We start from the raw sequence: 144179 nt of genomic DNA, 5'->3' as shown, positions 1-144179 counted from the left end.
GCATTTTCTTTCCTGTGGTGAAGTGCCTTGTAGGGTATAAAACGTTTTAATTTAATCTAATATTTTATTCAATATTTCTAATCAAAACACATTGTGGGAGTTCTTGAGTTCTTCAGTTAAGCAGGCTGAAACTGGCTGTGAAGCCGATGTGCACATAGAAGACACAGTCCAAACACACTTGCAGAGGAGTATAACATAGACAACAATACCAGATGAGAGAGAGCAGGGGGCGGAGTCGTGAAGGTAGAGGGTAGAGTGGAAAAGCTTCGCCAGACAGCGGCAGGCAGTGGAGAGTCCAGAGGGGCAGAAGAAACAATCAGAATCAGAGACAGAAGGCAGGTGAGTTTACCAGGGATCAGTAGTACTCCTCAGAATAGTCCATCCCAGCCTCTTCCTCTTCAGCATCAGGGGGTGTGCTATCCTCTTCGTCCTCCTCATAGTCTGAGGCCTCAGACAGAAGAGGGGACAATGTCTCTAGCAGAGGTCCCCCAGTGGGCACGGCAGTCTTGGAGGGCTGGTCAGGATGGAGGTGGTTGAAATCCCTGATGAGGGTGGTGTCCAGAACATGTCGTGCTGGGACCCTTGACCTTTCTTCTGCAACGTACCCCTCCCAGTCGACCAGGTACTGAAGCCCTCTTCCGTGGCAGCAGGAACGAAGCAGCCAGTGAACCATACAGGTAGGGTCTCCATCTATAAACCATGGTGAAGGTGGGGGTGGAGCAGCAGGAACCAGTGGACTTTCCCTGCAGCAGGGTTAATGACTTTCTGAACCTCGAATGACCCGATGAATTTAGGCGGCAACTTCTTGGAGTCTACCCGCATAGGTAGGTCTCTGGTCTACAGCCATATCTTTTGGCCCACTTGGTAGTTGGGGGTTTTGGAAAGGCGGCAGTTGGCAGCATTGGAGTATCAACTGGCTGAGCGGAGGAGGGTAGCTCTGGCTAGGACCCAGGTCCGGCGGCAGCGGGGTATGAAGGCCTGGACAGAAGGTCAGAAAACTACCTTCTCCAGGGCAGAGAACAGTGGAAGCAGGAACCCATAGGCACACTGGAATGGAGACAGTCCAGTGGCAGAGCTGGTCAAGGTGTTGTGGGCGTATTCCACCCATAGGAGCTGCTGGGACCAGGATAAAGGGTTTTTGAGTCCGGACAGCGTAGGGCAGTCTCCATCTCCTGATTCTTGCGCTCCATCTGGCCATTTGATTGTGGATGGAAACCGGATGATAGGCTGACAGTGGCCTCAATAAGAGTGCAGAATTCTCTCCAAAATACTGATGTGAAGAGAGACAGAGAGGAGACAGATAACATGAAGCTGGACTAGCTTGGCAGTCTCTTTGGCCATAGGAAGGTTGGGCAGGGGAACAAAGTGGGCAATTTTGCTGAACCAGTCTACTACCGTCAGGATGGTGGTGTGTCTGTTGGATGGTGGTAGATTGGTAACGAAGTCCAAAGAAATTTGAGACTAAAGACGATGAGACTCAGGAAGGGGTTGCAGGAGACCAGTGGGGGCCTGGTGGGATGACTTGTGCTGGCTGCAGACTGGACAGGTGTTAATGAACTCCTGAGTGTCTTCATCCATGGTGGCCCACCAGAACCTCTGAGAGAGTCAAGACCGCCCTATTACACAGGATCCCAGATTGACAGGTAAGATTGGAGCTGTGAGCCCACTGGAGAACCTCAGACCTTAGGAGTGGAGGGACAAACAGGCGATTAGGATGGCAACGGCTGGTCCTCCAAGGCGGTCTTGACTCTCTCCTCGATCTCCCAAATAAGGGAGGCGACCAGGAGTGGGGCAGGAAGGATGGGATCAGGGTCAGGAGTGCAGTCCTCCCTCTCAAAACTGACAGGACAGGGCATCAGGCTTGACATTGCGAGACCCAGGCCAGTAGGAGAGGGAGAAGTTAAAACTGGTGAAATACAGGGACCACTGGGCTTGTTATTTTTTTGGCAGACAGGATATACTTGAAGTTCTTGTGGTCCATCCAGACCAAAACGGGCAATTTGGTCCCTTTGAGGCAGTGGCGCCACTCCTCCAGGGCTAGCTTTATCGCCAGCAACTCCAATGTCGTAGTTCCTTTCAGCGGGAGAAAGTCACCTAGAGAAAAAGGCACAGGGATGAAGCTTCTGGTTGCAGGCAGCCCGCTGGGACAGGACAGCTTCTACCCCCACAGTGGAGGCATCCACCTCCACAACGAACTGTCTTTTGGGGTCAGGTACTTGAAGGATGGCGGCTGAGGTGAAGCAGGTCTTGAGAGTCTGGAAGGCCACCTCAGCAGGAACCAATGCAGCTGCTTTCAGGAGTCAGGGATCAGCCAGGATGTCACAGCTCACACTTTGTCGGGGCCCCTTGCACTTCTCGGCCTTTACATACAGAGAGTTCTCCAGGAGGCATTGAAGGATGGAAGGATGGCCTGGACATGATGGACGTGCTCCTCACGGGATTTGGAGAAGATAAGGATATCATCCAAATAAACGAACACGTGTCTGTACAGCGTGTCTCTCAGTAAGTCAATAACAAGGGCCTGAAATACAGTCTGCAGCAGTGGCAAACGATTCTTGATGGTGATGTTGTGGAGCCCTCTGTAATCAATACAATTTCTCAGCGATTTGTCTTTCTTCTCAGCGAAGAAAAACCCTGCACCAGGGTTGTGAAGAAGATGGGCAGGCGGCCAGTGAGTCATTAACATATTTCTCCATGGCCCCACTCTCTGGTGCGGACAGGGAATACAAGCGACCCTTGGAAGGAGAGTCGCCTGGCTGCAGGTTGATAGCACAGTCGTAGGGGTGATGCGGAGGCAGGGATGTGGCCTTGGTCTTACTGAAAACTTCCTAGAAGTCGTGGTATGCAGTGGGAACCCCACACACACAGCAGAGCTGAGGCTGGATGACTGTAGAGGTGCAGCGGCCTGCTTCAGGCAGATCTGGTGGCAGGAGGGGCTCTACCCCAGGATGGCTCCCGTCGCCCAGTCCATGTGTGGGTTGTGGCAGCGGAGCTAGGGGTTCCCATGATCAGAGGTGACCACAGGATTAGGAACTAGTTAGTCTCATGGTGGTTCCCGGATAGGAGCATGCAGATGGGTGTGGTCTGGTGAGTAACCGTCCCAGGGGAAGCAGACACACCTGCTCAATCCCCAACTGTTGGGCTAGATCCTTGCCAATAATGTTGTTCTTTGCTCCTGAGCCGATGAGGGTAGCAAGAGTATGGGATCTGTCCGACAGCAGAAGCCGAACATGGGAGAGGGGTCTTTGACTGGGGGAAAGTTTAGCAGCTCGGCTGACCAGAACATACCCTACTACTGGTGAGCCTGGCCTTTTGCTGAACACTGGGAGATAAAGTGGCCTGCCTGGCAACAGTACAGGCAGAGATTTCCCCAGCAGTGGTGCTCACCAGTGGCGTGCACAGACTTTTTGAAGGGCAGGAACGAAAAGAAAAAAAAGGGCACATACAGCACGTTCTCGCCACTGAAGAGGGCACTTTAGCGCGCGTTTTGGCTCCCAAGAGAGCACTTTAGTGCGTGTTTTGGCTTCCAAGAGGGCACTTTAGCGCACGTTTTTGCCACCCAAGAGGGCACTTTATCATGTTTTAACCAGCCAAGGGGGCAGTTTAGTGTGTTTTGCCAACCAAGAGGGCACTTTAGCGTGCATTTTTCAACAATTGGGCCACGAGGGGGGGGCAACTGACTAAGCAGTTTGTGAGGAATGGGTTCCAACTCCAGGTTCTCAAGCATAGCACTCTGGGGTCCCATACCGGGGCTCATGTGTGAAGGCGGTTGCAGGATAGGGTGGAGCAGGAGGAGGAGCTCGGCCACCAACTGGTTCAGAGCTGCTGCTAGCTGCTGGACCTGGGTGGCTAGCTTGGCTAACGCTTGTTCATGGGCGGCCACTGACTGCTGTGCTTCAGGATCCCCCTGCTGGAGGATCCTCTCAATCTGCTCGAGGGGGGCATGTGGTGAAGAAGCCTGAGCTGGGCCCATATCTGGCCAGATTGTACTGTAACTTGTGGTGTCAGGACCCAAATGCAGCACATGGAAAACCAGGAATAATCGAGCAAGGCGAAGCCATGAGTGTCTCTGAGCCTCCGGAAGCCACCAGGGAGCAGATGGAAAACTTACTTGGGAGCAGGCCGGTTGACAAGCTCAGCCATGGGCAGAGCAGAGTCCAGAGGGGCAGCAGAAACAATCAGAGTCGGAGACAGAAGGCAGGTGAGTTTACAGGGGATCAGGCAGGCAGGGTCGGCAACAGGAAATCAATCCATGTAGAAGCGCTGGAGAGTCTCGTATGGTGTGTCTGGAGCATATATACCGGGTTGATAGGTAATGAGACACAGCTGTGTATCAGGTGAGGAGAGTTGGCTGATTAGGTGAGAGAGGCAGGTGACAGGGCAGGCAGAATAAAGCAAGCGACCAGTTATGCCAAACTGTGACAGTTTAGAGCCTAACATAAGCTCTAAGATTATCTTGCTGAACAACACGTGTAAGTATCATAAACTTGTGTTTGATGCAGAGCTTATTTTCAGCGCTAATCCAAAATCCAATTAAAAAATCCCACAGGCTTTTTGTTGAGGGAATTAGGGTGATGCTAACTTCCAGGTTAGCTGACAAAAATACATCATTGCTATACCACTCTATTTGCTAGTTAGTAATCTTTTTCCTCACTGCCTGTTGCTGGCACATTCATCCTGTCGCAAACTAACAACACACAAACAAAATGGTGTCTCACTTGTAAAAAGTTTGCTCTTTGTTTTGAGTACTTTGTGTCAAAAACCTTAAATATCTTCTGCACACAAGATAATGTATACCTTCATCTTTGAATTGTACCTGTTAGCATGTAGAAGTCATTGAAGTAAACAGGGTTGTCCTCCTAAATACATAAGAAGAAAATTAGCAGATCGTTACCATCCAGGGCCCATGTTTCAGCCATGTTTTACTCTGTGTTTTAATGTGTGTGAATGTGAAGCGGGGTGCTGTTTGTCAAAACTGAATGAAAAAAAGGTTTTAAAAAGACAATAAAAGTAACCTCTTGGTTGATGCTGGAGGCTCCTCCAAACAGAAAGGCCACATTTCCTGCCATAGCTAAGGCGTGGCCATGTCTGTTAGAGATGACGGGGACAATAAGAAAGTCAAACAATGAGCTACCACAAAAAAAACCCTGTCTTATCCATTTTCTCTCTCCAACGGCACTCCACTACTTAAAGCTTTGAATGAGTTTACGTCACCACGTGGTTCATAACGATCATGCAGAGAGAATGAATCATCAGTGCAGTCGGAGATTGTCAAATGCTTTGTTACAGTTCAAAAACAATGTGACAAACCTTGGACACGGGGCTTCTCCTCTCATCTCTTTTTCCAGCCACTGACCGCTTGCTAATGCCATCTTCGCATCTGCTGTCTCTCTCTCTCTCTCTCTCTCTCTCTCTCTCTCTCTCTCTCTCTCTCTCTCTCTCTCTCTCTCTCTCTCTCTCTCACACACACACATACACACACACACACACACACACACACACACACACACACACAGGAATCTGAGTAATGTAGGAGTCATACCAAGTGATTTGTTTTGGTAAGGATAAGGCTGCTACTGTATATGGCATTAAGATAGCTGATTAAGATATTAGCTAATATCCCCACTCATGACAACTGTACGCGGATGAATTTTTATGAATTTTAAAATTAAGTCAAATTTAAATTATGTTAAGGATTAAAGGTATCAATTATTCAGGGTGTGGACACTTTGAGTGACAGCTAGCTGTGAGCTGTTTGCTGGGCATCACCTCCAATAAGGGCCTATGTCCATATCACGTTTTATAGGGGCACAACAGTGTTGGCGGTGCACTCAAGAGCACTGGGGTGAAGCGACAAAAAAAATGCTGCACGTTGGTTTTGACAGCTGCTAGCACTATGGTAACAGAGGGCTGACCACACAAGCTTCCAATGCATAGGGTGAGAAAAGCACAAAACTCACTAGAGATATTCAGTGTACAGCAGCCATAAATCTCTCCTTGATCTTCCGGATTACCAGGGCCTGAAGGAAAGCAGTGGCGACACCACCAGCGTCTTTCTGAAAAATTGAGACACTTTCAACTTGAAACACTCGGTGTGGCTGCATAAAAAAGGCAGAGCGCTCCTCATTAGAAACAATTGAAAAACTGGCACTCAGAAAAAAACAATATGTGGACACTGGCTTGAATTACAGTCACTGATCTTGACCTCTCAGCTGTTTTTGTGGTGTTGGTGCCTTTTGGAGAAGTTTTAATGCAAATATCTGAAAATAATATGGCTTACTGTGTGGTTAATTGGACTAACAGTCCAGCCCTAGTTTTAATCAAATTTGCCTTAGTATGACCTGTTTCACAGCTATGGTAATTCTTATGAAGTGTGTGCAGGTGCAACTCAATGATTACATATATCAACCCTCAAATTGTGACGCCATTTCACCAAGTTGCACTACAGTAACATGATTCATGCAATGCCCATATCCAGAAGAAAAAATTCTAAAAAAAATTGTCTATAACATAACAACAACTTCTAGTTGAGTTTATAAAACCACATCAGCAGGATGAAACCTACCTGCTGTAATTTGAGTCTGTCAGGATGTTGATTTCTGGGTTTTCTATCGTTGTTTTATTGAAGCTGCTGTAAGCCACAGATGAGTCATCTCGCAGTCACACAGATGTCCTTTGCGTCTTAGCTTACAGGTAATTTACACTTTCCTCTGCAAGTACACTGTCACCTAGCAACATGTCCAAACACAATGACTTCTGGTCAGCATTTAATAGGACAGAGTGAGAACAGTGAAAGAAAATAGTACAAGACATACTTTAGTCTTTACAGTGAAATTCAGTTTTTTCACTGTTGTTATTTTTTTTACATACACAGGCCCAAAATATACACACATGCAGAAACAGGACCTAAACACATGCATTATTGGAGAGGTGTCAGAGGGAGGGCGCTGCCCCGCGTGGGGCACCAGGTAGTAGTTAAAGGTTCAGTGCCTTGCTCAAGTGTACCTCGGCAGTGCTCAGGAGGTGAACTGGCACCTCTCCACCAGTCAAAGCTCAATACACACCGGTCTGAGCAGGTCTTGAGCCGGCAACCCTCCGGGCCCCAAGCCAAGTCCTTGTGGACTGTATATAGTAACTGTTGTTAATGTATATAATACAGACTTCTGGGAACTCCAGGCAGGGATCAGGGTAAGAACATGCAGTACATGCCTGTTCAGTGCTTCTATTCTCTTTTGATGCAGACTCTGTAGCATCTTTCTGTCTGTTCAGCTATTATAGAGAGGTGGAATCCCACCCTTTACCAATGTGCCCCATGGAACCTTATTTCAGAGAGAATACGTACGATGGTTAATGGCAAGAGTTGAATAATTGTGTTGATTGTGTTTGAATTGTGCCACGAATTACACAATTTAGATAATAAATACATTCTAATTTAATATAAAATTGATATCATTTATATAATTACTATATATATATATATATATATATATATATATATATATATATATATATATATATATATATATATATGTATATATATATACATATATGTACATATATATAATATTATTGTGAACATCACAATAAATCTGAGGGTTAGTCAGTTCTGTGAGCTAGGACTAGCAGGACCGACCGGGTTTCAGTTTTGGGTTCTGGTGACTGTTCAACGAGACGTACTCTCACTGTCTTATACTAGACTAGTTTTATGACAAACTGTGACTTTTTCCAGTTGATGTCTGTGTACTTCATGCCACAATTCAAACAGGATCAAAAAATTAGTTCTCTTGACTGTGATTACTGTACATATTTTTTCTGAAATAGGGTGGTGGTTCACCAGAAGGGGGGGACTTCACCTCTCTTTTGCTGCTGACTATAACGATTTAGTTCTTCTTCTTTTGTTTACACAAAACACTTAAATACTTACACAAAAGTAAGCTGATTAGAGCTCTGAATCATTCTCCTAGCTGTGGCCTGGCTGAAATCAGTATTTACTTTGAGGTTAGAGAAAAGGCGTGTTTTTTAAATCTTACTCAACCATTCAAACATTTTGTAAAACTAACCTGGACAGTTGGAGAAAGAGGAGGAAGGCCACTCATGGGACACCCTGGTGACCTCGGAGTTAGTGCACAACTTTCACGGTTGAAGAAGCCATATATAATTTTTTAAACAGAGACAGGGCCTTACGAAGAAATAGTAGTGTTGGATTCCCCGGTTTGAAACAAATGAGCCTGCCTTCTGGGTTTATATAGCTGTATGTTTTTCTGGTTGTGTTCGGTTCCACATGAGGTTGAGTGTTAAGCAGCACTTTGGTAGGAAAAGACTTTGGTTTGAATGTAAAGTTATTCCCAAAAACCCTAACATATGAATCAATGCATTTCTACTCATATTAGTGATCACAAATTACTACTATAGTAACACTTAATCTAGGAGACAAGGTTGAAAATGCAATACATCTGCATTGTGGCACCTTGTGTCTCCATTCAAAGTTAATAAAAACTTAGAGTTTATGTACCCTTGGCAATAAAAATGTTGACTAGCCTTTACTATATGCCTGCTTTTAGTCTAACTGGTCCCTCACTGAATAGATCATGCAAATTCTTAGCTAGTGTACAGGCCTTTATGTATGTTACCTGCTGAGAAATAAAGCCTAAACAAAGAAGGGGTTCACAGATATGTTTTTGCATTTACAAATGAACTGACAGGTCTTGCATCACTTATATTTATTTGTGGATTTTAAATACATGTGTTACAAAAGGAGGAATATCCTCCACTCTGTTAATGAGTGTATTTGCAGTTCAACATTTCGCTTTTGAGTACTAACTTACTCATCTCATGTGGATATTTTACTGTGATGCTCTCTTCTCAGTTGACATGGTCTCACATCTGATTTGTTTATTCAAATGTAATCACAGCTAATTTTTTTGCCACTGAGGCTTTCAATAAAAAACTTGATGTTTTCCTATTCCCAGCAGTGTCAGCTCTATATTATTATTATTTGTATTACTATGTTCATCTTGTCATTCCCAGTGCATGTTCAGTGTCAAGACCCCTTCGTGACCTCAAGAGGATAAAGAAGAGCAAGAAATATGACACCATCGTCATAATGCTGCTATCAGAGTAGCTACTGAGAAAGAATCACAATCAGGAAACTGAAATTATTATATGATAAAACGGCGGAAACGTGCCACTGATATGTGAAGGTCTGCGTCCATTGATTGATGATGTAAATCGGCATGTCACGTTTTCCCGCCGTTACCACTTATTTTGACACACACACACACACACACACACACACACACACACACACACACACACACTCTAAAACCACCGCCACTGAAACGTGATCTACCCGTGTAATCACATCCGTCTGCCACCGTCAACCCGACCGGAAAACAAGCTTCACTTTCGAAATAAATTCCATATCCCGAACAAATTAGTAAACAAGATTTTTTTAGATTATATTTTTATCACGTGCATAAAAGGGGCTCCCAGTAAAGAAAAACACAATAAATTCTGTCAGAAAATATGTTTATAGCTACGTTGTTTTCTTACCAAGTGCTTTTATTACGACGGTACAGTGTTATTTCTTATATGGTATAAGCTGCTAGTTCAATCTGCCGAGCTTGACACACCTGGCTCAGGGACGCTGTGACAGGATGAGAATAACAGAGAAGGTAAAATAAGTGACATCACCCGGTCCAGGTCTTTAAAAACCCGTAATGGAAGAAATCGGACCGCTTGACTACCGCAAGGACTGTCGGTGAGACAGGAAGTAGAGCGATTTGGCTTTCAAAATAAATGTCTATTATGTTATTAGAAGAAATAGAGGATAAGATAATTTCAGGTTAGTAAATTAGTTAATGGTTTATAAACCACAAGTGCGAGAAATCTAAAAACACTGCTGCAACACCTCTAGTTTGGTATTCCAAGTAACTTGGTCAAATGTGAAAAACTTCCTCCAATCAGTGAAAATTAGTACATCCATGCAAATATATATGCACCTTTGAGGAACTTTTTGTTCCCACTTTAAGGGAATTGTTTATGGTTATATTAAGGGGTTAATCAATTTTAATGGAAAGGTAAGGTAAGTTAAAATGGACCTTTTTTTAAAAAATCCCTGAAGATCTTAAAGGACTTTTTTTTTTAAGGAAAAAAAAATTCAGGTAAAGATATAATGGTACATGTTAAAGAGGTATAAAAAACCCTGAAATAATTCGAGGTTTTCTATAAAGCAACTTTTCACTGTTTTACTCCTTACAAACCCCTTGATGTGTTGAGAAAATCCATTAAAAATCATCTTATATTACAATCGATTAATGTACCCCTTAAAATGGGGGCTACACAGTTCGATAATGAAGTGGGCTTTTGAAATTAAGGTGTTTTAAGCAATTTGGCTTTTGCTTTATAAATGTATTTGTTTTTTATTTTTAAGTTTATCATATCCCTTTGACTGTTAAAGTTAATTGTTGAATTGTTTTGTAGATGGGCACTATGCACTCATTCTGAAATTTAATTTTCTATCTTTCTGATTCTGAACTCTATCTTATTTCTGCACTATGGATGTGCCACTCTTAGTTAAGTAGAAGAACCTACTTCTACTACCACTGGTGATAGGCTGGGTAAAAGTTACAATTCTCTGAGGACTGGGGAGTAGGATATTTGAGTATTACCGAATTGTATAAATGACGCTTTTAATCTGAAAAGAAGCTCAACCAAAACCGGAAACCGTCTCCTGGTTTTATCAAAGTGGCAGTGTGAACGTACCAGGCGAGCTGCGGACTGTCGGGCTGACCTGACGACGGATTTGACGGGGGACACTGTGACAACACGGTTCATATTGTTATCCCCATCATTTATCTCGGTTTAGCCTCTTCGAGGCTCAATAAGGAGGAATCCTGGAAGCACCCGGAGAACCGCGGATATCTACGCGGCATGGATGCTTCGTGACCCGCGGAAGGTGTGAAGAGATGCCAGGGGAGCCGCCGGCGGGCACCGGCCGGGTGGTGCTGGTGAAGAAGATCGTCATGAAGGACGGAGCTGCGGTTGGTGGATGACCCGCCATTTTATTCATATTTTATTAGTAATTTATCAACCTGTACGATTGTTTATCCTGCATTATCTCATGATATTTTATATTGTTTTCAAAAACTGTAGGCTGCATATAGCCTACATTAAGCCTTTAGGCCTACAGTTGCTCTAAGCTTTCCAGTGTGAGTGTGACATAAAGGATATTAAAACACATGACGTATGACTCATTTATTAATTCGGTTCTGCGTTAAAACAGCGGCCATATATATTATTTTTTATAGCATAAATAATCTTAAATAGGATCACTTGACATATCAATCTGCTTTAGTTTTCTTTATGGACGATTTCTATCCAGATGACGTGTTTATGTCACTGTAATAAAATGGATTTGATCCACATAACAAAATGAATGACTGAGTTCAGTGAAAACTAGCCGAACAGAGCAGGTCTGGTCCAAAATGGCTGTTGTCGTCGGATGGAGATGGAGCGGGTTTAATGTGGCTCACAGACAGCTCGGCTTAGTGTGAGGATGATGTGGTCAGGATGGATCCATTATCTCTTACATAAGAGCTCTGCCTGCAACACACTGAGGCCAGGCACCAACTGCAGATCCAACACTCCACAGCCTCCCTCCATGGCTGCATCAGCGTCCATTTTAACAGCCTGACAGTCACCGACATTGTTATTATTTTAACACCACCAAGTCAACAACGTAGTTTTTAATTTACTTTCCTTTTGATATGAAATGTCAGGGAAACTGAAACATGCAATTAAAATGACCCCTTATCTCGAATGTGGCACTTTTTGTTGTTAAAGCATCAGGCAAAAACGTCTGTTTGTCTGCTTCCAGATTCTCCACAGGGAGGGTTTGCTGCTTCTCTCAGTGTGATATCATTTGAAACTGAATATCTTTTGGTTTTGGACTTGGTCAGTCTAAAGTTTAGCTAAGGCTAGGTGAGCCCAGGTGTGAATGGCTGTTAAGCTGTTTGGGGAGAGAACTCAGTACTGCATTGTAGGTGGGTGATAAGTAATGTCTTAGGCCACCTCCTCTATTCAAAGACGGTCGTTCCAGTTTGACATAGATGGATTCTTTTACTCCTCTTTCAAACCATCTGTCTTCTCTGGACAAGATGTTTACATTGTTGTCCTCAAAGGAACGATTTTTCTCCTTCAGATGTAAGTGGACAGCAGAGTCTTGACCTGAGGAGTTGGCCCTCCTGTGTTGTGCCATTCGTTTATGGAGCGAACGAAGACAGATCCATCCTCTCAATTTGGAAGACAAAACAACCTCTCCATAAACAAATGGCACAATTGGGGAGACAAAACAACCTCTCCATAAACAAATAGTTTCCCTAACATTCTTAATGTTGTCTTCACTCTTAACAATCCCCTTAGAAATCAGAAAAATGTAGGGGAGAACACAAGCAGCCAATCACAGTCCTTACAGTTTCCAGGTATCTATGGAATACACTTGGAGCTTATGGCAACACAGAAATATAACTCAGCTTTAGTTTACTCTAGTAGAAACTGCACACTAAGAGCACTCAAGAGCATAAGACACCACACCAGAGGCATCTTGACCAAAGTGCAGACTAACTTACTTACAGGGGGGCAGGGGACATGTCGAGTTTCTTCACATGGACATATTTTCAGTACTTCGCCTTTGTCAAGTAGAAAGACAAGAATATTTTAATTAAATGTAACTTGTACCCTGGCTCAAAGGTTTCATGGCAATCCATCCAATAGTTTTTATTTTTTAAATATATTTTGTCCTGAGCCTTTTGGCCAACAGACCAGCATTGCCATCCTCAGACCCACACTGCTACTAGAGTCTAAGGTGATGTCTTTAAATGTCCTGTTTTTTCTGACTAACAGTCAAAAATTCAAAGATATTCATTTCACACTGTTATGAAAAAGAGAGAAGCAGCAAAACCTAACATTGGAGAAGCTGGAACCAGAGAAATGTTTGGTAATTTCACTTCACAGAAGCGTTAATTGATTATTAAAACGTTGATGTTTCTATCAACTATTCCGTTAATCAAGTATCCATTGCAGCAGTAGCATGAACCATAACAAGTGCCACCAACGCTGCTTACTTTGGTTATAGATGAGATATATTTACCACAAGTCCTTTAAAATCTGACCAGGATTATGTAAACAAATATCAGTAGTATGTCATTGTATTGTTTGATAAATTGAACAAAAATTAAAGTAAAACATGAAGCTTAATAATACAGGAGAGCAACAAAGATTAACTCATTATTTAAGTAGTCCAAATCTGTGTTAAGTGAACCTGTTATCATTCAAGCTAAAGATAGAAAATAGTCCATATCACCACCTCAATTCTGTGAATCTGTGTCAGTCGGCTGACCATCATTTCATGTGTGGTATTCCAGTTTAACACTTGCTCTATTTTAATCACCCAAAATGCTTAACTGTGTTAGAAAGTGAGCCTCTATTGCTCAAATGAGGCCCCTTTGCTTGGAAATGCTCTCTTTTTTTTTTGGCAGACTTTCCAAATCTCCACCCAGCGCCACAGAACACTTACAATTTTTCACCTTAATGATAAACTGTTATTCTTTTGTAAATATGGTGGAGTGCCCCTTTTACAGTAGAGTCACATATGTAATAGTAAATTATGTGTGTGTGTGTGTGTGTATTCCAGCTCCAGCAGGGTATCGGCAGGCCCAGTGTGTATCATGCTGTGGTGGTGATCTTCCTGGAGTTCTTTGCCTGGGGATTACTCACTACGCCCATGCTCACTGTGAGTAACTCTGGAGATGGTGGTCACATGTTTGCATCAACATCTGAGCAGCTGATTAGGTCAATACTGAGCAATGCTGGCTAGGGATCAGCACCCATGGAGTGAATACCCCTAATATGATTAATATGATTCGAGGTTCAAGCAAACGTCATGTTGGCAGCTTCATTATAAAGACGTGTCACTTACCTCACTGTGATGGCTCTAGTGTCCAATTTGATTTAAGTCCTGTTCTCTGCATATAGCATAAAAGTAGGCTTGGACTGGTCTGTATCTGTCGCTAAAAAAACTATGAAAGTCCCCACTGAATGTTTGGTCCAGTTATAGTTTTGCTGATCAGATATTTAATGATAATTGTCCAAAAAGATACACTACAAATAACAGAGTTATTGTGAAAGTCCTCAGGTGTTTGATAAATTATACATCCAGTCACTTTATTACTATTAATTTATTATTCTGGTCTCTGTCTTTATTGTTAATTGCAAAAGCATTTCTTTGCCTTTTTACAGAGAACATCCAGTAAAGAAAACAAAATGTGAAATTCTGTGAGGTTGCCTTGTAATGTTCACTCTGGTCTGGGTCACCCCCCAAGACATATTTAAAAAATCAACTCTCAGTGGTGTCAAGAGTTCTATTTTATTATTTTTCCTTTTGTGGTGATTTCCAAAGATGGTGGAAATCCAAGTATTACGTAATGTCTCTGGCAGTCATCCAGAATTTAAAGAACCATAATTAAAAAGGTAACTTAGATGGATGACTGAAACACATCCAGTGTAGACAGGGTTTGTTTAGTTTTTGTGCCAAAACTCAGGGTATCAGTATTTAAAGATTTCAAACATTACGCAGCTCTAATTAGTAAAGGAATACTCATTTGAACGTATGTCTTGTAAATAGCAACAAAAGCAACCAGTCCAGTCTTTAAAAACGGACTGGAAAGTTTGTTTGCAAGAGACAGTTTGTATCTTGCTCCTTCATGGTGCAAGTACACAAATAGAATAGCTTCCATCTTGTGGAGCAAGAGACATAGTTTGAATCCTGCTCTACAAACTACAGTTTTTTGCTGAAACTGTGAAATCTATGCTGGTTTTAGAATTGTTGTTGTTGTGCCTCTCTTCTTAGGTTTTACATGAAACATTTCCCCAGCACACCTTTCTGATGAATGGACTCATTCAGGGCGTGAAGGTAAGAACTGGAGATAGATGTAATGTGTGTTCATTTTGTGGGATGAGATGAGATTTGCTGTATTGATGTAATGTCATTTTTTTTATTGTGTCTGGTGAGATCGAAGGCGATTTTACGGTCTTGGCTGGGCAATAAAGTTCTATTTTATTCGATTATTTTCTGTTAAAAGACATCTCCAGTGAGTCAGAATTGCAGCTCCATAAAGTGTGAAACACAAGAGACAGATTAACATTAAATCAAAAGGAATATCACCATGTTTTATGTGGATTTCCAATCAGTGCTGATGGTAAATATAGACAGATGAAACAATAAGTTCCTCAGTGGATGCAATTTTGACTGAAAAAGCAGAGTTCTCCTACTGTAAAGCCATGCCAGCAGTGCCGACATGTAAGAGGATGCACTTTTTGCAAGCTTCTGATGCACCAAGCTCACATAGCAAGCAACCTGCTAGATGCTAATCAAAGTTAGAAAATGTTGCCAGACAAATTAATTTCTGTTGTCTGACTATTTCTTTTTCACACACATCTATATATTTACCTTTAGGGCATGTCTATCAAGAAACATCACAAGGACTGTCCCGAAATACCATTTTTGGAGCTTCAAAGCTTCAATGAGAATTATCTGTGAATATTCAAAGCTTTGGGGGGAAGGGGATTATTTACTTGTATATTTGCAAGTACAACAACAAATGAGAGACAAGGACACTGTTGGTAAAAACAGTGGCGAGGACCCAAAAGCAGAAACACACAGGAGGTTGGCAGGATTTGGAAGCGTTATTAGGAGCTCTCTGAGACAACTCTCAGATTGTTTGTGAATACGGGCGCAGTTTTGTATGTGCAATAGTTTGGAGACTGACTAAATGCCATGGAGAAGTTTGCCTCCCTTTTGGTGCGCTCGACACAAAAAAAACAACTGTTGAAGCTTCAAAACATTCGAGTCAGCCTTAAAATGGACATACAGCAGCAACACACCCAGATACTGCCGAAAATACTGTAGCAAAATGGGCTTCATATAACAACAAAGCTAACGTCAGCTGAGCTAGCGTTGCAGTATAAACTCACAAAAAGCAACATGAAAAAAACTATGCAACCTATTACTTGTTATTTAATTGGCTTCAAATGAGGCTTAACATTCATACAGTTTCTTTTGACTGGAGTAGCCATGTCAGCCAAGCAAACGTTCAACAACCTAGAAAAGTAACTGTAAAGCAACATAAAATATGGCAAAACTTTCAGCTTCCAAGATTAAAGTTAGTTGAGTCACAGACTCAACTAACTTTCATACAACTAAAGTTCGATCCATTCTTCAGTTACTGGCCCTCGTTGATAATGCACTCTGTAGTAGAATTCAAACAACCTTGAGCTTGTACTGGAGAGTATACAAACATACAATTCAATAGTTTTCCAGTCGTTGTGGTGACATTTCTGTTGTATTTCCATCTCAAATAAAGTTAATCCACTGTTTCTTGAGTAGATGTCGACTTTTGTGTTGGTTTTTGAGTCCAACAACCAAGCAATTGTTGTTCCTGGTCCCCGCTGGCCATTCCTGCTTGCACAGCTAATGCTGCCACAGCCTTTGCCTCTCTCCGCTGCATTTCCTCGGCCCTATATTTTGGCTCCAATAAATATGGCTGAATATCCAAATCAGTCAAAACTGTAGAATGTATCTTCATCCATAACATACTCTACACTCACATTCTATGTTGCCATTGTCCCTGCTGGAAATGTTGCCGCTTTTCAAAAGAGAACAAGGCTACTAGTGGCTAAATCCAAGCTGAAAAAGCTTTCCTTAACAACAGCTTCATTTCCTCATTTTGCAGCAGAAGAACTTTTTCTCTTTCTTCTCTCAGAAGAAGCTTTCTCGGTCAATATAGGAGAATATACTGTATGTTATCAGAGCACCCATATAGTGGAAAATATTAAGAATGTATTACTTCAGTTGACTACATTTACCATCAACACTGATTAGACATCCACATAAAATGTGGAAAATATCCACAGTAATAAATATATTTAACACTTGTCCCTGTATTGGTGAGGCTCAAAAACACTTAGTTCTTTCAGAGCAGAAATTTATTCAACGTTTGAAGTCAATTCAATTAGCGAGGGTTGTTTATGTTAACACTACTGACTCTGCCTCTTCGTGTCAAGGGTCTGCTGTCATTCATGTCTGCTCCTCTGATTGGTGCATTGTCGGACGTGTGGGGGAGGCGGTCCTTCCTGTTGGTCACTGTCTTCTTTACCTGCGCCCCGATCCCTCTGATGAGGCTCAGCCCCTGGTAAGACTCAACTCTCTCTATCGGCACGATAATATTAATTTCATACAAAGACATTCAGAGATACAGTAGAGTAGTGAAGTCAAGGGAGTCACCTGGATAACCTCATCACAGGGTTATGATATGGTCATTAATTGTGACAGAGGTCTAGCATAATCAGTACAGTACAAAACAACAAAGAGAAATTTCCAGTTTCAATGAAGCAGACCTATTTAAACATGCATGCCATATTGCCAAGAGCACATGGACACCTTAACAATACATACTTAACAATTTGGAACCTGGCTGCAGGGATTTGCTCTCATTCAGCCACCAGAGCATTAGTGTGTTTAGAAAGTGAGGCTGGATGTAGAGTATTGGTTGTACAATGATTATTATGAGCAAATGGAACACAAGCCATATGATCGATGAAATATGTCTGTCTGCCTGAAAGTGACGCTGTTAAGAATTTGTTGTGTCACCTGCTCATCCTGTAGGTGGTACTTTGCCATGATCTCCATGTCTGGAGCTTTCTCTGTCACCTTCTCAGTCATCTTCGCCTATGTTGCTGATGTGACAGATGAAAGAGAAAGGAGCACAGCGTATGGTCTGGTAAGGACTCCTGTTTGACATGTTTTCAAGAATTGTAAGAATGCAAACAAAATATATACATCATAAAATGTATATACATTAGAGGTGTGGAAATTTCTCTATTATAAGATGCGTCAGGCTTTGAATTGTGGGCGGACATTAGACTAATGTTATGTGGGCGGTATGTCGGAGGGAGGCAGAGATCATCTGAGAGTGATAAAAAAAACTCACCAAGTATTTTTCAAACGGTCATCTCGGGGCACATGCCGGATTTTATATATTTGCTGGGACACACGAACTGGATGAGACTCACTCTGAGAGTGACTTCAGATGGCACTACAGATGGATACATGTTTTGGTTTTGTTATGTTTATGTATTGAAAAGATGCAGCTTTTATTTTGTAGACTGCTGTAGTCTGATTATTGGAAGGACTTTCTGAATTAAAGGGGAATTTAAATGATGAAAAAGTAGCCCTGTGCAGTAATATAGACCATTGAGGATGCCATACACTGAGATGCATCGAGAATCATTTTGCATTTGAATCAATGACAGCTAAATCTTAATTGAATCGAACTGTGTGGCCACTGAAGATTCACACCTCTAATATATATTATACAAGAGACAATTAAAATAATAGGATATTTTGTCAGATGAATATACAGTGTTTTAATTTACTTGAATTAATTAAACAAAAGAAGCAGCTGAAAGTAATTAAAAGAGAGCCGTGTGCATGTGGATATGATGGCTAAGCAATCAAAGGATTAAATCAATAATAGCCAGCAATAGAGTAATAAAATAAAATAATTTATGAAAAAGGCTATTTTTAGTTATATTGAATGTAGCATTTCTGAATTAAAATGTCTGAAAAGAACTAGACCTTTCTTATATACTGTATTTTGTTGAGGTGTGTACTCACAAATTTTCAGCGATTTTCAAGTTTACTCAGGGTAAGTATTTTTCAGTTCAGCTGTAAAGATTTACAGTTGAAATTAATGAGTATAAAACTGACAAAATGCCAGAAAAAAACATGAAAACATCGAGATAAAAACATAAATCATTCAGGGTGGCTGCAAGTAAAATCATTCAGTCAACTTGTTGATATGGAAGTCTAGCTGCATCGTAGTAAATGATCCCAGCAGCTTCACTTCTTGTCTTCAACAAATAAAGTGCAGTCTCCTTTTCTCCTCCCAGGTGTCGGCTACTTTCGCAGCCAGCCTGGTGACAAGTCCAGCCATTGGGGCGTACCTGTCTGCCTGGTACGGAGACAACCTGGTGGTTCTGGTGGCCACACTGATTGCTCTGGCTGACATCTGCTTCATCCTACTGGCTGTACCTGAGTCTCTGCCGGACAAAATGAGGCTCAACACCTGGGGAGCGCCTATCTCCTGGGAGCAGGCCGACCCCTTCGCTGTCAGTAACCAATCATTTATAATACACTATCTGATTGGTTGGTTGAATAATAAACACATAGGTTGATTAGTTTTGGTTTGTAGTTGTATGAAGTCTTTTCTCGATGATTTGATTCTCTTTGATTTTGCATGTAGTATGTAGAGTGGTGATATGGGTGAAGAATCCTCAATGTTCCTCCATACAGTAACATTATTTTCATAACTAAATGATACTATAGGATTGCAGTGTGTATGGAAGCTATGATAATGCTATGATAATGATACAGTAAAATAAGATACAGATATAGATCTGATGCATTTCACAGACTGCTTGACCCTTTGAGTCTTAGGCATTAATAGCATTAGATGAGGACTAACTGCTCATCTATCAGTGCCAGTGTTGTATTTACTCTCTATGTTTCTCTGTCTTCTTCAGTCTCTGAGGAAGGTGGGTCAGGACCCGACAGTCTTGCTGATCTGTATCACCGTGTTCTTGTCTTACCTGCCGGAGGCTGGACAGTACTCCAGCTTCTTCCTCTACCTGAGACAGGTGAGACAAACTGCTGCCAAATGCAGGGTTTTCCTACAAATATTAGCAGAACTGTTACTGCCAACATTATTACTGCTATTATTACTGCTACTGGTTTTCGAAAGCCACTCTGTCTAGGTTAAAAATGCTCATTGTTGGTGCCTCCAGTGGTTGTACCAAAAATGATGGACATGTTTATGTAAATGAGCTGCTTGAATTGTAGAGCTTTGTTTTGATTTTGGCAAGATCATAGTACCTTGTAAATAAAGTCTTGTTGCCAGCAACAATAAAAAATAATTTCTGTCTGTCTCTACAGGTCATTAATTTTTCCTCCACAACCATTGCTGTTTTTATTGGAGTGGTGGGCATTCTGTCTATCGTAGCACAGGTAACACACATACATACACTCCAGACACAACATTTATACCCAATTTACTCTCATGCCCCATTTACACTTGTCATTTTTAAGTGTCACACAAGCTCATTAAACCAAGACAGATGTAATACACCTTTGTTTACATGTTTACACATTTGATAGCATCTATCTTCACATAATACATGTAAATCAGGGCCAGTTGCACCTCCTGAGCCTGTTAGCTATTGGCCAAAATCACAGATGAAGAATAGGTTCTGCACTCTAGCAATATAGTTAACAACTCTCATAAACTAGCACAAACTCATGGACAACTGTTAAAGAAGCAATTACAGTGTGTAATGGTGTTAATAGACACACATAATCAAATATGCTTATAGTACAACTTCTACTTACCATCACTAATACTTATATTAACAATTATACACATTCCTTACGTAAGTACTAGGTTAGAACAAAGTTATTAATTCCCTTCCTCTTTCACCCTCCCTCTTGCTCAGACGCTCATCCTCACCCTGCTGATGAGGACTCTGGGTAATAAAAACACCGTTCTGTTGGGTTTGGGTTTCCAGATTCTTCAGCTGGCCTGGTACGGCTTTGGGTCAGAACCATGGTGAGATCTTTGTGTGTGTGTTTTCTGTTATTGTGTAAGGCTACATTCATTCTGTTGGTGTAGAGCTAAATGCTGAATGTCTGAGGCTGAAGCTGTAAAACCCAGGAAAAAGTATATACAAAATCAGTCCTTCCTGCTAACACAATTATATTTGGCTGCTTAGCTCATATGAGTTTTAACTAATTTTTTCAAACATTATGTTCTCACTTCACATGTAATTATTAGGACTAACAGATATGTTTGGCGAATGTAACACTCTTAGAAAATGTTTGCTGAGGTTGCTGGAGTGTAAACTTCCCCAAAACCAATAAAGGCTTATGTTGGCTTATATATAGCTTATACTCTTATAGCATCCTAGCCTATTTTCCACTCAGTGGGTGAACATTATCTGATTGATGAGCTGGTTGGGAGGGACTAAACGTAACGTCATTCAGCAGCATGAATACTCAGACTGATGTCAGATTCTCAACACACTGAAAAACAATATGGGTGCTAGAGATCCAGCATATAACCTTGTGTGTGTGTGTGTGTGTGTGTGTGTGTGTGTGTGTGTGTGTGTGTGTGTGTGTGTGTGTGTGTGTGTGCGTGTTATAGGATGATGTGGGCAGCTGGTGCTGTAGCAGCGATGTCCTCCATCACCTTCCCAGCTGTTTCTGCTCTGGTGTCACAATCTGCTGATCCTGATAAACAAGGTGACAAAGATAATCTCCTCCTCTCCTCTTCTATCCTCTGCTCTCGTCCTCTCGCCTCTCCCTTTCTACTCTCTCTTCTCTTCTTCCTCAGATCAATAGGTCAGTGTGTTATAGATTTTTTGGCTGAAAGTTTGTATTACTAAACCAGGCAGTGAAATCAATCCACTGCCAGCTAAATATATCAGCAGATACATGCCTCACTGTGTCAGCAGTAACATGTCTCCAGTAACATGATCAATAACATGACCCATCTGTGTCCTCCCCCTGCAGGTGTGGTCCAGGGGATGATAACAGGAATCAGAGGTCTCTGTAATGGCCTGGGTCCAGCTCTGTACGGATTTATCTTCTTCCTCTTCAACGTCGAGCTCAACACCATGGACCCCATCCAGGGAGACTTCAACATTGACCCCTTGCCTCTGCACAGTCCCACTGAGGTACCGTGCACATTCCTGTGAACACTTTCATTATGAATCCTAATTTGTATGTTACTTAAAATTAAAGTTTAGTAGAGGTAGAGTTTTCTCTTACTGCAGTAAATTAATGGTGCAGAAGGGAAATCAGTGAATATCTTTAATACTACTAACAACATGCAATATTCTACAAACAACACTTTTAATGTAAAGCACAATGAACTTACTTTGTACTTTTTTTTAACTTAGATGTGTCATATTTATTAAATTGCCTTGCAATGTTTACCTGAGAAAATTACAGCAATATTGGATATGCTTTAGTTGTGCACTAGATGAAAGACACAAAAATGACAGGAAACATTTTTCTTTGTAACTCTTCTTTCTCTCAGCGAGGCCTCATCCCCGGCCCGCCCTTCCTCCTGGGGGCATGTACCGTGGTCATTGCCTTCCTCGTCGCTCTCTTCATCCCTGAGAAACCCTCCAGCTCCTCCTCTTCTTCCCAACTGTCCCTGAGTGACAAGCCTCACCCAGACAGCAAAGAGTCGATGTCCTCACTGGCTGGCATCCACATCAACACGCCCCTTCCGGGCAGCGATGAGGACACCCCTCCCACCGCCAGTGACGAGGACTTTGAGCCGTTGCTGCAAGACAGTATTGTTTGATGGACATTTTGTAAGACAGACAAAGACCCAGTAACACATTTTCTTTGCCACAGGGCGGGACTAAGTGTACTGTTATTGTCAGAAGATTGCTATTGACAGAAAGAAGCTCCAAAAGCATTGTTTCTTTGCCAGAAGGCGGTACTCGCATATTGCTTCACTGACCAGGAGCAGAGGAAGTAACATCTTCTGAGCGACCAATAAGGATATTTCTCTCACAATGGGGTGAAGCAAAGAGCTGCAAATAAGATGTCATTGTTTGATCTGACAGAAGTGACAAAGACAATGATTTGACTGACCTGGGACCAACAGGGACAACACAGTTTAAATGGAAACCATCATTTAGGAGGGACCAACTGTGTATTTTTATGGAATGGGCATGCCCAGTTTTGGGATATGCCCACTTAAAATCCCCTAAAAGGAGGGAGAAGTATTCCTGAGGTTTTAATTGAAGGATTATTGTTCATCTTTAAGCTTGAAGTTGTTGATTGTTTTTGTGATAAACAAGAAAAGGTGTTTCTACCTTCAGCTGTATCTTTTCAAGCCCTATTTTTAATGCTGTGATTATTTCTTATTGGTTATTGTACAAGAGAAACATGTCTGCAACATATTAAGAGCAGCCAAAACATCAGTGATGATTTATACTCTTTTTGTTTAAAAAAAATTTGTTACAGTTTTTTTTTTTCTTTTCGTCAGTGTTAAGGGATTTTTATTCTTTTTAAGTGTACAGTATCTTACCTGCTGTGAGCTATTGATTGCCAACAAGGTACAAATGTGATGAGCTGAGAGATGAGTCAGCCACCTTAAATCCAAGATGTCAGAATATCATATTTAAAAGCTGTTTCCTCTCCCAGTCATTTTCATGGCCAGGTTTCCTCTTCAATTTTTAATTTCCATCATCCAGAACAAGAAAGAGGGGAATGTTTTTGGCAATGCATTTGTTTAGGGCCCAAAAATATAAATATTTATTGTGTATAGAATATTTGAGAAACTGTAGAATCTTGAATGATTCTGCAGTTTAATAAAACTAACCAAACACCTCGCTGGATAGTTTTTACTTTTAATTTCACAAGTCAGTGTCCCCGTATGTGACTCTACCTCAGATCAGCGTGCTTTTAAATCACAGTCAACCTGGATTTACCTATCGTCTGTCACATTTATTTTATTTTCCATCTCAAAGTCACTTTATGAAAGTGCTGCTGACTGTTGGCAGTGGGAAAACCTCACAGCTGCAACTATGGTATTTAACTTGTTAGTGGTCCAAGCACCAGCAGGGTTTGAACCATATTGTTTATGGTTCTAATACTGCTCTGATATTTATATTGATATCAGTGAAATGTGGTTAGCTAACAGAATAACAAAAGGCCCTTCAATTTAGTCCAACAATAACTGTAACACGTTTTATCTCAGGATTGCGTTAATCACCAAATTTGGTGTGTGCAGTGTATCCATATGGTGCTAATTGAACAATGGGTGGTAGTGTCATACATTTTTGGAATATTTAATCAACATATAAAGATCCAGGTAACTAATGGATTCTCAAAATGACAATGATGCTCTTAGTTCACCAGTACATTGTTTAAATGTCACCAAATGTAGCTTGCCCTTCAAATCCTTAAGTATTGTAATGCCAAACTTGGAGAAAACCTGACTTTTTGCATTTTTTTAACACAAGCGTTTGACAAATTACTCAGCTTTCTACGGTGTCATGCTGCCATCTAAGAGCCCCTTCAGAGTATACGTTTAAAAAATGCCATTAGTTGGCAGCATGACACCATGAAGCTGCTTCAAAGGATAATGCCTCTGACTCCAGTTACCCAGGTCAGAGTGCCTTAGCTTCCAAGTTGCACTGGGTGCTTGGACCTGTGAGATCAGCTGGTCATCAGCTTCTTTGCTAACAGGCCTTCAATGTATGAGTTTAAAACACACAGAGGCTAACTGTAAAGTCATTTGTTTGATTTTCAAACAAACATGTTGCAAATATGAGGCTTTTCCCTGACAGCAGTGATATTCCTGTGAATGAACTTATACTTGAAGCATCAGAAAGAGATTTTACAAAAGCTTTAGAGAATATTTAGGAACAAATGCTGAAGAGTTTAACAGTATATAACTGGCAGAGTGTACATATTTTTCTTTATGACCTTAAAATGTAGATGTACATGTGATTGATAGTATGGTTTCAAGATCCATTTCTCATTTTATGAAAGGGTTGTATATCAAAATGATGTTTGTAGTCTCTATATACTACTCACAAAAACAGAAATTATACAGATGGATTAACAAATAATAAGTCAAAAAATATTAACTATTTTTTTTAATATTGAAGGAAAGAAGCTGCTGTGTAGTCTGGTGGTTCTGCAGTGGATACTACTCTATTGCTTGTCAGACAGGGGAGATTGTGTTAAATGCTGAGGTGAAATCAACATACAGCATTCTGGTGGAGGTGTTGTTATCTTCAAGGTGTTGAAGACTGCATGGAGGTCAATGGATTTGGCATCCTCTGTGAATCTGTTGGTTCTGGATGCAAACTGGTGAGGGTCCAGGCTAGTTAGGATGTTATCTTTGATATACTGGAGAAACAGTTTTTTAAAGCACTTCCTCAGAATTTGGGTGAGTGCCAAAGGGTGGTAGTCGTTAAGAGTAGAGATTGTCAACAGTTTAGGTACAGTGACCATGGTTGGAGTCTTAAAGCAGATGGGAACAGTCAAGCATGTTATCAGGCCCAACAGCTTAACTCACTCACTCTCAGAATTCCTCTCACATCCACTGTGGACACTGACAGTGGCCAGTCAAAGGGAGCATTAAATAAGTTAAGCTCATCTGGCATGGGCCTCACATGTGATGGAGGTGCCTCTGCCTGTGTTGCTCTGGATCGCCTGCCACATCGCTTTGGTGTTGTTCGTGTTGAGGTCTCTCTCCAGTCTCTGCTGTTTGTATATAATGTAAGTGAAGTGTGGGATAGGCTTGGTTATTGTGGTTGATATGAAGGACTTCCTTTAGTTTTCAGTCCCTTGTAGTTCAATGGCACGAGGTCTGGGTTGGGGATTCAATTCCCCCTGTGCAGATTATTAATCATTCTGCTTTGGTTGCTTTGGTGTTCATTCAGATTAGACTATGAAACAGAAAATAATTCCCCCTTAGATTAGAACGTGTACAAGCTTGAACTGATCTGCATTTCAATGATTTCTCCAATCTATCCCATCCATTTTAAATAAAGAATGCATTCAGTTTTATTTAATTACCATTATTGTTTAAGACTGAATGCCTTTTCATAAGTAAACCATTTTCTTTTGAAAAACCCAAATCACTTCATTTAGGCCTCTGAAAACCAGGATGAGTGATAATCCAGGTATGCGCAGTCATGATACCGTGTATTGTCTATATGAGGTTTTGTTTATTCCAAAACCCAGGTCATAAGTAGGATATTAGTGTGAATGTAAACACTCAGAGATATTTGACTGACAACTGCATCCACTCAATACAGCAGCAGTGAAACTGACTCATCAGTATAAATATAGTAGGCCTACATGGATTGGATGTCTGCACATGTGAAGAAAGGAAATGTACATGGGATTCACTGTAAATACTCTTTGTCTGTTGTCTTGTCTGAAAGTGTACTGGCCAGTTTTTGGTTATTGGAAATTAAAACAAAACAACAAAACTTGGCATCTGCATGATGGTGGTTGTTATTCCCCTGAGTACCAGAAAAAAGTTTCTTTTTACCCTGTTTCAACACTATGTGTCATCTCATACTAAAAGCAGTCATTATATTTTTCGTCTTGTTGTACTGTATGTTCTTTGAGTAGGACATGAGCACGTCATTGTGGAAAAATAACATTCATAGTGCATTTAAGTAAGTGTACACATTCAACCCTAACCTCTTATTCAGGCAAAAAATGTTACATGAATACATTAACATTGTGTCGGTATTTGTCTGAACAATTAAGTATAACTTTCATAAATGAATACTTTATAATATTATAATATAAATACATCATTATTAGAACCTGGTTATAGGTTTTATTTATTTATTTATTTATTTATTTAACAAAATACATTTGGAAACAGCAGTTGACAAAACAATCTCACCCTGTGGTCCATTAGTGGCTGTACTGGACCTCCATCATCGCCATCTCTTCCTCAGCAGATGGAATTGCCCAGTTGTCTCATTAAATACTAAAATACATTTTAAATCAATAAAACATTTAAATTTAAAGTCTTTATCTTAATTAAAAAAGCTAAACTAAACAAATTGATTGAAAGTAAAAATACTAAACTAAATGTAGAACAGATAGAATAGTGCCGCTCTGTGTCTGACGTTTGGACAACAGCGTCCTCATTTAGGAAATGAACACCAATCAACATCGGCCTCTACTGGGCAATGCGGGTTATTGCTCAGGGATATCCGAGAATCGTCCAATTAGAGCCTGGATTGCGGGTCATGTGACCTGGCAGCCGCTTAAAGGAAGGCTTGAACGGCAACAAAAAATATGGAGGCGTCTCCTGTCAGATTCGCACCGGAGAGGTGCTGGACGGAGGAAAAAGAAAGGGCGCTCATAGCGTATTTCTCTAGTAAGTAACACACTCGAGATCAGCAACTTGCCATTCAGTTTCAGTTGTTGTTTTTCATCGTTGTGTTGTCGGAAGCGGCAACATTTTGGGCAACCGTTGCTCGAGTAGACCGACGGCTGTTAGCGATGAGCGACACAAATAATTAATAGCAATGGCGACTAGCAACTGGAGTCAAGGTAGCTTTTATTCTCTTAAAAAATACGCCAAAAACGGCATTTTGGTTTCTGTTGCCGTTTATAAACGTGTCACCTGTAACGTTAGGTCTGAATATAAGCGGATGAAGTAAAAGAAGTTTGTTGGTATTCTAAATGTTAACTTCATCCTTCATATTTGTGACGTTAGCCATTTTTTAGTGGACTAATTCTCTTGACATTTTAGTATTGTCTTAAGCTTAAAACGTAGCTACATTATACAACAATATATAAGAAACGGTGGTGAGGGAAATTGCTCTCTTGAAGTAATGAAGAATGACTCCACATCGGAAGATCCTAAAAACACATACACCTTTAATCAATACACTGAACTTAAATGGAGTCCAGAGGAAACCATAAGAAATCAGAACACCTGAGTGTAACAGTTTGAGATTACATGGTACAATAATCATCTCAAGAAATGTCACGGTATTACACTATTATTATTGTTGTTATTATTATTATTATTAGCTACAGTGACCCTTAAAGAATTACACTAAAAGTGTCTCTTTTCACAACCTCATTCCGGCCCTTTGATCATTTTGATAGCATTCTAATCAGCCCATTCATTGGTTTTGTCTATTGCTAAAACAAAAATACTCTTATCCCATTAAAAACAAAAAGGTTTGAGCAGAGGGAATTTAAGAGACTCAAACTAACAACCTAAGAGTAAAGAAGTGATTTTTTTCCCCCTGTACTTTTGCGTATGTTTATTGTTGTGAAAACTAATAAACAAAAAATGTAAGAGCATTGTTTTGACACATTTAAATTCCAAGCTTTACAGGTCAGACGTAGGGATTGTACTATGTATTGCAACCTTACAGCTCAAGCAACTCCACAAATGATGAGTATCCCCCAATTCTCCACTATTAAAATAACAGCATTATTGCCCTTCTACATACCAGTATACACTAAACTATATTTATGTGTATATAAACTTTACATATACTTAATTTTGTACCTGTATGCCTTGTGTGTTAGTACAAAGAAAAATCCAAAACACAAGTGGATTTTTCTAAAACATAAATACTATGTGATACAATCTGTCATTGGCTGCACACATTTTGATTGGCATTAATTTAATTTTCGGTTAAGTGCAAGTTTCTTTCAGAAAAAACGCAATTGGTAAAGAGTACCAGACATCTCAGCTAACATACCTGAAAAAACAAAACCATTTGACTGAACTTCAGGTCCAAAATTTAACAGTCTCCTCTTTCGATTTCTTTTTACCTCAAGAACCACTGGTTGTTAGCAAACTGCTGTAGAGGTTGTAGCACAAAACTGTGAAGGATTTTTTTGATGAACCATTATTTAACAAAGCAAAAAGAAATGCAAGACAATATTGCAGTGGTCAAGCATCTTTTTATTTCCATTTCCCAGATCACAGTTGTTTGTGGAATCACAAGTCAGAGAGCTATAAAAACCGACAGCTGCGATGGAAAACTCTGGAACACCTGAGGATCCTCCTGTCTGCTCACCCTCCCCCTGTTCGTTTCACAGGTGAGGCTGTGGTCACATTCATTCATTTTCAAAGCTGGTTAAAAAAAATCTAATTTTGTACTTTTCTGTCTTCCTTTCCAGTGGAAGACATTAAGAACAAGTTCAAGAACCTTCGCACAACATTTCAGCGTCAGTACAAAATGGTAAAGGCCAGCAAGGTGTGCAGGACCGAGGACGTGTTCGTGCCACAGTGGAAGCACTACCAGCAGCTGATGTTCCTGCAGGGCTGCTGGGATCACGAGGACGGTGCAGATGACCCGCCTCTGTCGCCGCTGATTGTTCCACAGGAGGAGAACCAGCCTGTCCACACCTCTGGATCAATCTTCACCTTCATCCCCACCCCAGCCACCTCCTCCCTGCCCTCCTCTTCCTCCTGTGTCCCCTCCAACATGATGATTAAATGTTACTGGACTGAAGAAAGAGAGCGTGCACTAATAGCTTTCTACTCTGGTAAACAAAACACTGATTACAGCTTCAGAATATTTAGTTGTTACCACAGAGGGATTAAAGGGACAAAATCAATGATAGTTTGGATTCTTACAAGTGTTTCATAGTTGATGGGTGGTGTTGTGTGTTGCTGTGCACAGAGCATAGCTGTCTGTGGAACAAGAGGTCTGAAAACCACAATAACCGTCAACTCAGACTGAGGCTGCTGGAGGCTCTGAGGAGTCAGCTGTCCGACCACTCAGTGTCTTTCTCAGGTAAGTATCACATTGTCCTACAGCCCAGCACATTATCACTGTCAGGGTCAGGGGTTCTTCCCACTTCCCACTGGAGGTCAAAAATATAATAATAACAGAAGTATATGCACATTCAGGAATTATTGGCTAGTGGTTTGCAACTTATGTTGTACCAAAATGTTTGTTAGTCCACAGTAAGGTTCAGTTTGACCTACACGATGTTTCTAGCAAAAAAAGGGGGAAAAAATTGGGCACACCTGTTGTAAACCATCCCATGACTGCCTGGTGGTGTCCAGTACCCGAAATTAGGGACCATAGCTTTACAGTAAAAGTTCACCATTAAAGGTATAGTCATTCATTCTGGGGAAAGACTGTTGATATTTGAATTCACAGCCAAACAAACACACCCATCCCATCAGTGCTCATTCAGAAAACTCTACCCCCCAAATTCATGGATGCGCATTCCCGTAACGACAACACCTGGTCTAGTTACTGACCAAAAAAATACATGACAAAACAACATGACACAACAGCAGGGGCGGGCTGGGATTGAAATTCAGCCCGGGAGCTTGGTTTGGAGAGGCCTTTTATCCAATCGCATGACGGATGCAAGTGGAACCGTAATTTTAACACGAATACTTTATTTGCAGTATAAAAACAATCTAATGATATTAAACACAACACACACAGATTAGTCAGTCAGTAGAGTGTATTGAAGTACATATGCTCACACATACTATGCATACTCATACTCACACACTGTTTTTTCAACAATCAAAACTACTGTGTGTGTGTGTTTAATGATAAGTGTAAAAGAGCTGTATGATTTAAAGGTTACATGTGGTGGAGGATGAAGGTGACTGGACCATAGAATTCCTAACTGGGGTGCACATTCAAACACGCAGGATCCAAGAAAGCCATTTAACCGTTTATTGGTATGAGTTGGAATTGTTTGGTCAAATGGGAGGAAGGATGATTATCTGTACAACAAACAAACATAAATGCTTTGTTTAAAGCAAAACAAACACGTCTCATTGGTTTAAATGTGTTTTTTATGTCTTTGTGGCGTTTATGTTTTGAGCCCTGTCACTATGTGACGGACAATAAAGTTTTTTTAATCTTGAATCATTAGCTAACAACATCATCACTAGCAAACAAACATGTTGGTGTCATGGAACTTCTTCGGAGTAAATGAGACGGATCAAACACAAGCCATCTGCAATCTATGCAACGGGAGCATCTGCAAAAAGTTTCAACACGACAATGACGTCATTGATCGGATTGGTGAATTAAGACATTACGGCCGATCTATTGTCAATAAAGAAACAAAAGCAAAAAAAAAAAACATTACGGCCGATCTCACAAATTGCATAAAATGCAAAATATCGGCCGATCCGATGTAGCCGATCAGATCGGCGGAAAGCCTAGTTCTGTGTGCCCTGAACACATCCAAAAACACAAACTAGAGTTCTCAATGGGCCTGAAAATTACAACCCGACCCGACGCAGCCCGACATCCCGGCATTGATTGTCTGCCCGAAGCTGCTGGGTCCCACCACGGAAAAGCTCTGTTAATTTGGCGCATTTGGCTGCATCCTGTATTAACCTTTTTTTCTTTTTTGCCTTTAATTTTTCTGCTCCACCCATCTCTTTCTCCAGCTTCTTTCTTTTTAGCATGTTTGCTAATTTGAATTTATCCCGCTCCTCTTTCTTTTTTTTCTTTTTTTTAAACAGGAAAATAACTGTTTAATGACTGACTGAGCGGCTGAGCCAATCACATTTCAATAGAAACAAGGTTTAGCTCAAGTTGGGAGGGGCCGCTCGTATCCCCCCCTTAATATGCAAAATATTAGATTGACCCAGTCTGACGTTCCACTCTGTGCCACCTGCGGCCGTTTTATGGGGTAAAAAAACGTTCCGACCACCGGCCGGTTCGGCCTGGAACAGACCGGCCGTTCGGGAATACTCCCGAACCTCCCTATGGCCAGCCCGCCCCTGCACAACAGACAAGACAATACTGGCCTACAGGTTCCGTGAAACATAGCAAGACTAAAATTACCCATCAGTCAAGCTGAAACACAGCACCCCTTATCATAGGCCTTCTTTTTAAATTTTTGTTCTTCTGACTTTCTCCTCTTTGGCTTTTTTTCGGCCAACACTTCCGTCTCCACTACACACGGCAGAATTACCTCACGGCCAGTCAGATTGCTCACTTCATGGCATTCACACAGCTGGATGCGGAACGGAATCATGGTCAATGTAATTTGGCTTTTTTGACAAGAATTTACAAAAAAAAAGTACACTACAAAGTAATGTCAATTAATTAAAAATATATAATATAACTTAAGTGATTGCATAAGTATTCACCCCCTTCAAGTCAGTATTAAGTAGATGCACCTTTGGCCACAATCACAGCGCTGAGTCTGTGTGGATAGGTCTCAGGCTTGAACATCTGCAGACTGCAATTGTACTCCATTCTTCTTTGCACAACTGCTCAAGCTCTGTCATGTTGCACGGGAATCGAGCATAAACAGCCCTTTTCAAGTCCAGCCACAAATTCTCTATTGGATTGATTCATGTGATCTCTATTTCATTAATTGTGAGACTACTAGCACCAATTGACTGGACCGCTCTTGAATTTGGTCAGTCACTTCAAAGGGGGTAAATATTTATGCAATCGCTTATTTTACATTTTATACACTGCTCAAAAAAAACGTAGGGAACACTTAATCGTCACAGTATAACACAGAGTCAGTTAAACTTCAGGGATATCAATCTGTCTATTTAGAAAGCACAAGTGATTGTGAATCAGTTTCACCTGCTTTGATGCAAATGAAAGTGACAACAGGTGCAATGGGGAGGCAAAAGCAAGACAACCCCCAAAAAGGGAATGGTTTTGCAATGTGCATGTTTCTGACCAAACTGTCAGAAACAGACTCCATGAGGGCCCTACATCCTCTAATGGGACCTGTACTCACAGCCCAGCACCGTGCAGCTCGATTGGCATTCACGAGGGAACACCAGTATTGGCAGGTCCGTCATTGGTGCCCTGTTCTCTTCACAGGTGAGAGCAGGTTTACACTTAGCACATGCGACAGGCATGAAGGAGTCTGGAGTGAATGTTATACTGCCTGTAACATCATCCAGCATGACCAGTTTGGCAATTGGTCAGTGATGGTCTGGGGAGGCATATCCTCGGAGAGTCGCACAGACCTCTGTGTCATAGCCAATTGTACCATGACTGTTGGGTACCGGGATGAAGTCCTCAGAGCGATTGTTTATGGTGAATACCTTTTTATAGGCACTGTATATATTGGCGCTATACAAATAAAGATTGATTGAGTGATTGGTAACCAGAACAAGCTGAATATTGGATTTGATCATCCTCCAGGCTGATAATCAATCACAAAAGTTATTGAATACTTTTAGTTGTACTTTTGAAATTTGAGTACATTTATTGCCAGAACATTACTTTTGATATTCATGTACATTTAGGCTGGGTTGCACCAACAATGATCAATTTAATCTAAGATTATTATCTAAGGGGCTTTCCTTATATTAAGGGCTTTACATTTCCCTTTCTTTTGGCACTACATTCCCTCAACCTTACAACGTCTGTATTCCTACGCACAAGTGCAGCTGTGTCTGCCTCGCACCATTTTACGCCGCAGATCAGTTGTTTGGGTCAGACTTTCAGCGGCTACGTAAAGTTCCACAAATGTTCAAAATATGGCGTACACTTAAACAGATATATATATTTTTAGATGGGCCTTCTTTTTAGTTGTAATTAACACATTAAGATGTGATTCTTTTAGTTGTGGAATGTGACTCCTTTGTTGCTGTTTTGCAGTTGAAGACGTCAAATGCAAGTTCAAGAACCTTCGGACAGTTTTCAACCGTGAATACAAGGCGGTCCAGGCGAGCAGGGTGTCTGACAAACTCTATGTGTCCAAATGGAAACACTACCAACAAATGCTATTCCTCTGCGAGTCTTGTGATGAAGATGACAGCACAGATGACCTGATGCCACAGGAAGACAAGGATCTGGAACATGGAAACCAAACACCCTCCTCCACCCTGAGCAGTTTCTCCTCCAGCTCCAACCAAACCAGCAGCATCAAGTTCAACCACCCCACCGCTTCTTCCAATGATGGCAAAACCACCAGCAGCGCTGCCTACCAAATATTCCCCTCTGCGTCTCCAGATCTTCTTAAGCTCGCGAGCCAAACGGCTGCTCCTACACTCACCACCTCTCCTTCCACTGCACTTCTGGACACCAAGCCTTGCGCAAACCCCTCCCCTCTAGATGTTTCTACGTCCGGTTCAGTTCAGCCAGACAGCAGACTGAATGCCGACTCCCGCTGCCACTGGAATGAGGCCAAAGTTCAGCAGCTGATATCCTTTTACTCTGGTTGGTGGCATCGTTTATGTTGCTGTTAAATATTTCAAGAGAAATGACTGTATGGATGTGTACAGACCAGACTTGATTGATATCTCCCTTCATTTTCCTCAGTTAATTTAAACATAGCACAAAAAGTAAGGAAATTTGTATTTGGTAGATTATTTCTTTGTTGTAACAATGCTTCTTGGCAATAAATCTTATATAAATCTTAAATCTTCTCTGCCAACCAGCTTATTCTGCTATTGACTCTTGCTTGGTGTTGTTTGGTGGATTGGATGATTGAAGTCTGAAGAAACAAGACATATTGGCAATTTAACAATTTATTAATTCAACAAACAGGAGCCTCAGTAGCGTGTGGAACAACCATACACAGCCACAACAACCCGGCACCTCCTCCTCATGCTGGTCACCAACCTGGTCACACACTGCTGTGGGAAGGCATCCCATTCCCATTTGTCGAAAGTCAGCCAACGTGGTTGTGTTGGTCACTCTGGCACAAACAGCACGCCCAAGCTGATCCCAAAAGTGTTCAATGGGGTTGAGGTCAGGACTGCTGGCAGGCCATTACATCCTCTCCACTTCCAAATTCTGGAGGTAGTCTCTGAGAAACCAGCTCTGTGTGTGACCAGGCTGGTGACCAGCATGAGGAGGAGGTGCCAGGCTGTTGTGGCTGTGTATGGTTGTTCCACACGCTACTGAGGCTCCTGTTTGTTAAATTAATAAATTGTTAAATTGCCAATATGTCTTGTTTCTTCAGACTTCAATCATCCAATCCACCAAACAACACCAAGCAAGAGTCAATAGCAGAATAAGCTGTTTGGCAGAGAAGATTTGGCAAATTTTTCAAGGGCGCAGCCCACATACTGAGCTCTGCTGCTCATCCCCCAATGCATGTTCCTTACAAATGTGGCACCATTTCAAAAGGGAAATAAACAGGCTTTCCAATGGTGTAAGACTTATTGCCAAGAAGCATTGTTACAACAAAGAAATAATCTACCAAACACAAATTTCCTTACTTTTTGTGCTATGTTTAGTTAACAAGGGCCTGCTTATGTTTTTATCTCTACTTTCATAGTTCTGATTAATCTTCTTAACAAGGTATTAATTAGTCAGCTCCTTGTAACTTTCATTTACAGTGAAGGAAGCTGTAACTGTCAGCCACAATCAACTTTCTGTCAGGCAGCTATTGTCATCAGGGTCTCTAAAGTTGCTGGTGTGTTATTTAAACAATTGGAAGAAATGTGAGCGGAAGAATACAGGAAGTAAGTTTCCCTTTCATAGCTGTGAAGATTTTTCTTTTTTTCTAGAGCGCAGCTGTCTGTGGAACCACAAATCAGAGAGCTACAGGAACAGGCTCTTGAGACAGACTCTGTTGGAGACGCTGAGCAGCATTCTGTCTGATAATGAGCCAGTCCCATTTTCAGGTAACAATCATGGTGTTATTATTCTACTACTGGCAGTAGGAGACCCATGATTTTTACACCAAGAGAAATATTTTATAAATCTGATGAGACTGTACCAGAGCAGCAAAAAAAAAAAAAGAGTTGCAGAGTTGAAAGATGCATATTGTGGTTGATTGGTTTCATGTTTTATGAGCCCCAATTAAGTTGTGATCTTAACAAAATTAGGGATGCACAATATGGATTTTTTTTCACCCAATACCGATAAATACCTGATAATTACCTGCCAATATCTGATTAAAAACCGATAATTTTTTGTCTACTTTTTTGTATTTTAAAAAGTGTAGTTTATGTGCACCTGAGGGTAAAAAAAAGTTAAGATGTAGTGAGTAAAGATGAATGGTTTATTATTCCAAAGCTCTGACCATCTGGTCATCTAACTGACATCACTATTACCTACGAAAACTAAGAACAGTTCTGACTCTTCAAATGTTCTTTTTTTTTTTTTAAGTAAAACACATTGAAAAATGTCAAACATACTTTGGCTTTCATAGGGATTTAATTTTTTTCTCTTTAAATTAAATGCTTTGACATAATCTGTCGATTGAGAACCATCAATTGTATTGAATACTCAATACAAAAATAGAGCCTTGCAGACTATTCCTCGCTGGAAATGTACAATGAAGTCCTCAGAGAAAGCACTGAATTCACTGAAGATCAAGCTAGCTGCCAAACGGAGGTAATTTATTTATATTGAAGGTGAAGCTAAGTTTAACTAATAGATATCACCATTAAATTTCCCAGTTACTAACTTGCATTAAGACATTTATTGAATTATTTAAACTTCCGGCAGTTTTCAAATGCCTGTTGAATGGTTAATGCTTAAATGGATGGGCCAGAGGGACAGGGGAGGGACACTGCTGTGCACACTGCTGTGCACGCTGCTGCGATTAGGTGTTACTTCATCAGTAGTTTACAGTGAAACAACTAATCACAACTCCGTTAAAGAGTTTCTGACAGAGATTTCAGCATAGAGGGTTTCAGCTGTAGCCCCATTCACACTGCCCTTTGAGTGTGGGGATCATGCGCCGATTCTCCGCCTTCGTCCTCTGTGTGAAAGTTTCAGATGAAATTTCGCTGTGGCGAACTGGCGTCTGCAGAATGGATAACCCGACGGTGCGGCGCAGGGCGTGTTGATCTGGTGGTGTTCACAGTCTAATAACTAAACAGATCCTTCACTCAACAAAATAAAGAGAAATGTCCCACAAAGCACCGTTACCTGACCAAACAACAGTACGTAGTAACTGGTAGTGTCTTTAACAACTTATATGAGGAAAAAAATACCGCAGTTATACGTGGAGAAGTGTCTGTAATCCTGTCTGTCCTACCGACTCTTCATCACATTTCTGCCCTGGCAAAAAACTTTTAACTCACCAAGTGTTTGTCTCCTCCACTATTGTGTTGTTGTAGTTACTGTCTCATCGTAACAGTCAGCCCTCCGAACCAAGACTTTGTTGTGTCTGTGTTTTTGTGGCGGCTTGTTTGCATTACAAACAGCCAGCGGGGGTGGTGGACAGCCCAGATGTACGCATGGCGGACTGCGCCTCCACATTACTTGGTTTTGGCAAGATGGGTTTTGCCACCAGGCTACGTGTGGAGGGGCAGCCTACCCTTCGGACACCCAGCCTGTCTGCTCTCTCTAGCCCAGAGACAATCTGGCAGTGAAGAGTGGCTCCAGAGATGGCGTGTCACCCAGGAAGGGCAGCAGAAAGTTGTTCAGGAGGGACTGTGACAGCCAAAAAGTTGGCGTGTTTACAGGGAGAACTACAGATCACAATCGCCTGTATTAGTACCGCCACTGCTGGTTGTTGTTCAACAAACCAACCGCAAGCAAAACTACACATAAGTTACACTTTATACAGTCTCTATGCCTGACTCAAACTGTTAACTCCCTTACGTAACAACTGCTTACAGCAGAGCACACAACTGTGTCCCTCCCACGTCCATTCGAACATCAACCATTCTACTCCCCCTCCCCCTCTCTTCTTTATCTTCTCTGTGTTAGTGGCGGATAGCAAACCAACTTTTAAGCAGCACAGCACCACCTACTGTATCCGGGGAATTATCTGCTGTAATTTCACTATTGGAATCATAAATAATAATTAAAATTTCCAGATGATAATAATTTATCGGCCCGATGATTATCGTGCATCCCTATACAAAATGATTTTCACAATGTTTCCCCAAAGCTGTTTTATGTGTTGAGGCTTACAGGTTTTTTAATTATTCTTTCTTCAGTGGAAGACATAAAGACAAAGTTCAGGAACTTGCGCACCATCTTCCAACGTGAACACAAAGCGGTCAGTTCAAACAAAACGTGTGGCTCAGAGGACTTTTACCTTCCAAAGTGGAAACATTATTGTGAGCTGATGTTCCTCTGTGACTCCTGCGATGAGGATGAGCAACCTGATGACCTACACTTCCAGGAACCGCAGGAGTCCCGCCTCCTCCGCCTGGACTGCCAACCCCCTCCCTCCTCCCTACATTACCATGGCGGTCCCCAATCTGCTACCAAACTGAACATCACATCACTGGGCCTGGAAGCCCCTCCCTCGCCTACTCCTCCAGACTCCCAGCACTCCTCGCCCTCTTCCTGCCCTTCCATATCCTCCTCTCACACTGACAGCAGAGGGTCAGGACGCAAGCGAGCAGGTCGGCGCCTGCCGCCCACCACCATCGAGGTGCTGGACTTCATGAGGACATTCTGTCAGAGCCAGACGGTGTCACCACACGCAGGGTTCCTCAAGTACGTGGAGGAATGTCTGAACGAGACACCGCCAGACAAAGTAAAGAAACTGAAGAAGAAGATAATTGAGACGATCCATAGCATATCGGAGGAGGATTAGTGTTTCACGGTTTGTGTTCTGTAGCTTAAGTCAGTCTCACTGGGGTTGTTTTTTTACCTTATTCCCTTTGCTTGCTAACAGCTATGATAACATTACTCACAAGCTGTTACCTTGAATCTTGTTAGAAACCTGTATGAGGTTTGAACAGGATCCCAGTCGCCAAAACCTCTGTTGTCCACCCACTGAAGAGAATGTTATCGTAAAGCCTTCATCACATAAAGAAAGAGCTGCTTCTGCTTGTGTGAGCTGTAGTTTACCCATGGAGAGGGAAACTACACCGAAACTTTCAGCAGGACCACCTTTTCTGTGATACCTAGCTTGGATTTTACACCTCACGGCTACACTTGCAGCTTTGACCTTGGGGGTCAGTGACGTTCCAGTGTAAACTAATGAGATGACAGCTGTGCAGAAATGGCGAGGGCAGCACTTCATTGTCAGAGTTGGCTCAACTTCAGTGTGAACTGGTCTTTGTCGTCCTCAGCTGGACTTTCAGCTTATTGTGACAAAGCAAACTTTTGATGTTGGCATGTTTTAAGCTCTCAGTACAGTTTAGTCATGCAGTAACATGCTAACAGCGTACTCATTTAGCTGCTTGTATGTTAACATCGCAGATGCTAGAATTTGTAACACTTCATAACTCTCAAATGTACAGATTCCACATATTTCTAAGTCACATACACGGATAGTTATCATTCACATGTCTTTACATACGTTTAGATTGTCAGAATGCTAAAATTAGTTAGCATGCAATGTTACATATGGGATTATGAACTTGTCAACAGTGGTGGAAAGAGAACTGAATATCTGTACGCAAGAATGAGTACAGTTACTCAATTCTCAATACTCAATTCCAAGTAAAACCACTGGCATTAAAATAATACTTGGGTAAAAGGACAAAGTATTCTTCTCAAAGGCTACCCAAGTATAAGTTACTTTTTAACCGTTGATGTTTAATGCATTATCAATTGCAGGCACTCATATAATGGGGTTTCTGTTTCTCCAAAACTTCAGTCTAAATAACTCCCAACTCCTGTGCTGTTCAGCTTAGTGGTCATGGTCACCTCTCCAAACCTGGGCCTGCTGCAGAGTTTTGTTTTTTTTTTGTCCATATGTCATTGTTTTCATAGGTCACTTTGCGATCAGATAGCATTATTGGCTACAAAAATACAGATGTAAGGTTTGGATATTCATTGTACTCGGTACTTAATTATAGTAGATGAGCTAATTCCACCACTGCTTGCCAAAAGTAGCAACTTAATGCAGATAATAGCAAGTGCATAGGGTTAGACTCTCATGAGTCATAATAGAGGCATCTTGTCATGAAACAAAGTGTTTGACCAGTAGACATCTTGATCTGTCAATGGCAAAGGTCAGGCAATCTCTGAAGTCATGTCATTCTGGACTATGATGGACTATCTGACATCTTTGTATCAATGCCACCATCATTGGTAAAAACACATCTGAATTTTACTTATAGAGTCTTCCAAAGGAATTGCAAGAGATGAGGAAAGATGGAGAGAATCTTCAGCTTCATTCCTTATGCCCCAAGTACTTTGTCCCATTGTGTTGTCACAGTAAGACAAAGTATTCATAATCATTCTTTCCAAAATGACATTCCCACCATTTCAAATTACAATTTTGAAATGAAACTGGTCATGTAAACTAGGATAAGCTGGTGGGTTAGACATTTTTATGTTTAATCACAATATAAGTCAGCAGTGGGACTGAGTGTCTTTTTACAGCTAACTTCGGTCTTGCTCAGGATAGGACTTGACACCCAGCTGCCAAATTTTCATGTAAACATTAATGCCATCCTCTTCAGCAGAGTTGTAACACTAACTATCTTAGTTAGCCAGCCTCTCGTCCATGAGTAGATGCACACTTCCTTTTGCGAGGTGGTATGGTTAGCGGTGTAGTTTGGAAAAGGAAAGTTTGTTAGGAAAAAAATTGGTTTCTACATGAAACTGCTCACAATAAGGACTGTAGAATATCTTGAGAAACCATGTCATGATTTCTGGAAAGAGACATTGCTGTTGAGTTTTTTCAGTGTCATCTGAAAGAGAGCGATGCAAAAGGGCAGGTATCTCTTTGGCCAAAATCTCCACAACTCTGCAACTCACACCAAAACAATTTAGATGGCTGCAGGTAAGAGGAAAAAAATGTTTTGTTTTTTTTATTTTGGGGAGGGGACTGTCCCTGAAATGTTAATGCTTAAAGATGAATGTGTTTTTCAAACTTTAAGAATTCAGCCATAAAAGATATTTATTTTTATGTCCTTACTTGCTAAAATTCAGAAAAGATATTTGAACAAACATCTTTAATGTTTAGTGTTCCTCTTTAATTTATTTTAACTTTAGCATTTATGGGGGTAAAATCTGCGTTGTCAACAAAACAACTTTGGAAATGTTGACATTTCAGTGTTTAATTGTCTTTATTATTTAACTTGGGATTATGTTGTGTGGTCAATGTATAATAATATAACATTTTAACAAGAACTGTTAGTTCTTTTCAATGTAAGACATACTTATAGCTGTGAGAAATTATGTTCTTTTTCAGTGTTAAGGTTTTGGTTAAAACAAAATCCTTTGAAGCAATAACTGTTCTTTTCTTAACATCAGCAATGATTACAGTGTTTCTTTAAAACATGCTTTTTGAATTGCACATTTCTATATGAATGCTTTATATCCTTCTTTGGTGTTTGCGCTTGTTTGTTTAAATTGTGCCTTATCAGAATTGCAGTAACTGTATTTTCAGTAAATGTGGAGGAATTTGTATCCTTAACTTTGGACTATATGTATATTATTAAATGTACATGAATAAAATATAAGAACCATCAGGTGATGTGTGTGTGGTTTTTTTTGTTCCTCCATTTTCCCTCAAACTGTTTGTTATGAGATCATCTTCACTAATCAATATTTCATAGTTTAAAGTGTACTGATATTTAACATATTTTTTCAAATTATTAAAAACAAAACTCGAGCTCTCTAAAGTAGTACATTTAAAAAAAAAAATAATACAACAGTACAATACTATTAAATTGGAATAAAAGTGAGTGGCTGAGCTTCACTCCATCATCTGTTATCTTCTTTATTAATGTGACATTTTCAGCTGTCTTTAGGAAATATGCAATTCTCATACGTTCCTCTAGATGGCAGTTAAATCACATAGTGCTACTCTGCTGTCCCCTCAGCACTGGCCCAAAGGAAAACTGCCTCAAACAGCAGTACAATTCTATTGATTTCCCCTTGTGAATCAAAAGCTTTGTGGTTCACTTGCTTGTCACAACGCTTTTGATCATATCACAGAGTAGACCTTCAGTGGCAGCACTTTCACTTTTTGGTGAAAATTAGATGTGATCACAACATTGCAAAGACAATTATGATTAAAGGTCCGTGTGTAGGATTTAGGAGGATATATAGGCAGATATGGAATACAATATTCAACTAGAATAGCACCTAGTAGAGCGTAACCTCCACCAAGGCCCAATAGTCTCTTTACTTCAATCTAGTCCAATCCAATATCAAGCCCGATGGCCTTGTATCACTCAACAGCCATAACTGCTTCACCATAATACACACACACAAACCAAGCACTTGCTCTTGAGAGGGCTTATTGCATTATTAGCCGCAACCCTAGGAGTGCATGAGGGGTATTTTGTTTGTTGCAATCTGCAACCACACCTGTAGATGTCACTGATTCTAATACACTGGACCTTTAGACCCTTAATTTTGTCCTGTCAATAAACATTATTTAACTGTGAGACAGTGAGAGCTACGGACAGATTGTTCTGTCTCCTCATCTGTTTGACCTAAATCCTTCAGAGGGAGCATCAGGAAGAATTTGTCACTGTACCTAAAGTCTCCTGATGTTTGATGAAAAGTCTTGTGTTTCACCTGAACCTTTTGCATTCAGAAACCAGCTCTTCTTTACTCTTTATAAAGCCCTGTGATCTTTGACCCATGGTGGCTGATACCTTCGCTGACACGTCCACCAAACCACATTCCCAAATGTCAACACACCCAGCTTAGGTTCCAGAGTTCAGTGACTGCTATCTTTGGGAGTTTAAACTTTATTGTTGGGTGAAAACTTTGGGGTGCTATCAGATCAGTTGAATGATTACATGATCTCATTCTACAGGTCAAGATCATCATGAAATATGTAAAACACCCTTGAGCCCCAGGCATTTATCTGTTCTGTCTACTTCAGCAGCCAGGTCTGAGCCTGTTTGATTCCAAGTAAGGGTTATGGGTCTTACATTAATGAGTGGGGTTAGGTCTGGGATTGAATCAGAGATACTTTCATGTAACAGATCTGTTTCCGATTTGCAAAACTGGGTCTTCAGCTGAAACAAACAAGCACCTAATTCTCTGTGGGTTTATCACTATAACTAATCCCTTATACATACAAGACGTCATGTGAATCATTGTTAATGTCGATGTTGAATTGTTGATTATAGCAGCTTTACTGAATGTGGTTAATCAGGTGATGCCCCCTACTTTACAATGCAACTCAACTTTTGGTTAGAAATTTGGGTGTGTTACTAGTAGTGGCCACTGTATCCTGGAGCCTCAAGCAGATATTAGGAGCGGGCTGCAGAGGTCTGGTAAGATCCCTTCATTTTCAGACTTGTTATGTCATTTGAGGACATTTATTAGACATCATACAGCTCCCTCTGGGGTTTCTACAACCTCACATAGGCAGTAGTACTACCTAAGACGTGTAAACTTGAACCTGGGGTCTTTTTTTACAGAGGAGCAGTAGAAAGCATCCTGACTGTAAAACATCCCAAATTGCCATGGGATGTGCAAAGCCCAGGACAGGAAAGAATTGCAGTGGGTGATTTAAACCACCAAGGACATCACCTCACCTTATCGGCGAGGTGTCTGCACAGCTCCCAAAGGATACTAAAAGACAACATACACCCCGCTACAGTCTGTTCACCCTGCTAACATCTTGCAAACAATACAGAAGTATCTGTTGCTGTGATTTATTAATTTTTTAAAGTAGTTTTTTGGCCTTTTTATACAACTTTATTGATAGAACAGCTCTAGGTAGACAGGAAACAGGATGAGAGAGGGGGGGAGTGACACGCAGTAAAGAGCCCCAGGCCGGGACTTGAACCCGGGGCTGCTGCAGCAAGGACAAGGCCTCAATACATGGGACGCCTGCTCTACCAACTGAGCTAAATGGCAAAATCCATTACTCTAAATTGTCCATATAAGGCTATGTGTTCCCCTCCATTTCCCCTCCAAATGTCAATCATCAGGACAGCAGTGGCAGCAGGCTAAATAAGAGAAACTCTAAATGGAGGTATGACAAGGCAACCTTATCAGATTCTGAACAACCTCAACTGGCCCCTTTCAACATGAATAACTTTAGCGACTACTACTGTCTCCTTCCAGATGTCTGAGTTTTAGAGATGTTCAGTACATTTGCCTAGAAAAGTTCCTGTCATGGCTGAATAAAGGCACTGCTGTCAGCTGCAAGTAATGGTAGAACAGTGATGCTTAATAGTTTAAAAACTGAAGTGCATTTGAACAGTGTGATTACTACATAACATAATCAATGACTACAAAACTTTGAACCAAACTTGATATAATGATTCAAATCAGTTAAGTTTATAATTTTCACCTCTACTGAGTTTTTTCAGGTTAAAAATAATTATGATCAACTCTGGTAATTCTTTTGAATAAATCATTTATTTTCATTTTTCACTTTCATATGTTTTGATATTTAGGATCCTATTTCTTTCAGTTGCATGTTTTATTGTTTCAGATTCAGATCTTAGTTTTTTTTACAGTTTCAAATCTTTTCTTCAGTTTCAGATCTTTCTTTTTCAGTTTCAGACTTTTGACCCTGATCTAGCGTGGGGGGCGTGGCATCAACTGAGAGGGGTGTGGAATCATGACAGACAGCTTAACCAAAAGGCTACAGACCTTCCCCTATCATGTTGCCTTCAGGGAACGTAGGATCTAAAACGATTCGGCGACGCCACATGATTGGCAGTGAAAAAACTGCTGTCCGTAACAAACTTCCATTTGCACACCATGCACGAATATCCTGCACGGCTAAAACTGTTTTAATTTCCAAGGCTGTTTAGATGTGAGATGTGGAAGCTGTTTTAGACAGTACTGAGGACCAATTGTAGTACAGGAGCGACAAAATCACGCCAGATTGTGCACAGACACCCACACTTTAAGTACTGAAATGTCCGACACGTAGCACTGGACCCAGCACACAGGTGAGAAAAGTAAGGTTGGGAAATCGTGATAAATATCAAAATGAGAGGTCGTTTTGTGTTTTTTTCAGCACCCCATGCATTCCTGCAACCACAAAACAGCACTACCTTTATTCAAATTAACAGCATTATCTGTGTTTTTCACGCAGTACATAGGATAATGTTACTACCTACTACTGCGTTAGCAGCCACTCGATGCTAACGTTAGCCCTATGCTTAACCTCTAGCTTAAAAGATGTCAGAAACATTGTATGTTGTTACAAAACCAGTTTTTTCACTGCCAATCATGTGGCGTAGCCGAATCGTTTTAGATCCTACATTCCCTGAAGGCAACATGATAGGGGAAGGTCTGTAGCCTTTTGGTTAAGCTGTCTGTCATGATTCCACACCCCTCTCAGTTGATGCCACGCCCCCCACGCTAGATCAGGGTCAAAAGTCTGAAACTGAAAAAGAAAGATCTGAAACTGAAAAAAAGATCTGAAACTGTAAAAAAAGATTTGAAACTGTAAAAAAACTAAGATCTGAATCTGAAAAGATAAAACATGCAACTGAAAGAAATAGGATCCTAAATATCAAAACATATGAAAGTGAAAAATGAAAATAAATGATTTATTCAAAAGAATTACCAGAGTTGATCATAATTATTTTTAACCTGAAAAAACTTTTTGTACATTTATCTTTATTTTGAATACTTGGTGTATTTTTCAAAATTCAAGATCAAAACTTGAAATTTCAGTTTCAAATTTTACTTTTTCAACTACAAAACATTTGACCCTGATTTAGCTCCATATAAACGTTACTGTTGCAACTGAAAATGACAACAGAAATAAACAAGTTTGCCGATTTCACATATCTTCGTAATACAAATCAACCAAGTACAGCCTCATAGTGGCTGTAGACTAGTCTTGTTTCATTCTTCATATAACTACTGTCAAAGTGTGCTCCAACTTCCTAGTTTGTATGATATACTGAGTAAAACTATAAAGAAAAAAATAAAAGACAGAGAATTCTCGCAGAGTAATCGAGAGGCAGAGGGATGCGTGCAGGAAGGAGGTTATGACAGCAAGATTTTCACCTTGCCTTGCGTGACCATTCAGTAAAGCTATCAATGCTTTGACTTTCGATGCAGCCCGTAAGCTCTTCGTCTGAACTCGTTCATTCGAAACATACTGAGGTCTTAAGTTTGTACTGTTGGTGAGACATTTCCTAACACACATGAACCACATAATCATACAGCTAATGTAAATTCTGTCTGTTAGTATACTGTGAACCATGTAAACGACTTGATCCACCAGGGAGTTTAATGTGGCCTTCCACAGTAATCTGGTTCCAGTGTGAATTGGAACAGTGTCAGACCGGCTACTGCAGAGTTCAGCTCTGCTGTGGAGGAATGGATTACAACTCATCAGCACACACACAGGAAACCGTCGCTTTCGGACCTGTGTCCCTACTTTATTCACAGCTCTTTTTTTTTACATTTTTTTTTTATTTTTTTTTTTTACATTTTTACCTTTCTAGAGGGAGTTTCTAGTGTTTGTTCCTTTCTGTCCCCCTCCTTTTATCGTTCACCCTTTCTTCCTTCTATATATATTATTCTTTATTTCTTTTTCTTTCTTTACTTGCCTACTTCTCTCTTTCCTCTCACTCTGCCTCACTCCACCTTCCTCTGTCGCTCTCCTCTCTCTGTCTCTCTCCTTTCTCTTCGCTCAGTGAGTCGCAGTAAATCCTATTGTGATGCTAAACTGATTTTCAGCAGGGAGATAGAGAGAGAGGGAGAGAGGAAGTTTGGATTTATGTTGGAGCATATCTGATCTAATCTGACCTTCGTACATGTTGAAATTTTACGACTTTCTCCCACAAGTAAACTTTTTAACCTCCTCTTCAGACTCCAGCGGGTAGTTTGGGGTGTTGTTGGAGTCTGTCTGCTGCCGGAGGATCAGCCGCTCTCTGCGCTTCAGGAATGCACTTTGCAGGAAACGCAGCTCGGTGCTCGGACACCTCTTGTCTCGCTTTTTATCTTTTTTCTTAACGAGGAATTATACATGAATGGAGGAAATGCGCTGGTGAAGGAGATATTGTTTTCTTCAGTCCGGTTCCCCCATCCTGAGTCCGCCGGGCCTCTGCCGGGCTGAGGTCAGAGAAGCCCGGAGTGAGCGCTCCCTGGTTGGGCATGGAGAGCGGCAGCCGGGCGGGGCGCCAGCAGGCGGCGGTCGGAGGAGAAGGAGGAGGCGGCTGGGTGCTGGTAGAGGCCCGGCTGCAGGGAGGAGCGCCGTGGGGCTTCACCGTGCAGGGCGGCCTGGAGTACGAAGAGCCGCTCATCATCTCCAAGGTAGTAGACAGGAAGCATTACTGAATCATTTTATAGTCTGTCTTCCAAATGTCACATATGATATAGTACTGTCATACACCAGCCTACTGGGACAGTATGATATTTAGAGAACAATAATTGACATTATCGATTAGTTTCGATTAATCGAGCCTCGAAAACCAATATTTGTTGATAATTTGTTCATGACAGATGAAAAATCTGCTTAAACATCAGAAGTAAGCAGTTGAAGTTGTTTTTGCCTTCTTCTGTTCAATAGTCTATATTGAGATTGTGATTTAAAGGGGTACTCCACCAATTTTAGTATTGCATTAAAAAAAAAAATTGCAGCCAGCTAACGCTAGATTGTTGATCTAGGCAAGACTCTCATCAACACAAAGACACAGGTCACTTCCTATATTTTCTGAATGATACAAGTGATCTCTTCCCCAGCAAGACCATTTTTAGCTAAGTTTACACAGCACAGACTCCTGTTTGTCAAACTGTGTTGCACCGTTAGCCCCTCTCACACTCTCACCCTCTCACATTTCAAGGCAGGAATATTGCGCTGTCATTACACCTCACCATATGTATAAAAGTCACTCAGGCGGAATTGGGGGACAGTTTTGTTTACTATTAACTCCCGCTGTGGTGACTATGTGATGTGATGTCGAGCAAAAGATTTGAACTCACAATGTGTTGTTCGTCTTCAACTATTCTGTTGTTGTAGTTACTGGCAACTTATATGGCTCAGTGTGAAAAAGCAAAGGCGGTGTTGAGGCGAGCCTCCGTTGTGGCGCTATTGTGGAATCTCTGTCTGAAAAGGGCTATTGACTTGTTTCTGTGGTGTGGCCCTCACTTTTGGCACTAATGGGCCCTTGTCTGTGGCTTTTTCGGAAGATTGAGCATGTTGAATTGGCAGCAGAGCCAGTCAGTGCACGAGAAGAGCACCCATCACCTCTGCCGACATATCCTTGTTTCGAAGTGGCTGTATTGAGTGTGTCAGGGAGTGGTGTCAAAAAAAAAAATGCGAATTTATCTTAACAGTTTCCCTTTTGGAGATTTATTTAATCTCACGCAGGTGCAAAATGTACGAGCTAGTGGCCATTGGCTATAGTCAAGTGCAACAATTTGGTCGAGATACAGGTTGCGTGAGGTGATACAAAAGTTGATCTTTGCCACAACTAGGTCTTTGATGTTTGTTAGGTGTGTCTGGGTCCCTAGAACTATGCCCAACATAGGGATAAGGTGCTACAGTAAGCACACTGGGAAACACTATTCAACAGAAAAAGTCTTCATTGCAACACTGGGGGGGAGAGATTTAAATTTTGTATCTGGCCAAGTCACAGAAATTAACTAACTACAGCTGACAAAATTGACAGTTGTTTAATTAGCCAGCAAAATCACTGGTTGCTGAATACTTGCTTCACCTCTTTCAGCTTGTTAATGCATTATTGATAAAATATGACTCTTTCAAATTGTGATTTTGATTTTGAACAATTCAATGCTCAGCCTGTTGACTGTTGATTTATCATGCCAGCTTTGTTAGTTAAGAACAACTACTGTGCCGAAATCAGCAACTCTTCTGACTGTGATAAGGAAATTACCAGTAATGATTCGGTGTCCATGTAGCCTTCATTGCCTCATTTTGTTAAAATGCAAATCAGCAGGCTAACGTGAGTGAGTGAGTGTGTGTGTGTGTGTGTGTGTGTTATTCTCAGATGGAGGCCAATTTGCTGTAAAATAGGACAAGAATGTGAATTATGTCTTTTCCTGGGTGCTTTCGAACTCCAACATGCCTTTTTTTGTACTGTCCAGCCAACAGTCAGACATCAGGCAGTGTTTGGTTAAACATGGAGAACGGTGCTCTCTGTCTGTCTTTCAACCTATTTCTCAATATGGCTTCATTTTTACCTTTGTCTTTACTTAATCTCTCTTTCAGTCTCTTTATTTTTGTCTGTTTGTTTCTACATATCCGACTAATGTCTCTCTTTGTGGTCTGTCTTCTCTCTGCCCATACTAAGGTGGCTAAACCTGGAAGCACAGTCAAAATGATGCATTGAAACTAGATTTCAGGTTATTTTTGTAAAGCTCTTCACCAACACTGAACAACAAAACCAAGCTGAATCTCTTCTTCCTCCTCTTTCCTCTCCAACGTGTGTTGAGCAGTGGATGTTCTGTTGTGTCTCTGCTGGTTGAACATCTTTTCTGGTCCGTCCTGTTCTCCATTATCACCTATACTACGCTTAAATACAGCAGGTAGAAAGTAACATTTACTGAAATACTGCACAATTTTGAGGTAATTTCTTTTTTTTGTTTCCACTTTACTTTAAAATCCTAGTCCACTACATTTCAGAACGAAATAGTGTGGTATTTACTCGACTACATTTGCCTGAAAGTGTTACTAGTTACTTTTTATTTTCAAAATAACATATGATCTATGTATATAATATGATAATTATAGATCCAAATATCCAACAATAAATATAGTTAAAATGAGAAAAATTGACATTAAAATGATGCCCTTGTATTAATGCTTCCGTTATAATAAATTAAATAATGATATATGCTGTTATGACACTCTGAAAGGAAACATTTTTATTACTTTTGATACTTAATGTACATTTTATTGATATTACTTTTGTATTTCTCAATTGAGTTTAGTCAAATCTTAAATACAAGATTTTTACTGTGGCATAGTATTTTTACATATAAAATATTATTGAAATACAGTCACACTGTTTTATAGTTCTCATTAACAGAGTCTTATGTTTCACTTCACACTGCTCAACTACAAAACAGTGATTTGATGGAGCGAGAAATTATCAGATAAACGAAAAAGACATGTACTCACTGTTCTAAATTTTCAGATTCAGATTTGTTCAAGTGGTTAACAGATGAGGCCTTTATCAGCAAGAGTAGAATCAAACAGATTTGGCACCCTCAGCTTGTTTATCATCAGTGCAGTGCGTTTCTCGTAGTTCTGAGCTGGGGTCAGAGGTTGCAATGAAGGTTTCTGTTAATCCTGGCAGTTCAACTCAGGTTAACGGTCCTAATAAGTCTTAATCTGAAGGTCTCATGACTGGCATCAAATTGGATGTGTGCACTAACATTTCCTTACCAGGGTCTCACCTTAAAAATGAAGGTGAATGGCAAAGCTTTAACCCAAACTCTCCACTGTGAACATCTACTGCTCAAGGTTCAACATGGATCTACTCTGCTTACCATAGCAGCTTACCATAGAACCTTCATCGACAAGTTTGTAACCAACATTCTCTGAAGTACAAGTGACATCTTAGGCACCAATATGGCTGGGACCACTGTAACTTTCTTTAAAGGTCCTGTGTATGATTTAGGGGGATTTATGTGCATTTATGTTTTCATTAGTGTATAATCACCTAAAAATACGTGTTTTCGTTTCCTTAGAATGATGTCAGAGGGAGCAGTTCCTCTTCTGCTGAGTTTTACATGTCCCACTGCAAGGTTTTTACAGTAGCTTACAACAGACAAACCAAACACTGTAGGGTGGAGGCTGAGATGAGTTGTTGGTTGCTTTGCTAGATAATAATAATAATACTAATGATAATAATAATAATAATAATAATAATAATAATAATAATAATACATTACAATATTTATTTGTATAGCACTTTTCATGAGACTCAAAATCACTTTACATGTGAACATAAAAGCAATACACTAGAGACAAATATCATAAAAGCAACACACTACAAGTTGATGCCACCAAATCCCACACACTGACCTTTAAAGGACAGAAACAATCTGTAACATAACGAATGACCAGCCTGAACTCCCAGTCTGCATTTTGATTAGTTGACCACAGCAGAGATGCATGAATTCCTTTTCAAAAAGACAGACTCGCCCTGAAAGGGATCCAAGGATAATTAGACTGATCGCTGGCTGAGACCTGTATGCTGGGTGCTAAGAAAAAAACGAATTCAAATTCCTTGTATGTGTTTCACATACTTGGCCAATAAAACTGATTCTGATTCTGATTCTGTGCATGTATTTGGGCAACACATTCCCCTACCTAAACAACTGAATACCGACTGAATACCGACATCCAAAATGAATTGTGAAGGTTTCCCTTGTGCAGCCAAAACAGCTCTGACCTGTCAAGACATGGACTTAAGACCTCTGAGGGTGTCCTGTCTGGCACCAGGGCGTTTTATAGTGGATCCTCTGGGTCCTGTATGTTGGGGGGTGGGGCCTCCATGGATCAGACCTGCTCCAGCACGTCTTACAGATGCTCGATCAGATTGGGATCTGGGGAATTTGGAGGCCCGGTCAACACCTTGGGCCCTTTATTGTGTTCCTCGAGCTATTCCTGAGCAGTGTTTGCAGTGTGTCAGGGCACATTGTCCTGCTGGGGGGCCACTGCCATCGGGTAGTGTTGTTGTGATGAGGGGGTGTACTTGGTCCACAACAGTGTTTGGATGGGTGGTGTGTGTCAAGTGGCATTCACACGAATGCCAGCACCCAAGGTTTCCCAGCAGAACATTGCATTGTGATGAGATGATCAATGTTATTCACGTCACCTGTCAGTGGTTTTAATGTTGTGGCTGATCAGTGTATGTCTGACTGTTGCAGCGAACCAGCGACAGGCATAGCAGACCTTTGGCATACAGTTGCAGTTAGCTACAAAACTACTTGGTTACATTTAGGAAAAGATCTTGGTTTGATAGAATAAGATATCTTTAAATCAAGGTAAATGTGTCTCTAAACACACCTATAGATACACTTCACATAAACCTTACTAACTGTATTGACTTTGTAGTTGTATAGAGAAGTTTGGAGTTTTCCCATTCGTTTCAATGGCAATGGGAATTTTTCTCGAATCAGCAACTAGTGGCCATGAAAGGAACTGCATCTTATTGCTCTTACATGCAGTATTCCATATTTAAAGTTCCCTAATAAATTCCAAGTAGGGAGGGCAATCAGGTAGTGGGAGGTATTAAGTTGTGGGGGTATCTTGATTCAGCCCATATTGTGATCAGATCTCACTATAATTAGATATGGCAGAACTAGTGAACCTTTGAACTCGGGTTGGGTACCAAACTCAGTACTTTTAAGGGTACCGACCAAATTACATTGGTACTACTGATTACTGATTCACATTAAATCAAATGGAGCCAAATTTTGGTGACTGAGAGAACATCTTTAAAGTAACACTATAGAGAGAAAGAGAGAGTGCAAGATGCCATGCCTGCAACAAGGCATAGTGAGTCAGGGTAACACTTGCAATATTTGTAATGCAAATAAAGCTGACCAGGGCAACACGTCTAGATTTAGGCCAGAAAACTACTTGGTTAGATTTAGGAAAAGATCTTGGTTTGGGTTAAAATAACTATGTTACTACAATAATAAGCTAAAATAACTCACTGTTGTTTTTTTCTGGTATCCAGTGGACACGAAATCCTGTGCTTTTTTAGCCCAACCATCCACCCCATCCACCTCCATATGCAGACTTTTTTGCTCTTTATACTACTTCACTTGACCTTCACCTTTTTTGCTGCCGTGATAATTACTACTGTCTGTAGAGGTCACCGCCTTACAACTGATGTCACTATAGGTTGTAATAAGCTGCTCTCACTGTGTGTACTTTTTTCTGACGAGGATGGGCTGGTTTGGGCTCCTGTCAGATCCAATAAAACTGATATGTACTAGTGTAAAGAATGGCCCTTAAACTTGGTTCCATTTAGAGTTTGGTTTGGTTTTCGGAGGGTTGGGCGCTGGAGATCTCTGCGGTGCTGGAGCTATATGCGGCAGTGAAGCTGTTATATAAAATTTTGCCACAAATGCAATGAATGATGGATAAAAATGCTTTGTTTCTTGATTTTAGGTTGCCAATTTTACTGCTGGCCAGGGACTACAGATGATGAAATTAGCTTCTTGGCTAATTCTGACATAATTACAACAATGTTCATTAATATGCACTGTCCCTTAAGAAGTAAACTGGATACATCAATACAAATAAATACCAAAGTAAGAGAAGTTTTGTCAAATCTGAGTAAATAACATTGATGCTGCTGGGTTGCCTCAGTCTTGGCTTGGAGATACAAATTTATATTTGAATTATGGGATATGTAGGAGTATTTAGAGCTTGACCTATATCAGGGAGAAAAAGTCTTGTGAGTCCCAAAACTTTTTGGAACTGGAGTACAAAATTAGCTGGAACACCCATTTAAATTACAATCTGTTGGCTCATACTTGGGAGTAAAAGCCAGCTTTTTTTGGTTTTTGAATTTATTAGATAGTGACAACTTCCTGAAAGGAATGTCAGAAGTAGATACTGCTTCATTTAAAGTTCTTACAAGTCAACAAGACACACACTCACACACTCTCTCTCTCACACACACACACACACACATACACACCATACACAGCTGTCTGAGGATATTTTCCTAAATCACACAGTCTTTATTGATTAGAGGAGGTATGTTGTTTCAGTCACAGTATGAACAGGCTGAGCCACTCTATTTGGATATCTCTGTCTGCAGGATAATGAATTTCAGCTGGAATACCAAAGTCAGTGACACACACACACACACACACACACACACACACACTCACATTGAGGTACTGAGTGATTCTGCGGGCCTTATTTGGGTATATTTATTTCTGAAAAAGGCAAATAGTGCAGGCATGTGCACCATTCTCCAGAGCTGAGAAATGGTTTACATTTTAACACACTGTTCTTTTTCACAGCCCGGAGAGGATGTTTGATTTCCTTTGCACTAGCACACCTCATTAAACACATCTCACATTCATGTTTACTTGTTTATATCATATTTCCATTTTAACAATTTAGATACATTTGAAAACCTTTCTTTGTTTGTCAGTGGTCACAGTGTTTCACCAATCCCCTATTTTCTGATGTGTTTACTGAAATGTCTTTTGCTGCAGTGTCTTTACCAAAACACATTATTCTTCTGTTTAAAAGGCAACACATGTTGTAATTCAGAAGGGGGTCAGACACACCCTGCAAGAAATTCTTGGCAGTTGCTTTAACATTTGAAGAGTCCCAGATGGGTGGAGTTTATTGTTTCAGAACAGTGTTAGATACCTTTGTCAGTCACAGGAAAGTATGTGAAAACAACTATCAATAAAGGCACTTTTTGGTGTTAGTTACTGTATTTCTACCCCTCATGTCGTGCCTGACCTTTGATCTGTACAATTATCTACAGACATTTCAAATCTGGAGTTTGCTGGTCAGATTCAGATTCATCCTTGTCAGTTACTGAAACCAGAAAATATAAATTTGGTCAAAGATAGGGTTGTCATTGGTGAGACAATGAAGGGGCTACCAGAGTTTGATAGGATAAGATATCTTTAAATCAAGGTAAATATGTCTCTAAACACACCTATAGATACACTTCACATAAACCTTACTAACTGTATTGACTTTGTTGTTGTATAGAGAAGTTTGGAGTTTTCCCATTTGTTTTAATGGCAATGGGAATTTTTCTCGAATCAGCAACTAGTGGCCATGAAAGGAACTGCATCTTATTGCTCTTACATGCAGTATTCCATATTTAAAGTTCCCTAATAAATTCCAAGTAGGAAGGGCAATCAGGTAGTGGGAGGTATTAAGTTGTGGGGGTATCTTGATTCAGCCCGCATTGTGATCAGATCTCACTATAATTAGATATGGCAGAACTAGTGAACCTTTGAACTCGGGTTGGGTAAAATTACATTGGTACTACTGATTACTGATTCAAATTAAAGATGATGTCATGCCTGCAGCAAGTAACAGTGAGTCAGGGTAACACTCGCTACAATATGCAAATAAAGCTGACCAGGGCAACACGTCTAACCTGATGAAACACCTGGTCAAACACCAAATATATCTCTAAGCTGAAGAGTATAATGTTTGATTAAAACCCGCACAGCCCCACATTCCTTACAAACAAGCTGTTTAGTACGCTAAAACAGTGTGGGAAATATTTGAATATGTCCAAAGCCTTTGTATAAAACTAATAGTACATGGATTGCATACTATTTACGAAGAAAAATATTACAGTATGCTAGCACTACATACTGGATCAGGCACAATAGACGCTACAAAGGCTAATTGCTGCCCTCTACCACTGTGCTGATATTCCACCAGTTTCTGCACTTTAGTCTAGTTATTCAGGTTGAGTTAAGTGCACAGAATAAAAACAGTTTCTCCAGCTGCTTTCAGGTCTTTGAATACCTTCTCTTTTGAAGGTTTTGTAGGTCAATGGTGACTTATTTTTTGAAATTGAAATGAGAGTTTTGTTATCACAGAGAGAGTAAAGTACTGAGAAAAGGTTTCTGCTGGGTACAGGGCCCAAATTTTAGGTACTGGTATATTGAGCCAGAACAGTGAATTTTGGCATTGAACATAACATTTATCACTGAAAACAAAAGCTGAACAGACAAAGGAAACATAGCGGTGAAACATGTGTATTTGAAAAATTTGTATTAACACTGAAACAAATATTTTGTCCTGAAAAAATTTACACTGAAAATAAAACAGACATCTAAAGTTATTTTATTATATATTGATATATTGTTTTCAGGGCTGTCAAAATAACATGTTAACTTCGATTAATTAATTACAGAAAAAGTAACGCATAAAAATATATATATGGTTACTTATTAACATTATGTGTTAATAAAACAATGTTGATCTATTAGCATCATAGACCGATTTTTTTATGCATAAACAAACTAAACAAAAAAACTCTCTTTGTTTTCATGACTGAATAAACAAACTAGCCTTAAAGGACAACACAATTTCATACTGTTTACTGCTGTTGTTTATGTTTTCTGAGCACCTTATTTATGCTTTAAGAACAGCTTGTTTATTCAGTTATGGATAAAACTAAATGTTTCTGAGTTTGTATTATTACCTCATTAATATTGTATATGTTAAAATTCTGAGTTTGATTTCCTTCTCCAAAATTACATAGTGCCTCTTTAAGAATGTTAACAACAGCCTGAGTTTCTTATAATTGTTTATAATAACATTACAAACACATTTATTGAGTTGAACTAAATTACCTATTATGTCATTGTTATACGCAGATTAATCTTGCTCTATGACACCTCATTCACCTGGCAGGTGAGAGGAAAAATAGATTAAATTATCCAAGATTCACATGTTCAAGTTATACAGATAAAATTATGTGTTTGAGGCCTGGTATGCTCACAGTGATAAAGGAACTGTTATCTCCTCTCTGCTGCTCTTTGCTGCTCAGAGACTTGACTTGTGTCTGGAGGTAGGAGGTCCATGGCTCGCTGGAAAACACAAGCTGAAACAAAAATAAATTTGTCAGCTAGGGTGGCTTGTGATTCAGGTGGCTGAGTGAAAGTTATCTTAAATGTAGCAACACAAACCTGCTTGGCACCACAGCCTGTATAGGGCTGTGTGTTCAGAGCTGGCATAGGCACCACTGCTGAGGGTTTCTTGGAGAACTTGGGGTAGGCCTTGGCTGAGCAGTTACAGGTCTGTTTGGAGGACGTAGTGGCCCTGACCTAACGACACTGAACACATTACCTCCATGTTTGACACTAGCATTGTAAACATGATGTAGGCAGACGACTAAACTCTGCTGACCACAGGCTTACTGAATGGAAAAGCCCGATTCCAGCTAGCGTTTCTTCCTGTCTAACTGTTAACATTCATTCTCAAACAGAGAATGGGGTGTGGTTAACATTGGATGTTATACTATCACTACCAGACTGCCTTTTCAACATCATAAAGAAAAATTAGCATGGAAAGCAATGGCATGGGTCGCTCTCCACTCCCTAACAACAAACTGCCCTATTCATACAGGAGCCACGGCACTCTTATTACACCAGAAGCCAAGCTTGGTGGATGACACAAAAGTAACAGATTCCACTGTAGTCCATTCCATAGTCCAATCCAAAATTAAGCGATTTGTCAAAAATGATAAAATATTGTCTGGGTAGATCATAAAAATACCAAAACACACGGAGTGCAGCTGGAAATAACGCTCAGATGGAATTGTTTACAGGAGCACTGTTTTGTGCAATTTATGCAGAAAGGAATTTTCATTCTTCAAGCCTGAAATATCACCTACTTTTAAAGTTTAGAATGTCCATTTATGCATTGATTCACTCATCAAACAAAATTCATTTTCATTAAAAAAAAGTAAATGCTTACGGCATATACTGGTTTGTGCAATTCATTTCAATTAATCAATCACAAAGCTTGGAATTAATTAGATTAATTAGATTGCATTAATTAGATTGCATTAGTTAATTAGATTTCATTTTTTTAATTGCTTGACAGCTCTAATTTTTTTTTTTCAGTTTTTCAGTGACAGTCTTCAGATTTTTTATACATGTCAGTCTTTTTTCAGTGACAGGTTTTCTTAAGATGTCAGTCATTTTTTCAGTGTCACTGGTTTTCAGTTTCAACTTCCTTCACTGTTCTGGCGTGGAGAGGAGGAAACTCCTCCAGCAAAGAGATTTGCAGATACGGAGCCGACAAAGTTCTGATGTGAGCCTAGCACACAGCTTCCATGCTTTAACCTGAAACTTCCAAACAGTAGGTATGTTAAGTCTGTTTCTGCTGTTATTTTTTTCGCATAGAACCGAGCTGGATTGAAGTTCATTTTTAATTAATGATATTCCAGTCTGGCAGCCTGCTGGAACAAGATCTAGTATTAGCTTATTTCAGCTAACGTTAGCTAATTACAGCTAATGTTAGCTAATATAGCTTACGTCAGGGACAGTATGAAAGAAATAAAATACACACATTGATGGAAACTATGACTCATATCTTCAGGACATTAAAGAAATTGCTGTAAATCTGAACTGTGCCACAAGCACACTGACTGTAGTACTTTGACATGGCCACACACCGATGGCTTTCATGAGTTCACCAACTCCCCTGTTGTCATATAAAGCTAGACCCTGATATTGGCTAACGTCAGAGCTTGTTCCAGCAGTCCTCTGCCAGACGTAAGTAAATTAAAAATGTACTTTAATCCAGCCCAGTTTTATGTGATAAAATAACAGAGAGAAACAGACTTAACATACTTGCTGCTTGGGAGTTTCAGGTGATCGTCTGGAAGCTATTGCTGTCTGCCAGGGTCAGAGCAGACCTCTGGCCCACATGAGAGACTGCTCCTCATCAGTATGCAAATATCTAAATCACACTCACTCTGCCCCTCCGCTCAAACCCCCCTCTCCACGTAAAAAATCCTGTCACTGAAATAGAGACACACTTGAAGAAAAAAATCTGACAATTGTCCTTGAAAAACACATTAAAATACAAAATAAAACCAAAGTATAATAAAATAACTTTTAATGAGTGTGTTGTATTTTTCAATATAACTTTTTTAGGACCAAATATATGTTTCAGTGCTAACACTACTTTTTCAAATACAGATGTTTTGATACCAATGTTTCCTTGGTCAGTTAAGGTTTTTTTTCAATAACAATTTTTTACCAAAATTCACTGTAACTGTTCTGGCTCCACACAGATACAAGTATACCGGTACCGCATTGGTATTTGGTCAAATGTAAACAGTACCCAACCCTACTTTGAATAAACATGGCATGTTTCAGGTCAACAGAAACAAGGTAGGACAGTCTTGAGGGACCGCTACGAACTGCAAGGTGAGGGTCACATCAAAGGCAGAAGACAGCAGATCATACAGATGTGGTCAGGATCATCCAATAGAATGCTGATTGTTTTTGTACACCTGCATTAACACAAGTTTTTTCTGATCCAGATGAAGTATCCACATACAGATCACATGTTCATACCAGGTGAAAATTTTGTCTTAATGCTGCGTTGCATTGTATCAGTATTTGTGATGGACTGTGATTAAGTCCATGTTCAGACAACTTCAGCATGTGTCAAAACAACAGGCTCCTTATTCATTTCAATGAGATGATTGCACTAATAGAGTAAACCCTAGTAATATTATCTATTGTAACTTGGTCATTGTGCTAATCTGCTTTCCATGCTAGCGTCAAAAAAATAATATAATATAATAACATTCTACTTCTCCTGTGGTCAGGTCGACTTTCAAAGGTTGAGTTATCTGATCATCTCAAAGTACAAACCAAAATTATGGCTAGCAGCTTCCTCATCTCCATTTCCAAAACAAAAAGGGACAGTAGATTCATTGTTCAGGGTTACCAGCAGATCAACTTATTGTTTTTGGTCTCAATGCAGCGAAGTGAGCTGAAAGTTGTCTCTTGCATCAACTCACACTCAGAGTACAGAGGCACACCTGGTTTTTGGTCTCAGCTGAACTGTTTGACTTCACTGTGCATCACATGAGAATCAGAGCCACAGCAGAAAACATGTTTTATTTGAATGAATTCATCCACCAAACACATCCAGGAAGGCAGTCTGAGCTGGTGATGTACAGTATTTGCAGACACATGTTGAGACAATGTGACCTTAAAAAGGACGAACGCACACACACTCACACTCACACACGCATACACACAAACACAACACACACACACAGTTCAGTGTGTGTGTCAGACTGACTGTGACTCATTTGTCAGTTAAGTTTTTGTTGCAAGTCATTCAAGCAGACTAATTTAGCATGGAATATCCTTGCTGTTTACAATAATGGCACATTTACCACATTCTTAATTTTTTCTGAAACACGTTGTCCTTGATTGAGAGAAGTAAACAGGCCTAACCCTAACCCCATTTTACACGATGACTGTCAACTTTGCCGACTGAAATCATTGTCGCTAGCTGCAAAACTTCTCAAATATGCATTTGAAGATCAAGGCTAAAGCTCCCAGGCAAAAAGTCAGTATACTTACCAGCCCATTATCATTTGTCTAGTTTTGCAGCTAGCTAATTCTAATATTATACTGTATGATTAAGAAAAATGTAATTTCAGAATGATTTTCTCTCTATAGTGTCACAACATTGAGATGATTACAATAGAAAAATACCATATGACTATACAGATAACATAAAGTTTAGAATTACACTACTGTATGTTTGTATTTTGTGTGTTACACTTTTCCAAGAGAAGGCTTTTAGGATTAGGACTGAGCTGTTTTTGTACCTTACACTGCACAAATCACAAAAGTAATGGGTGGAAAATGGCTCAAGAAGGGAATATCCTGGTTACAGTACAGAATTAGCTATTAGCATCTAGCAAATTTGTCAGAGCCTATGGTGTTATATGGTGCAGAGTATGCAAAGGTGGTGAGCAGGAAACCTTTAGTAAGATAAATCACATAATTACTGTGTTCATAGCTGTTCAATAAATTGTGTGAATGTTTTACAATACTGATGATAAGTTTGATCCACATTAAGTGTTTCTTTGAGTGACAGCTAATGCAGGTGCAGACATCAGTCTGTTTTCGAGAAAAAAGTTAAACAGGTGTACTGTGTGGCTGAAAAATAACACTCATTAAATCCGGTTTAGCACAGTTTGCTATGAGTGGAGCTTTTCCTGTTTGCACTGCATTCATCTAAAAGCCGTCAATCCAGTGCTTGCTATATTTTGAGGACACAGCACGACTCTCAGACATGCACTACTGCATGATTAATTTAATATCCAGAATCAGGGAGGGTCTCTGCTCTTGTGTGGCATAGAAGGGAATTCATCTTAAATACTAACGTAACTTAAACGTGAACTGCTAAATGCTAACATGTGTTAGGGGGTGCTTTTAACATGCTGCTGGTGGATATTTTGGGGCACTCATTAATTTCTCACTACCTGTAAAGCTAACTTTGTGTGTAGTTAGCATTATCATTGCTAATCTAGCTGCTTTTCTCACTGTGTCATGTTAGCTAGGTAAAGCTGACAGGTTAAGACAGGTGTTTGGGAAATTTTGGGGTAAATGCAAGGACCAGTGTGGCAGACAAACTAACTTTTAATAGTATTTTGACTGGTTTCCAGCAAGTTGCTTCATTTCTAAACACCGAAACGTTTAAGCTATCATGACTAGCCTATATGTCAACATATTGTCTACCCCTCTCCTGCGAGGACATCCTGGACTGTTTCTAAACCGGATACCTGTGTTAAGGTTTGTATGGAGTCTGGACCCAAATGCACGACTCAAACAACAGGTTTAAACAGAAAACAACAAGTCTTTAATGTTCAAATGTGCAAAACAAGTGCAAGGGGGAGGGGTGGTGCGTAGTCCCAGGATCCAACTGTGGCTCGTAAAGTCTCCAGTGAGGGTGAGAGTGAGAGTGTCTTGATGTAGCGTCTGCCACGGGGTAATGGCGGCGCTGCGGCATGGCGCAGTGAGGTCCGTCTCTCGAGCGTACTCACACTTGAGGGGAAACACAGGAGAGCAGGCAGCAGGCAGGCAGGTCCACAGGCAGGCAGGGCAGAAGCAAACGGGTGAACACGAGGCAAGCACAGCAATCTGAGGTGAAGTGGGAAAAACACAGCGGTATTAGCCACACAAGCTAACAACAGGACACAAAGGCAAAAACACGGAGGAGCCAGGATGCAAACAACCATGGACTGATGAAACGATCTGGCGACAAGCAGGAGGGAATCCAGAGTCTTTATAGAAGGGTTGATTACTGGAGTGGATACACCTGGCGCTGCCTGTGGAGGGAGACCACGCCCACATGCACACACAGAACAGACAGGAGGAGAGACACAGGAGGAATAATACAGACAGGGAATGACAACACACACATAAAGGGAGAAGGGAGGGCTGCCATGATAAGGATCATGACAACCTGTTTATAAAAAGCAGGTCAAGCTGCTAACGTTAGCCTAAGTTTTATATTGTAGCAACTTCGTTACCACATACTTGATATTTTTTACAACGCAACCTGTAATTGGAATGGTACACTAAAAAACACAGTAATACTACTGCAGGTACTGTAACAACCTAGTTAGCCAGGGATGCAAACGTGACATTAAACCTTAAAATTTAACAATAGAGGAAGACAAACAGAGACAAAACATCAACTAAATTTGAATAAAACCTCTTTGTTTTTTATGCTGAACTTTATGTGAAAAATCACCCGCAAATAATAATAGAGACAAGTTAGGCATACTGCAGACAGCCTAGACCTCCTACTTTTCCCCACAGTAACCCTCTACATAATACACACATGCACACACAACTTCTTTCCTAACTACCAGAACAATAGAAACCCTGGTAACAGCTGCCACAGAAAGTGTGACTCAACAATTTCATCACTGTATGTCCAGTACAGAGAGAGGTCCAGGACATGTTAAGCCAAGCTTAGCACAAAGGCTGAAGGTAAGGGAGGACGGCAGTATTAACCCAGTAGACCTCTGAGGTCGGAGGTTTTTCTTTTCTGAGCATGATGATCTCATAAAAATCCCAACACTCAACTGCCTGCTGAGCTCTTTATCACTCACAGGACATGTTTGATGGTCAGAACCTAACTGTATGAGCTATGACCTAATTAGGAGTTAAATACACACAAACATATTTATATAAAGTTACACAAATTTGTCAATTTGTCAGTATATTTGGCCTCACACTTATTTGTGTATTTGTGTCTGTGCAGGTGGAGGAGGGCGGTAAAGCAGACGGATTGGAGCAGCCTCTGCTGGTGGGGGATGAGATAATCATCATTAACGATGTGGAGCTGAGTGGATATAGACAGGAGGCCATCGCTCTGGTCAAAGGATCATACAAAACTCTGCAGCTCACCATCCGCAGGTACAAACACTGTGTGTGTGTGTGTGTGTGTGTGTGTGTGTGTTTGACTTCTGCACGGGCCTAAAACTGAAACCCAAAAGCAATATTTTTATCTCTCAAGTATCACCGATTAATCATTAAGTCAATAAAATGTTGATACCAGCTGATCCCCTCGCAGAATTTGCAGGGTTTTCTGCACTTGTGTGACTGTCGGTCTACTTCACGTGCAGAAAGTAAAACAGTCAAGCTACAGTGCCACACGTACTCTATCTACTGTATTTCAATTGAAATTCCATGAAATTTTTCTTCATTAGTGAGCTAAAGTTAACCAGCTCTGACTGGTTAACATGGTTAACGTTAGCAAATTATAGCTAGTAAATGTCAGCAAACAAACATAATCTGTGATGAAATCAATCCCTATTTCTGTGTAATAAATTACACAGAAGAACAAAAAAGTGTCAATTTCCCTACAATCCCGCCTTGCAATGTGCTACATGGATTTTAAAATGTTTTTGTCTACTAAAATACAGGGTGATGAAGGTTCTCAGTCATCCAGGTCATGGTAATTCTAAGTGCCGTAGACAACTGGATGTTACTGGAAAGTAACTAACTAGCTGCCTGCAACTCCTCTCCAGTAAGTTAGAACTGAAGAAGCTGGTCACATTGGGTGGTTCAGTAGTTTGTGAGTGAGTGAGTGAGTGAGCGAGTGAGTGAGAACATGAATGTCTTACAGACCTGGCTACGAGGGCACTTCTCTGCCATGTGTCAAATTTTTTCCAGTGACCATGGTATTGCAACCAAAAATTCCCCAGCGGCCCAGAAAGCATTTTCCCCATATGAGCACCATTATAAAGGTGATGTCTGTAAAACTGTTGACAAGACACTATGAAATCTAAACAACCATGACCCTTTTTTATTATGAATTTTAAGACTGTGTAGGTTTCATATTTATTAAATTTTCCTTAAGATGAAAAAAGTGATTTAAAAAATCTGTGATGTCATCACAATCTATAAGCAGAGCAGGAACTCAAAGGTGGGTCCGGCGGGAGAAACTCTATTGCGCATATTCAGTGGGTGGCATACCCAGAAGACAGTAAACTTTTTTGTTGTATGCACCAGCCGAACAGTTCTCTTTGGACTGAATATGTGCCATCTTTGTATTCAGTATGTAGTTCTATATAAATTTAAGTGGAAGACGAGGATACCTCCAATATACCTGCCACAAGGTGTGTTGTGTCACATAGCATCTCTTTTAGTACTCAGGTTGATGCCCTGCCCGGTACAAAGCCAGGTATTTGGGTTTAGGGTGTGACCGCTAGCATGGCTGCTGTTGCTACTGCAGCTTTTATTCACTGGAAGACACGTAAGAGGCATGACACAATGCAGGACTTTAGACTTTAGACACAAACACACACACACACACACACACACACACACTGTAAGACAGGTGTAGAGGCACACATGGCATTAGGAGGGCATGGCAAACAGGGAAGGCGTGAGAATTGGTCCTCCAGGCGAGCAGAGAGCGGTGGTGTGTGTTTTGGTCTGATCAGCTTCCTGCAGGAACCTGATGGGGAACCACGAGAAGTTGTCTGCACTCAGGTCTGTTTTTCTAGTGGACTGTGTAGCAGGCCAAACTGCAGCTGCATACCTGGGCCATGTTCACCTTTTGACTAAGATGTTCTGCTGGTGGACTCATTTTCCCATGAGCACTGGCAACCAGGAAAGGCACTAGACAGGCAAAAGCTCTAGATGCTGTTGTAGCAGATCCCCCGAAAGATGGTCAGACACTTACTGATGTTTTTCAGATTTATTACAAATCTAAACCAACAACATAAGAGCTGGAAATAAAGCACATAAAACAAAAATGAAATGCAATATATTGAAATGAGATACTAGTGCAAAATAAGCTAACATTAATTCATTGACCAAATCAATTAAAAGAAATTCTGCACTTCTAAATGATTTAGAGACACAAACCATGTACTAAAATTACAACAAAACAACAAATACTAACCTTGTGCCTCTTCGGAGGGTTGCTAATGCCTTGACCATTATTATTTTATATCAACTTTGCCGTTTCTCAACTTCATTTTACCCTTCACTAAAACAGGAACTCCGCAAGGATATTTGGGAGTCACTTTCAAAATAAAAGCATGACGAAGTAACACCACAAGCAAATCTTACACAATAAAACAAACTTTTTTCAAATAACACAAATTGGGTTATTTACACTCCCACCAAATTATGAGTTTTGCATCAAACAACAATATAAACAAATAATTTTCTCATTCAGAATCTCAATGTCCCTTTCCAGTTATCCACTTAAGAAGTCTCTAACAGTAGGACTAATTTCTGCACAGGACGCTCCAATATGGAAAGTTTACTACAGCGTTCACCCTTCTTGTTCAGTCTCCTATCTCCAACTGAGATTTTCACTCTCCTCACGAGTCCATCCAAACCACTGACAGTCTCTATGACTCTTGCAAGTCTCCACTCGCCTCTTGGCAACAGTTTATCAATGTCCATCACAATATCACCTACTTGTAGATTCCTCTTCGGGGAGTGCCAACACTGCCTCATGATGATGTTGTGAAGATACTCCTTTCTCCAGCGGCTCCAGAACTGTTCTGCTAGAAATTGCACACGGTGCCATCTTTTAGCTCCATACAAATCCCCTCTGAAGAAGGTGCCAGGTGGAGGGAGTGGCATGTTGGATTTCATGTGGAGAAGATGGTTTGGAGTGAGTGGTTCCAGGCTGTCTGGACTGTTTAAGTTATCCACGGTGAGTGGACGACTGTTGACTATGGCCATGGCTTCATAGAATAAAGTCCGTAGTGAAGCATCATTGAGTCTTCCATGGGACAGTGACAGAGTGGTGTTCAGAACACTTCTGACAGTCTTAATCTGGCGCTCCCACACACCACCTGCATGCATTATAACACGTTCAGCACTCTCTTGTTCGCTAACTGTAGATGGAGCATGTGATTTGACCTTCTTTGCCCGTCGTAAAAGGCGGGCCACAGCCTTTGTTGCTCTGGACCATGAGGAGAACTTGGAGAGACGGTCTGCAAGACTCACTGGTTTCTCGTTTTTTGTTAGCAATGTCTGTGCTTTTCTGACTTCTGGATCACCTATGGGCAGATCCAGCACCACATCCTTTGGTGTCGCTAATTCTTGTTCCCAGAGGAACATGGGGCCAGTGAACCAGTTGGATGAAATCAACTCGTTTACAGTCTTCCCTCTGGATGCACTGTCTGCTGGATTCTCCTCTGAGGGAATGTAAAACCATTGCTGAGGATTTGTGCTTTGGCGTATCTTCTGGACCCTGTTAGCGACAAAGGTATGAAAGCGTCATGCATCGTTGTTTATGTAGCCCAGGACTACCTTTGAGTCTGTCCAGAAGTACTCTTTTCTGTTCGCATAACCCAGCTCCTCTCTCAACATATTACTGACAGTGACTGATACCACTGCTGCAGTTAGTTCAAGCCTTGGTATTGTGATCAATTTTGTGGGAGAGACACGGGCCTTTGCTATCACAAGAGAACAGTGAATATCTCCTCTTTGGTTCTTGGCCCTCAGATAGGAGCATTGACCGTATCCGCTGGTGCTAGCATCAGAGCAGTGGTGAAACTCAATTTCTGCTACTTCTCCAAAATTGGCAGGTAGGTAACATCGAGCGATGTTTATTCTCTCTAAGTTGATGAAGTCTTGTCGCCAGCTCTCCCAACTTGGCTTGAGACTCTCTGGCAAGGGGTCATCCCAGCCAGTTCCTTGATTGCACATTTCCTGAAGGATTCTCTTCCCAGTGAGAATATACGGTGCAAGGAATCCAAGGGGGTCATATATGGAGGCAACAGTTGACAAAATGCCCCTATGTGTTGCTGGTTGGTCTTTCAGTGTGTTGCTAAATCTGAAGCTATCCTTCTCTATGCTCCAGTGAATCCCTAATGCTCGTTCCTGAGGCATGTCATCGAACGTCAGGTCCTTTGAGTTGGTGTCCATTGCACATTCTGATGAAGGGATGCTTTGTAGAACAACATGGCTGTTTGAGACAAATTTGTGAAGATGGAGACCACCTTTGCTGCATATCTCTCTTGCCTCTCGCACCAACTGAATTGCTTTCTCCAAAGTATCCGTCCTTGTGACTCCATCATCCATATAAAAGTCCTTTGCAATAAACTGGGATCCTACAGGACGTGAGTGATTGTTTTCCTTGGCTAGGTATTTTAGCCTTCACCTTCATTCGGTATTCCTGAGGTTGTGTGCTTGTGTCACCATCTCTCCACCACAGGAATCGCAGGTAGTTGCGGTCACCCTCCTGGACGTGGAACTGGTGAAACATTTTTTCAATGTCACACATTAGTGCAATAGAATGCTGTCTGAACCTTAAGAGGACACCAGTTAAATTGTTTATCAGGTCTGGTCCTGTAAGAAGATGCTTGTTAAAGTGTAACTCTCGCCAAAATGCAACCTAGGCTTTTTTTGTGAATGTACCCGAGTCAAACCTTTGTGTAAAAGCATAATTACGATGAAAAAGCCACTTTTAAGATTTACTTTAGTTTCGTTTTCGGGTTGTCGTATCTTCTGTGGCGATGCTGATGAAGATGTTTGAAGAAAAGCTCCGCCGACACTGTCTTAGTTGTATAACAAATTTATTACAATAAGTTCAGTATCAGAAACAAGTAACACGTTACTTGGAGAGTCTCCAGCCGAATAATGAAAACTCTCCTGAAGACATGCAGACAGCTCCTTATATACCGAGCTTGTTTTGGTCAAAGACTTAATTACCACACATGATCCACATTAAAGAGGGACAGATAAGAAGAGAGGCCTCTTTACCTCTGACCCAGGACCCCCATGACTCTGCTAAACTTTAACATTTTATACCTGTTACCTTGACCACATATGGTTCAAAACAAAAGGAAGGGACTGATAAGAAGAGAGGCAAGAAGTGAAGCGCCCCTTTACCTCTGTCCCATCCCGTGACAGCAATCAAGCTGAGCAAGCCATCAGCAGGTCCAACCTGTTTACAATGTCATCAACCTCTTACCCTGACCAAATCCTCTCCAGGTCAGGAAGGCCCCAACAGCAACTAACATTCCAATATGTTTTCCAAATACTCATATTAATATGCTGCATATAACAGCAGACACCTCAGGGTCAAAATCATTTTCAATTGCGTGCTAGGGGCAGCTGTATGGTAGCATCAAAATTGCTATTTTTTCACTGCTACTGCTAACATGAGTTGTTCAAAAACCTTCTTTTTAGTAAACGCTTTGTACACAAACAATGTTCTCAATGCTCGTGTTCATGTGTAGAGACCCTGGTGATACTACGAGCAAAGTTTCATGTTGTGTCGAGTCTTCTTAGTGTTTTAAAAATAGCGATTTTGATGCTACCATACAGCTGCCCCTAGCACGCAATTGAAAATGATTTTGACCCAAAAACGAAACTATGGTAAATCTTAAAAGTGGCTTTTTCGTCATAATTATGCTTTTACACGAAGGTTTGACTCGGGTACATTCACAAAAAAAGCCTAGGTTGCATTTTGGCGAGAGTTACACTTTAAGGCTTGTGCCACTGTACTTTGCAGAGCAGTCAAATACAACTCGCAGTTTGGTAGGCTTTTTAGGGTGATAGATGCCATGATGGGGAATATATCATCGTTCACCTTGAGTTCCATCATCGTACACTTCTTCGACGTCACCTCTTTCAATGATTTCTTTCATATATGTTGTGTAGTTCTTGTAATTTTCATCTCTGTTGAACCTTCGTTGTAAATGACTGAGCCAGATTTCAGCTAGCCTTGTTGTCAGGTAAGTGTGGCCGTTGCTTAAAGGGCAGAGGCATCTCATAATGTCCCTCATCATTTCCTTTGATGTCCTTAAAGTCTGACTCCAGAGCACTTATCATGTCCATTGGCGTTACTAGAGGGGCTTCCTTCACAGTGACTCTGTGACACAGGCTGGACTGTTCATTGTCCTTTCCTGATAAAACCTGTCTTGGTGCTAATGTTCTGGGACAGTTGTACCCTATTAGAAGTCCTACATCACAGCTGAGGAGAGGCGGCATCTTATCAGCGATTTCTGTTAGATGTGGCCATCGTTTTGCTGTTTCATGTGTGGGTATATGATCACGATTTACAGGAATAGTCTTTAGTGTATGAGGGAGGTAGGTCAATGTACATGCTTGAATTGTAGCCTCTCACACGCAGTCCAGAAATCCTTTCACTTTTCATGATCGTTTTTGCTCCAAGCATGGTGGTAAGTTTCAATTTCACAGGGCAGGCGTCTGCTTGTAATTTCTTGCTTACTTCCTCGTCAATGAAGGTGCTGTCGCTTTGAGTATCTAATAGTGCAGACACAAGCTGTACCTTGGCTGGGTTCTTCACTGTGGAAACCCACGCTGGTACAATCATGGAAGTGCTGCATGACTGACCTGCTTTAGTGACGTTCAGTGCTGTGGCTGCTGTGGTGTCGCTTGCAGTGTTGGGAGCTGTGTTCACAATGCGAACAGTATTTTCCTCACCTTTGTGTGCTCTGTAGTTCTCGTCATGAAGACAGGTAGGGTGTCTTCCCTTGCATACATCACATGTGTGGGGATGATGACATTCTTTGGCGTTGTGACCTGGTTTCATACATCCGTAACACAACTTATTATCCTTAACGTATATCCGTCAATCTTCGAGAGACTTTCCCCTGAAGTCTTGGCACTTTGACAGTTGATGCTTGTCATCTTTGCACCACATGCAGGGAGGATTTGATTTTACATTGATTGGTCCTGTTTCATTATTTGTGGATCGTGTTGTGAAAACTTGAGCCATGGCTTTGTTTTCTTTGATTTCCTTTATGATTCTTTTGTCATGGTGTGAATTGGATGAGTGAAGAGCATGTAGAGAAGTGATTTAGGTTGCATGCTATCTCCGCTTCCATTGTCACAAAGTTAGCAAAGTCCTCAAAAGAGGGAAAATCTTTGCCATCCATGAGGGTGACTGTAACCCGGCGATTCTAGCGAGCTGCTAACCAATCAGGGACTTTCTGTATCTACTTTTGGTTTTCTTCACAGTCACTTAGTATTTCTAGACCCTTCACATGTGGCATGGCCTGTAAGCATGCATTCAAGAAATCTGAGAATGTTCTTAATCCCTCAGCGTCCTTGGGGCTTATTTTTGGCCATTTTGACAGCTTGTCTCTGAACGCTTTTTGGACAACAAAGGGCTGACCATAGTGTTGGTCAAGCTTCTTCCAAGCCTCTTTATATGTGTCATCATCGCTACAATAAAAGGTGCCTTCAAGGCATTTGTGAGCAGGGCCAGTAACATGTTTCTTTAATAGATTAAGTTTATCGGCTGCAGAAATGCCCTTGCAGTCGACAAGTGACATGAATGAGGCTCTCCATTCAATGTAGAGGATCGGGTCCCCACTGAGCACTATGGGCTCTGGCGTTGGGAGTCTGTTTATGGCTATGCTGTCCTGGATTGCTTGGGCCAGACGAGAGACGTCTGAAGGAGGTACTTGTGTAACAACATGAGGGATTTGGCAACTCTTCTCCAGTGACTGAGAGAAGATGGAAACTTTATTTTTTAAAACTTTTGCGGCACTTTTTATGCTGTTTCTGTTATTCCTGGCAACGGAGGGTCAGGAGCGCATCAGTGAGGGCATTGTTTACACACGCGACCAGCTGATTGCGCTGTGTAAACCTGCACTGCTGCCCGGAGCAAGGCCTGAGGTCCCGGAGGAGCTGCGGAGGAGACACCGGGGCTGCAGAGCCAGAGTGAAACGGAGGGCGAAGAAGAGGAGACATAGACTGGCTGTACCAGCGATCGTTATGGGGAACGTGAGGTCTCTGGGGAAAAAGGCAGATGAGCTTGCCGCGCTGATAAAGACTTGGAGGGAATATCATGAGTGCAGTGTGTTGTGTTTCACTGAAACATGGCTCCACTCACACATCCCGGACCACAGCGTGGCGGCACCCGGCTTCAGCACTGTTTGGGCAGACAGGGACGTGATAAGCAGTGGAAAGAAGAAGGGAGGAGGGATTGCACTGTATGTGAGTGAGAGGTGGTGTAATCCTGGACATGTTCACGTTAAGGAACGTGTCTGTAGCCCGGACATTGAACTGCTGACTGTGGGGATGCGGCCCTATTATTTGCCCTGGGAATTCACGTCCGCCATCGTTATCGGTGTGTACATTCCTCCTTCAACTGATGCAGCGGTGGCCTGTGACGTCATCCACTCCGCTGTTGCCAAGGTACAGACACAGCATCCCAGTGCCTTCATAGTCATCACTGGGGATTTTAATCATTTTTTACTGGAAAAAACAATCCCAACATTTCACCAGTATGTTGACTGGCCCAACAGAGACTATAAAACACTGGATCTTTTGTATGCAAATGCTAAGGATGCATACAATCCCACAGCCCGGTTAGGAGACAGCTGGAGAGACGGAATGCTGCAGACCCTGATGGTATCAGCCCCAGGATCCTGAAGACATGTGCCAGCCAGCTGTCTCCTGTCCTACAACATCTCTACAACCTGAGCCTGGGTCAGGAGAGAATACCGGTGCTTTGGAAGACATCCTGCCTGGTTCCTGTGCCAAAGAAGTCGACACCATCAGGCCTCAATGACTACTGACCAGTGGCCCTCACATCTTACGTGATGAAGGTGCTGGAGAGACTGGTCTTGGCCCACCTGAGGCCGCAGGTGAGAGCCCTGCTAGACCCTCTGCAATTTGCTTACCAGCCCCACTTGGGAGTTGATGACGCTGTCATCTACCTGCTGCAACGAGCCCATTCCCATTCGCACCTGGATGGTGGTGGCAGCACTGTAAGATTCACATTCTTTGATTTCTCCAGTGCTTTTAACACCATTCAGCCACTGCCACTGGGTGAGAGGCTGTGGGTGATGGGTGTCGACACTTCCATTGTCTCCTGGATTACTGACTACCTGACGGGCAGGCCACAGTTTGTCCATATGGGCAGTGTTCTGTCTGACGTGGTGGTTAGTGATACAGGAGCTCCACAGGGGGCTGTACTGTCTCCTTTCCTGTTCACCTTATACACCACTGACTTTCAGTACAACACCGGGTCGTGTCACCTGCAGAAGTTTTCTGATGACTTGGCTGTTGTTGGGTGTATAAGTGAGGGACAGGAGGGGGAGTACAGGGCACTGGTGGACAACTTTGTGGAGTGGACTGGACAGAATCACCTGCGGCTGAACATCAGCAAGACCAGAGAGATGGTGATTGATTTTAGGAAGAAGAGGAGGACGGCTTCCCAACCTCTGCACATTCTGGGAAAGGATGTGGAGGCGGTGGAGGATTATAAGTACCTGGGTGTTACCATCAACCACAGACTGGACTGGAGATCTAACACTGAAGATGTTTACAAGAAGGGGATGAGCAGATTATACTTCCTGAGGAAGCTGAGATCCTTCAATGTGTGCAGCAAGATGTTGGAGATCTTTTATCAGTCTGTGGTGGCCAGTGTACTTTTCTTTGCTGTGGTTTGTTGGGGAAGCAGCATCAGAGCCAGCGACACCAATAGACTCAATAAACTCATTAAAAAGGCTAGCTCTGTGATTGGCTGTAAACAGGACACTCTGGAGGCTGTGGTGGAGAGGAGGACACTGAAAAAACTGTTATCAATCATGGATAATCCTCTCCACCCTCTCCACCTCACACTGGTCAGACCGCGGAGCACCTTCTCCAAAAGGCTGCTTCAGCTTCGCTGTCGTAACAACAGATACAGGAAATCTTTCCTGCCACAAGCCATCACTTCACTTCTCGGACCCACTGCTGCTGTGACAAAATAATTTCCCAGTCTGGGATCAATAAAGTAATTCTATTCTATTCTATTTTATTGACAATGCACAGAGGGGCTGGAAATGATGGATCTGTTGTTTCGCTAAATTGGCTGACTGTCAACTTCCATTCTGATTTCTCTGTCATAGATCTCCAGTTTAGCACAAGCAGCCTCCATGTCTCTTTCTGCCTGTAGGCGCTCTAATTCAGACCTCTGCATGTCTATTTCCCTCTTATGTTGCTCTTCCATTGTTCTTATTTTCTCCTTTTGCCTTATTTCTTTTTGCATCATTTTGTATTGAGCCTCCTTTGCAGCTAGCTCTGCAGCAGCCTCAAGTCTTTTTGCTGCTATGCTCGCTGTTTCAGAATGTTGACTAGCACTTGATTGTGAGGCGGTACCATATATAGAATGAGCATAATCGTGGGCTAGTAGCTGACGAGGCGATGTCTTTCTTGATACAAATCAAAATCACCATCTATTGCTGATAAACGCTCATAAATTATTTTCATAATGTCCTTGGTTACAGCTTCACATGCATCCATCTTACGTCTCAGTTCAGTGGATGGTGTGGTACGCGTCCTTATGTCACTGTAAACTCCCATTATGTCATTCATTCCCTTTTCAATCTTGTCTGCCATTGTAGCCAACTCGGTTTCTGATACGTTTTTCTTTAGGTTTTCTTTGGATGCTCTGATTTGAATTTTCCATTGTTCATAGAGGCTAAGCAGCCTTTTTTCTTTTTTAATCACCTCCTCCTTTTGGTATTCAAGCATTTTCTCTGTGGGCATATTAGGCCGCTCTGAATGATGTGGTAACGTTAACTCCTCTGTGTCGTCCATTCTAAGTTGAAGCTCAGCTAGTTGTTTTTCTTTGAATTTAATTTCCTCCTTTGATTCCTGAGATGACGTGCCTTCATAATCTGCTTGATGTAGTAAGTCTCTAATTTGTTGAATTTCCGTTTGCAGTTTATGTATCTGTTCCTTTATGTCATCCATTTCAGATGTAGTTATATTCCTCACCATCAACGTTGACCATCATGAAAGTTGCTGCAACTCATTGCCTTCCGCTGCATGGTGTAGCACATGAAGGTGAAGCTCTTACTGTAGCAGATCCCCCGAAAGATGGTCAGGCACTTACTGATGTTTTTCAGTTCTCTTTCCTAATATTTCGTTCGATGTCTCACTATGGGATGCACGCCCCGCTGCAGACCTCAGAAGCATTAATCTCATTACGCCAATCCTGATTGGCTGGTGAACGTGTCCGCCCGCCTCAGGTAGTTCCACCTGCCTTAAATAGCGCATGCGGACGGCACCACGTCATTCAAACACCTCTTCTCACTCGGAGCATACCTCTCGTCTAGGGCTAGCTAGCTAAACTGTCCACAGACAGGTCTCATTCAGTTTCTGTCGCCGGGCGCTACTAGTCTTGGATATATTTTTGCTTCATCGATCACACCAGATCGAACCCAGTGCTTTCCTTGCCCTCCACGGCTTGATCAGCACTGTCCTCAACTCCCCACCACGGCTGCTCAAGCGCTGAGCCTTAGCACACCAGCTAATCTCTCGGCTCCTCCACGGTTAGCACACCAGCTAACTGCCTCGACTCCCCGCCTGCACACCAGCTCGCGAGGAATGGAGGCTAGATCCCCTCACACCAGAGGGCACGGAGACTCTTGGGCCCGACTCTGTCGACAACGCCGTCGGAGCCGGAGAGGAGAAGGAGGTCGCTGCGGTGGTGACACCGGCGGCTAGCGTCAGCTGGGGCTCCCAGCTCGACCTAGCCGTGGATCCCCCGCAGGAGGAAGACGTCCTGGAATTGGACTGTGGGGACTGTCCATCCCCTGGCCCGCTGTCGTAGCTGAGAATGCCAGGTCCCGCTACGAGGGGAAGAGATTGCCCTTGGCCAAGAGTGCGACGAGGCAGCTTCTCCCCGTCTTCCCAGAGCTTCTGGATGAGGTGGCGCACTCATGGAGAGACCGCCCTTACAGCAGCAGGAACCCGATTCCCGGAGCCTTGTCCCTCGACTGTGAGGCGATGGAGAGCCTGGGTCTGCTCCGCATGCCTCCGACATCATGACAACCTTCTACCGTGGAACCACCGAGAGCATCCTGACCAGCTGCATCACTGTGTGGTACGGCAGCTGCACTGCATCCTGCAAGAAGTCCCTGCAGCGCATAGTGAGAGCAGCTGAGAGGATCATCGGTGCCTCCCTCCCCTCCCTCCAGGACATTTACAGCACACGTCTGGCCAAAGCACTCAGCATTGCGGGCGACCCCACCCACCCCAACCACCAACTCTTCAGTCTCCTGCCTTCCGGGAGGAGGATGAGGAGCCTCCGAGCGAGAACCAACAGACTGAGAGACAGTTTCATTCACCAGGCCATCAGGATGCTGAACTCCCTCCCAGCGCTGCCCCCCCTTCCTTCTCCGCCTGCTGCCCCCACTAACTATGGACATTGTTGACACCCCCCCCCCCCCCCCCCCCCCCCCCCAATGGCACCAGCCACTTTTACAACTCAAAAACACTTTAAAATCTATTTGCACTGTGTAAGAATGTTTACAATTTCATTGTCATAGACCAGTTTAGACCATTTTATACTGTCATATTTATATCAAACTGCCATATTTATATCTATATTTATATCCAATCCCAATACTGACATACCTATTCCACACTATTTATATCTCCGGACTTTATATTCCCAAATGTCTCTTAGCTGTACATATCTTATTTTTATTTTTATTTTTAGATCTATATTTCTATTTTATTTTATATTCTTATATTTCTTATTTCTGTCTGGATAGAGGGAAACACAATTTCAATTCTCTGTATGTCTTGTACATATTGCAGTTTTGACAATAAAGTCGACTTTGAATAGAGCCACTCGTTGCAGCACACCTTCACCCTCGGCTGTCAGCGGTGTCCTCCCGGAGCCCCAGCCTGCCATCCAAGTCTGAGCGTTTTCAGTCAGCTCTGACTGAAAAGGTGTACAAGACGGCGGCGCTTTCGGCCAGGGTGCTCAATGTCCTCTCCCTGCTCACGGCTTATCAGGCTGAGTTGTGCGAGGATTTTGTGCAGACCCAGGACCCAGTCACGTGGGAGGAGATACCGGTCATCACCGACCTGTGTCTCCGGGTCCAACGTTGTGCGGTCCAGGCCACGGGAAGATCGCTGGGGGCGATGGTTCTGCAGGAATGGGCGCGGTGGCTCAACCTCGCCGACCTGTCAGACCGGGAGAAGGACAATGTCCTGGACATGCCCATTGTCCCGGAGGGGATTTTTGGTTCCGCGTTGGCCTCCATGCAACGGCGGTGTGAAGCCAAAAAAAAGGAAGACGAAGCTCTCCAGCTCTGCCTCCCTCGAAAGCCCCCAGCTCCCTCTCCGCCTGCACAGCGCAAAACCTTCGCGCAGGCTGCTTCCCACGTTTCACAGTTTAAAGTACCTAAACTGTCGAAGCCCCGGCCCGCCCCACCTTCCCTGCCTGGTCGGGCCGGCTGGTCCAAGAAGCCCTCGGCCCCGGCTGCAGCTCCACCGGCACAGCCCGTACAAGCTGCCGCCACCCAGGCCATGAAGAAGAAGAGAGCGGCCTGACCGGCCCTCTCTCCGCCGGTGATGCAGCTGGACGTTCCCCGTTCTCCAGCTTCGCCGGTGTGGCTTTCGAGCGTGCGCCCAGGGGCCCCCCACGCCCCCATCTCCCAGCTGCCACGAACCGGGAGAGATGGACATTTGACAGCAGCGGGTTCAGCGGTTCCCCCTCTCTCATGTCCACACTGCACTTCTAAATGATTTAGAGACACAAACCATGTACAAAAATTACAACAAAACAACAAATACTAACGTGTGCCTCTTCGGAGGGTTGCTAATGCCTTAACCATTGTTATTTTATATCAACTTTGCCGTTTCTCAACTTCATTTTACCCTTCGCTAAAACAGGAACTCCGCAAGGATACCTGGGAGTCACTTTCAAAATAAAAGCATGACCCGAAGTAACACCACAAGCAAATCTTACACAATAAAAGAAACTTTTTTCAAATAACACAAATTGGGTTATTTACAGCTACTATTTCTAAACGTAGAGTATCACATCATTTGAAGCTCATCAATTGACCACTGTAGCGCATATCAATAGGTCATACGTGGAAGTAGCCATGGTACAGCAGCTGAGACCTTTTGATTAAGGGAATTAAGATGGTAAAATTGCTGCTCTTTTGGAGAGTTGATGCTTGTCAATGCGTGGAGGAGCTGCTGGTTCCAGAAGACTTATTTTTCACTCTAAATTTCATCTCCAAGTTTTCATGTAATAGTCTCTTTATGATCCTCCATATGGGCAATATGGCCTTAAAATACTATTGTGATATTTTTAGGCTATATCTCAATACACAATATACAGTATATCTCAATATTTGAAATGTCACAAAAGCACTTTATAAATGCTAGGACTGGGCGACAAAATCAAATATCACAATAATTATGTAATACAGCCTTTAAAACCAGGAAAAGACAACACTTATCATGTCATATCACGATATAACAATATCCAAAATCTAGGAAAAATATAAATATAAAAATATCATATAGATTGCACAGCCCTGTTCCTCAATATAAAAATACAGAAGCCTTCTAAATAAGTTGAAGAAAAGTAGCAATATACAAGAATTTTGTTTAAAAACAAAAACAAAAATAACTAAAAATATCAACAGAATGTGAAGAAATAGCAGTATTGACATAGCACAATACTTTTTATTGTGTTGTGATATTTACTGAAGTTAGCATGCTAACCAACTGTCCTGTCTCGTAATACCACTTTTAACCGGAAAAGGTGATAGTGAGTAACTGTATCGTCCAGTCTGCCCTGAGTCTAAAGACACCAGGGTGGTTTTGTTGTGGGGTTTGGTTCCTGTCACCCCCAGGCTGACCCTGTTGCAGCCCCTGCTCAGGCCAGAGGTGGACGCTGACTGATGGCCAACCTACTCTGGTGATATCCTGCCCTATATTTGTTGGTATATGAGAATGAATATGAGTGGCGGCCAATTCTTACATATTCCACCTTTAACCACATGAGGTTTATGTTATGGCCATTAGTTATTATTTATTTCAGCTTTGTTCCTTAGGAATCATGTCTTCTCTGTCAGTATGGTATTGTGGATGGCTCTAAAAACAATACCAATAAGATGCTGCTGCCATCGCTAAGGAAAAAGTGCCAGTCAGATAGGTGAATCAGAGCAGTAGCAAATTCAGAACCCTTTGTTGTTGTGATCGGTAGCAAAACAAATTACCAAAATTAATGAAATCATCTTAAGCTGATCAAGAATCTGATACAGGGTTTGTCCTGGCACCAAACAGGGCAGTGGTGGTATGTGAATCACCGCCACCGTCCTATTTGCACAGGCCAAGGCCACAGCGAAAAACTTTTTGATTGGTCATTTACATAACATTTTAAATTCATGCCAACTATCCATAATTTCAGATACTTTAGGCTAATCTGTTTATAACAACTCAAAAAGATGGCAAAATGTGTCCTTTCAGTAAATATATTTTATTTAAGTGTGTTCCAGTGTTTCTTTAAATGAAATATAACAAAAATAAAAATATACTAATTGACAGTTAAAGTGCCAAATATGTGAACTGTCTCCGTCAAACAGCAACGTTTTTTGTTTTGTTTTTTAAAAGAAAGAAAAAGAAAAAGAATTCACAGGACACAAATTAAGCCTTTAAACATCACAGCCATCAAAATGTGGCCCCATTACAGGGTAGTTGCATTGGATTGAAGTTTGGGCATGATAGCATACACAATATAGACCTACAACATACAACATTTAATGTAGAGCCACAAAATGTGTATAATAATAATAATAATAATAATAATAATAATAATAATAATAATGATAATAATAATGATAATAATAATAATAATAATAATAATAACACTAATTACATATTATCTTATTCTTCCTCTTATTATTATTATTATTATTATTATTATTATTATTATTATTATTATATTTTTGTTGTTACATTTACATGAATGAATGTGAAAAAGAATTGTGACTTTAGGGCCATTTAGACAATCCTGCAGAATTTTTCAGTAAGATCATTGGACTATTTGGATTTATTCATACACAGCCTTTTTTAAATACATGGGAAAGTGGTATATATAGCTGCTAGCTTGAAATGCTACACTAGAAGTTGATACGTGTGGAGCTTTTAACCTGTTTATATGACGATAATGATCGATAGAGTGCCAGGGCTTGTGAAAAGGTAAGATGGGCCGGTGTAAGCAAAAGTGTCTGACCAGTTCAATAATGTGGTGGCCCACCCGGACTTGCCCCAGTGTGCCAGATGACCAGTCCACCACTGCACCTGTTCAAATATCAGGACACCGCCTGACACCATAAGCTCTTCGGACTAGAGGAAATTTCTTTGAGGAAAATTGAAGTTTTATTTCCTTTGCTTCCATTCAGATATGCGGACATAGTCAGGCACCGTTTTGCCCACATGGACCATTTTAGGTGGTGGCGTCCTGGAATTCAGCAGTGGTGGCCACCTCCAAAAGTAATATGCACGAAAGAAAAGGATGTTTTTGTAGTTGTAGTTTTTGTCGTAGTTGACTTCTCTTCTTCAGTTTGTGTGTCCACAGGCTTGTTCCTTTGACTTTTTATTTAGTTATTTATTTTTATTTTATTTTAGTGTTCTATCACAGTTGGTTATCTTTTTTTTACTGATGATTTAAGCAGGACAGCTTTGTGTCCATCCAGGCCTTAATGTGCTCCAATTGTCAGTCACTTCACATTGTCTGTTAACAAAGTACAAAATGGAAATCAGCTTGTTGGCAGTTGAAATTTGTCACTTTCGAGCTGCATAGCTGTTTATGTTTTTTAGACCAATTTCTTTGTCAGGCTTTTCATTCTATTTTCCTCACACTCCTCCATCAGCTGCAACTGCACAGTAATACCCTCTCAGCAACATTAGAGATTTATTGAATTGAACTGATGGTTATAGCCATACAAGACCAAAGTCGGTGTGCGTGTGTTTGTGCATGTGTGTGTGACTTTGGCAGGTGTTTAGAGTGTGTGTGTAAAGAGACATATTATCTGAGGCAGGTGCTCGCTTGTTTTATAGTTAGTCAACTTTGTGTGTTTGTGTCCTCCATTCTCTGTGTCAGTCAAACAAAGAGTGTGTGTGATGTCGACACCAAACACACCTGTCAGATCTGCTTCACTCACCACACAGGTCTTTCTGTACATCTGACTGTCTCCTCCATACCTGTTGCACTCCCTCTGATTGGAGCGTTCAGCTGAGCCCTGATTGGCTGATACCAGTGAAGTGACCAAGAGAGAGAAAAAGAAACATACAGAGCCACAGATACTAAGAGAGAGAGAAGCATGCGATTGCTATATTTACAACAAGCAGAAAACAAAGCGGAGCGTTTTCTGAGGAGCTCCTCATCAGAGCTGTAAGTCTGTGAAAGTGTGTGTGTGTGTGTGTGTGTGTGTGTGTGTGTGTGTGTGTGTGTGTGTGTGTGTGTTTGTGTGTGTGTGTGTGTGTGTTCGAAGTCTTCAGAGTTTCAGTGGTGTGTTATTTTAATAGGCCTATGTTTGTGTGTGTTGTTATATGGACTGAGAAGAAATCACACTCAAGTTCCACAGTCTTAAGTAAAGTTGGGTGGTGTGCAAATTGCATAAATCAGGATTCCATTTTGTTTTGTTTGTGTTTTTTGTTTTTTTCACCAATCAAACCTTTTTAGAGATGTCATCATGTGTCCATATCTCAGTCCTTGGCAGTTTTTCCATGTATATTGTTCTAGAAATGATTGACAAAACCACATAAACAAGACCTAAATTGTAATAATCCAGGCTGATCTTTTTATTTTCCCTGAAAATGCAACTTTCCAGTTGTTGATAACCAAAAATAATCAATATTGTTAACCGTTAACTAATAACCAATAAAATTAAAAGTGAAATCAAATAATTATTTGATTCAGAGTCAAGATATCAGAACAATGTTTGAGAGTGAGCTTCTGATGTACTTCTGCTGTGTGCTTGAGCTGAATTGTGGGACAATACTTTTTGAATTTTAGCCAGGCAACAGCAGGTCACACCCATCTCAGGCTGTTGGGCAAGGCTGAATCAAAACATTTAAAAGCCCCAGTGCGTAGGAATGCAGTTGGTTACCGATAACAAGTGTCTGTTTGGACATTTCCAAAACGTTTTTCCTTCATTACTTATAAAATCTCTGTACAAATTACTAACCTACAGTGCAAAGCACTGACCTTTGACCTGTTAACTGTGTTGTACACCTACTGTCTGTCTTGTATTGATAAATCAACCAATTGCAGATGTACTTGTGTAACTGAAATTATAATTCATTTTCACTAAAAGTTCAGCATTTTGGTCAAAATTGTTATTATAAAGAAATAGAAATTCACTTTTGTTTATTTTTCTGCAGTGATAGCGTTCCCTACATTACTGTTAGTGTGTGCATTTTTGCTCCCGACTTACAATGTTGGTACTGTAATTCGATTTATCTATGTGGTACACTTAAAATAGTTTCTAACATTACTTCAATTCCAACAGTTCCACATGAAGCTAAGTAGCTTGAGGGCTGATAATGTTAGTTATCACTTCGCCCTGTTTGTGACTTGAGCACCGTTTCAAAACTCTGTTAATGAAAGGGAGACAGGTAATGCTCGCTAAACCCCCTCCTTTGTGTAATGGCTGAGAAACACAGTAATTTCAAAGAGGCTGCTAGTGAATCAGCAGGTGTTTAAATAACATGAACTAAAAGGTAAAGTCTGGTGGGAATCAGTGCTAAGGTTAGCTACAGTTAGGGATAGCTTCCACTTGCTAGTTAGCCTAGCTTGGTCCAAATACTTAAACATATTACAAGGAGTTTTTAAATGGTTATGAATGAAAGTATGGCACCAAAACAAAGTTTTTGGTTTAACCCTTGTCATCTTTTGTCTATACGGGCCACCAGAATCAACATAAAATGAAAGTTCCTTGTGGTAGCGCGATGGGTCCTCCCAATTGTTGAATGTTGTAAAGATGTCTTAAATTGATAATGGGACATGGGCTATGTGGACCATATTGACATAGGGTAAATAATATCTTGTAACGTTTGCACTAAGAATATAATTTATATTTTCTTACACCAACATCGGGCGCAATTCAAATATTAGTTTGAAAAGTACTTTAAAATGAATCCATTTAGCTTCATCAGTGAACAAAGTGCCGTAGTTGTCCCAATAAACAATCAGCCTTGACTGACTGTCGCAGCTGCAGCATCTCGTTCGATAGAGCGTACAGGCCCAGTGGTGGAGCTGTGGCAGGCCAGCCCGGTGGCAGGCGCCTGTCTGCCCTACAGAGACATTTTAGTGAAGAGGGAGGATGAGTGACCCCGAGAGGCAGAGGAGACCAAAACTACCGCTTATAAACCGATAAACCATACTAAAAAGGTGGATGGGACTTGTCTCACCCAGGTATAATGGGTGTGACGCCAATGGTACAGATTAAATAAATGAGATACAATGTGTTTATTAGTTTGTTAGTGTATATTTGAACTGTGGACAGCTGCTTATAGTCTTTATGATAAGCTAGGCTAACTATTTCCTGATTCCAGCTCTGTAGCTTACTTGATTGATATTGATTGACTGATCTCACACTGTGAAAGACAGTGAATGAGAGTATCTCCAAAGTGTTGAATTCTTCCTTTAAAGTCCTTTGGACAAATTAGCTGATGTAGTATCATAGTGAGCAGTGTGTCTTCACAGATAAATGTAGGGGACTGGAGTTTGGATGTGATGCAATAAAGCTGATCTAAATGAGAGCACCTTTTAAGATGGTTAACAAAGGCAGCCAGACTGACCACTCAAAAGGTTTTTATAAATTAACTTCCTTATTGTGCAAGTGTGTAGGAGTGGCTGGATGGTGTGTGTGTTCCCAGTTGAGCATGTGTGTAGTGAGTGTGTTAAGGGTTTTCCTTGTGCGGTATTTTAATTGATACCTGACATTTGAGGCTTTTCTAATGAGTAAGGTAAGGTTATCACCACCCGCCACCTGTGGTCTGAGTGCGTTGTGTTGAATGTGTGTGTTTGTGGACCAAGTTTGTGTTGGAGTGTTTAATTTAGGCTCAGTGAATGTGTGTGTTGTGATTTTACAAACACTTAAGTTTATTTTGTTGTTCCTGCAAATTAAGAAGGTTGTGTGTTTGAGTCTGTTAAGTGTTTATAATGCTCCTTGTGTTGTGCTGTGTTTGTGTGTGTGTGTGTGTGCGCGCGCACGTGCGTGTGTTCATTACCTATATTACTCCTTGTCTTGCACCTTGCAGCTGTTTTGTATGTGTGTTTTGTCCTCTAATCCCCAGTAAGCAGCAGTCTGGTATTATGTTACACATCCAGAGTTGTTGTTTTCCCGGAGGCACAAGAAAAAAACTACAGACAGGATAATGAAAGTATTGCATGTCAGAGCAGAAAGTCTTAACTCACTTCTAGTTCACATTCCAGCCGCAGAAAACAAAATACCACTAATCTTCAATCTACTAATGTAAGAGTGATACCAGTAGCTACAATTGTAAAGTTTGTTCTGAGGAGAGTGCAGGAGGAAAGGACATGGGGGTATCCTCTAGGGAGCAGGAATGCAATCAGTCAAGTTTATGACTATCTCTTCAGATGATTTTGAGATAGCTCACTGCACCAAGAACTGGATTCCAGTGTCCAAGATGGTGTCCGTGTTGTGCTGTGACAGCACACATGTATTATTGTCTCTTTCCCTTGGCCCCACCCACAGACTTTACATTGAGATGACATAAAACACATTAAAATAAGTTATAGGGTCTGAAAAATTCATACAAATGTTAAACATTTATGGTTTAATCAAGACTAAAAATCAACAACTGCAATAAAGTTTACCACTTCCATCACCTTAGTTTAGTGTGTTAGCATGCTAACATTTCGTACCATATTTCACAGCAATCCATCCAGTAGCTTTTGAGATATTTCATTCAAAACCACAAATGGTTGACTGCTGGGGATGCTAGAGGAAAAGAATAATCAAAATTATGAAGAATGTATCATCTGGGGACCTTGTCCATACAAATTTCCAAGGCAATCCATTTAATAGTTGTCGAGATATTTCAGTCTGGACCAAAATGGTGGACCGACCAATCGACAGAAAATGAAGAAAATCAATGCTGCAAGTGTGGCTAAAAATCATAATACACAGAGTAACAATTGACCTTGTTTGTAGTTGAAGAAGTCTTGTCAACAGTGAAACCAAGGTGTGGCTTAACATAAATACACACATATCATGCAACTAGTTATACTCTTACTCAAATTCAAATGTAAATTGTCTGCAAAAAACTCCTACCAGAGATTTTAAGGAAAAAATTTCCAACTTTACGTTTAATGAGAACAAAATGGACATGTAGCTGTTTTCTTACACTATGGGAAATCCTCAGTTATGAGTCTAAGAGCTGACAGGCAGCATCTGGAGGTTTTACAGTGAGAGTTGTCTCATCCATATTAATGTCACCACCATTATGTAGAAGTGCATATTTTACAGGCTGGTAGTGTTAGTCCCATCATTGTCCTTAGTACGACCAGACTCTACAATCAGTCAGTATTTTGTTGAGCACATTTGGCAGCCGTCTTCTCCTATCCTTCACTGGACTTAGTGTTTGCATGTCTTTTGTTTTGGTTTGTTTGTATGACTCAGAGAGGATGCAAAACTGCCCAGAAGAAAAAAAACACCTGTCCCTCTTTACTCAGTCCTTGTGTTCTGGCAAAGATTTTGCTAAAACTACAGACATTAATCATAACACATGATAGTAAAATGTTTTCTGGCATTCATAGCATGACCCTTTAAATTCTGTTAGCTCTCCTCCTCCCTGGACTGCACAGGACAACCACTGTAGGGGGCGTGGCCTTGTGGCTGTGTACGTATTGTGTGACTCAGGAGGTAAGGAGACACTGACTAGAGTGACTTGTGTGACAGACTGACTACTGCTCAGTTCAGCAGGACCAGCCAGTAGTCAGAGCTAGCCAGCTGTGCTGCTGCTGTCAATGTCTGCACTGGAAACAAAGAGATTCCCATGGAGCTTTGAGGGCTACTAGAAGCATATTTAATACCAGTCGTTAAAGTTTCTGTGTGGTACCTGTGTTGTCGTTTAGCTAGCAGCTCAGAGAGCCTAAAAGGCTGTCAGTGTCTGTGAAGGGGTGTCAGTACGTAGACGTGCAGTATCCCTGTTGTTTACCATGGGACCATCGTCAAGGGAAAGAATCTGAACCACTGCTCAACTAATGTGCCAGATTGTTTGTTACACAGAACATTCTAGATAGGAGCTGCTAGAAACTGAAAAAGTTTCAAAAAATACTTTTGATTGGACAAACCATCTGTGTATCACCATCTATCATAGACTATGTCCAACCAATCAGATCAACAGTAAGAGAGTGCTACCACCAGCAGAGCCAGTTGGCAAATTAAACTCTTACTGAAGCCAGTTTAGAGAAGAGTGAAAACATCTTTTCCATCGAGAAAAGCCTCCAATGCCAAACAGTAAACAGTTACTTCTCTTGCTGGTCATCACACCATAACTATATCATAGCTACCAGTAGTTCCTCAAAGGACAATGACTGGTTCATCACTGCATGTTCCACCAAAAACGCATTGCTTGTAGCCTCATGTGAACTCATGTGAACGATGAGTTTTGATCAGCATATATTTGAAAATGAGCAGAGAGTCACAGGCTCCCACTCAGGGATGGAGGCTGGGGGTTAAGGTTAACCTTTGATTAAATGGCATGAACATTATTTTTTATATAAATTTCAAGATGCAAGTCGCACCTCATCTATGTTAGTGCTCAACACGGGAGCCACCCAGGGTTGTGTGCTCATCACCACCCAGGTTAAAAGAAGCACAGAAAAAGGCTCTACTTCCAACAGAAACTTCTTTCCAATCTTTCCAACAGAAAGATTCTGGTAATCTTTTACAGTGGAGCAATTTAAAGCATCCTAATTGGAAACATCACAAACTGGCATGATTGGTGCACGGCCCAGGACATGAAGGCTCTACAGCGATTAAAACTACCCAGAACAGTGGTGCCATATACAGAGCATCAGTGACATCAGTGAAGTTCGACGTCTGCGCAGAGCTCAAAGATACTAAAAGACAACACCCACCCAGACACAGTCTGTTCACCCTGCTGCCATCTGACAACAGATACAGAGGTATCTGCTGCCATACCACCAGAATAGAGAGCAGCTTCATTCATTAGGGTGTGAGACTCCTCAATTCATCACCAACACTCCATTTTCCAAAATAGATGTAGCACAAAGTTCTCAAACATAGTTGCGCTTTTTAAACCTTTGTGCTTTAAAAATGACAATAAATTCACTTTGTAACCTTGTAGCCATGTAAATGATCAGTTCTATGTCAGCATTGGCCTTGCAAGGTTCAGCATGATTTAAAACAGTAGATGGTGTGTTGAGCCATTTTCAACCTATGAACGATAATGATATTCATTCATTATTAATACCAGCATTTATGTACAGTAATATGATTTACTTTATGGTTCAAAACACATGTTCATATGTGCTATAACCTTTGATAAAATGATATCCAATAAAGCAGACCCCTCTTTCATTCAATACATTCAGGGGTTTTGCTGATACAACCTTACTTGGTCCAGTTGGACCTGCAGCCTGTGGTGGCTAATATTAGCTAATGTTAGCAACAGTGGGTGATTTGTTAATCTATAACAGGGGGGATGGACCGGTTTGTTCCATTCATCTTCAACTAGTGAACTCTTTTGTTGGTTTTGGTTTCAGTGTCATAGTCTGGGCCATAACTTGCAAAAGCCTCAGTCAGATAAAGGACCAATGACTCAGGCAGACTAGACTAACATATTCAACTTAACAGCCTCTCTGCCCCGGTGCTCTTTCTGCTACTGGGGGATAGAGAGGGGGTGGCAGGCTAACGGGGGATGTATTTTGCTCATTTTTCTAACAAGGGGGATGAAACCCCCAACCGGTCAAGGTAGATGGCCACCCACCCTTGAGTCCAGTTCTGCTCCCAGGTTTCTGCCTGTTAAAAGACAGATTTTTCTCGCCACTATCGCCAAGTGCTTGCTCATGGGGGAAATGTTGGGTCTCTGTAAATAATTAATCAAGGAGTATGGTCTAGACTTGCTGGATTTGGAATATTTCATGAGATAACTTTTGTTGTGAATTGAAGCTATACAAATAAAGATTGACTGATTGATTGATTGATTGATTGATTGATTGATTGATTGATTGATTGATTGATTCCTCCTCATCTCCCCTCAAATTTGCCAACTGCTGAGCACCGCTTGTCACCAGGGTTATCATTTATATCAAACTTTTGTCATGTTATCAGCATAATTTCAAAAGTGCTATAATCATCCCACAACTAATTTTGTTTGATAAGTATTTTATAGGTTTTAGAGTTCTATCCCTTACATCTTGTTATGTTTTATACTTCTGTGCATTTGACATTTTGTATCAAATGACTGTTTTACCGTATGCTTTTTTTCCCCTGAATTTTGGTTTTTACCATCTATTTCCTGTAAAGCATCTAATGGTTGCACAAATTGTATGATTATTATTATATTAATATTATTAATATTATTATTATTATTATTATTATTATTATTATTATTATTATTATTATCAAGTCGACTTTTCAAATATGAATGAAAACAGTGAATCAGACTGCAGGGAGGTGAGAGAGTTAAAGAGCTGTACCGAGACAAGAGCAGGAGATGAGTCATGGCTGTGTCTTTAAAGAGGTCATGCCTCATACCAGCACAGTTATCAGCAGTATGTGACAGTGTGTGTATGAGATGATGGTTGTTGGTTACAATAACAGAGATCACTATGATAGCAGAAATATTTGTTCCAGCTGTTGTCGAGGTGCTATGACCTTTAACCTTTGACCTCCTAATTTTCAGTTTTTGATGTATTGAGGACTGAAGCTAACTCTGCTGACTATCGACTACAATACATCAAGACACATTAAGATTACCTGTCAGATAACTAGTTACTTTAATGTGATGAACTTGTCTAGTTTGTGTCACTTTTGGTTACGAAAATGTGACTAAAAACAGAAGGTTTAAAATCATAAATGTATGCTTTGATTTTGAACATTTGTCTTGTCACAGTTGTGTAGTTGTCTGTTGGTATTCCCCTCTGTCTCACTCTCTCCCTCTTTGTCTTCTTCCATTCATCTCCACTGACTCTCTTTGTGCTCTTTTGTTGTTGGTTGACGTAATCAAGCTTAATAATTGTTTGAGTTTCTGTGCTCCAAAAAGGAGAGGAAGAAGTCATTACAGGAATGAAGTGCCACAAACCATTTCCCCGGCAACTGCTCAATGCATGTGTCTATGTGTGTAACATTGTGGTGACACAGAGATGTTCAAACAATGACTTTGTGGGGACTAACTAATCTATCAACCCTACTGTTGGAAATTCTTTTTTATATTAGACCAATGGGGAAATGGAATGTGGCAAAACTGTCCCTCCTGTTCAGGTGATTTCAGGGTGTTGTGCCTGACGCACATTCTTCTGACAAGCTTGACAGGTTTCATTTTAATGGGCCTTAGTTGTGCACCTTTGTGTGTGTGTGTGTGTGTGTGTGTGTGTGTGTGTGTGTGTGTGTGGTACAGGTTAGTGTTTCAGTATTCTGTATGAGGTTGTGAATACTCAGCAGTGGAATGTCCTCAGTTAATAATATAAGTGGGTGTGTTTTTGTTAGTTGTGTATTGTATTCTGTATTCCTCTCTCTATTTAAAAAGATGTATGTTTAAATGGCTCTGTGGGCGGAGGCTGGAAACAGCTCTAAATTTAATTAAAGACTGCTGTGTTTGTTATCCCATGACAAAAATATTTGTTTCATTGTATATTAATTCTAATATTAAAAATACTTTTTTAAATGTAATGTCAGTGTTCTCCTGGATCCTAGAACCATGGTAACATAGTGTATCTCAGAAAATGAATGCATAATTAACCACAGTAAAACGCACATTAGCTTACAATCAATAAAAGCAGAAACATTAATTCAATGAAACTTACATGCAATGCTTCATACATTTAATAGTCTCTTGTGGCTGTACGGAATGTGAAAATAATTATCCTGGAAAGGACAATAAAATCTATCTATCTTAAATACTTTTGTAACCCCTTTTTCCTTAGTGTTTATAATCTACACTGAGGTCCCACCCAATAAGAATAAACAGGTCCTAAGTACTCAGCTAAAGATGGTCAATTTGCTGTGGTTCTTCTCTACTGAATTAAGCAAGGGACTTTATCACTTGAGTGAGAAAAAGGAAAATAGCATGTAACTAGCGCGGTGCCTCCACTGAAAACTTACTGTGCTATGTTATAGCAAAAATTATGTAAGCCTTCAGAACTCAAGTAAATACAGTTTACTCTAAAAGAATGTTAAACAACAATATGTAAAGGTAGAACACAAACATTTATTTTGCTTTAAACCTTTTAGATCTTTGGAATAATACCTTTAAAGGAGAAATGCTTCAGAGATGGATAAGTAAATAGAAAACAACAAACAAAACACTTGTATGCTTTAAATCAAGACAGTTATTACCTGAAGCATCAAAATGCTCGTCCTCTTACCCTTTTAGATCAATAGAACAGTTTAAGTTTTCTTCAACAAACCAATAATGAAATGTGTATGTAGGTGTATGTGTAATTTTTAATCAAAAGATATAATTTTTACTCAAAAAGAGTACACTTTTAACCCTTACTGTTCCCTCACATCAATGAAATGAAATGTTTTAATTTGAGCTCAAACTCAACCTTTTTAATGAAAATAAACCTATGAGATTTTTAGCTTATTTGTAAACTAAATCAAATTGTGGTTCTCCTTTAATAAACCATTCACTTATAAAATAATTAGATGTGTTCCTAATATTTTAACTGTATTCACACCTATTGAATGTTCAACATATGATATCAATAACATGAATGAATAGAAATATCAAACCAGAGTGCTTTTGTGTACTCAAAACACAGTAATAGTACCCACACCTGTACCAATGTATCTTCACAGTTCACATAGAAATAAAGATGAATGATAATGATACCATGGAAAAATCTAACCCAAGCGCTTGGATAATTTCCCTAACCGTTGGGGCCCATTCGTAGCGTTGGTGCACATGAAAATGTTATCCAGTCATAAGAAGTTAAACTTTGAAACCGGGACAGTTCACACAGTCTGCTTTAACACAGTCCCGTGCCGCTATCCTGCACTCGTTTCCCGTTCCAATGTCAAGTACTCACGCAACCTCCTGTTGTAGATGCAATATGGCATTAGCCAGCCAGGCAGTAGAGCGATGTCCAGACAGCCCCGTGACGACTCCCGTAGCCCAGGCTACCGGCCGACACGTCCTCGTTATCTGCCGTCACCTCGTCCGCCGTCCGCTCTGTCCTCTCGACCCGCATGAATGTCGAGTGGAGACTTCCTCGTGTCCGTGTTGTGAAGCAGGCTGGTTCTCTGCCACCGAGCTAACTCATAACAGAGCTAATGTGGGAGACCATGCTGTTGCGGCTCGAGAAAAAAAACTTCACCGTCGTGTAAACTAAACACAGTCGACTGAGATACGTGAAAAAGAATACTCTGAGCGATTAAGTCTCTCTGGGCAGTGCAATATCTGGGCCAACATTAAGTTCGAGTCTCCAAACATTGACTTTTCTCTCTCTGCCGAGGAAAAACACAGCCAGCTCTCCTCTGTCCCGGGGAACTCTGGGATATTTCCTCCCGCGAAAAAAAACAATAGTTTTTATTAAACAGGAAAAAACTAAACCTTTATCAATTTTAAAGACCATAGACTATTTTTAAACAATATAATACATGAATTACAGAGTTAATATATAACAGTATTAATTAAACAAGACTATCGCGCAAACAGGAAAAACAGAGGATTCTGGGAAATGGAGTCCTACTCTACTCTGTGTTCTAGAAGCAGTATAAAGGGAGAGACTGCATGTTTTTGCCATCACTAAGATTACAGAAACACAGTAAAATAAAAATGAATGTTTTTACACATTTTTAGGGAACCCTACACTTTTACTATGTAAAACTACATATCTTTAAAAAGACAGTATTGTGGCTTTAGTTAGTGTGAGAAATCGCCAACCCAATACCTGAATAAATGTTGGCAATATACGTTTCTGCAAACCACATATATGTTACATTTTTACATTTCTTTATCTTAAATATACAATTTTATGTTGTGACAACGTTGTGCTCTGGTTAGGTTTGGGCAAAAAAGCTACTTAATTAGGGTTAGGAAGCGATCGTCTTTTGGCTTAAAATACCTGTTTTGGTCACCACAAACATGGCTGAGGTGTCCCGAGGTCTTGTCAAGGCAGTTTCTTCACCACAGCTAGAGATGTACCAGCCTCCTTTCAAAAATATCCAATTTTTGTTACAGCAACCATGGCTTGAAATTGCCCAAGGTCTCCTTAAAAATATCAAGTGGTTTCTCACTTACAAATCTTGAACTGCAATCTCGAACTGCAGTCACTTGCATGGCAGCCTTCTCTCTTACAACAGCACCATCCCCACCACCTCCAGAATGAAAGTCAAGTCGTAAACATGTAATCTGAATGTGATGTGAGAGGTATTGTAGAAATATGTTTATGGTATGTTTGACACTTACAAAGGTACACATCAGTGGTTTGCCGAAACGTTCACCCAAAATTTTGTTCTGGAGACTGGGCTGCATGAACACTCCAAGCTAGACTAGACACACACACACACACACACACACACACACACGCACACACACACACAGTAAGCCATGTAGTTTGCTGTATGTCTCATTGTGTATGATTATGTCTTTAAACGGCAAGTTTTTTCGTCTTAACAGGTTTAAATGTGGCATCTTGGGGCCGATCCTTACTCGCCTGTAGCACCAGAAAATCAGGGGTTGCAATCATGTACATATGTGGCAAAGTGTAAACTGAAGTGAGCTAAATTTCAACTGCATTGTGCATGGACCTAGTAGGCTTTACTTAACTGATCATTTACACTCATTTGCCAGTTTAAACCTAGTCAAAACTAATGCATTCTAATAAAGCAATCCTGCAATTAATCCTACCCTCATGAAGGTCATAATGTTGAATATTTGTAAATTGAAACTGCTCTAGAGAGGGTCAGAATGCAGATGAAACCAGTACCAGATGTTAAATACGGGACTGTTTGGTCCAATATTCAACATTCAGCCTCACAAGATGACAGGAAGTAACTATTTGTTATGTAAAGATATAGTGGAGTAAAGATGTCCTGAGCAGAGAGTGACGTCACACTCCCTCTCTGTGTTTTGTTATTGAACTTCTCTGTTTTTTGTTTTGGAGCCGGTCTGGCTACGCATGCATCTTAGTGCATGTGAGCCCTAAGATACCCCTATTTTATTTATAAAATAGACAGAGCGAGCAGGGTTATGTGTGTTCTGACATATGCCACTTTTAGGGACAAACACCAAAATCAAGACTGCATTTGCATGAAAATAGGTCTACCTGTGTCTTCAAACTTCAAAAGTAGCCCAGCTCTGCTGGAGAACAGCAGACTTTAGCTGAGGGGAGGTGTGGCTGGTTTGTTTTAGTCTAACATGTGGGTGTAGGCCTATGTTGGCTTATTGATCTTAATAAAACAGAAAAAAGTTAGTAAAGTTGTAACAATGACATAATAGGTAAGTGTTAATGCTATTATCAACAATAGTAAGAAACTCACAAGGCTTTAATTAACGTTCTTAAGTGTCTATAAACGCTTAGTTACAAGCAAGTTAGCAAGTTACAAGTGTATTGTAAGTGCTTATAATTTTCTTAGAATCTAACAATAAATGTGTTTGTTATGCTATTATTAACACATATATAGTCTTATTAATGTTAATAAGCATCTTATAAGGAATTTTGAGGACCTTAAAGTGTAACTCTTACCAAAATGCAACCTAGGCTTTTTTTGTGAATGTACCCGAGTCAAACCTTCGTGTAAAAGCATAATTACGACGAAAAAGCCACTTTTAAGATTTTCCATATTTTAGTTTTCGGGTCAAAATCATTTTCAATGCTACGGGCAACTTTACGGCAGCATCAAAATCACTATTTTTAAAACACTCATGTTAGCAGTCGCTTGTTCTGCTCACCACCGTCCTGCCAGTCGAGATGCGTCGATCCCCGAGTGCGACTTAACATGGAGGAGAATAAAGGTGGAAAGCTCCATGTTACGCCGCACTCGGGGATCAACTCTTCTCGACTGGCAGGATGGCTACTGCTACTGCTAACGTGAGTTGTTCAAAAACCTTCTATTTGGTAAACTCTGTGTACACAAACAATGTTCTCAATGCTTGTGTTGATGTGTAGAGACCCTGGTGATACTACGAGCAAAGTTTCATGTTCCTTCAAGTCTTCTTAGTGTTTTAAAAATAGCAATTTTGATGCTACCATAAAGTTGCCCGTAGCACGCAATTGAAAATGATTTTGACCCGAAAACTAAAATACGGTAAATCTTAAAAGTGGCTTATTCGTCGTAATTATGCTTTTACACGAAGGTTTGGCTCAGGTACATTCACAAAAAAAGCCTAGGTTGCATTTTGGCGAGAGTAACACTTTAATCACTATTAGAAGGATCTCAATAGGATCACATTGTTTAGCTGTCTGGCAACAACTTCTGGTGTACACTCACTAGTTGCAGCAGGCAGCAGCTTTACGCAAAAAAACATCCTCTTACCAAAAGGACTGAATAGGTTGTTTGCCAGCAGCTCCCAAAATTACATATATCACTGTTCCCAAAACAGCATAACCATTGCAGCGCACCAGTGACAGGCATACCGGACCTTCGTTAGGTTTATGTAAGAAAACTACTGGGTTATGTTTAGTAAAACATTGTGGTTTGGGTTAAAATAATTATGTTACCTCTATAACTTCTCTTACAAACATACTTATGTTACGTTATGTATGTGACATAACTTAACCATTTTTACATTTAGTCAAGCTAAAAGAACTCTCCTTTGATTTTTCACTCTTTATACTATATGTCCTCACTTCCTTCTTGCAGCCATAGTAATTACTCCACAAGAGGATGTCACCTAACAACAAACATAAAATATGGGTCGTAATAATCTGCTTTCAGAGTTGACCTACATGGTCATTTTTCTGGTGAGGATGGGCTGTATTTTTCTCATGAGTTGATGGAGACAAAAAACACAATGTTAACTGAATATTAGACTGACTGAATGATAATGTTGAGCTGTAACTGTTTGTTGTAAAATTAACCAACTGTTTGCTAACAGGTTCACTGTACTTACTTGATGATTATTAACTTGAACATTCTCAACTTGTTTTTGCGGTTTCCACTGCCCCCCTCAACCTGTTTATCCAACGTGTGTGTGTGTGTGTGTGTGCCCACATATGTGTGTGTCTTGTGCTTGTGTGTGTGTGTATGTGTGCGCGCGCATGCGTGTCTGTGTGGGTTGGTAAACAGGTGATTCACTGCCCCACATACCTGAACAGATAATAATTTTCTTCTGTCTTTGTTCATATAACAAAAGGACTCACATGAGTTTTTCTGGCTCCAGGAACCTGTGGCCTCCTTGACCTCTTCACTGTTGTTGATAGCATAGTTGACCATTTATCTGCTGCTTATTATTCATGCTCTGTAGGCCACTGTGGTGAACAGCTTTGAAAAATGACTAAATTATGAATGTTGTGTCATGGGAAACAGAAAACAGGCATGTGGATAGTCCTGTTCGGACTGGCCGGGCCTGAAAGCAGCAGGCCTGGTTTATTTTGTCAGCCCTGTGGTGATATTGTAGGTGTGTTGGTTATAGATTAGCCAATCATAACACCTATAAAAACAGGCAAAATAGAAGTAACTGAAATACTTACTGACTGAAAAGTATGGGACAGTATTCCTGTTAAAAAGAGTATTTTGTTGTCGGTGATTTCACCAGCTCAGCCATCATTCGGATGTTAGCAAAACACCCTGCAGGTTGAGGAGGAATTTCTTAATGTTTTCATTGTCTGTCTCTCCTCAGGGAGTTTGATCCAGGATACATTGAGGAGTTTGGTACTTTGTGTCCCTCCCTACCTGCTCTTCCTCCTCCTTCACCTCCTCCTCTTGTTTCTCTATCACCACCACCAACACCACAACAACCCGAACATAAACCGCCATCATCCCACCACAACAGACCATGTTCAACAGGAGGAGTCCAATTACGCATCAAGAACAGGTAGGAGAGAGAGAAACATTTGCTAAACCCCTCCCTCAAACAGCTGTTGTCAAATTATTGGCCTCTCAATTTCTCCACATGTTGAAGCAATGGGCTGCAGTTCTGGTTGTAACCTTTTTGGATGGTGGTTTCTCTCTCCAAAAGCAAAAATTTGAGACAGCAAAAGTGTAAGGAATGGATTAAAGTGTGTCCGTATTCTCTAAACCCAAAGAAAACTCCTCAGAGTTGTGGTTGCTTTGTCATTGACTGGGACTTCCTGTCTGTGATAACGTTTCTTTCCAACGTTTTTTTTTTTAACTTTGCCGGACGGTCAGGCGCCCTGCAGGTTAAAACAGGAAGTGATGTCAAATCAGTGATAGGTTTACTGAGCTCATAACCTTGGTGTTAGGATGTCCTGTCTATGCTTCCTTTGTGTGTGTGCGTGTGTGTGTGGTTGTGTGCACTTGTGTGTGTTACAGTCAGAGGATTTATTAGTGTCCCATTGTGTGTTTGTGACTCAGGGTACAAACTCAGATCAACAGACCAGAGACCAGAAAACTACGGAGTCTGCTCAAATTTCTCAAATTTTCTTCCTACTGCTGTTTGTGACAATGTGCCCATCGTGAAACAGTCTCAATTTACTACAAGACCATCAGCAAAGAGACTGACCTTTTCTGTATAGTTATTATAGGTCGTTTTAATGCCTATCACTGGGTCTGAATCCAAAAATTACATTACTCTAAAACACACTTCTTTTTTTTCTGAGTGCTGATAATGAATTAAGGAGTCTCACAGCCTGAGGTAAGAAGCTGTTCTGTACTGTGGTGGTCGGTTAGAGTTAGGCTCTAAAACAAAGTTTACTTTGCTTCACCATCGTCATTTTACAGTTTTTTACTTAATCTTACATAGCCACAAGTAGATTCATTACCTCATCGTCATGCAACATGCAAATAGCTGCATTCTAAAAAAAGTAAAATTGTATGGAAAAATACGTTGCGTCTTTCTTTTGCTTGCCTATATGACAAATGCTCATGCTAGCCAGATTAAGACCTTTACGACATTATGCAGTGGTGCTCTACCACTTTTGTCCACATGGGGCCACCAGAATCAACACAATGGAAAGTTCCTCATAGCAGTCATTTTTTAAATTTATTTCAGGCTTCTATCTTTGTGCTCTTATCATAAGAATCCACTTTTGGCATGTTAATATGTTGTGTACATCATCAATTTTTACCTTGACCTGATTAAATACAAAGTTTCCAAATATACTGAAGTGACAAAGTGTCAAAGATCTTTACAACAGCAGGCGCTAGTGTCGTACTGCTTTTGTCGAAAGGGGCCGCTAGAAAAAAACAAAACTGAAAGTTCCTCGTAGTCACACAATGAAGCTCCAGGAGTTCTTATATGTGAAACTTCTGTGGGTTCAAACAACATGAGATTATAACTAAATGAAAGTGAAATAAAGATATTAAAACCATAATACTGAATGAGCGATTACTGCATGTTAGATGCAAATGTCATATCTATTCAATTGACCTAGATATTAGAAGCCGACCAATACTGGAATTTTGGGGCTGATGCGGGTAACGATATTAGGGTGTAAAAATTCTGATATCATATATCGATATATTGGCCAATATTCTCACAATGATCCCAATGAGTAGTTAAAAGAAATACAGTCTCTTTAGAGGCTGTAGTTTATGCTGTTAAACTGTATTTTTGTCATTCGTCATTTATATAAAAGGGGTGGACAAAACATTATAAACATCCCTGAGTCTACCTTCACTTATTGTCAAGTTGAGTGATTTTGGTTAGATGTTGAAAAAGTCAACCAGTGTGTTTCTGGTCCCACATTCACTCTCTACAAACTCCTACGGCAAATATCTAGCTCTTTAGCTTCTAAATGCACCGATCTATTCACCAGCTAGTCACTAACTTTGCCTGTTAATTAGTCCTGCTGAACAGTGAGTTTCTCAGAGTTTTTTTTTCCTGAAAACCGCTGCATGCTGTGACTGAAAACAGCTGAACCAAAACAGTTAATTGTGGCTGGAAAACCAAAACAATGAAATAGCAATCCAAAAATTTTCTGTAGAGTTGAGTGGAATTGTAGAGTCGGGTCTATAGGTTTGTCACTACCAGTGCTCTGTTTCACATATACAGTACATTGTAATTTGATCCATTGTTAATCTGTGAATAATGATTATAGCAGCTTCAACCATACAAAGGATGATCGTGCTTTAACTCCCACAAGCAAATATTAAAAAAAGAAACAAATGAAATAACTTGTCATTGAAAATCTCGCCGATATAGACATCATACATGTTACGTTTTAAGGTTTTAGCAAGGTGAGGACCCAAATGCAGACACACAGGTGAGGCAGGAATAAGGGAACAAAAGGCGAGCTTTAATAAAACAAAGCTGAAATACAAAAACCAAGAGAACAAGGAAAACCAAAAACGAGTCACAAAGGACAAAATACAAAGTAGCAACAAAAAGCTAAAACAAAGTGCAAACAAAAGCAAAGTGCAAATCAATGAGAAACAAGAGAAACAAAAACCAAAAAACATACCATACATACATGAAGAGACACTGGAGATGACACGACGGGGGAAGACGGCCAGCATCTTGTTATCGGCTGGTTCAATTCCCCTGGTCTGCATGTCAAAGTGTCCATGGGCAAGATACTGAACCCCAAATTGCTCCTGATGTGCCGGTTGGCACCTTGCATGGCAGCCACCGCCATCAGTGTATGAATGTATGAATAACTGTAAGTTGCTTTGGACAAAAGCGTCTGCTAAATGCCCTAAGACAGAGTAGCGACAGAGTCAGACACAGGCGGACACAGGCGGACATGGGTGAACACGGACGAACATGGAACCAGCCGGATGAAGACGGAACCACACAGACGGAAATGGGACGAACTGACCAAGACATGAGGGAGAACAGAGAATATATACAGACACACTAATGACGGGATGAAGAACAGGTGGAGTGAGGAGGGAAAAGGACAGGTGAGGGAAGTAACGGAAAAACACTGGAAGGAGGAACTGAAAAGCTACAACGACACATGAGGGCAACATTTTCAAAATAAAACTGGAAACCAGAGAACATAAACTGGGATCATAACAATACATAAACATTTTCTCCTCATGTTGGTAAAAAAAAAAATATTCTGACAGAATTATATTTCCTATAAAATGTGGTACATGAACAGGGCCATTTTAGGCATAAAGCCCATTAACCTCATTGCTCCCACCACTGATGCTGATAGGAGTCAATGTATCTTATCAACAGTATCAACTAGTCAATCACATCTAATCTACAGTGGCTTCCTGGTTCAACACTCTATGCCATCTCTCACTCTTTTACAGTGTTGTGTGTATAAACTCAGTCTGAACAGACAAGAAGTCTATAAATACTGACACTGTGTTACAGCCAGTTTCATCCTAATATGGAGGTCAGGTTTGCGAAGCACTCGCTCTGTGCATGTGTGTGTAGTTCTGATTTAGCCTACTTTTGGGGACACATTTCAGACTACAGAGTTTATTGGGGACAACTTGACAATTGAGGGACAAAATATGTGTCCCCAATTGAGGTAAAGCGGATTTTGAGGTCAGTGGTTAGGGTTGGGGTCAGGGGCTGAATAATGCATTATGTCAGTGAGGGTCCTCACAAGTACAGACGTGTGTATATGTGTAATGAAAATGGCAGCCTCGGGAGGGTGCTAGTGTGACTACAGATATTCACTCTTGTTGGTTTTTCTTGTGACCTGTTGCCCACCTTTATCATTAAAGACTATGAAACTGTGGAGTCTGAAAAAAAATGTTCTTGGTTCCTGGAAAGCTCACAGCTTGAGGATATACTTTTACTTCGGAAAGGTGACTAAGCAAATAGTATTGAAAGTTTAAGTTTTCTGCTGAACAGCAAAATGTTTGCAGGTGAAAGTAACAACAGAGTCATTAAAATGTGCTCCACTGTTGGTCTCATAGCGTCAGATAAACAGGCAGAATGACTCTATTCTCCTATAATCCCTTGGGCTCTGGGTGGTTATCAGATACCACTGAGGAGAGAGGCGGGGTTAGAGGGGAGGGGCAACGCTTGTGCGTTATTGGTCCAAAAACAGGAAGTGGGCCATCAGAGCCCCCTGAGGCTGGGTGTTTATCTGGAGAGGATAGACTGACTGATTTCTAAACACGCACCGTCTCTTTCTCCTTTTCTCCCCCTGTATCCTTTTTTCTCTCCTCTTTCCTCTCCTCCTCTTTTCTGTTCCTAACTTGCTCCTCTCCCTCCTCTATTCCCTGTTCCCTTGTTCCATCTCCTCAACACTCCCTCTTAAATTTCCTTTCATTTCGTTTCCTTTCCTTTCTGTCTGCCTCTCCTCTTTTCTCTTCAGATATTTCTTTTGTTGAATCATCACATTTTTTACAAAACAACATCACATTATCACGTAATTGCACAGAACACAGACACACAAGCACAATAGAAACAAACTCTCCTGTGCGCGAGCAAGCACACACACGCACACACACACACGCACACACACACACACACACACACACACAGTTTAGACATAAAAAGTGCAGTCTAGTGTCTAGTCTAGTGTCCCTGAACAGAAAGCCCTGTCAATCAATTTGAGAATTAGCAGTGTTCAATCATGTGTTCAATCATGTGTTGGGGGCTTTCGGTGTATGGACAGAACCACGCTGTTGTTTACATTTAATATAGTTACAGTTAACTTCAACAGTCAGTTATCTGCTAACTAAGGCATGGGCACTGTACCTATATATTATCTGCAGTTTAATATACCTTGAGGTCTGATATTCAAGTGTATGTTGTGTTGCTTGCTAGGATGAGGTAGCTGAGGAAGCTTGGCTGATGTGTTTGATGGACTGTGTAGCATACTGCTGATGGCAAGATGGCTGCATGCTGATGAGCTGCTGGATCAACATGCTGTTACATGTAAGCTTCCAGTCATAGCAACATGACATGGTGTTTGCTGGTGAAAATGTGGACAAATATGAATAGAACCTGTCACCAAGGGCTGTATTGAATGTATGGGTGCAGGTACAGAGATTGTGATACTGGGATGCTGGAACATACTGTTGAGCCCAATTCAACGAAATACCGGTTATTGAGAGTTTTTTTTTCTACATTTCTGGTCAGGTGTTTTAAGGGAGATCTATTATGCATTTTTGTTTTTTTCCTTTCCTTTCCTTCACTGTTTAATATGTTCTACATGTAAAAGATCTTGAAAAAGGTAAAGTACATAAGCTCCTCTTTCCCACAGAAAACACTGCTCCTGAAACGCCTGTCAGTAGTCTCGCCATTAACCCATCTTCGTAACATCAACACTATGTCACCATGTCACACATTTGCATGATTTATGCATAGTGGGTAGTTTGGTACGTGAGTACTGATTTAGCACAGCTGCTCTGTTGTTGTTAGCGGTGCTGGGTCAAGTATTTGTGAGCTGACCAATCAGATGAAACTTTGGGAGGACGGGTGGGGACTTTAAAGAGACTGTAGCTAAAACAGAGAGTCTCATACAGAATAGGAATAAAGTAATGCTGCACTAGACAGTTGATGATGCATTTTTTGAGCATTAAAGCATGTAAACCTGTAAACCATTATGACCCCGAAAATGAGCATGTCTTCTTTAATATGCAAAATGTGTTTGAACAATCCTCATATGGGATTTTAACTCCTAGCTGATCGGACACCAGGACTACTAGAAGTAATACTAATACTTTCCATTCCCTCATATAAAGTATATTCATATACACATGCGTTGAATATAGTTTTGACACACCCCAAACACACATACAAGCTATTAATAGTTTCACAAATATGTTAATGACACATTTTTAAACTTGCACACACACACACACATACACACACACACACACACACACACACACACACACACACACACACACACACACACACACACACACACAAACACACAGTTAAAATTTATCAGTATCTACTTTGGTCCACCTATCTCTCTCTCCAATTTTGGTTTCCGGTCAGATCAGACAGATTATTCTTATGGGCTGAAGGAACAGTTTCCCACGGCAACAGATAAGGTCTTGTTCAGAGAGCTCAGAGAGACACACCCTGCACACACAGACGCACACACTCACACTCACACTCAGCTCAGTTTATAGTTCCCCATGTCTCGTACCTCCACCAATCATGTTCAGTTTTGATCCAGAAGCAAATTGAAAATGTATTTATTTTTTTAGATCTACATGTTTGTCATTAAAGAGTGAGTGCATTGTCACTATGTTTATCCATTTTCCATGGGCTGTCAGCTAACAAGCTAGTTAACAGTTTATCCTGTTGTCAGCTTGGATATGTTGACAGTAGAGTCAGGACAGACCTCAAACCTGGTGACTCAGCTATCAGCAAGACTTCTGAGATGCTAAATGCTCCCAGACATGGTTGGTCAGCAAATAGCTCCAAGGCTTACTGTTTACATTTCTGTGTCTACTGTTTTTTGTCAATAAGAAAGCCTTAGAGTTGGAAGGTGGATTTTCCTTCTTTGGATGGAGCCAGGCTTGCAGTTTTTTCTCTGCTTCCAATGTTTGTGCTAATATAGGCTAAGCTAGCTAAGCATGTGTTGGACAATGAAGACCTCCCAAAATTTCAGTCTTCCTTTTTACCTTCCACAAGCACACAGTGTAGAAGGTTGTCTGTAATGATCAAGTTTGAGATTAAAAAAGAACATCCTTTTTTAGCTTTCAGAATCAGAAATACTTTATTATTATTTGCGGTATCTTCAAGGTACCATTAGTTAAGAGTTAGCTTTGAGCCTACATTAACTTAGAGTTCAGTGAGTCAGGTTAGAGTTAGCTTCCAGGGCTCGGAGTTTAGAGTTATTCTGTTAGTGCTGTTAAGGTAGGGTAGGAGTTTTAGTGGTCCATGATTAGGCTCCAAGAGTTCTGGAACAGGTTATATCAGTCCTTATCTGCAATTATTGAGGGTGTGCTCATCAACATGAACAGAACACACATACACCTGGTTGGGGTTGGTGGAGCCTTGACACCTGATTCAAACGCTAAGGGAGAAGATTTCTTTGCCATACCATCGTTCATTTCTCTCTTTGATCTAAGACACGTCTGATGACATTCATGACACACGATTCCCAGGAATTTGGCTGTTAGAGTGCTATGAATCGTGGATACAGGTTGTAACACAAGGAGTAGCTTCTGTGTCTGATGTGAGAGGTTGATCACAGAGTTGCACACATACCTGCATTTTCAGAAATAAACCAAAAACTTTAGTGTACATTAACTGATATGAATTTGGATCAGTTGCACATTAACCAAGCTGAGTATTGACTGACTGTAAATAAGAGCAATTTATGTTCTTGAGTAGTGGTCATTTAGAAGTTAGTCCAGAGGTCTTTCAGGAGGTTTAAATGATCCTTGCACAGGTTCCAGTGTCCCAGAAGAGATTACAGTAGTTCTTGAGGATGCCGGGTCCTTGAGTTGATTCCCGGGGTCCTTGAGAACCTACCAGATGTCTTTAAAGAGGTATCAGGAGTTTCGAAGTTTTGAAGAGATATAGTGTTCCTTGGGGGAGCAAAAAGTCAGGGGATTACCAGTCACTAGAATGTGTTATTTTTAAGTAAGAAATCAGTAAGAACACAATTTATTACATTTTTAACTATCCAATAATGACCAGTGTTTCCTAACCTCAATACATCTGGTCTTGTTTTTGGACTTCATTCCTTCTAACATTGATAATCTAACAGTCAATAATAGTCAGCTCATTGTTCACTGTAGCACCACATGCTGCATCATGAGATGTCTTTCTCCCCGCAGCTTCAAAATCCATTTCTGCTGCAATGTGCTCAATAATCCACTGTTTTCATCACGTCTCTCTCTCCTTGTTTATCTGTCCTCCCTCTTCGTCCTCATCCACACTCCTCCTCCTCCTCACTGTTCTTCTCCTCCCCCCCTTCCTGTCTCACTTTTGCACTTGTTATGACTTCTTCTTTACCTCTTACTCACTCCTCAAGTTATTCTCCAGTTATTTTCATTTTGCGGTTGTTAGAGGCGGCTTTTTACATCTGTTTATCAGTTTTTCAGTTGCTCCATTCTTCAGTATCTTCTCCCTAAAGACTATCTCTCTCCATCCTCCCTCCCTGTCTTGCAGCTCATTCTCTCTATCTTTCACACGTCCTCCCTCTAATCCTCCCTCCCCCTCTGTCTCTTCTCAGACTCTTAGTGTCTCTCACTCACAAACCATATCAACAGCTTCCACCCGAACTTAGCTGGGACAAGGATGTTTACTTTATGCTTTTATCGTACGTCGGCCAAATGATGCTTAATTGCTTCATTTGCTTAAAGAGCTCAGGGGCCAGGGAGCAAAGCAACTCAATTCAACCAGACAGTCCGGACTGGAAGTTGAGCAAAGAGACAGATCAGACGGTGGAAGAGACGGGATCAGGATAGGCAAGTCTTTTTGATGGAATTTTAATGGACAAGTGGAGTAGATTAACGTAGGAGACACAAGAATAGGATGGTTGTGTTGGTCTAGGTTGAAACTTTTTCAAAGAAGGTGCAGCAGATAGTGGACTGCAGCATTAGAGACACATCTGACATAGAAAGAGGGTGTTAATTTGTGTTAGGTTATGTAGAAGCAGATCAGATGTGTGTGGAGAGGACAGGAGGTTAAAAAGAAAAAAGTACAGCAAAAGGTATAAGTGAGATAGAGTAGACTGATACAGCTGAAGGTGCAAGAGGTGTAGTGAAGTACAGTAGAATAGTTTACTGGAACAGAATAGAATAATAGAATAGAGGATTTTATTAGAAGACAAGTACATTTGGAAATATTGTTGTACAGAGGAAAGCATGTAAGGGAAAGGATTTTGGCTGAAACAAAATCATTTTTCTTGGAGCTTTATAGAAGGAAACACATCAAACAAACAGCTCAAAATAGTGAAGAGTTAAGGGAGCAGAAATAGAACTTTCTGTGACTTTCTAAGACAAGAGGAGTCCAGCTAAGAAGAAATCAGTAAAAAAATAGAATAAAGTAGACTTTGTGTAAAGGCCATGGAGCTGCTCGAGGCGTTCTACCGCAGGAGGCTCCGGAAGAAGCAGAAGAAAGCAGAGCTGGGCCGGTCGGATGGGGCACTGTGTCAGTCGCCATCAGAGGCCAGTGTCAACAGCCTAGCAACCGGCCTCATCTCCAAAGTCCTCAGGTTCACCTCCAGGTAAAACAGGTCACGTGTTTAGTTTATTCTGGCAGAAAGATGGGAGAGGCCTTGGAGAGGTACCTTCATGCATTTATCACTCGGCTATTTAAGGTGATCAACTGGCATAAAACATTCTAGTATTTCTAGTATAAGTAAGAACAGTGACTGACCAGCTTACTTATGGTGGAAGTCCATGGTGTTACTTGGCAGTCTGACAAAGAAAAAAATCCTTTATGGAATCATGGTTAAACCAAAGTGTTTTGACTCACACGTTCGGAAGTCTTCATGTCCCAATGAAGACTCTTTTGAGTCGAAACATGTTGGTTTATCCATGATTTAATTAAAGATTTTTACCTCTGCCAGAGAGGTTATCACTCATGTTCATTTGTTTGTTTGTTTGTTTGTTTGTTGGTTAGTTGGTTTGTTGGTTTATCAGCAGGATTACACAAAAACTATGGAACAGATTTCCATGAAACTTGGATGGAGGATGGGTCTTGGCCCAGAATAGACCCCATTAACCTTTGGTGTAGATCCCAATAAAGGGACATATCCAGGATTTTTTTCTGCAAGATAGGGTGTTGATTGACATTTTTGTTAATTTCTCAGGTAATACTACATGGATCGTGAAAAAATCAGACTGGGGGACTGTTGGGCCTTGCTGGGGGTGTGCGCTCTACTGAGTGCCATTTTAGTTATAATTCTAATAATTATCAAGGTGCCTCCAATGCCAATGGTCACTATTTTCACTTTTACTTGACCCTTGGCCCTGCACTGATTTTTCACCTCAGTATTATTTCATTTTTTTCCTGACCCAGTGCAGCACTCCCCTTATTTTGTCTTTATTCTAGTATTTCTTCTTAGCAAAGGAAATAGTTTGAGGTGCTTCCTGTAACCCATTCAACTGATCGAACTGGGCATGATTCTTATTGGAGAAATGAAGTCTCTGTCCCAATTTTATCAGTATGAGTCAACTCCAATTTGCACACTGACAATTCAGGATTTTTACTTACAAAAACCTTATTGGAGATGTAATGTTTTGATCCTTAGACTTCCATCAGGTAAAACACATCTCACCTTGGGACTGGACTTGTCTTTACCAAGGACTTGACTTGCCTAGAAAAGAGTACATGGAACTTGCTTGAGACTTGGACAAAATGACTTGAATCTCTGGTGTAGTCAGGTTACACAATTAGAGCTGGATTTGAAACTAAAACCAAATCATACCAAACTAAAGACAGCCCCCCGAGACTGTGCTAGTGTATCAGCGATGATAACATGTCCAGGAATTTCAGCCATGTCCTGCAACTACCCAGGGTCCTGTGCTTCAGAGACATGCAGCCTATCATGTCGCTGTCTCCTGCTAACTCAGATACAATCTTTTCCTGTTTATCTTTGTGGATAAATACAGAGCAGCAGAACATGTCAAATATGACGAGCGGCCATGCTATTCAACGTTTCTGTTATAGCTGGTTAGATAACACATTAAAAAATAATGATGATGTCAAAAAGATAAATAAACATGCTGTATTTATCAAGACTACAGGTGAGCATTGAGGAAGTTGGATTTGCATCAATAGTAAACAGCATCAACACTGTTTAAAATGGAAGCAGATGAGAAAATATTTAGTTAATTGACCTTCCGGTTGCAACTATGAGTTTTTTTGAGAGTTTGAAGTTGAAAGTATTTCAGCATTTCTTTGATGGAACGCAAGGGAGAGGCAGAGATAGAAATCTGACTCACCTTCTGCCTGAGACCATACAGCTGTGTGTGTGTGTGTGTGTATGTGTGTGTGTGTGGTGTTATCATGGGAGTATAATATTCAGTGTTGAAATTATCCATTTTCTGGTTCAAACTCTGATAATAGAGGCAGACTGCAAAACCACGCTCATCAGAGGGGTGAAAAATGGAAAAATTTGGCACCACAAAATGCCTTTGAAAACGTACAAAATGCATTGCGTAGCTACTGGCTCTCATTTTCTTGTGCACAACTGTCACTTTCTGGCTTCAAACAGGTGTACCTTAACAGATTCACATTAGGTCTTTGACAGCCTACTTCATGGTACCAAGCTAACAAAGTCACTGATAACATGGTGAGCTAAAGAAATTATGACCAACCAATACTATTACTAAAACATTTGCTATTGAATTTGAAAGCCTTCTTGAACATACAACCTGCAGAAATAACATTCTAATCAACAAAAATTACAAATTGCTGCATTTACAAGATAAACCTTTTAGATTAAGGTAACAATAAAACAAACTTAACATTTTTACCCTAAAAATGGAACAATTTAAGAATGGACAAGCTTTTTCTCTGATTGTAACGCACCCCACTAATGACTTTTTCTCAAGTATCATTTGAGGTAACAGGAATGACAGAGAGCTCTAAATGGTAGTAGACCAGATGTGTTAAGTTTTACTTCCACTACAGATGCTTAATTATGCTCTCTTTTTGTGTTGTAACCCCACAGACGCAGTGAACCAGCAACTCGTCCTCACTCATGGCATTCGACGAAGCTCGGTGAAGGTCAGCCAGAAGTGGACCCAGGAGCAATGGACACAATGAGCAGTGTCTGGCACCATGGCTACCACCCAAGGTCAGTGTTCAAAACAGCTCTGACAATAAATACCCATAATTACACAAAGTTTAGCTCTGTTCCTGATTTGTAATTCTTTGGATCAATTGTTCAGTTGCCAGTAGCCAGTTGGCAGCTGTGTAGCCAGCATGTTGCTACCAAAGGGAAATAATTTCAATCTAAAAGTAATGCATAATACAGAAAATAAAACATCAGGAACATTTAGTGTGCAACCCACCTTGACATCACTCAGTTGATTTTGGACTACCATTTGAAAGCCTCAAGTTTGGCATTATGGCTGTCTCCATCTTGGTTTTTGGAGAAGAAAGTGACATATTTGGACAAGCATGGGAGCTGGGGAGGATATGGATTGGATCTGACTGAGATCCCAAGGTTACAACCTGGTAGCAATTTGTTAATCACAAGGTAGTCACGCCTTAAAGCATACCCTGCTTTATCGTATATTTTACTCTAAATGGGACCATAGTTTAGTAAATGAGCATCATGCTGTGTTGAAGAAGACTTGAAACTAGTGACTGACTCCATAAACTTATAAGGAAACTGTTTACTGTGGTAATAAATCAATTGAGAAGTAGGGTCATTTTCTCATAAGCTTACATTCAATCTGACTTCTTTCTTGGCATCCAGACATACAGTTCACGGCTTTGGGATTGCTTTACTGTACGTATACGTATGTTTTTTGTGCATTGCTATGGCAACCTGTGCCACGTGGCTTTGTTGTCTCCCTGGACCTCCTGAATATTTGCATCTAATTGCCCATACACTCTTGGCAGCTGGACTCAATAATAATAAACTCTTGTATTTTATTTATTGAACTTTGTACAGTTCATCATGTGTATACCTGTATGGACAGATATGGATAAATATGAAATGCAAATCTTTAGCAGATTTTCTTACTTTAAGATCTCAGCTGTCCACCCATAAAAGACAGTAATCACGTGAGAAGCTTGTGACTAGCAGAGCGATTTATAACCTGACTACTTCCGTGTTGAATTGCTGGGCGCTTGTAGTTGGAGATAAGAAGACAATAACACTGTGGTCATAAATGTAATAACACAAGATTAGATACACAATGATGTCTTTTATGTCTTTTATGATTGTGCTCAGGATCATGTGAATTTGTCTGTGTGGTCCTCCAGAACTGTCTGAAGAGACACTTTGATGTCTGGATTTTTGGTTTACTGCACTCCACTATCAGTCAGTTGCTCACAGGGTCAAAGTTCATGTTTTCAGAGAAACATGTTCCAACGTCTCATGTCTCATCTCTGACAGACACCAATCTTCACTCTTGACACTCTTGTCTCAGCTCCCAGGTCAAAACTAATATGAATTTCACTCTTCTTGACTTCTAATTATTATAGTAATAATAACAGTTTCCATGATTATTGATGTGTTTAAATGATTCTATTTTTAGCTGTTTTTAATGTCTCCTCGCCAGGGGACAAAAACACACCTGTACTGCCTTAGAAATTAGGACAAGCAAGTAAATTACAGCATCAGAGTTTCCTGAGGAATTGATGGACAGTTGTGATTTTTCATAATGATATAATGACAAAATGACACAACTTAAATGCTGTGTTGATTAAAAGACTTTGCCAGTGTCTCAACCGATCATGGTTACTGTCATACTGTACAAACCAGCTTATTTTGTTTAATTTATACTTTCACTGAACTTTCACAGTGTTTGTGCAACACTCCAACAATGTTTTTCGTGTTCCTGAGGCAGAAATGTATTTAGGTGACAGAGGTATGGAGACAAGTCAATATGAAGAGCTACGATCTGTTTGTTACATGATGTGACCTTTGTATGTCTGCGTGGTGTGATTTCATTCTGAGGTGTCAAAATGTGGTTACCAATGTCAGTTTGTGACCACAGACTTTTAATTTTTTACATAATGATTTCCAGTATGTGGTTTAATGGATCCTAATTGTAAAGTTAAAATAAAACAAATTAAGCCTTCATTATTGATTACTGAACACAAATGTTCAATCTCTGCCCTCGACCCTGGCATGTACTTCTATCTTTGTGAGGATCAATTAATCAATTAATGCCTCCCAGGAGTCTGAGCTGCCGGCCTCCTGCCCGGCCTCCAGAAGGCTTTCACCCTTTGCTGCTGTAATCTGGTTGCCCCCTGGACCCTAATCCCGAACTCCAGGGGTCAAATGTATAAAACTCTGTTTATATTCAGATGTAGAAATCTGTGTACATACAAAACAGGAAACATGCATACACAGTCTTTTCATAAGATTTATAGAACCCCATGTGTCTTTTCCTCATACATCGCAATTATCATGAAATTTTACGCACATGCACGACCAGCCCTACAAATTACTATAAATGGCTCTAAACATGCCCCCAATTACCTGGTTTGCATATAGAAGGACATAATTTAGTTCAGTGTTGAGAAATGTCAGAAGCAAAGAAGTCGTTAGTGAAGAGGAAGCAAATTTTACGGACTGTGAATTTGAAGAGATGATTGTTCAAACTGACAGACAAAAAAGAGTATTATTTGGGGGCTTAGGTTCTGGCTTTAGCAACAAAATGAAGCAATTGGAATGTCAGAAAGTGACAGAAGCGGTGAATGCCGTGAAAAAAAAGTGGTCTGATTTCAAGCGAGAGGCCAAGAGACATAATCTCTGCTCACGGTGAGAATGTGCAAGTTACTGTAGGAGGAGAGGGGATCCCTGTGTTTTTTCCGCTTGATGAGCGGTCATCATCATGTGCCAGATCGTCAGTACGGTCCCTGGAAATTCACTCTAGCCTGAATTATTGTTTTAATTTATTGTTTCCCTCCTGCTGTGTGGTTGGGCTGCAGACATGATCATAAAATGTCACACTATAATAGGTGTTTGCAGATTAAGTATCTGAAGTGATATAGTGAGCATTTTGTTATCTCAAATAGATAACGGCCTTATTTAAGTGTTGTGCTTGTTATGTTCTACAGTATGTAAAGCAGAGCTGCTGGTCAGCAGATTTATGTCATCAGAGGAACTTACATCACTGAAGGGCAAATAAAAACCTCTGATGTGGATGTGTGTGTTGGGTGGACTGACTGACGTCAATGTCTGCATTAAAGGGCATTCCTGATGCCCTTCCCCCTCACCTCTGGGGTCCCGTGACAACAGCTCCCCATACACACACACAGGCACACACATGATCTGGTCGTGTCCTATTAGTAAAGTAGGGATCTGAATGAAGTTTTTCGTAACATTTCTGTTGAATAGAACTGGAATTAAGAAACAGAAGATACAGACAGAAAGTCAAACAGAGCTGGATAGTACAGCTGACAGAAGGAGATGGACAATGGAACAAAAGTTAGACTGAGAAAAGTTACTGACACAGAGCGAAATACAGACAGACACAGACAGAGGCTGTTCTCTTTTCCACAGCAGTAATTGCATTGTGTTCGGTTGAAGGACTTGGTGGGTCAAACTATGACGTAAACACACGGGCACACACACATTTCAGTGTGTTTCAGTTTCAGGTATCTGGAGAGAGGTCATAGCAGATTCAGCAAAAACTTTACAACCAACACTTCTAACAAATAAAAACCCCTTCAGACTTACACTGGGGTACCTAAATGTTCTGGTCGCAATTCAACACACTAGTCTCATGTCTGAATAAACAACAGGCCACAAGTTGGACTTGAATATTTTTCAGCTTGATGTCAAGTGAAAAAGACTGGACACTTGATGCCCAAGTCTGTTTAGGGGGATGACTGGACCATAGAACGTTTCACTGGTTTGCACATTTAAACACAAGGATCCAAGAGCCATTGAACCATTTGAGTATGAATGGTTGATCAGATGGATGGATAATTTTCTGTAAAATTAACATAAATCAATATATTGCCATACATGCCATAACAAAGAGTAATATAAAAAGTGCATGAGAACAAAGGTAGCTTACATTATTAATGCATCCACTAAGGTTAAGGATCCTTTCAAGCCTTCACTTCAACTCTATTAATAGAAAACACAAGGTAAATACAGGATAACATAATACACAATGATTTTAAATCTAGATATACATAGTACGCTATACTTGCATGTTTAAACTTCACACAGGTTCGTAGAGGTTACCTACCTCTAAACAATTCCAAATAATATATCTCGGTCTGGTAGGAAGGCAGATACTCATTTTAAATATTGGATGCATGTAAATATAACTTAAAGGATATAACAATAATATATCAGGAGCAAATTGGCAGAATAAGTTCAAACTTACTGGTGTGGCAGGATGGACCCACACAAACGAACAAAGGGACCTGAACAGGGCACATCTGGCTCTTACAAGGTCTCCCTCACTAACATGTGCACAGTCTGGTGAATCTCTCCACCCACTCTGTCTCAGAGGCGCGAGATTTTTTAACAGTCAAGGCTACAGCTGCAAAGGGTTAAATACAAAGTAAGATATAGTAAAGTGCACCTCTTCTGCATTCTTAAAAGCACTGTAAAAAATTAATCACTTAATTATCGTCTCTAATGCGCAAACATAATTCAGTCATCCTAATAGACTACGAAACACTGTGAATGAGCCAGTTTTCATTTTTTGAAGATTAGTCTATATAAATAATTTCTAGAAAAGAAGAAGAAAGACCTCATCCAACCACAACAACTATCGCAAAACACTCCCTCTTATATCCAGGAAAACAATTTACGTACAGCATGTTGACAAAGGTTTTAAATGCGAGTCCCAGTTTAATGTCCTGCCATTCCAAACCGTGTGCACTGTCAGACTTAGTAATACAGGCAGGAGAGTAATCTGATGAATGATTAAATTTATGAGAAATTGTATTACGAGATTCACTGTTGGAGAGGCGTGTATTTCACAACCTTCCTAATTAAGGTTTTGACAGCAAAAAAGGTTATAAGATGATGCAGCCTGTGGGAGAACAGAAAACACTCTTCTTTATTGGTAACATTACATTCAAACTTCCTGATCCTCCACAGTGTGCCTTTTTCCATGTGGAGAAACAATTATTTTGGTGATCCAATGACTTTTCATCCAACAATATGGAGATTTAAATTCCTCCAATACTTTGGTTTATTACCAAATGGCAACAAAAATAATGACATCCCCACCAGGCTCTGCTACTTTGTGTTAAGTGCTAATAAGGAAGTGTTAACGTCAGTGCCGGCCCTGACCAATTTGGTGCCCTAGGGAAGATTTTGGCTGGCGCCCCCTTGCATCGCAGTCAATTTCACAATCAATTTTCATACACTCACACAGAAACTACATGTATGTATTCAAGATTTTATTTCTTTTAAGTCAAAAATATCACAACAAATAAAAACTGAAGAAAGAAACAAGTGATACATTAAAAATACAATATAAATAAGGTATTGCACAAACATATTAAAGAATATTCTATTTACATACAAAAAAAACTGTCTGTATTCTTTGGGAGGAAACCTTTTGCAGCAGAAGCAGTGCAAGCTATCATTCTTTTTTGAGTACATCAGCCAGCTTCTTTTGATTTTTTTCCCCACTGACTAAGACTCTGGTAAAAAAGTCATGTGGACACTTTCTCCCATCTTTGTTTTTGGGATATGTGTAACTGTTTTTCATTTGAAATGGTCCTCTGTGAACTAACTCCTTTCTTACTTTGTCAGTTAGAAGAGAGGCCAGTCAGCAGGGTCTATTGGTGCAGCCTTTAGTCCTGATGCTGTGTCACTCTGGTGTGCTGAGGTAGAGGGGACAGGAGCACCTGATGCTGTGTCACTGGGGGTGGTGGTGAAATATTTTAAAAGTGCATCTGAAGAGAGAAGAGAAGTATATGTGACCACTGGATGTTACATTTGAATAAAAAACAGATGCTTGGTGTGTGCTATACATAAGACTAATATAGACTAAAGTAAAGTGCAGTGAAACTTATATATAGCTATATATATATGTAGCCTATGAATGATATGGGAAAGCTAAGGTATGGAGTATTAACAGTAATACACTTTAACTGCACTTTAACACTGATGTAAACTTTAACAAATATAAACTGTGACACAATAAACCAAAGTCTTACAACTGCCCTATTACTTATAAAGTGGATGGAAAACTCAGAGCATTTTAACTGACATACAAGCAGAGAAAAAACAGTGAACCGGTTAAAATAACACCTGAACAGGCCTAACGTTAACTTTCCAAATGTCCCTCATGAATTTAAGGTGGAGTAACATTAACTTACGTTGACTCAGCTATTTACTGATTATTAAACAATGCTACTATCGTCCGAAGTAAGCTAGCAAGCTAACACTCTGCTCCAACAATGGTAACTACGATGCATATTAGTTTCATTCACTTCATCACATTGACGTTACTGTACCTTTTTCCTTTTTACGTGTTTCTTCCTCTTCTTTCCTTCTTTTCCTTCCCTGGGCGCCGGATGGTTTCAGTCTTTTGGACATTGTGTTTCCGCTACAGTATCAATAAACGTCTGTCTTGGGTCACGGTCCGGTCAGATTCAGGCAGCTCGCCTCTCGACCCCGCCCCCCACCCTCACAGAAGGCAGGTACAGTGCAACGAGCCAGGAACCCAGAAGAAAGGCCTCTCCATTATTTAATAGGCTTTGCTATAAAGTTATGTTGCTGTGGGCTTATATAATATTTCGAAATAATATAAGTAATAGCACTGGTAAAAAATATTTTTTTTTTTTTTTTTTTTTTTCCTCCCCCCGTTTGCGGCGCCCCCCGTGGATGACAGCGCCCTTAGCATTCGCCTATACTGCCTATGCCCAGGGCCGGCCCTGGTTAACGTCCTAACACACTGAATATAGGGTGTGTATGTAAATCCAATCTGACACTCTACACTAAATAAGCGTGGCTGTTTAAAGTAGTAGATAGTGTTGTAGTCAAGACTGCACCAACCGAGACCAAGACATTACCGAGACCAGAGAGTACCGAGACCGAGATAAGGCCAAGACATTTGGAGGTTGAGACCGAGACAAGACCAAGACTTTTAGAGGTCGAGACCGAGACCGAGACAAGACCAAGACCATATATATCAAAGGAAAATCATAACAAAACATCAAAATGTGAGTTTTCTTTTTATTTAAGTTTGCTTTTAAATAAACGTGACAACAAAAACAATCTTTGCTCTGTTGTTTTCAAAGCAGCACAATGAATGAAACAAATCTCAAATCTTAGCAAACTTGTCGTGTTTCACTTCTTGAAAAAGTTCATCATATTATCAAAACTGAATTGACCTGACAAGTCACAATAAACCTTTCATTTCAGAGAGAAAGAATGAAAAAAGTAAAGAGTCGGTACCACCTGTCGTCTCCATACTCTGTGTGCAGGGGGGCGTGTCAGTCACTCTCACACTGACATCGGGCAGGTAGCAGCTGCAGCTGGGGGAAATCTTTACACTACCAATGATTTGAAGTTATTAGCTGTTTTTGAGAGGGTCCTTTTTCACTCTTATCAGTAAGGCATTGACAAAAAGCCTATCAGCGGTGGTCTTGACCGGTTCTGTTCAAAAAACCCTAGTCCGCCCAATCCGAGACCGAGACAGGACTGAGTAAAAATGCCCTTGATTCCAAGACAAGACCAAGAACCTCAAAAAATGGTCTTGAGACCGGTCTCAAGACCAAGACCGATCTCGAGTACTACAACACTAGTAGTAGAGCGTGCTCTTTCTGTATGAATTAATGGTCAACTGTTAGAAAATGGATGAAAGCAAACTTTCCAATCGATATATACCTAATAAAATGTAGCACCTTGTGCGCAAGAACTTGTTGACAGTGAGGAGGATGACAATGTGAGAGATGATGAGACATACTACTGTATCAATATGCCATGAAAATAGGTTTTAATAAACACAGGCTACTAGTTAGCAGTTACTAGCTAACTTTACATTCAAACGGCACACTCTTTCTGCTAATGTATGTTTAATTATTTCAGTTAATTCACTCATCAGTCCACAACTACTACATTCAGTTAGGATTGTCATTTAAACTGTTCACGGACCACCGACTGCTCTTGATACTCTGCTGTTCCGAGAGCGTGGTGTTCTTAATAACTGAACGTTATATTTCAACAGCGCTCTGAATTTGCAAATGGTCTAGTTTCTGTCAGAGTACAGTCAGAGTGATAGTTCAAAAATGCACAAATAGGCTAGCAAATGTTACCTTAAAGTCAGCATGTTAGCATTGGCATAGTGTGCATGTTAGCACGCTAATGTTAGTTTTGTAAGCTCAAAGCACATCCAACTTTATTTAAATCTGTGATGATTTCCATTGTCAAAGCATGTATGAGTGTCCCAGATTTTAATTCTTTTTCTTTCAGTGCCTCGACCACCGACCTGTCCAGTGGGTTTGACTCTGGCGGTACCTACCTGAGGAAGAGTCCAGACCAGTACAGCTCGAGGGGCAGCATGGAGAGCCTAGACCCTCCTCTGTCCTCCCAGCTTCACTCCAGAGCTCAGCACCACCACGCACTGGGCCACCACTCCCACAGCGGACCTCACACCACCTACTCCTCCTGCCACCAGCTATCTTCTGCCAGGTCCATACAAACAGACACCTCAGCTGTAAAAACTGTGTGAATGACCTAGTTCAGGATGTGTCTTACCTACAGTTGCTAAGCCCAAAGACTGCTTCATCAAAAACTCCAACAACTCCAAAATTGTCTGATTTACATGTTGTATCTTGTTGTAGAGATGTAGGAAAAGTAAAATGTTAAAAGGATACATTGTGGTTAAAGCTGCAGTTAGCTGAAGCTGTTTGTTGACCAGCAGCTGCTGCTCAGCATCTGGACAGACCTTTCCTCATAATAGGGTTGCCAATTTTTAGCCCATTATGAACTGTGTCGTGTTTTTGAGAGTATCATAGTCAGGTGTATCTTCCACATGTGTAAATATCTCAATGCCATGATCTCAAATTGAATATCTTGGCGTATTCCAGGTCCTCCAACAGCATCGACCACCTCCACAGCAAACGAGACTCTGCCTACTCCTCCTTCTCCACCAGCTCCAGCATCCCAGAGTACCTTGCCTCTACTCCCTCCTTCAGCCCAGAGCGCTCCTATTCGCTGGAGACCGTCTCTCAGAGAGGAGGAGGAAGTGGAGAGATGCAGCAGGCTGATATACGTTATGTTCGGACGGTTTACGATGGCCAGCAGGGCCTATCTCAAGAGCATGAGCTGAGCTCCACCTCCACCGCGTTTCTGCGCAATAGTGATTCCAGAAGTGGGGGAGGGGCTAGGCTGGGCCAAAGCCGAGATCTGCAAGGTAAAGTTTCTGTTTCAAGAATGGTTTTAATTCAAGTAATTTTGATTTAATTACATTATTGTTTTACTTTGTACTATTGGTTCCAGTTTCAGCGGGTGGAGTCTGTTACCGTGGCAGCAGCAGCGCCAGCAGCAGTAGTAGTGGCAGCAGCGGTGGCGTGCCAACTTCAAACAGACACAGTGTGGGTTCAATATGCGGCCCGGCAGCCAGCCGCAGCTCCTACGAGAACTTGAAAGGGGCACCAGCTCCACCAAGGCGCAGCGATAGCTATGCAGCCATCCGGAACCATGAGAGACCAAACTCCTGGTCCAGTCTGGAGCATGCCCGGTCACTAAGGTGAGTAGGATCTTTTGAATCAGGGTGAATGTTTATTCTGATCCAAAAATAGATAATGTTAATGGTGATGAGGATAGTACAATCAAAAGCACAAAGTCTTCACTTCATTCTAGCTTGTGTTTCAAGATGTGATTTACCTTCCTATAAACTTGAAGACAAGTAGACTTTTTAGATAAATGGGTAATAACTACTTTACAATTATTTTGTTCTCTTTTTTTGATGTGTGCAGCATATATTGTTCTTAAAAGCTAAGAAATTAACTGTGTATCTGATAACAAGGTATGGAGGCAGATACCTGTTGTATGTAGAATATTAGTGAAGAAAACCCGATTGTAACATACATGGTAAAAAGGAGGACTGCAAAGATCCTGCTTACTTTTGGAAAATGAAATGTCACTTGTCACTAATCTAATTTTATCTCATCTAATGTTTTTTACTCAGGTCTCTGCAGAAAGGTTCTTGGCAGCACTCCAGTGGCTCTGTGGCCTCAGGTGCAGGTATATTTTAATTCTATATCCAAGATTTTACTAATTTTAGGGACATAACAGGATCCAAGTGGACAATTTAATTTGCCTCCATCAATTAAAAATGTAGCAAAAAAGGCCCAAAATATATCAATAGTGGAAAAGTAGGACACCACTTTTTTTTTTTTTTTACAGCACATGTTTAATACATGTTTCTCACTAAAGATCCTCTTGATGGTGATTAGAAAATAAAATCTAAAAAGCACTAGCTTTTGCTTTTCTGATTTTATTTATTTTTGTAAATTAATTAAATTGGAAAACTGTAACAAGGCAGTTGTGAGGACATTTAGAACAACCTCTGCTAGCATCATCCTCTGCATCTCTTTTACAAATGCTTGTATCCTTACTGTTCCAGCTAAGGCCTCATACAGTGCTGAGGGTCAGCTCCACACAGTGATAGAGAAGAGTCCAGAGAGCAGCCCCACCACAAAGCCCCGGCAGGGTGGAGGCTTTCCCCAGCCTCCGACTCCTACTACACCTTCCTCCGGACCTGTAAGCCCAGCCCACCAGTCAGGCCGGTTCATTCTACCCACAGGCAAGTACCCTGTCCCCCAGCCTGAACCCCACTATGCACAGATACCCAGCACCAGCCCCATGCCAGGCTCCTCTGGAGTTTACCCCGCCCTGGCCAAGGAGAGCATCCGACAGCAGCACCAGGGGGTGCAGGGCATCAGAACAAGAGAGGACGGAGTTGCAGAAGGGCAGAGGGATAGACGAATGTCAGCTACAGAAAACGGATACCAAAATAACACTTCTTCAACACCTGCCCCTGCACAGCTGAGGACTAAATCACATGAGACAGACAGGTGATTTTAATCTGATATTTCAACCAACGACAGCGTTTTGAGTGTCAACATTACTACCAAGAAGCTGTAAAAAGGTTGCCATAGTAAGTTGGAGCGTGTTCTCAAAACCGCACAACTTTATGCTTGTCTATTTGTCGAGATGTTGATGGGCGTCCCAGATGCTCAGTCATCAGGTTGTCCGACACTATGACAAAGACACATGATTAAATGAGCAGTTGTTTTTTCCGATGCTCATTTTCATTCCTGATGATCTATCCTGATCTATCCTGATCCTGATCTATCAGGTTGGGACATTGGGCTGATACTGCATACCTGGTTCAAGTTGCTTTCATTTTGTGCTATGGGACCTTAAGAATTTTTCAAATTGGCCCTTATTGCTAACTCAGGCTTCTACTTTTAACAGGCCTCAACAGGAAGGATCTAACTTTGGTCTCTACAGACCTCGCCAGAAAGCTGCTGGAGGGGGATCAGAGGGCCAGACAGGGGCCCAAAAGCCCCAAAACCACCATGGACATCACAGTCAGAGCTTCCAAGGATCCCATATTCATGAAAGCCAGGGACCTCACAGCCAAGTGTTCCAGGAACAGAACCAGGATTTCCATAATCCCCACATCCAGTTGAACCCTGGACTCAGGCCCCTATCCTCACAAGAGTGGAGGGACCCCTGCATAGCTGTTCAGTCCAGGGGAGACAGGAGAAGGTACGGTATGGAGGGATGACTGTTTCCAATTATGTCTCTACAACATTTTGAATTTCTAGCCTCTGTTTCTGTCACTTTATGAACTTCCTTGGAGATTCAACAAGCAGCTTGTTAATGACAGTAAATTAATGTGTATGAGTGTGTTTGCCATCAAAGGGTCTGCTGAAGTGACTTTGTGGCCTGCTCAGTAGGATTTGGGAGGTTTCCAGTTGAAGGATTTCTGTCAACTCTGAAAAATAAGTCGCTGAAGAAAGTCTTAACCCTTACTTGAAGAGCTTGGGCTGTTGTCAGCCTGTTATGATCATAGGAGCATTTGTTTGGCACAGTTCATTTCTATTCTGGCGGGCTTGATCTGGCTCAGACTTGGGCCAGTTCTGATTTATTCGGTTTTCTCTTGGCTGACATGTGACCATGGTATGGCCTGCTTGTTGCACAAATCTGGCACACGGGAGTCAACTGCCTCATCAAACTTGAGCTGTTAACTGATAACTAATCAAATTGGAGAGGATGTTGGTTTAACATTAACATCATGCCACTGGGCTTGGCAACAGACAAATCCAAACAACACAAACTCATATGTTGTCAAATTACGCATATTCCATCTAATATAGAAGCTTCCTAACAGTGAATAGTTGGTTAGTTCATCCAATGGCTGGAAGTCAGTGATGATGTCTTTTTTCTCTCGTTTTTTCTCACTTCCTGTCCCCCATTTCTCCTCCTCCTTCCATGCCTTAAGATCAATGGAACAGACCAGCATTCTTTCAGAGGCAGTTGTGTCCTCCAGGCTCCCTCAGGGACAGGTGCCACCTACCAACTTAGCTGAGTACCCTCAGCATCAGGCCCCTCCCACATCCACCTCCAAGACTTCTCCCCGTCACCCCAGTGACTCAGCAGCTCTGCAGTACCAGCATTGTGACGAGAGAGAGCTAGACAAAGACAGAGAACACCCACTGACCCGTCTGGAGATCGCCCTCGCCGAGGTCCAGCGATGCACAAGCCCCGACAGTGTTGTCTCTACCAGTAGCCATGGCAACAGCAGCTTTGGCGATGGTAGCCAGGGACCATCCCGCAGTCTCTCTGTCCTGGAGAAGGTCAGTCGTTTTGAGCGTCGTGAATGCGCTGGAAAGCAGCGCAGTCACAGCACCACCAATGCACAAAGCAAAGCCACCCATCTTAAGGTACCTCAAAACTTCACCTGTTTCCTTTTGATGATTAAACAGAGAAAGATTTCAAAGCACACAATGAGCGTCATTCACAGTTGTGTATTAAAAGTACCATTTAAAACAGAAATTCAGTGGTATGCATATTTTGACTCTTTCCAAACTTACCTCCTACATTTTTTTTTCTAAATTCAATGCTTTATGTTTTCTGATTTTGAATCAGACAACTGAGAAAGGCTGCAGCACTGCCTGTGGAGCAGATGACCTCAGAAACATGCTGGAGAGAAGCACCAATGGGACCAAAGCCCACAGGACTCTGAGCTTCAGAGGAGGAAGCAGCAGCGAACACATGAAATACAGGTAAACATACAGTACAGTATTTGCTCCATGTATCGCAAAATCCATGGCATACCTTTAAGATTGGCTAGAGTCAAGCTGAATCACATTTACTGGACATTAAAAGGCTGTTAAAGTTCTGTGTGGTGTACAGGACCACAGCTGATCCCAGTTCAGCCCTCCAGAGGAGCCGCAGCAGCTTCCAGCTGGAAGAACCCAGGGAGGGTGACAGCGGCAAAGACTTCCCCTGGAGACAGGACATTCAAGAGATGCTGGGCTCCATGCAGGACACATCCTTCAACAGGTCAGAGTCCAACGAGGCCAGAGTCTTCCAATAGGTCAGAGTCAGATCCTAGTCCTCCAACAAGTCAGGTCAGGGACCTCACACAAGTTAGAATCCTTTTGCAGGTCAGAGTCTTCCAGCAATGTCCTTCAATAAAGTCAGAGTCAGATCACAGTCCTCCAACAAGTCCCTTTTCCCTGGCCTGGAGTCTGCCAATAAGTCAGAGTCCCTCAACAGGTCACAGTCCTTCCAACAGGTCTGAGTATTCCAACATGTCACAGTCTTCCAAAAAGTCTGCGTCAGGTCAGTGCCTCCAACAAGTTAGAATCCTTTTGCAGGTCAGAGTCAGGTCAGAGTCCTCCAAATGGTTAGAGTTAGACCACAATACACAGAGTCCTTCAACAGGTCAGATTCCTTCAACAGTGTCAGGTCAGTGTCATGAGTGTTTCTGAGCCACCCTGATGTTTGATACTTTTCTCTAATCAGGTCTTACAGAGACTCTGTGAAAGATGCCCAGTCTAAGGTCCTGCGGTCCACCTCCTTCAGACGAAGAGACCTCAGCTCCTCAATCAGCCTGCCATCTCCTGCAGCTTCTCCTCCCGTCTCCTCCTCAAGCAGCCCTCAGCCTCCATCCATCCCTGCCAAGCAGCACTCCCAGGAGAAAAGAGGGCCAAAAACCATGCCCAAGCCACAGGGTATCCTCATCACACCACAGTCACCGCCACCGGTCACTTCCCCTCACACCCCAAAGGAACGGCATGCGGTCAGCCCGGATATTCGAGGCCCGAGCCCCCCAGCCCTGCCCAGTGTCCCACCAGTTGGACCACCTGTTCTGATTCGGATCTGCGGCCGTAAGCGTTTAGCAGCAGACCAGAAGAAGCGCTCATACTCAGAGCCAGAGAATTTGAATGAGGTCGGGGTTGCGGATGCTGAGACTGCTGCCCTCTTCAGGCGTGGAGGAGGTAAATAAAAACTGTCTCAATATCTTCCTCATATCCCCAAATAATCCAGTCAGTATTACAGATGTCACAATGGTATAGTGATCAAATGTACTAGTGTCCCACAGAGGTTCTTGAATGCACACACAAACACTCAAAACTAAACAAAAAAAATCTAATATGTTTTGACATGTTAGAAATTACTAAAGACAAAAACAAAACATGGAAAGGCAACAGACATCTTAAACAATACTATTGTATCATGAGCCACTTAGCTAGCTTTATGTTATACCGTTTTTTTTATGTTATATAGTTTTCGGGTTACTGTCAAAAGTTTAGTTTGTTTCCACAAATTCCTATAAAGGCTCGCTTGGCCTCCCTAGACTTGACATCAACAGCAAGGTAGCTGTAGTGTTAGCTCTATGCTTGGCAACAAGCTTAGTTTGGGGAGAATCAGGCTGGGTATTGAAGCTGACTACTTTTTGAGTACCGGTGAAATCCCTCTGTACCACCAAGTACTGAAGACTATTAAGTACCAAAGCTAGCATCAATTGCTAGATACAATTTTTAGTTGTTTGTTTAGTTAGTTTGTATTGTGTTGATCAGAAAAATTCAGATTTAAATCATAATTTTGCCAATGTTTTTGCAATGTTTTATTTATGAAAAGTTATTCTATGGCTGCTTTGTCTTGAGATAGCATTATACATTGATCCATCTGAGAAGTGTTGTGCTCACATCACACAAGGCACCATTATGTAGTGCTTCATGCAACAGTAATAGGGAGCTTTGGGTTAAATTTGGCTATCAATAATAATGATGATCAGGGATAATTATTAATTATGATTAATAATAAGCTCAAATTTACATTAGATCACCTTGGGGCACCACCCTTGAAGAAGGGAAAAGATAGCCAATTTACCAAATCAGTCTCAGAAAAGGTACTAAACTGTTTGTAACTCTGATTAATAATTAACTTAATAACTACAACCAATATTACCATAACAGCTAGTAATGGTTGAAGGATTTTGGAGTTCTTGACAGAGTAGAGGTTGGCAACATTCACTCTTGTACAATATTAAATAGGCAGCTTGAAGGTTCAGAAGTCTTTTATTTACACAAAGATGAAAACACACTAACATGTACTATATACAGGTGTGTGTGTGTATGTGTGTGTGTGTGTGTGTGTGTGTGTGTGTGGCAGAACAAAGAAACAATGGTGGTCACTGATATCACATGTGGGTGTGATATGCTCCAGGCTCAAGGACTGTGTGTGTGTGTGTGTGTGTGTGTGTGTGTGTGTGTGCGTGCGTGTGTGTGTGTGTGTGTGTGTGTGTGTGACGTGATGCCAGGTTATAGAAGATGGTTAGTTGCATGCAAAGACCCTGAGTCTATGTGAAGCATAATTCAACTAACATCGAATTAGCCGTCTAGGAAAGCAAACTGTCAATAACCTGACCTGACATCACATTGAACACATGTGCATTACATCAACCGGAGTTTAAAGTCCTATGCTTAGCCATGCTATGCTATGCTATGCTATCTAAGCCCAGTTCAACGTTACTGGTCTTTGAAGAAAAGGTGCTGGTGGTTGCAGAAGAACGTTGGGATTCCAATGTTGAATGCTGTTCTTGCTGTGCAAGGACGGGTGAAAGTCGGCAGAGGAGGAAACGGTTCGCTCCTTTCCTTTGCAAGGATAGCAGCTTGGTGCTAACTTGCTTGGTGTTCCTCAGATCGTGAAGTTAGCTGGCAAGCTTTGTGTCGCAGCTGCTGGTGCTAACTGATCAGGAATACTGGCAGGACCTCATGTCGCTGCAGTGAGGAGAAGTTCTTTGGGCCTGCTGCAAATGCAGCTTGCAGCTCTCTGCAGCTGTTAGGCCCAGAAGAAGAGATCTTCAGGGCAGGCAGCCCCGTGGGGGCGGGATGGAGAGGAGCTCTTGAGGATAAGAAGTCGAAGGAGTGGAGGGCGTTAGAGTAAGAGAGAGAAGCTTGAGGAGAAGTGAGAAAGAACAAGGAAGGTGCTGGAGTTTTGACTATCTGATCAGAGGGGGGTCTGTCACCCTGACCAATAGAAGCTCAAAGCTGAATTTTGCACCTAGGTGTAAAGAATTGGGAATTCTGGGACACTGAGATCAGTTCAGAGTCCATTTTGAAATCCACAATGAATGACTTCATCTGTGGGTCCCAACAGAAGCGTGGCATATTTTGCTAAACAAAAATGAGATTATACAGTATATAATAATTATATAAACATGTACTATTTAAAGTAAGATATTTTAAAAAAAAGTTGTTTTGCTTTTTATACTGAATCTCGAGTTAAGTTCTGGCAACAGTATTGAAAAACTGCAAAGAATATCTGACTCTCCAAGGCCTTTTTTGAAACTTGAACTTTTGCATCACACAAACATCAAGGAATATTGACAGCTCTGGCCAACATTCAGCATCTGCCTGGATACTGCTTCCCAAACTAAATTAGCTCGATAGGAATGTCAGTATTTGGCATATGGTATGGCACATCAAAAACATCTAGAGTCTGTATGTGGCTAACCATGGGCTTTGACCCTGATCTCCCTGTCTGTCAGAGACCAGCGTGGCAGACCGGCGGAAGATGTTTGAGCATGCAGCCAGTCGCGTCACAGACGGGGCTCTACAAAATGCCACGACTAGGCCCGACTTACGGCAGCTTCAGCACGATGCTCTGGCTGAGTATGTGGACAGGAAGACAAGTGTGAAAAGATACAAGGAAGGACAGAGGAGTGGATCAAGACCTTGCAGTGCTTATATACATCCAGAAAACAGCAACTGTACAGGTTGGTGGAGGGAGGAAGGGATGAAAAAAGATGAGTGAGGGGTGACTTAACAGATTGGAACAATCTGTTCCAATGTTCACTTTTTTTGTTCGTCCTGTTCTTTCCTCTCTCACTCCTCCTCTCCAGTCTCCTACTGTCACTCAGACACCCTTAGCCTCTCCTCCACCTCCAGCCTGCTCTCCCTCCAGGAATCGGGCACTGATAGAAGCCTCTCCTCTGAAGAAAGGCGTCTCTGCTCCACCCTTCCTCCAGGAGCAGACCTGCGGAGTTTCCAGTCCAACCTCTTCTACCCAGGCAAGGTGACCACCCCACGGCCTCCGGTGCAGCCACAGGCAAGGTGATCAAAGCCAACACCAGCTGCATCAAACCATGTCTTTTACCCATGCTAGCAATGTAGCATTATTGCCAACAATATCAGTCTGTCAGTTGGCTGGTTCACTACTTTGGGCCAGCCTGAAATATGTCAACAACATGGATTGCACATTGGACATGCATAGTCCCCAGATGATGAATTTAACTGACATTGGTTAGCAGTTCAACATTTCTAGTTTCTGTTTTTTCTTTTGAATTGAATGCCATGGAATTTCATTTAGACAAACGTGTACAGCAGAATGAATTTTAAGAACTTAATTTACATTTTAAAATGAAATTGGATTATTACATTATTATTACAATTTCATAACTCCTCTTCCTGGTTTCTACTCTCAGTGCTCCTTCTGGTTCCCCTCTTGGGTTCCAGGCCCAGATCATCTGGGATCTCACCCCTGAAGCAAGTCTCAGTAGACAGGGTCAGTCTTCCAGCAGAGACCCAGGCCTGGTCCACCTGCAGCTTGCTGCAGATCCTCAACCCAACCTGGGACTGTCTAAGCAGCTCAATGGCGCTCTGCAGAGGGCCGGGTCAGCTCGTGGCTCTGGGAGGTCGGCTTCTGCTGAGAATCTCCTCGAGAGATCCGAGGAAAGACAAATGATTCCTCAACACTACCGCTCCCGCTCCTCCCCCACACAAGAAACACTGAACCAGGTAACACTGTACAGTGTTTTGGTGCCTAATACATCTTCAAAGTTGTGGATCTTAAACTGAACCAAATGTATAATAGCCTTGGAGACAGAAAGAAAAGACAGATTTTGTTCAAATCAATGTGTGGTTTTATTTGGCCAGATCTCCCAACCCCCGTTCAAACATGTACCCCTTTGACACTGGTCAAAAAATCCACAAAACAACTAACCTCTTGGTTTTGTCTTCAATATGAATGGGTACAAGCGTCATTCATTTCTAGATCATGTGACTCTGCAGTAGCCATGGGGGGGGACACATATGCAATTAATTCCCTTTTTTTAGAGGGTTTACCTGCGTTTCAAAAACCTGCATATATGTGCTAATTTCGGTATAAAAATGGTTATACTGCCTTCAACACTGGAGGTGTTGATGCACATGAGTGACAGCAAATTAGTCAGATCAATCAGATTCCCTCAGACACAGAGGTGTTTGGAAAAACATGGCTCAGGAAATCAACATCTTCGTTGTAGTACATCATCAAAATCAGAATCAGAATACTTTATTAATCGCCGGGGGGATCATGGTAGCAAACTGCCTATACAGAGCTGAGGATAAAAACTACATCCTTGATACTAAACATACCTGCAGGCTTTGGGCTGGTGAGAGGCCAATTCTGAATGTCTCAACTACTAGTACCCAAGAAACAAAGTAAAAAAATTAAAGAACTATCATGATGCCTTCACAGGAATAAAATATCAGTATAAGATTATAGAAAACAAGGATTAAAAAAAAGCTGTATTTTTTGCCATCCATTTGGATTCTAAATTAAGTAAGTCAATAACTTGAATAGGCTTCTGAGAAATCCTATAATCGTGGCCTCCTTGGCATTACCATCTATTTGATGACATTTAGCCATTAATGGACATTTGGCCCTGAGTCACACAGGAAATACCCAGAATCCTCAGAGTTTCCTGTGAGGTGCCAGGGAGCCGGAGAGGGTGGCTGGGCGCTGTCCGATGTGGATGATGGCAAAGATAACACACACACGTATACATACATGATACACACATCTACAGAGTTCTTAAAGGAATGCAGTAAAGGATGGATTTGTCTTTTATCTCTGTCAGTGATCAGAGCAGCCTGTGTCACATAAACATCATTAGAGCTCAGACAGACAAACAGACACTCTGTCCTCTTACTTTAAACAATAGATTTCTCTGCAGGGTGGTGGCTGTCCTGCTGTGTTGGATTTGTTAATTGAAGCAGATGACAAATAATTTGAAATGTCCCTGAACTTTTGCACCAGCACCAACAATTTTCTACACTGCATAAAAACACAACTCTTTTGTTGTCTTTTAATGCACTTGATTGATGTAACACTGTGTGTGGTCTTTGATGGATGGGAACGTTTCTAAAAATACAGTATATTTAATCAAGGCTCTCACACAGACATGTTAAAGTTTATGGTGCAGAGCTGTAACTCGGCTGAGTGGAGAAGCAGTAGACATAAGGCCTGTGTTGTGTTTTTATTTTATGATAAGGTCTGTGGTCAGACATGTGATTGCTGATGCACCGTTTGGATTTATTTTTGGAACTAGGTCAGAGACACAGAAACAGGAATACTAAATGTTTATAGCTAGAAAGTACACTTTTGGAATAAAGTCGAATCAAACAAACAATATAATTAACAATAAACAGTATAATATGTAGTACAAACAAACAAGAGACAGAGTGTGATCTTGTTGGCTTCTGTTAATTACATTACTGACCTTAGAACTGTCACATTGTTATCTAAATATCAACACTGATATTTTTTTCTTGAAGCATTCAGTTTTAGATGAAGATTCATGTTCACCACACTGAGTCAAATAGTTGTTTTGTAGTGTAGTAGAAAAAAATATTTATAAAAAGCATAACTTAAAGCTGCTGTAGTGATATATTTGTATTAAAATAAGTGTTAAATACTGTGGCCCTATATTCCAACAGTAATCACTGTTCTCCATAAGAGCTCGTGAACACACAGAGAGCAGAATCCTCATGTTTGCTGCTGTCTGGCAACTACCGCTGCACATTCCTGTAATGACAAAGAGAGGACGGAGGAGACTGCTAACTGCAAAACGGACATGAAGTTAGCTAAAACGACGATAACACTCACAGCAGCTTTAATTTCTCAGTATGCTGGGACACATTATGTCAAAAGAAGTTGAAATCATCCATCTGGACCTGAGGATTATGTCACAATATAATAAGATGAAATAAAAACTTTACTGACCCCCAGGTGGGAGATTCATATTGTTATCAATTATAAATAGTATGAAATATATGAATCCACATGGAGAGGATAAACAGAAGTAGTGGAGGTATCTTAATAAAACAGCCTAAAAGACTCAACTTTGTCTGTGTCTGTTTCAGGACTTCTCTAAAGGTGACATACGAATGTTTGGTGTCTTCGTCTCTGAACCTGGACGCCACTCTCTGGCTGGGGACAGGTATGTTACATCTGCTATCAGACCATATGATCATGTGACCAAAGAGCTGTTGTGCAGACTAGGTTTTTTCACCTCTCCCATCCTGTCATCTCATTTATCACATCTCTCATTTCAGTTCAGTAAACTTAATTAAACACACTGCATAAAACAAGACACTTTAAATAATTATATCAAATTATTATGCATATTTTGTTTTAATGCTTCCGTGCCAGCATTAGCCCCGGCCAGAGGCACTATGTTTTCGGGTCGTCCGTCGGTGTTGTCCATTCTTGTGGACATGATACCTCAAGAACAAATGTCCACTTGGACTCAAGGATAAACTGATCAGATTTTGGTGGGCAAAGGTCAAAGGCCAAGGTCACTGTGACCTTATGGCATCCCATTCTCGTGAACCAATATTTCAGAAACACAGAGAGGGAATTTCTTTAAACTTGGCCCAAACATCCACTTGGACTCAAGTCAAGACTCAAGTGGTAAAACACATTTTTGGCCATTACTCAACAATTCATATAAGTATGACAATATTTTACCCAAATGTCTAATAGGATGATGTTTTTATTATTATTAGTGTTTATATCAATGACAATGACATTATAATATTCTGCACTGTTCTGGCCACTATTCAACACCATAACTCAGGAACAGCAACTTGACTGGTGCATGGAGGCATACAACTGCAAGGCAGTAATTCTAGTCTCACAGATGTTTTCGCTCCGATGCTTTGTTTATGACCCACAACAAATTTTTACTAGTTTGAGCAAAATATGAGACTTCTGTTTGTTTCCTGCTGAAAAATATCAATATTTTAGCTCTTCTCCATAATAGGCTGTTAACAGTTAGCCAGTGTGTGTGTGTGTGTGTGTGTGTGTGTGTGTGTGTGTGTGTGTGTGTGTGTGTGTGTGTGTGTGTGTGCTTTAGGCTCTTTGCTATTTTAAAACCAACGGTGGCCTTGTGCCCCACTGCTGGCACCACAATGTGAGAGAGAGAGAGAGAGAGAGAGAGAGAGAGGGAGAAGGAGAAGGAGAAGGAGAAGGAGAAGGAGAAGGAGAGGGAGAAGGAATGAGGAGAAAGGAATGAGAGGGAAAGAATGGGATGAACAGAGGATGTGAAACATAGGAGGTAAAAAGAGAAGAGCAAGGGTGGAGTTATAGGAAGGATAGATGAAGGAAGGTAAAGGAGATGAGATGTAAAAAGATGGAAGAGAAGGAAGTGAAAGGGAAAAGATTAAGTCTATGGAGAGGGGAGGAAGAAAAGAGAAAAGGAAACAAGGAGAGGAGAAAAGGAGAGATGGAGGAAGAAACTGAAAGCAAGGAGGAAGTAAAGATGGAAGCAGGATGAGGAGAGATGAGGAAGAATATGAAGAGGAGAAGGGAGGAGAAGTGTAGAGAGGGTGAAAGGAAAGAAGAGAAGGGAAAGGGAAAGGGAGTATTCCTTGGTATGAAAGAAGGAGAAGAGGGAAGAGTTGGCAGTTAAAGATAGGCGAGAGGTGATCGAGAGGCGAGGAGGAGGAGGATGAGGGAGGAAGTTAAGAAAAGAGATTAAGGAGTCGAGGGTTTAGTAACAGGAAAGAAAGGAGAAAACGTTGAGAGGAGTGAAAGGGTTCAAAAGAGGCTAATGCGAAGAGAAGTGAAGGAGAGGAGTTAAAGGAGGGATGAACTGAGGAATTTAGGATGCAGAGGAAATTCCCTGGCACTGAGACTAACTCCAGTCCTCACGGATTTATTATTTAAAAAACGCTAAAATATGTTTGCTCTCAAAATGTGAAGGTCATAGGTCAGTTGAGGAATTCTGTGTGTTTGTTTACACAGATCAGTCTGGTGTCTCAATAAAACCAGGAACATGAATGCACCACTACTGAGAACTGAACTTTAAAAAAATTTAATGATCACTGTGAAGAAACAGGACAAGTTAATGATCATTCTAATGAAGAACATATGTGAGGGCCCATAGTAAAGTGTTTTTTACCTGTTGAATACAAATGACATGTACTGGTGTTTAATCATCCACCTCTTCTTGTATTGTTTTCCTTTCATCCAAATAGTCTTAAGTCCAGCTAATGTCCCCTAGAGGCTGCAGTGTTCTTTGCAGCCACAATATGGAGGAGTTGATCAGGGCACACTTATGATTTAGTTATTCTAATGGTGTTTTTCCACCAGCACCTTTGGCTGCAAGTCAAACCGAGACACGGCGATTTGCTTTTCCATCACCACTTTTACTGGGCCGAGTTGAGCTGAGTGGTGACTGCCCCGCCAAGGGCCAAGCCTCATGACATCTTGCGACTGAGGCCAGCCCGTGACAAGCACCCGTCTCCCCCTCAAACAAGTGTGTGTTACAAATCGATACTCAACTCATGTCTGTGAAGGAAACCTGAGAGAAAGACGTTTTTAAAAAGTCTGTGTGTTCAGCTCTCAGAACTTTTGGAGCTAACTGAATCTCTTTAGATGCTCTCATCCCTACTTTGAACTACTGCTGTTTCATTATCTTTCAGCTTTCAGCTGTTTTAGGAGTCATGTTTGGTGACTGCTGGTGAAAACACAACATTTTCTGTAATGCTGCTTCATAATAAAAGCTTTTAAATTACTTAATAACAGGGGGGTTTTATTGTGAAGAAGTTGTAAGAAATGAAATGTGTTTGTAACTGAATTAGAGGAGCCACTTTGTTAGGGTACATTCAGACTAAATCAGGCAAATGTGGCAAAACGCTGCAGGCTTGTACAGTGGTGTGGGGGAATGTCACTCCATGGTTCGGGTGTTTGATGTGTCAGGAACCCATGTTGATCAGTTTGCCCAAAGGTGGAGCTGCCATGTTGTTATGCTACTAACATGCTGGTCCTACTAGTGATCCTTTGTCCACATTGACGGATTGAAAATAATAGTAACAACCAGGATGCAAGGCAGATCATTACTGTGTGTTTTAAACTGGGATAAACCGAGTGATCACAAGTATAACATAGCACTACACAAAGAAACGTCCATTGTGTTCCCTCTGTCCTACAGTGATCGTCAGCATCCACGGATGCATTTTAACTGATGCACAATGCCAAACTGAGTGAATACACATGACACATAACATTACAATCCTCTGTGGTTATAGTCATTAATGCTGCCAGTCTGATCAGCAGCTTATGTGATTGGCCACCTCAATGCGATGTGGCTAGTTTCTCCGAAAGTTGAGTTGGTTTCAATTCTTTCTGCTGCGTTTTTTTTGCCCAGCATCGCCGCAACCAAAATGGACTGCCCTCACTAATATGAATGGGAAGTCCTGTGTTTTTGCCACACCACCTAATTTGGTCTGAAACCTGCCTTAGTGTACATTCAGACCTAATCCAGCGTTGTGGCAAAACGCTGCAGGTTGGTGCGGTGGTGTGGGAGTGTTACTCCATGGTGTGTGACGTGTTGGAAACCCCCACTGATCAGTCCTCATCGACAGATAAATACAACAGTAAACAACCAGGATGAGGCAGATCATTGCTGTGTGTTTTAAATTGGGGGACAAGACTGAACCGAAGTGAAAGTGAAACTTAACGCTACACAGAGAAATGTTCCCTCTGTAGTATTTATCCATGCTAAAGTACATGCCCTGCTACTGACCCATTCTGCTCTGTTTATGATCTTCGGTCATGTCTCTGACACAGTAGGTTAAACATGCCAGTCCTTCAGTGTTTGTTTGCATTGACAAATGTGTTTTAAAGTGGTGTACAAAGCCAAACTGATTGAATACACATGAAACATTACACTCTTCAGTTTCTACAAAAGTTGACTTGGCTTCAACTTTTCTGCTGCAGCCGACTGCGTTTTTTGGTGGAGCCCCCTGCGGCACGCAACGCAGCAGCCAAAACTGACTACCCTCATTACAATCAATGGGGAAACCTGCTTTTTCGCCACAACAATGGATTTGGTGTAAATGCAGCCTTAGTGGTGATTCTTCAATAGGGGATCAAGACAAGCGTGTCATTAGTTAAAGACATACGGCCAGTTGTGGTTGAAATGCAAATTCCTGTTATGCCAGGATGCCACACCAAGTCAAGCTAGGTGGAGCCAGGCTGGCAGTTGTATATGGAAAAACACCTTTAGATATGCAACCACAACCAATATAATCAATAAAGCTGTTATGCGGTCAATGCTGAATTGCTCTGGAGCCACAAAGGCTTTATATTACCTTTTTACAGTGGTGTAGTACTTCCCAAGACCTGTGAACACACTTTAATGTGTAAAATTGGTGGAATTACCCTTTATCTGTGTTTACAATAAGAAATATGCTCTGATAAGTGACCATATTACCATAGTAGTAATCAAATTTAAGAAACGTCTCTCTGACACAGCCCTGACTTAAACTGAACATTCTTATTATCTGAAAATCTGTCTGTTGACATGTTCCTCTCCTTTTTAAATTCTTTTTCTGTTTGTCTATCTTTCAGACCTGCAGATATCCAGGCATCAGGGGGCCTTGTCTGTGTCCAACACTCCCAGAATAGTCCCAACACCGTCCAGCTTGCAGGATCTTCACAAGGTGCGCAAAATAAAAAAACACATAGTTGTCAAACTTGTGGCTTTCTCTCAGCTCCTTGAAAGAAACCATGTGCAGACTTGTGCAAACACTTCAACCGACATGTAGTTTTTTTTTATCTGGCTTTTTCATTTAATTAATCATCAGCTGGAGATGATAGGAGCAAAAGTTAATGTTGTTTAGGAACTATACCTATAGTAGTGAATTATGCTGTCAGCAGCATCTTATGATTAGCATCCATTATATTCCATAAAAATATCTCATTGTACTGTGACTCCCATTTGAATCCTGTCTCTGTCCCTTCCTTCTCTTCTGATCCTAGACGTGGGCTCCTCCCACACTCCCGTCACTCGTAGGGAGCGACAGAAGAATAGTGAGCGGCAGCGAACCAGCAGTACCTCCACCTTGGCGGCCTCTGTTGGCCTGCCCTGCCCCTTCTCCACATCTGGGGCTCAGGACGGAGGCAGCACTGAGTGGCATGCTAGCGAGAGGCTGAGCCAGGCGAACTTGGATGCCATCACCTTCCCAGGCATCCCAGGTGATGGAGGTAACACTACCGGCTACAATGAAACCCTGGTGACAGGCAGGCAGACGGTACACAGTTTGAGTGACGCCAGCATATTAGAAGACACTGCAAAGGACATCTATAGACAGAGAGCCTTCAGTTTAGAGTCGAGAGGAGGGCATTCAGCAGAAAACACCAAAATGGTTTCATCCCCATCAAACAGGAAGGACAGCGGGAGCTTCATTCCATCTCCTCCTGCATCCTCCCATCCATCCATTCACCAGCACCTGTCCTCACTGCGAATCTCTGAGTCCAGCCTCTTCAGCTCCATTGACCAGGAGCAACCACTAGAAACAAGCGTATTGCAGGCAGACTTTGACGAGGTCTTTTACCAAAATCCTGCCCCTCTGTCACCTCCTCCGCCAATCCAAGAGACAAGCATAATTGAGGAGTTCCCTCCCCCTCCTTCTCCCCTTGAGTTGGAGCAGGAAGCTGGACAACCCATTGTTGGAAGGTTTGCTGCACAAAAAGTTTATATTTAAACTTAAGTTGAAATATTATCATAATCACTTAAACAACTCCATCATTTCTAACAGGAAGTCATTGCTCCACTCCCCTCCAATGTCCCCATCTTCCTCCATTGTTCCTCCACCTGTGTCCAGCCTTCCTTCCCCTGAAGCCACAGTCCTCCACTCTGTTACCACATCCTCTACAACCGATGATGGCCTAGGTCCGGAGTACCAGCCCCTGTCCAAGAGAGAACAGACATCTGCGGAGCTGCGAGTGGAGGCACTGGCCAGGCAGCTGGTGAGTACCTGAAGTCAGGAGTTACCTTTAATAAATGATGCTGTAGCTAGTTCTGACTCTACCTTGGTCATTGGACCTTAGTAATTCAGACTTTGCCATTATTATTGTATCTAGTTCCAACTCTTATCTTTGCCATAAAGACTTGTTCAGACTGCCTTAATTGTCTTACACAGTACTGACTGTACCCTTGTTTCCGCACTCAGTTCTGACTTAATTCTCATAAATGTTGAGTTCTAACTTTGCCTTTGTTCTCACAACTAATCCTGACTCTATCTTTGCCTTCATCCTATTTTTGTCCTCTAATTCTGATTCCGTGTATCTAGTTCTGACCCTACCTTGATCAGCGTTGGTAATACTCACTCTACCTTTATCGTCATACCTAGGGTTGGTGTTGTACCTACTTCTGATGCTACCTTTGTCATGGTACACAGTTCAGACACTGCCTTTCTTGTTGTACCTAATTCTGACTTTGTTATCATCATACCTAGCTCTGACGCTCCCTTTGTCAAGTGTTCTGATTCTGCCTTTCTGATTGTACTTAGATCTAACTTTATTCTTTTGTTGTACTGTACCATAGTTTATCCTAGTCCAAGTACCTACTTCTGAGTCTGTCTTTGTCATCATACCAAGTCCAAACTATACCTTTGTGACCAAACCCACTTCTGACTCCTCCTTTGTTGTTGTGCGTAGTTTGATTCTTCCTTTTCATTGTACACAGGTGCTGCAGGACATCTCTCTGGTGCCCCTCTTTGACATGTGGGGGGCTAAATCCACGATAGAACTTATGGAAGAGATATTTCCAAACAGCAGATTGGTTTGTAAATCACCATGGCAGCACAGGGGCAGCAGCCGATTGGATGATAGGTAATTCTGGCATCATGTGTTTTGCCTTAGAATATATCAGTGATGTTTTAAAGCAGCAAGATGAGGTAATGTATCTAATTGTAGCTATAAGCTATAATAATTGTAATATGACGACGCTGGTGAAACAAGGTAAACTTTGTTTAAGTATCCTTTATACACAATTATTCACAAGGACTCTGATCTTGTGACAGGCAACTATAATATTTATACAGAAATAGCCAGTCCTCTTGCTGATGGTCTAGTTTATAGGTCATATAGTATCATATTCAGACTGTTTCATAACCAGTTAAAAACGTATTGCATTATGTTTACACAAAAAGGAATGGAAGAGTGTTTTAGTATAAACAAAACACTCCTTTTTGTGAATATATCCATTTATTTCCCCAAAATAAAATTATATAGGGAGTTTAAAAAGCCTTTTGGAGAACAACCTCTTGCTTTCCTGGTTTACCCGTGCTTAACCAACACTGGAGTCCACTGAACATCACATACTGATGATTAAAGCTGGAGGAGTATGACTGTGACTTTCCTTTAAAGTGTTTTATGTAACCCAAGGATAAAGACCTTCATGTTGAGTGTGTTTATTTAGCCACAAGACCAAATTTGCAGAAATTAAACTTATGTAACTGAAGGATTAAATGAACAGGATGAAATGTAAACCAGTGTTCTTCATTTTTTTGGTGTCTGCTGACAGCCTCCTATCAGCTGCTGACACAGAGAAGAAACATAAACCTCTGCTGTCTTGCATGTTGTGACCTATAAAGTCAGCGACATCTTGAATGTGTTTTGGTTTGTTGGTGAACATGATGTTCAGGGAAGAAATTGTTTCTTTTTGAAAAGAAGAAAAACAACCATTAATTCAGAGGCCTCATTTCTCTGTTGTACATGGCAAGGTAACAATCACAGAAACATTATGTGTTTGACCTTTGACCTTGTCTGAATCGTACAAATTTGATGTAGTTTTTCTCCAAGTTCTGAAGTTGGATAATCATTTAAATAAATAAAATATAGTGAAATATAGCAGAAATGGAGATGAAGCAAAATACAGTTTGGTGGCTTTGCTGCCAGGTCATGGTCGCAGCTCCAGCCTTCAATATAGCTGGATAGCTAGGGACCTGTGGATGAAGATAATGTCCCCATTCTTAATCCCACCAAAACTCTAATTGGTTGATTATTTCTTTACCTGTCATCAATGAAAACACACCAACTCTATTTGAACTGCTGGAGGTCTGGAACCAGGCTGGCAAGTTAGACAGTGTGGCCATTGTTAGCCAGGACAGGTGAGACCGGACAAACCTGATCAATGTTTCTCAACAGCAGAGAGTTTTCAACCACAGTGACTGTTTCACCGTTTCATTAAACTTAAAGATGGAACATAGTACAGAAGAACTGTGGACAACATTATTGTTCTGAGCCGTAACACCAGCTCATGTAAATCAATCATAAAGGTATCAGTGTCTACATGACTAAAGGGCTAAAGAGTCAGTTCAGAGGAGAGATTTGACAGATCGCTTCCTGCAGTCTAAACAACTGAACAATACTGCAGCCTAATGACCACAGTTGGTACTCTTTATAGACTGGTATTGACCAGTGTAATCGGGCATCAGTGTAAACTTTTATTGTGAACTTCTTATAATAGAAGCTCCTCTTCTGTCTGTTTGTGCTGTTGTTCCAATATCTTCTAATTAACCTAGTAATAGTAATAATACTTCAGTTCAAAAGCATGGTTCAAATCACGGGGGAGCTAAGGGGAGCTCGACTCCCCTGAAAGAGACACCTGCTCCCCTGAAAGCCTACATTGAGACATTTAGCGGAGCTCTAAAACACTGTCCACAGTCCATTTTTTTTGTTTTTTGTTTGCTCTGATAATTATATGCATTTCTTGATTCAAACAGTAAACAGTAGATTTATGTTGTTGTTGTTGTTATTTAGCCTTTATAAAACATTACCGATAGTATTAATTAGTTTTATTAGTATTATAAGTTTGTTGTAGTAACAATAATTTTTTGCAGTAATCCTGCAATTGACCACGCTGCCGTGCACATCCATGTATGGGCATGCATGTGACATGTTTAGTAGAGGGGTGCACTGGAAAATAGAGCTTCCCGGAAAGCCCCTGTGTAATTTGAACCCTGTTTAAAAGTATGTAAAGGTTGGAAGTTTTGCAGGCTGTACTTATATTGCTTTTTAAACTATGAATAATTTATGCTATAATGGTATAGCATAAAACATGGTCAAGATGTCTTGGATAAAAATGGCACAAGTATAAATTAATTACTTAATCTCTATAGTAGTACTTTTATTGTCTTTTCTGGACCTTTATTTTCAAATTTTCGCTTGGTTATTTGAGGTCTTTTTCTATCCATTGATTTTTGTTTCTTTCTATCTTTTCTTTTTTCTGTTCATGTTCATTGTAATAGTTGTCATGCTTTTAAGTACTTTCTTTTTCTGATGCCTACTTTCTCCCCTCTTTCTTTCACTCAAGGTAACATTCAAATGAATAAACCTACAAATTACAGATCTTGAGGAAACTTGAAAACTTGGCACTTGAAAAAATATAAAAATGTAGGTTTTTAAACAGTGGCGTCCCCTCTTAGGATCCAAGATGGTGTCATTGATCCTGCTCAGAGCACTGCAACATACCGAGGGAAGGAGACCAATCTGGATGAGGAGGAGAAAGACCTCAACACCAAGAAGGTAAAAAAGTATTTCTTATTAAACTTTTTACTGTTTTTCTTCTTCTTCCTGTTATTATTATTATTATTATTATTATTATTATTATTAGTAGTAGTAGTAGTAGTAGTAGTAGTAGTAGTAGTAGTATTACATGGCCAGAGCAGAGACCGAAACACAACCAAACCCACAACAGATGAAAAGAACAGCAAAGTACAAAAGAAAAGGAGAGAACTTCTAGACAGCTATTTAGACAATAACTTGTTTCTATCCCACCACCCATCCATGTTTTGATTCCGTAGTTTCAATTAAACTTCACAGCAGTAACATGAAACTTGAAGTTTTCTTGTGTTTCTCACCATGTCTACCAGGTGGAGCTGTGTGAGGCTCTGAGGCGCAGCGTGGCAGCTCTGCGACAGGAGAAGGAAGCACTGTGTGAGGAGCAGAGATGCCACCAGGCGCTGGGGGCGAGCATCGAAACACTGGTGCATGAACGGCTCAAAGCCAACGAGCGGGACAAGTATAGCATGTTCATCGGTACAACATCTGACTGTCACTGTACAAAAGAAATATCACAGAAATTTTAGTAATATTCAATGACCACAGTAGGAGCTGTAGTACTGTACCTGGAGTGCGTCAGAATCTGAAAATTGGTTGTGTTTGCAGGAGACCTGGAGAAGATCGTGAACCTGCTGCTGTCTCTGTGCAGCCGGATGTCGAGGATCGACAGATCTCTGCTCGCTCTGGAGAGAGAGGAGCTGACGCAGGAGGACAAAGCCGAGGAGAGGGTGAGACAGAACAGGATCTAGCTATCTTACAGTCTGTTTACCTGTTTACTGTGTGCATCTTTACCTACCAATCCATCTGTAACTTATCTTCACAGAACTCATATTAATTTGCTTTAAGAGCTATGGGACCATTTTAGGCCAAAATTAAGAGGTTCATGTAAATACTCTAGAAGTACCATGGAGGGCCACCATGGAGGAGAATAGATAATGAGTTGAATCTGTCTGTTAATGTTGGCTGTATCTTCATTTATGTGTGTCAGTCACAACCTGACATGATGAATGAATCACAGTGTTAAAGCTTTTTAGTGAACTCACATGTAAATGAAATATATTATTCATAAAGCATTCATTTATTACATAATTACATAAAAAAGTTATTGAATTTTGTATGGATGTTTTATTTTGATTGATATTTACTTATGTTTTGATAACTTTTATTTAAGAAAGTTTTTTAAAAAAGTGGTCCTATTATGTCTTATCTGGTCGTTTTGCTACATTGCTACCACTAGGTAGAGCTAAAGTAACATGTATCTGTTTTTCATCTGTAAGGTAGCAGATTGTCAGTTTTAGACAGCTCTACACTGTCAGACATGGATCAGCGTTCTTCCATCTTAGCTAGACTTTGTCGATATTAGTTAAACTGTGCTTTGACAGATGTTTACACTGTGCATATTTGTCCTGATCAGGGACTGTCTTTCTACAAATCACAGTCATGTTTCGATTCTCCAGTGGCATGTTGTATCCTTGAATGATGCCTCTGCCATCAGTGTATGAATGTGTGTGTGAATGGGTGAATGTGACAACTGTTGTAAAGTGCTTTAGGTGGTCAGTAGACTGGAAAAGTGCTATAGAAATTCAAGACCATTTATCATTCTTAATGAGTGAGAAGGTGGGTGTGAGGCAGGTGTGAAGTAACAAAAACATGACTCATTTAATGTACGAATATTTCATATCACCATATAAACTGAACATGTTAAATGTTAACATTTGGCTCATGTAATCTGTAAATATTTAGCTTGGTTGCATGTAAACCTAGCCTGGGAACCAAACAAATCTGCCAAGCTCATGTTTTATTTGCTCTGGAAGATGACCTGGCCCATGTTGGGCCAATCACGACCACTTATGTAATATGTGGTTAGTTTGATAGTATGACTGCCAGAGGAGGGGCGGATTTGGGAGTCCAGATTTGGGAAGTCACAAGTCACATGTTTTGACTGCTTTGATTGGTTATAGGTCTGTCCAATGCTGTCCTGTCTGCAGGTCCATGAAAGTCATTAGCATTCATCCTCTGGGGAACATTAATGTCTATATAAATGTGCATTTTCCGAGCAGATAATTTGACTCTGTTAGTAGCCTGTCCTTCTACTGTGACTTGTCAAAATGTTGGCAACGAAAAACACCTATTTTTCCAATCCATTCTAGAACCACACTGCTGGTGTTGTTTTGAATATGACATTTACAGTTGTAGTTTCCATTTGGATGTTGACATGAACAAGTAAGATTAATGGTACTAAATAAGATTCTGTGTAAACTGATGAATATTATGTTGTCTCCTCCTCTTCAGGAGTCCCTCCATCACAAGCGTTCTCTGCTCTTCAGTCAAACTGACGACGCTAGGGAGCTGAAGGAGAACTTGGACCGGCGGCAGCGGGTGGTCCACGCCATCCTGTCTGGTTACCTCACTGAACCGCAGCTCCAGGACTACCGCCGCTTTGTCAGCGCCAAACCCTCCCTTCTGATTCGCCAGCGGCACCTTGACAACCTCATAAGACAGGGGGAGGAGCAGCTGACTCGACTGGCTGAGAGCCTGCCGCAGGAGCTAGCAGAGGCTCATGGTTGGTCGAGAGCAAGTCCATTCTCATTATCAAGTCCCGCCCTCTGCTCTTCTCCTTTTCCAATGCTGCTTCCACCCTCTTTGATTCCAGGCCCCGCCCACTCAATCAGGTCCACCACTGTGACATCTCTGTAATGTCATTGACAGGCCACTGTTATGAGTGGCAGTGAAGGATGGGAAATGAAGAAGAGATAACGGACTCCCTAAAAACTCAAGTGAAGGAGCTTTACATGAAGGAAGTGGGCCTGAAACAGGATTTGGTCACACTAAAACAGGAACTGTTCACACTATAGCAGGAACTGTTCACACTGAAGTAGGAACTGTTCCCACTGAAACAACTATGCAGACTTTACACATAAAGAAGAAACACCTTTAATATGCCTCATTCTTACAACACCTGACTGTACATTTCTCCTCTGTGCACCTCAACATCAGAAGCCAGCACTGTGAAGACTAAACCGACTGCTGCCAACATCTCTAACTATCCTCTGCTCTGAAAGGTGATTTCAAAGCCCCTCAAGTTCATAGTCAAATACTATTCAGGACAATTCCAGTGCATTTTTTTCCTGCAATTTTCAAGCTCTCAGCAATGACAAGAGCAGCAATTTAAAGGCACAGTATGTCATTTTTCTCTCAATCTTTATGGGAGTTGTTGTCTTCTTGTTGAACAAACCACCATAACAGATCAAAATCTATCTGATGTGACTCAGGCAAATATGTTAACGGATGAGGTTATATATTAAAGTTATATTCACATTAGGATTTAGCGATATACTTATATTGAGGATAATCATGACATTTAAAAATTACATAATGATATCATGTTGTATGATAATATCACGTAAATTATCCAGACCCTTAAGAAAATAATTATTAAAATTGATTACAATGTAAGTACATCTCAACAAAAAAAACATAACAAAGGTCAGATGGACATTTTGGGAAAAGTTACATATTATGTCTTTAAAGCTGTAAATGTAAAATGGCCTAATGGCCTAAAACATCACCTTCATTGGCAGCTCAGGTCCTGCACACAAAATGAGCATGAGATCTCTTTGCTACAGCTTCAATGAAACTGATCATGGTGCAGATTGGTTAGACCCCATCACACTGGAATTGTTCTTAGTCCTGACGGTGTTTTCAGGAAGACGTTCCACAAATTCTTTTACTAATGACAAGACAAGGTGAGCAGGTGTTTTAAATGGTAAATGGTCTTGCATTTCTATAGCGCTTTTCCAGGCTACTGACAGCTCAAAGCCCTTTACAATACTTGCCACAGTCATCCATTCATGTGTGAATGCACTGCCACATTCACCCATTCACACACACATTCATGTGTGAATGCACTGCCATGCAAGGCACCAACTGCTCATCAGGAGCAATTTGGGGTTCAGTATCTTGCTCGAGGACACTTTGTCATGTAGCTGAGAGGAGCTGGGATTCGAACCAGTGACCTTCCGATTACTAGACGACCCGCTCTACCTCCTGAGCTACAGCCGCCCCGTTTTATCTCCCAAAGACAAAATACTATCATCTTTAAAATTAAATATAATTTTGTCACCTTGTCGAACCCTTCAGAGATTTCCATAAGACCTGCCCAGCTTTCACACATGTACACTCAACCTAGGACAATAATGAACAACCAAAATTGGAGGGACTCCACTGGAGGGACTGTTTTTATTTTACTGCTACAAAAAGAGATGATCACAAAAAGTGCACCTGAAGGTTAACTGATTGTCATATAATACTGTAACACTACTACTGTCACTACTGTCTGTATGTTTGGAGCTCCTAGCAATTTTTAGCAGCTTGACTATTGTTTGCAGCAGAATTTACACTGAATAATAAACATTGTTCCACTTATGCCTTTTAAACTGATGTGATGAAACATTTGATGTCAAAAAATGCAAAAAGGTCAGAATCAAAATATTTTCACAGAATGAAATGTTTGTGGATTTAATTTGGACCAAAATGTATTATTTTTTCTTCTTGTTCAGAGTTTTAAAGCATTTTGCTAGTGCCACAAAATCCAGTTTTTTTTATTTTACTTTATTTAATCTATCAGATATTAAGTCCACAAAATGTCAAGAAATAACAATAAATGCCACACTTTTCAAATCAAATTATATTTAATTTATAATGAGAGGAAACACAGAAAAGAGGTTTTAAGTTGATAAATAATGTAAATAATGAATCAGTTGTTGAAATTGCTGATAGAGTCCCGTCAGTCACCTAATTAATCAAACTGACTAGTTGTTTTAATATGTTAAACACTACACAAACACTATTTGTTTGATCAGACTGCCATGGTTGCAAACAGCTGCAAACCTACCATACATGAAGGATTAGAGACACAATATAATTTTACGTCAGTGGTTCTCCTTGTGGATATCTGTGAAATAAAACGATGTGCTTAAACAATTAGTGTTCTGATTAAGTCAGTTCTCTGATCAACCACCAGACAACATTGAAACATTCACATAAATTCAACACTACTTCTACAACTCTACATATCACACCTGTTTTTTTTTTGTAAAAAAAAGTAATAATAAGTTGAGATTCTTTATTTAATCACTGCCTGGAGCTTTGATTTAGTAAAAGAAGCTCTGCCTGTCATTGTCTCAGTTACTGATGTCTGTCGAGGATGGAAATGATGCACATTTAATTGATTCTCGTTTTCTTTAGTTCCTGAGGAAACATGATGATTGAAATCTACAGAAGATGAAGGCTAAAACACATTTTAAAGGAGCACTCCAGTAATTAAAATATAACAGAAGCTTTCTGTTCTTTATTTGAAGACTCATGGCCAATCAGAGATAACCCTGATGACATCACTATGATATAATCATGGTTATTTACAGACTGTGGAAGGCTCCTCTAGAGCCACTGTAGGCATTATCAACTAATTTCACAGGCTGAGTAGTACTGCTCACAATGAGTTAACTGATCTACATGTGTAAAACTGGTTGAATGCCACTTAAATTGTATTTAAACTATCCTCTTCATGGAGTCATTGGAAATATTTTTTCTGTGCGCATGAAAAGTTAACATTAAAGGTCCCGTATGATACTCACTTTCAATTTCATATTTTATTTTGGGTGTCGAAAATGTTTACATGCTTTAAAGTAAAAAGAAAACACGTTTTTACTTATACTGTCATTTGCTGCACCCTCTGTCTGCAAGCTTTGTTTAAGTGCCTGTCTCTCGAAGGCCCCCCTTCCAAAAATCCCAGTCTGGTCTGATTGGTCAGCTGTCACAGGCCTGAGGAGTCACCTCCCACCGTGTTTCCACAATAGCCCTGCTGATGTTTTTGCAACCATGGTCGTGCTGAGGATGTGGCTGAGGGCGGTGACTGTATAGTTGTGACATCACAACCTTACAGAAGTAAGAAAGCTCATTGAAGTCGCAGTTTCTGAATACTGGCTGTGTGTATTTCTATGCTGATTGAACATTTTGTTACTTTCTACAATATGCAGTAGGCGATTTGAGGGGGGATGAGGGGGCATGCCGTCCCCCTTGTTAGCATAATTACCAAAAAGCATCCCCCTTGTTAACCTGCCATCACTCTCCATCCCCTAGTAGCAGAAAGTGTGTTACAAATCACAAGCGGCCGCGATCGACGGCGCACAGTGGAGTCAAGCCATGCACGGCTGCTTTGCATTTTGGCTGCCTGGTCGATTTTTGACGGAAGCCGCAACAAGCTGCACAGAGCAGATCGCGCCGGCAGGAAGTCAGAGACACAGGAACGGCATAGAGCATCCGGTCAATTTTCAAAATAAAACACCCTGTGCAGACTCCCGATTGCATGAAAACGAAAAATGACCAGATCAACAAAATCTGAGCAAGTCAACAAAATCGGGCAGGTAAAATGCTCGGTTCTGAAACGTTCCCGCTGGGTTCTCTTTATACATTCTTGGTATGACGCTGTGCGGAGGGCGGAACAAAACCTGGAGCAGATGCGACGTCATAGAGCAGCTTCCGGTGGATTCCCAGCCCATCGCTCTGTAGAGGAGGAGCACAACAAGTTTGCTTGTTCTAAAACTAAAATGTTACTTTTTGTAAGTGTTTTTTTGGTGGCTTATGTTATGTTGGTAATTGTTACTTTTGTGCTGGTTTATAGTTTAACCCTATAGTGAGGTAGCTGTTACATTTCCTGACACCAGCTGTTTTAACCCCGTTGAAGCGCACTCTGCTGGACAAACTATGTCATTACACCAATTATAAATTAGCCCAAGCATGTTTTTCTGCATTATAGTTTTTAAATATAAGGTTTTCATATCGGACAATATATACACCGATACTGATATATCTGTGATAGGCTAATATCGGCCAAAAAAATCGGCCTACCGATAAATCGGTCAGGCTCTACTATTTTGCACAATGTTCATTGCGTGTCCTTCAAGGAATTTAGATGGTAAAAAATTCCGAGGGGTCATGTAACTTAAAATGACCCTGCTTGTAGTGTATTGTGAGAAACTTGAGGAAACCCTGCCTGAATAAACTCAGTCCACTGCATACAATTTAAAGGTGTATTTACTCATTACTTTAATACAGTTATAAAAAGACAATTGTAGTAGGGAGAGAAGGAAGATAACTGGATAAAATGGAATTGTAGAATTAGAAATGTCACAGTTATGGTTAAGGCGTCAACAATGTCCTTTGGGAGGTGTACATAGGTGTGTTGGGGCAGGGTGGTGCTCCCATTCAGCCATCCCCCCTGTTAAAAATTAACAAATCACCTACTGACAATATGGGACCTTTAACAAAAGTTATTTGTTGGCACGACCATGAAATATTTATGTATGTTGAAATCAAAAATTTTGCAAATTTGTGTTTAGATGAGGTGAAGTACAAGAAAAAAAGGTGCAGCACTTATCAATCAAGAATTACAATGATGAAATAGTCATAAATTAAAAACAAATGTAAAATGTTGCATCACCATCTTTTCTCCTATTCTAAGTCACGGTCATGAAATATCACTTCTCATTATCACAATTTGTTATTAAATAATTTATAGGACACATTTTCCTACTTTGGAGCAATCATTCCGTATGTCAATGAAGGACCAGGTTCATATTTGTTTGTTTGTTTGTTTTTTTGGTTTTGTTTGTATTTTGTTTGTTTGATTTTACCATGTAGCAGGTGATATTTGGCTTCCCTTCACTTCAGTTCACCTGGGGACATCAGTCCTACAGAATCAATATTTATTGTTTAATTAAGAGTATCAGCATAGTGTGGAATCTAAACTACACAGAGTTTTTTTTAGTACTGATTGATAGTACTGATCAGTGGATGTTTTACCTGTTTTCATTTTGCACCTACAGTAGTACATGTCTCATTTCACTCTTAGTCTTTAGAACACCTTTCAAATATTCTCACTTTATCATGTTCTCCAAACATTACACCCCACAGTCTGCCTTATGTC

General features: G+C 41.0%; 4 protein-coding genes across 4 annotated transcripts in view; 3 read left to right on the top strand and 1 right to left on the bottom strand.

The window, feature by feature from the left end:
• LOC141006187 (uncharacterized) overlaps window positions 1-5372 on the bottom strand; it is a 10996-nt gene extending 5624 nt beyond the window's left edge. Inside the window, exons 1-3 of the mRNA XM_073478331.1 lie at window positions 5311-5372; window positions 5016-5088; window positions 4817-4856 (exon numbers count right to left, since the gene is read on the bottom strand). Coding sequence (XP_073334432.1) covers window positions 4817-4856; window positions 5016-5088; window positions 5311-5372 — 175 coding nt within the window. The remainder of the gene's footprint in view (window positions 1-4816; window positions 4857-5015; window positions 5089-5310) is intronic.
• A 5537-nt stretch (window positions 5373-10909) lies between these two features.
• mfsd14ba (major facilitator superfamily domain containing 14Ba) lies at window positions 10910-22970 on the top strand. The gene is made up of 12 exons (XM_073478167.1): window positions 10910-11042; window positions 13694-13792; window positions 14909-14971; window positions 17122-17249; window positions 17723-17837; window positions 19009-19227; window positions 19642-19755; window positions 20051-20122; window positions 20608-20720; window positions 21315-21412; window positions 21683-21846; window positions 22212-22970. Exons 1-12 carry the CDS (start codon window positions 10968-10970, stop codon window positions 22482-22484), a joined length of 1533 nt encoding a protein of 510 aa, XP_073334268.1. The 5' UTR covers window positions 10910-10967; the 3' UTR covers window positions 22485-22970.
• A 4000-nt stretch (window positions 22971-26970) lies between these two features.
• On the top strand, window positions 26971-40967 carry LOC141006327 (uncharacterized). The gene is made up of 7 exons (XM_073478494.1): window positions 26971-27053; window positions 28625-28744; window positions 28826-29194; window positions 29332-29445; window positions 33274-33834; window positions 35133-35249; window positions 37524-40967. Exons 1-7 carry the CDS (start codon window positions 26972-26974, stop codon window positions 38129-38131), a joined length of 1971 nt encoding a protein of 656 aa, XP_073334595.1. The 5' UTR covers window position 26971; the 3' UTR covers window positions 38132-40967.
• A 5572-nt stretch (window positions 40968-46539) lies between these two features.
• Window positions 46540-141175, top strand: shroom3 (shroom family member 3). The gene is made up of 26 exons (XM_073478546.1): window positions 46540-46698; window positions 62192-62346; window positions 94198-94392; window positions 106049-106174; window positions 114458-114676; window positions 115075-115400; window positions 115487-115736; window positions 116178-116233; window positions 116616-117066; window positions 117470-117766; window positions 118503-118944; window positions 119150-119286; window positions 119417-119566; window positions 120032-120507; window positions 123063-123290; window positions 123417-123627; window positions 123999-124311; window positions 126700-126776; window positions 131195-131286; window positions 131606-132302; window positions 132385-132595; window positions 133314-133459; window positions 136057-136156; window positions 136504-136669; window positions 136799-136920; window positions 138485-141175. Exons 1-26 carry the CDS (start codon window positions 46540-46542, stop codon window positions 138887-138889), a joined length of 6207 nt encoding a protein of 2068 aa, XP_073334647.1. The 3' UTR covers window positions 138890-141175.
• Window positions 141176-144179: the final 3004 nt, after the last annotated feature.

This window comes from Pagrus major, chromosome 12, assembly GCF_040436345.1.
Source record: "Pagrus major chromosome 12, Pma_NU_1.0".
Taxonomy (NCBI): domain Eukaryota; kingdom Metazoa; phylum Chordata; class Actinopteri; order Spariformes; family Sparidae; genus Pagrus; species Pagrus major.
The sequence above is the reverse complement of the archived record's forward strand: the minus strand, read 5'-3'. Positions and strand labels throughout refer to the sequence as shown.

Excerpts from the sequence above, each read along its gene's own strand:
- mfsd14ba (XM_073478167.1), top strand. The coding sequence starts at position 10,968 with ATGCCAGGGGAGCCGCCGGCGGGCACCGGCCGGGTGGTGCTGGTGAAG. Across the intron at positions 17,250-17,722 it reads CTGATGAGGCTCAGCCCCTG|GTGGTACTTTGCCATGATCT; the intron begins GTAAGACTCAAC and ends CTCATCCTGTAG. Across the intron at positions 20,123-20,607 it reads TTCTGTCTATCGTAGCACAG|ACGCTCATCCTCACCCTGCT; the intron begins GTAACACACATA and ends CCTCTTGCTCAG.
- LOC141006327 (XM_073478494.1), top strand. The coding sequence starts at position 26,972 with ATGGAGGCGTCTCCTGTCAGATTCGCACCGGAGAGGTGCTGGACGGAG. Across the intron at positions 29,195-29,331 it reads ACTAATAGCTTTCTACTCTG|AGCATAGCTGTCTGTGGAAC; the intron begins GTAAACAAAACA and ends TGCTGTGCACAG. Across the intron at positions 35,250-37,523 it reads TGAGCCAGTCCCATTTTCAG|TGGAAGACATAAAGACAAAG; the intron begins GTAACAATCATG and ends TTCTTTCTTCAG.
- shroom3 (XM_073478546.1), top strand. The coding sequence starts at position 46,540 with ATGGAGAGCGGCAGCCGGGCGGGGCGCCAGCAGGCGGCGGTCGGAGGA. Across the intron at positions 136,157-136,503 it reads AAGACCTCAACACCAAGAAG|GTGGAGCTGTGTGAGGCTCT; the intron begins GTAAAAAAGTAT and ends CATGTCTACCAG. Across the intron at positions 136,921-138,484 it reads AGGACAAAGCCGAGGAGAGG|GAGTCCCTCCATCACAAGCG; the intron begins GTGAGACAGAAC and ends CCTCCTCTTCAG.